We start from the raw sequence: 144,179 nt of genomic DNA on the forward strand, positions 1-144,179 counted from the left end.
AGGTCCATTGCATTCGTTGCACTTTTCGATAAGTGTCCTTATTGTCTGTAGGTGTTCTATGGTGCTACAGTCTTCGTGCTTAATAGCCTTCGTGCCAAGCAAAAATATTCCAATAAGCGGGATATTCTAATAACCGATCATTGATGGCTAGTAGAAATAAGTGAACCTACTGAATATACATAATAATAGTACTACCTACATACTATGTACCTACATTTACATTTGCATACATATATTTAAATACTACTACCCCAGGCTGTGGGTGAAAAAACGTGATATAATTCAGGAATTTTTTAAACCTATCAGGTGTTGTAAAGGACGATGCCAGGAATAATTTCTACTAAAATGTAACCAAAAATATTGTGCGCTTTTTTTTATATTGCGATTTTCATTTGTTAAATTTGCAATTTTTAAAGATTTTTAATTTTGCAGTTTAGGATATTGATTTTAGAGAAAAACTTTTTAATAGAAAGTTGTAGTAAATTAGGAAACCTACAATTTGAGCTATGGTAAGTTTAATTTCGTTTATTGGTTATTGCAAAAGAGCCTGCGAAAGGTCCAAAATGGCCGTTTTTTACAATTGCATTATTTATTGTACAAATCATTTGTTATATTTTTAAAGCTTTAAAATGAGGATCTTTCAATTCCAAACATAAAAAAAATTGTAAAGCCAGATTAACGAATTTGTTGCTTAGATATTATAAATTGTTTATCCCAAGAGGTCAAATGGCGAAGGCTATAACTTTTTGAAAAAAAAAATCGTAGAGAGTTGGTAAAACATCCAATCTCCTTCTAAAGAGTTTTATTTTCATATGCTGATGTAAATAAATGCGTAAAACATTTTTAAACCTCCAATTTTTGGGTTTGAAAATAAGGGGGCAAATTTCGTTATAAACATTTAGAGCTGAAGCGGCCCTGTACATCCTATGAGTTTTTAACTTACAGATTATTGTTGCTGAAGACGAAACGAAGATTCATAAAAAAATAAAAATTTTCTACAACCAACTGAAGCCGAGATAATTTTTGGGTTTGAAAATAAAGGGGCAAATTTCGTTATAAACATTTAGAGCTGACGCGGCCCTGTACATCCTATGAGTTTCTAACTTGCAGATTAAAGTTGCTGAAGACGAAACGAAGATTTATAAAAAAATAAAAATTTTCTACAACCAACTGAAGCCGAGATAATTGTTTTTTTTTTAATCGTAGTGCCTTTATTTATAACAATTAAGAAATTATTTTACAGTCATTGACTAAAGAAAGACTTATATTATCTTAAAATAAAAATTATTATAAAATATAATTACATTTAATTATTAAAAATTATTTTTAAAATCGGTGCTTTTGCGAGCTGCCGAATTTTGCAAATCGCCCGGCTCGCTTCAAATCCGCGCGCTCGGAAAATTTTTACGTAACTTGTATTAAATTTTGACAGAAAACAATTTAATAATAGGTTTGTTCTAGCATCAGTTTCAAACGGTTTGAAACCATCAGCGAATAGTCGACCAGCGCGAGTAGAGGGGATAGCACTGGTGACTGTATTATGTTCTCTCACTGACCAACTGTTTGCTGACGGTTTTTGACTAGTTTGACTGTTTGCTAGAACAAACCTAATATTACCATTATAATATACAGTCTGTTTACCACTGTATTTGTTTTTCTTGATAAACTTTTATAATGTGAAATCTCATTTCCGAAGAAATAGTATTACAAAAATGATACATATATATGAAATATAAAACTATATTTTTAATTTTCTCATTGTTATATAAATATAATAATAATCATGCTACTTCTTATTATACAATATAAAACTTTTTCTTCTTGTAGTGACTACCCGATTTGGATGTTGGCGAACATCCAAAACGGATAGTCACTACAAGAAGAAAAATTGTATATTGTATATTTTAAAAAAATTTTATATTGTCTAATACGAAGTAACATTATTGTTATTATATTATTTATATAACAATGGAAAAATTAAAAATATAGTTATATATTTCATATAATGCATGTATCATTTTTGTAATATTAATGCAGTATTAATGTAATATTAATTAACAAATGCAGTGGTAAACAGACTGTATATTATAATGGTAATATTATTAAATTGTTTTCTGTCAAAATTTAATACAAGTTACGCAAAAATTTTCCGAGCGCGCGGATTTGAAGCGAGCCGGGCGATTTGCAAAATTCGGCCGCTCGCAAAAGCACCGATTTTAAAAATAATTTTTAATAATTAAATGTAATTATATTTTATAATAAATTTTATTTTAAGATAATATAAGCCTTTCTTTAGTCAATGACTGTAAAATAATTTCTTAATTATTATAAATAAAGGCACTACGATTTAAGAAAAAAAAAACGAATTATCTCGGCTTCAGTTGGTTGTAGAAAATTTTTATTTTTTTATAATTCTTCGTTTCGTCTTCAGAAACTTTAATCTGTAAGTTAGAAACTCATAGGATGTACAGGGCCGCTTCAGCTATAAATGTTTATAACGAAATTTTCCCCCTTATTTTTAAACCCAACAATTATCTCGGCTTCAGTTGGTCGTAGAATTTTTTTATTTTAAAAACTCATAGGATGTACAGGGCCGCTTCAGCTCTAAATGTTTATAACGAAATTTGCCCCGTTATTTTCAAACCCAAAAATTAGAGGTTTAAAAATGTTTACGCATTTATTTACATCAGTGTATGAAAATATAACTCTTTAGAAGGAGATTGGATGTTTCACCAACTCTCTACGATTTTTTTTTTTTTTTTCAAAAAGTTATAGCCTTCGACATTTGACCTCTTGGGATAAACAATTTATAATATCTAACCAACAAATTCGTTAATCTGGCTTTACAACTTTTTTTTATGTTTGGAATTGAAAGATCTTCATTTTAAAGCTTTAAAAAATATAAAAAAATGATTTGTACAATAAATAATGCAATTGTAAAAAACGGCAATTTTGGACTTTTCGCAGGCTGTTTTGCAATAACCAATAAACCAACTTAGACTTTCCATAGCTCAAATTGTAGGTTTTTTAATTTACTACAACTTTCTATTAAAAAGTTTTTTTCTAAAATCAATATCCTAATCTGCAAAATTAAAAATCTTTAAAAATTGCAAATTTAACAAATGAAAATCGCAATATAAAAAAAAGCGCTAAATATTTTTGGTTACATTTTAGTAGAAGTTATTCCTGGCATCGTCCTTTACAACACCTGATAGGTTTCAAAAATTCCTGAATTATATCCTGAAATTGACTTATTTTTCACCCACAGCCTGGGGTATATAGTTTTAGGCCTTTTTATGTCAATAATACAGTCGTGTAACTTATTTTATTAAAAAACCAAATTACATTCTCTATGTATCCATCCACTATCAAGCACGAAATGTGTGCAATATGTAAATATTGTGGGTCTCTCATTGTATGTACAGTGGAACCTCGATAACTCGGATTAATCGGGACCGCGACCGATCCGGGTTATCGAAAATCCGAGATAGCTGGAGAATATGGTAAAAATTAATAAAATACGGTATACTTACAGGTAAACTCCGTTAGAATTGAAATAACATGAAATATATTTATAAATATGCACAGTATTACCTACTCATTAAAATTACTAAAAAAACACCAAACCCAAACGTAAGCAAATGGAAGCGAACAATACAAGACACACAATACTAAAGACCATTGTTTATAAAAGAATTTTTTAAATAGTCTTTCCTAAACAATGCTGACAGTTTGAAATAAAAAGGAATAGATACTACAGACAGGTGGCTGTTGTTTCTGTGGCGTGTGCTATGAGTCATTTTTAATATCGTATAGTTCAAATTACACACATAAGTACACATTATCTCTCAAATATTATATTACATACATTTTTATTGTTGAAAGGTTTGTCTGATAATTAACTATTTTGATTGGAAATAAGCCACAATTAAATTGAAAAATACAAAATATTGAAAATCAAAATGTTTATCTGATGAAAATCGGTCCGGGTTAGCCGGACTTCCGGGTTATCGGGGGCCGACTTATCGGGGTTCCACTGTATTCTCTTATTTAAAATGCATACATCAGAATAACTTCTTAGTTTTTCTTAAAAAATCTCTGTTATACAAATTAGAAAAATTTACATTGAATTGGCCTCCAAAAAACTTCTTATAATATTACAAGTAGTTAGGACTTGCCGAATTGGATGGAATATCCACAAGATCTAAAAAATCCTCATCTTTTTCTCATCTTTCGCTTTAATATTGAGTTGGGTGATTTCATTTTTTTGCTCTAAATATTCAGTATCATCGAAAGCCGATCAAATACCGTCAAAAGAAACAAATTTTAAAAATTTTCGGTTCTTCATGTTATCGATTTCTGTGTTTTAAGATGAATAATTGGCATGGCAGGCAAAAATGAATTTAAACTCACGTCAGGTTTATGGACATTGTGTTTATCAACAACTACAGAACGTTTATATTGTCTGCTATTTCCTCGTTGAAGTCAACAAACCATTAACCAATAAAATTTATAACTGCAACGATGTGCGTGTCAATAGAAATTTTTAGACAAGTAAAAAGAATTTTCGGTCTTGACGGTCCAGTTTACTGGGGCTCAGTCGATCGACAAGTTTAGTGGATTTGCGATTTGCGGTCGCTGGTTCGAGCCTCAGCTAGGTCATGAAATTTATAAAAGGCCAACGCCGTAGTATAAAACTCAATAGAGTCTACGGCTTGGTCTGGAATAAACTGGCGTCTGATCGACCTATGGAGGAGCGGTACGGGAAGGGATAAGGGCTTCCGGCTTGGTGATACTCCTCCATAGATCCCTACCGAAGGGCGTTGACGCCTAAGAACGGTGTATACATAAAAAGAATTTTATAGAAGTATTTTTATGGTCTGTTGTATATTTCCGAGAAGGGTCAAACTCGTGCGGTGCTTAATAAAGTAGTTATTACCTGAAAGACCTAATAAACCTGACATAATTTTAATTTTTGGGAAATAATTGTACATAAAAAGTTGTTCGTCTATTTGAAAAATAAATTCTAATAAGCGGTACTATGTCTCTAAACCCTATTCCTATAAGCGGATAAATTTATTAGGGAGTGAATGGAAACGTTTTAGGACCTCATAATTTTATTCCTTAAACCCAGGATCAGGGCTGCCGCTACCATGTGTGCGAAGTGTGCATCGCACACGGGCGGCCGATTATAAGGGGCGGCCAAAAGCAGGCCACTGATGATAATACTTTTTTAAAACGAAAATAAATTAAAAAAATTAAATAGTAATGATTCAGATATTTCTATAAACTCTAATATTCCAAACAATCTAAACAAAAATGCCAGAAAATGTTATTTATTATATAAACTACCCTTTTGCAGCTGTAGTCATAAAGTAGTTCCGGGAATCAGGGGTGTAGTAGAGCCGGAACGCCGTTCCGGTACTGCTTTTTTGGGTTCCTTAAACCCCGCGGAAAATTGACCACTGTACTGACAAGTAATATCACAAAGTCATAGCGTTCCGGTACTACTTATTAATTTAATGGCTGGCGGCTTTCGGACATTGATATTTTTATCTGCGTGGTTCGTATCCGATTTTTTCAAATTCTGAACATTTATGATTTGTTAAGGCCATCGGTACATAATTCGCAAATATTTTACGGCTATCCCTACTTTTTCTGTCTTTACACGGAAAATTACGTGTAGTAAAATTCACACTGGTATGGATATGTAAACATTACTAGAATGTCATTCTACTTGAAAATGTCATCATTAACTTAAAGAGATGGCTTTTGAATGTTCTTGGATAACTGTTATTTATATAATTGCAAATTATTAATTCAGTTAATAAATGTGATAATTTTTTCACTAACTATGTATTCAGTGATTGTAATAATTTATACGTACAACAAGAACTAATACTCAATCGAGAAAAGAGGAAAAGTGTTAAAGTGATTTTTTAATAATATATTGTTACTATGGAACGCTTACAATTTTGAACATCTTTAACAACAAAACACTTGGATCACAGAATATATTATCCTGATGTATTCTCTACTTGGATCTTCCACAAATAATACACAATAAATAACTTTTTATTGTGTTCACGTCTTAAATCAATTATTTATCAAATACACTATATTATATCAATATTATTTAATCAACAACTCAAAATATTCCCGATGCCATGTCAAATATTTAAAATTGTCACTGATTGTCACGTCTGACTGACAATATGCTGACAATATTGTATTCGACTAAGTGCGTTGTAAGACAAAGGTAGATTTGGCAAATATTACCACGGACATTGTGTTCATTTTTTTCGAATCCTGAAAAAACCAATAAATATTTTTGAAAACTTTAAACCCAGAATGAAAGACTAAATTATTACCGAGGGCCGAAAGTCCCTTAGAATAAATAAAAAGTTTATTTTGAATGAAATATTTGAAATTAAAAATTACACTAAATTTTCTCTTAGTATTTCACCCCTGTAACTTATTAAAATAAACATTATAGTTCTCAGGGACTTTCGGCCCTCGCTAATAACGTAATTTTTCATTCTGCGTTTAAATTTTTGAAAAATACTTATTAGTTTTCTCAGGATTCGAAAAAAATGAATCCCCATTTGAATAGCATTGCAGCCGAAAATACGTACTCATCCTCTTAAACGACAGAATTTAGATAAGTGTTCGTTAAGTTGCTCTCATTGAGTAATAAAAAAGTCTTTTTTATTACTCGATGGTTTAAAAAAATCATTTTTATTATTCGATGGTTGCTCTGTTGTAATACTGTTCCTTTATGCTAATGTATGGTTATAGATGGGTTATAGTTCAGTCTAAGTTGAGAAGTTGATGATTTTAGACACGCTTTTGATAAACGATTTTATTTGTAATATACATATAGTAGTGTGCCTGTTTCTTTTGCACACTACTGTATTTCAAATAGGCCTGGATCCCGCGTACGAAAAAAAGTTGATTAAGAGCAAGCTGAAAATTTGTTAATAGCTTAACGGTCTCTGGTCGGGCAAGCTTTGATGTACGGGAACACTGGAACAGGGGAAGTTTTAATTGTGGAACAGTTTAAAAATTTGGAACGTCAGATTACGAAAACGTCCCATGTATTTCGTCGGACAGAACATCCAATTGATTTGTTACCCTTTCATTAAACTCTCATGCAAAAATCAGACTGCTATTACTTACCAACATGATTTCTGTCGTTTTGAACATTTGACATGTTCTTCGTGTTCCACTCATTAAAATGCCCAGTTGGTGATAAACACCAGTGTGATTTTTGCATGAGGGTTTAATGAAATGGTAACAAATCAATTGGAAGTTATATCATATTGGAACGTTTTCGTAGTCTGACGTTCCAAATTTTTAACCTGTTTCACGATTAAAACTTCCCCTGATCCAGTGTCCCCATACATCAAAGTTTGTACGACTAGACACCATTAAGCTATTAACAAATTTTCAGCTATTAATCAACTTTTTTTGGTAAGCGGTATCCAGGCGTACCAAAGGGTACCAAGGTATCTAAATAGTCTTGTAAACAAAACTTACACTTGTAGGTATTAGTGCAAGATTGCCTTTCTGTGTATTATTATTGACATAATAATAATAACTTTTTTTTACATATACGCGTTACGGTCTCCTGCACATTTCTTTAAATACTAGTAAAATACCTATGTTGAAACGTCTAAAGTGTTGGAAGAGGGGCGGCAAATATTAAGTTGCACACGGGCGGCCAATACCTTAGCGGCGGCCCTGCCCAGGATGTTCCTATAACCGGTACTCCAATAAACGGGTTCGACTGTATAACCTTTGCGGAATCCCGCTTGTTCAACAGGTTGGTAACTATCGAATTTATTTGATAGTCTGTTGGTAATTATCTTGGTAAGCAGTTTGTATGGATGTGGTAAAAGGCTTATTGGTCTGTAATTTTCGAGTTCCTGTTTGTCTCCTTTCTTGTGTATTAAAAGTACCTGCGCATTTTGCCAAGAGGTTGAAATAACACCCCCAAAGAGGCACTTGTTCATCAGGATTTTAACTGCCTCCAAAGTAATTTCTGGTATAGGGGAGTGCAATTAGAACGAAAATATGCATTGTTTCGGAAAAATTTAAACAAGCTTATATTTTTCTAAAACTGTTTTGTTAGTTTATATACATGTTGAAGTAAAAAGTTCTACTCGCAGATTTGGCCGCTAATTGTTTATTAATTGTTTAAACAACAACAATTGTTTTGTATAAATAATTTTAAAAATACCGTTAAATTCATCATTTTACTTTGATCAAATATATTTCTATTTGGTTTTTGATTATGCTGAATCCGAATATTGCATTGCAATTTGAAAATTCTTATACAGAAGCTCTTATACAGTGTGTCTGCGTAGTTAGGAACCACATGGAAAACTTTTTTATTACCAATTTTACGAAAAAAAGTTATTCTTAATAAAATGCTCTGGATAGTCAAAAATCTAAAACTCAACCATCAGATACCAAATATTATCAATTTTATACGAGTTATGTCAAAAATATGAATTTCGTTAAAGAGTAAAGTACCTTTATATTCCAGAATATCAAAAAATGCTATTATGAAAACCTGTTTGAAATTAGAAACTATGTCGAAATATACAATTATATCATTCTAATCGAAAAAAAATCAATTTTTTCTCAAATTACGGATACTCATCATCATTTTATTACAATTATGATAAATATTTTATTATCACTTTCACGAAAAAAAGTTATTCTTCATAAAATACTCTCCCTGGTCTAAAATCTAAGATACAACCATCAGATGTCAAACTTTTTTAATTTTATACGAGGTATGTAAAAAATATTAAATTTTCTTAAGAGTTAAGTGCCTTTATTATTCACAATATTTTGATTAGAAGGATATAATTAAACATTAAAACAAATTTCGATATTGTGAAATGTAAAGGTACTTTACTCTTGAGTGAAATTCATATTTTTTGACATACCTCGGATAACATTAATTAAATTTAATATTTGACAATTGCATCTTAGATTATATACGATGCAGAGTATTTTATAAAGAATAACTTTTTTCGTAAAACTGATAATAAAAAAGTTATCAATAGGTTCCAAGTTACGCAGACATACTGTATAAGAGCTAAAAAAATTTTTTTTGCTGAACATTTATTATTGTTGAAGCTTATTATTAAATAATGTATTTTAGGTAAATTTTACATAAAAAAGTTTTGATCACTTTGTATAAACATTTGTTTAGCTGGTAATTGTCGGGTTTTGTATTACATTTTTGTTATCTTTCTTAATTTTCTTAAAAAGAAATAGTTTATTTCATTTCTAAAGTAAAATAATTTAGTGATTTTTAAAGATTACATCCCAAGCTTTACAAAATCACTTATAAAACTGTAACAGACCTATTAAAACTTGAGTAATACTGTCTTAAAATGGTGGTAATTCTATAAAACTACGAAGATTTCAAAAATTACATTGTTTGAGACGTCATATCATTTGAATTAAATTTTTGAGATTTTTTTTTTTTGAATAGAGTATCATTTAGCAAGATGCTTGAAAGGTAAGTTGTGCAAAATCGAGAGATTTCTAAGAAAAATTGTATTAGTTACACATTTTTAAATCATTTTTAAACAAAATTCATATAAGGCTCATTTTCCGCCCACACCGTACTTATGCCCATACATTTTATTTCTTTCTATTACAACCATAAGATAGCTTAATTATTGTTCTTTATGTTCAACTTGTAAAATTTTATTTGATCCATTAGTTAAAGTATTACATTAAAATAACTCAACCGTGCACTGCACCGTACGTTAGTTTAAACAGTGCGTTAATGTTTGTGAGAAGGGTGACTTTAGCGTTATAAATAAAAAATTATAGAAGATACAGATTTCATTTTAGAAAATTCTTTATATAAGGCTTTTTTTTTGCAGAATTTTCTGAATTTTTCAATGGTCAAGTCAGTTTTTTCTAAAATTTATATTTTCGGAGTTATTAAAAAAAACATCTAATTTCGTAGTTCATTTGTTTAATAAAAAATGAAGCACCCACTTTTCGAGTAGAACTTTTTGGTATGTTGTTTATTAAACTTTTCTTAATGAAATTACAAAAAGTTCTATCTTGTTTGATTTTTTCCGAAGTAAAAATCTAAATGCACTCCCCTAGTAGTGATAATCGTACATTTAGTATTCTTCGCTCCATATCATGGGTTTCGGATTTTGCTACCCTGAATGAGTATAATTCTGTATAATAATCTTTATAGTCTAGTAAAATAAAATTACACTACATGTAAATCAAAATGTAAATTCGTACAGGTTGAAACAAATTTTATATCAAAGTTTAGGTGGGTACAAAAGATATTTTTAAAAAAGTATCCAAATCATACAAGGGGATAATTGTTTAAATAATTAAAAAGGGGTCATTTTTGCACAAAAATTACTTTTTTTACTGCTGAGGTCATTCAATTACTAATGAAGGTATATAGGATTGTTTTCTTCAAAGCTGAAGGGTAAATTTTTCACATAAGACTTTCTAAATTAAATTTGACCCCTTATTTATTTAAATAATTATACATAAAACTTTAAAAACAAATTTGCAAAAAATTATTTTTAGCGTTTTAAATAAGCACTATAAAATATCTTATTTTACAGAAAAAGTTGAGCTATGTTATCAGTATTATTCAAAAAAAAATTGGTCCAAAAATATTTAATATTTGTTGAGATATTGAATTTGTTTATTAAATGTTACTCTATTTTCTATGGCAAAAACGCGGTTGTTGCCAAAGAAATATTCACCTGTATTAAATGTTATTACTTTTATTTTTATGTATATTTTCGATAAATGTATTGATAAATTCAAATTTCAATTAAACTTCCCCCTAAAAAACATTTGAAAATTATTCAAATTTGTTTATAATTTGTTTTTTAATAACGTCGCGGGGATTAAATATTTTGAAATGCCGTTTCGATAATTGGGTTTCTGGGAATTTTTCACTAATTAACAAATTTTTTTGTCTTTTTTTCCTCTACTTTTTTTTTCTTGTAGTTATATGACTACGGGCCCTTTTAGGGTTAAGTTTCATTAAGAATGTCGAATCTCTAATTTGTAGATTCTAGACCTAAAAATATTAAGATTGGTCTAAAATCACTTAAATAAAATATGGCTACTTACTGAGTTACAGGGTGTTTTATTTAAAAATTTAAAAATTATTTTTACCAAGTTCTTTCAAACTATTTGACGTACCCTTATCATACTTGGCAGAAAGTGTGGGTGCTATACAGTCTACTAAATTGTGATAAACAAAAGTTTCTAGCTACTACCAGAGGCGTACGACAGGGGATAGTTAATGGTTGACCCTTAACAAATTCTACGCCACTGAGGGAATTACTATTTTACTGACGTTAAATATGAAACGGCATAGTTATTTTGATTCATTCATTCATTCATTTTAAACTTTCAATATCTCTGAAACTGATGACTTTATCGATACCAATAAAGTTATTAACATACAAAGTATTGGAGAATCGAAAAATTTCGCTAAAATAGTAATTCACTCAGTGGCGTAGAATTTGGGAAGGGTAAACCATTAACTATCCCCTGTCGTACGCCTCTGGTAGTAGCTAGAAACTTTTATTTATCACAATTTAGTAGGGTGTGTATTGTGTAATAGCCACACTTTCTGCCAAGTATGATAAGGATAAGTCAAATAGTTTTAAAGTACTTAGTAAAAATAATTTTTAAATTTTTAAATTAAACACCTGTCACTCAGTAAGTAGCCAAATTTTATTTAAGAGATTTTAGTTAAATCTTAATATTTTTAGTTCTAGAATCTACAACTCAGAGATTCGACATCCTTAATAAAATTTAACCCTATAAGGGCCCGTAGTAATATAACTCCAAGAGTAAAAAGAAGAAGAAAAACCGACAAAAAATTTTGTTAATTAGTAAAAAATTCGCAGAAACCCAATTATCGAAACGGCATTTCAAAATACTTAATCCCCGCGACATTATTAAAAAAACAAATTATAAAAAAAATTAAATAATTTTCAAATGCCATTTTAGGGGGGAGTTTAATTGAAATTTAAATTTATCAATAGATTGATCGAAAATATACATAAAAATGAAAATAAATAGATTTTAAAAAGGTGAATATTTCTTTGGTAACAACCGAGTTTTGGCAATTGAAAATATAGTAACATTTAAAAAACAAATTCAATATCTCAAAAAATATTAAATATTTTTTGACCAATTTTTTTGCTTAATACTAGTAACATAGCGCAACTCATTCTGTAAAATAAGATATTTTATAGTGCTTATTTAAAACGCTAAAAATAATTTTTTGCAAATTTGTTTTTAAAGATTTATATACAATTATTTAAATAAATAGGGGGTCAAATTTAATTTAGTAAGTCATATGTGAAAGATTTACCCTTCAGTTTTGCAGAAAGAAATCCCATAGACCTTCATTAATAAGTGAATTACCCCAGCAGTTAAAAAAGTATTTTTTTTGCAAAAATGACCCCTTTTTAATTATTTAAGCAATGATCCCCTTGTATGATTTGGATACTTTCTTGAAAATATTTTTTGTACCCACCTAAACTTTGATATACAATTTGTTTTAACCTTTACGAATTTACATTTTGACTTTTTTTATTTTATTAGGCTATTAACAATGTTTATTATCTCATTTCTGTAGTTTATAATGATATCATTATTATTCTTCATTTGGTGTATTTTTTGTTGGTCTTTGCTATTTAGAGTTTTTAACACTTTCATACTTTTGCTTTTCTCTATAATATTTTCGATTTTTTCGGTATTGTTGTCCTTGAAGTTTTGTCTTATTGCCTTAATAAGTTTCTGATATTCTAATGAATTTCAATCCATACAGCTTTTGTCCTTAACCATCTGCTGTGTTTATGTCTTTAATTTGTTATTTTTGGTTTTTGGTATTCTATGGGTTTTTTGATTGCAGTAATTAAACTCGTTGTTATCGTTTTTTCCAAATCGTTTATGTGTTTTTCTTTTAATTATTGTTCAATTGACTTTAGGTTAGACTCAAGGTATTTTTGGTAATTGGTACTGTTTTACATAAATGTTCTTTAGCAGTTAGGGTTCTTTTTTGCAAGATTTTGCAAGTTTGTTTCTTTCTAATCTGGTATTGATTACTATTTTTGCTCTTATTAATCTATGGTCACTTCCCAGACTGAATCTACTGATTACCGATACATCTTTTACTATGTGTTTCTGGTCAACTAATACAGGGTGAGTCATGCGGAACTGTACATACTCCTACCTCGTATAGAGGCTCCTTGGGGAATAACAAATGACCATTAAAAAGTGTCTGCTCCCCTTGTTTAATAATATACATGGCGAGTTTCGCATTTTGACAGAAATTTATATTTGTCATAATTTTTGAACGGTCAGATCGATTTGTCTCTTATTTTGGTCAATCGTTACACTATTACTACCTAATCAACTGATTTATTCAAACTAGAAAAAAATCAGTCCGGGCTTTAAAAAATTAGTTCGTTTGGGTCTTAAAAAAAATATCACCCTGTATACGCTTTTTGAGAACTCTAATATGAATTTTACAAATTAGGCAAATAGGCAATTAAAATGGCATATTTATTTTTTCCCCACACGATTACTTAATTTTTTATAAAAAAATCTTTGACTATGAATTAAAAGTTTGGTAAAGTAAACCATAGATTTAAAAAAATTAACTTTTATTACAAAAATTAATTTTTTTTAACAAAAATTTGATTTATGTTACCACCCAATCAACTGATTTATTTAAAGTGGAAAAAAAATCAGGTCCGGCTTTAAAAAATTAGTTCGTTTGGATCTTAAAAAAAATTTCACCCTGTATACGCTTTTTGAAAACTTTAATATGAATTTTACACATAAGACAAATAGGCAATTAAAACGGCATATTTATTTTTTCCCCACATGATTACTTAATTTTTTATAAAAAAATCAAATTTGACTATGAATAATAATTAAAAATTTGGTAAAGTGAACCATAGATTTAAAAAAATTTACTTTTATTACAGAAATTAATTTTTTTTAAAAATAAAAAAACGAAATAAAAAATTATTTCGTTTTGGTCTTTACCCTGTATACGCTTTTTGAAAACTCTAACATGAATTTTACAAATTAGACAAATAGGCATTTAAAATGGTGTATTTATTTTTTCCCCACACGATTACTTAATTTTTTATTAAAAAATCAAATTTTTCAAAATCGGAATTTTAACCTAAAAATGAAAAAAAAAAGAGATGAAATCACGGTTTAACTAGCTACAACGTTCCATTTAAAAATTTTTTTTTTAAATTTTTACAGCACATATCTCTTACCATTGTGAAGACTATGACAATTGTTGTAGACTTTCAGTCTTCTTCTCGTAAAAGTTATGAATTTTTAAAAATAAAAGGTGTAGATTCGTGAATTGCAAAGATATTTTTCTAGTTTGAATAAGTCAGTTGATTGGGTGGTAACATAAATCAAATATTTGTTTAAAAAAATTAATTTTTGTAATAAAACTTAATTTTTTTTTAATCTATGGTTCACTTTACCAAATTTTTAATTCATAGTCAATTTGAATTTTTTATAAAAAATTAAGTACTCGTGTGGGGAAAAAAATAAATATGTCATTTTAATTGCCTATTTGTCTTATTTATAAAATTCATATTAGAGTTTTCAAAAAGCGTATACAGGGTGAAATTTTTTTCTAAGACCCAAACTAACTAATTTTTTTAAGCCGGACCTGATTTTTTTCTAGTTTGAATAAATCAGTTGATTAGGTGGTAATAGTGTAACGATTGACCAAAATAAGAGACACACCGATCTGACTGTTCAAAAATTATAACGAATATATATTTCTGTCAAAATGCGAAACTCGCCCTGTATATTATTAAACAATGGGAGCAGACACTTTTTAATGGTCATTTGTTATTCCCCATAGGGGCCTCTATACGAGGTAGGAGTATGTACAGTTCCTCATGACTCACCCTGTATGTAATCGATTTAGTTTTTGGTTTTCCCGTCTGGGCTTATCCAGGTCCACCTTCTATTATCTGGTTTATTAAAAAATGTATTCATACAAAATAGGTTTTACTCCTGTGTGTATGTTAGCAACTATTCTCCTCTTTCGTTCGTAGTTCCTAGCTAGACCATAATAATACAGGGTGATTGATTAATAGGGTTAAGCTCAATAGCTCCGCTATAGTAATAGATAGAAATAAAAGGTAATGACAAAAATTTCGGAATGGGACGTTTCATCGCCGCCGGTTCATCGCCGCCGTTTCGATGCCGCCGGTTCACCGCCAGTCCATTTCATCGCCGGCCGTTTCATCGCCGGCCGTTTCATCGCCAGTTAGTCAGTTGATCTTGTATTATGGGAGATGACACGACACGACGTTAAATTCAGTTTAAAACTTATGACAAATAAATAGATAAAAAATATTATTATATTCATTTACTGTTCTATTTCTACTTCCCCCTAAATTTGATACTAAACAGTATTAAATTTGTAGTATTATATTAATTATATTAATTTACTGTTCTATTTCTACTTCCCCCTAAATTTGATACTAAACAGTATTAAATTTGTAGTGTTAAATTATATTTTATATTATAAAAGTTTAAAAGTCTATTAAAAGATTAAGTATGGCAACGGGAATGGTCATATCTCGCATTTCCTAGAATTCCTAATTAATACTAAAAATAAATAATAAATGTAAATGTCGAAAATTGTTCGAAAATTCGAAAATATATCAGTTAACGATTAACTGACTGGCGATGAACCGGCGGCATCGAAACGGCCGGCGATGAACTGGCGGCATCGAAACGGCGGCGATGAACTGGCGGCGATGAAACGTCCTAGACCCCAAAAATTTTAGCCACCTTTGAGCTTCACATTACAAAATTAGTTAAAATGTTACAGGGTGTTCGATAACACAGTGGCAGACCTAACTTATGTTTTTTTAAATGGAGCCCCCTATATTTTATTTTAAATTCAAAATCCTCTTAACTTCTCCATCACAAAAATATAAAGGTTTGTTATGTTATACAGGGTATTTACAAAGTTATAACCAATTTTATATGAAAATCGTAACAAGTTCAACTCCCTGTATAAATAAAAATTAGCAAAACAGCAATAATTTATTAATGCAATATTTTCTGACGCATTGTCAGAACTTTAAAGAATGGTCGATATTGCTAATTTTATGTATATCAAATACAGGGTGAGTCAAAACGCAAGTACATTATTTTCTCAGTAATTTGAAATGGAACACCCTGTATTTTATATCACTATTGAAAAGTACCATTACCGTACTTTAATTTTTAGATAATATTCCCTATGTCTAAATTTATTAGTTTTCGAGATATTTTCATTTTTCAATGGACCAGTAGCGTGGCCACTCAAATCACCAGAATTTAATAAACTGGACTGATTTTTTTGGAGTTACGTTAGTAATGAAGTTTATAAAATACCTCCAAAAACAAGAGATAAGATGAAAAATAGAATACAAAGTGTATTTCGATGTGTTAATTTACAAATGCTCCGTAGAGTAAGTAGCTCAATATATAGTTTTTAGGCGTACATAAATGTGTTAGGAGATAATTTTGAACACCTTATGTAATTAAATATTAAAATTATTTTATTAAAAGTAGCTTCTAATTTTTTCAAACATGTTTTTTGCAAAATGTATTACTGATAAATTATGTTTCGTCCTTTATTTGTTACATTGTTACATTTACATACAAAAGTAGTGTTTAATTGTCTTCACAAAATATTGCATTTTGTGTTTGTGTGTTTTTTTGTAAAATTTATTACATACTAATTTTCTTTGTTTACTTGTTGAATTTATAAAAAAGATAGTTTTTAATTGTTTCAAAAATGTTGCATGTAGTGGTTGTGTTTTTGTTTGTAAAATGTATTACTAATAAATTATTTTTATTTCTTTATTTGCTACAGTGTTACATTGATTACCTAATTGATAATCGGTAATGTTCAATTGTCAATTCAGTCATGGCTTACTTAAAATTTAGATTTTATACACCTAAAATAATTTGCTCTGAAAAATGAAAATATCTTGAAAACTAATAAATTTGGGCATAGAGAATGTTATATAAAAATTAAAGTACGATAATGTTACTTTTCAATAATGATATAAAATACAGGGCATTCCATTTAACATTACTGAGAAAATAATGTACTTGCGTTTTGACTCACCCTGTATTTGATATAAAGAAAATTAGCAACATCAATAATTCTTAAAAATTGTGATAATAAATAAACAAATATGGCATTAATAAACCATTGCTGTTGTGCTTATTTTTATTTATACAGGGGGTTGAACTTGTTACGATTTTCATATAAAATTGGTTATAACTTTGTAAATACCCTGTATAACATTACAAACCTTTATATTTTTCTGATGGACAAGCTAACAGGATTTCGAATATAAAATAAATTATAGAGTGTTCCATTTAAAAAAACATAACTTAGGTCTGCCACTGTGTTATCGAACACCCTGTAACATTCCATCTAATTTTGTAATGTGAAGCTCAAAGGTAGCTAAACTTTTTGTTATTAACTATTATTGCTATCTATTACTATAGCGGAGCTATTGAGCTTTACCTTACTAATCAATCACCCTGTATATTCCTCTATTTGGTGTTGTGCTTCCCTACCTTGGCGTTGAAGTCTCCCTCATCATCATCTTGGTGCTACAGCCCTTAGAGGGCCTCGACCTTCTCAAGCTTTCTACGCCATTCTGTTCTGTCCCTTGCTTGCATTTTCCAGTTGCCGACTCCGATCTTCTCGGCATCCTGTGTTACCCCGTCCATCCACCTCAGCTTTGATCTACCCCGTCTTCTCATTCCCACGGGTTGCGCTGTTAGAATCTTTTTTATCATGTTCGATTCAGGGGCCCGGGCTACATGTCCTGCCCACTGCAGGCGGTTTCGCTTAATTATAGTGATAATATCTTTTCCATCAAACGTATGCTTGTAGATATTCTGCAGTTCAAAGTTATATCTACGCCTCCATATTCCGTTCTCACAGACCGCTCCGAATATCTTACGTAGCACCTTTCTTTCAAAAATCGACAGAGCGGATTCATCTGTTTTAGTTAGCGTCCATGCCTCTGATCCATATGTGAGAACGGGGACTATCAATGTTCTATACAGCCTTATACGAGTTTTTTGAGACAGACGTTTGTTAGCTAAGTACTTTGATAGACTATGATAACACCTGTTTGCAATTATTATTCGTCTTTTTATTTCCTCTGATGTGTTATTATTGGGGTTAACCGATGTCCCTAGATATATGAACTCTTTGACCGCTTCGAAGTTTTGGTCATTGATGATTAGATCTGCGTCAATATTTCCAGCTCTTGTGTTTGTGTTAGTCGCCATGAATTTTGTTTTATTTCGATTTATATGTAACCGCATTTGTTTTGCTGCTGCTACTAGCTCGGTTAGGATTTCCGCAGTTCTCGCTCTGGTTCTTGTTTGTCTTGAAGTCTCCCATGATTATTTTAAAAGAAGCACTTTCTGTCATTGCTTTAGAAATAACTTCATAGAATTTCTCCATTTCCTCATCGGTTGATTGGCTAGTGAGAGCGTATACATCCATTATTTGGATGCTGTACATTTTTGATAGTTTATGAACAATGTAAATGACTCTTTCTGAGATTGCAGCAGATTTTGTGACCAAATGTTTGAAGCTTTTGTGGATCAATTTGTGCTATATCGTCGACATGTGCATTGTATTCTTTATGAAACTGGTAGAACATGTGTCCAAAATTGAGTATTGTACAGTGTTCTCTGTTTTTGGTGTTTTGATGAATTTTTGCCTCCCTCAGATTCCATGACATGAGTCTGACCTTCTTAGAGGTGTGGGATTGAGCACCCAGCTGGGGACCAGTTCCTCCTCACATAACAATGATGTTCGCATCATGTTCAAAGAATGTACTACCAACATTCGTCGGAGTATATTCTTTTTAGTATATGCGTAGTACAAGCATAGCACGTACCTTAAAAAAGATTCTAAATTTCATGTTCTTTGCACATCCTTCAAAGAATATTCTCGTACCGAATATACTGAGTATATTCGTGTACGTAGTATCTCGGAATATTTGTAAATATTCTTAGAATATACCTTTATCGAATATTCTTAACACATACTTATAAGTAGATACTTTTAAAATATCTTAAAAATAATATGTATATACAGGGTGTCCCGAAAAGATTGGTCATAAATTATACCACACATTCTGGGGTCAAAAATAGTTCGATTGAACCTAACTTACCTTAGTACAAATATGCTCATGAAAAAAGTTACAACCCTTTGAAGTTACAAAATGAAAATCGATTTTTTTCAATATATCGAAAACTGTTAGAGATTTTTTATTGAAAATGGACATGTATCATTCTTATGGCAGTAACATCTTAAAACAAAATTATAGTGAAGTTTGTCCACCCCATAAAAATTTTATGGGGGTTTTGTTCCCTTAAACCCCCCATACTTTTGTATACGTTCCAATTAATTCGTTATTGTCGTACCATTAGTTAAACACAACGTTTTTAAAACTTTTTTGCCTCTCAGTATTTTTTCAATAAGCCAGTTTTTATCGAGATGCTTCTTCTTTTTTAATATATTTACATAAAAATTTTATGGGGGTTTTGTTCCTTTAAACCCCCCAAATGTTTGTGTACGTTCCAATTACACTATTATTGTGGTACCATTAGTTAAACACATTATTTTTAAAACTTTTTTGCCTCTTCGTCTTTTTTTGACAAATCACCTTTTATCGAGATATGGCATCTTTTTCAAAATATACCTAAAAATGTAAATTATAAATACATTTTCAGATTATTAACAGGTCTCTATAATCGTACTAAACCATATACAAATATGTGGTGGATTCGACAAATATTCAAAATAGGTCGATAAACACTGGCTTATCAAAAAAGTAGAAAGAGACAAAAAAGATTTAAAAACATTTTGTTTAACTAATGGTGTCACAATAATAATTTAATTGGAACGTACACAAAAGTTTGGGGGGGTTTAAAGGAACAAAACCTCCTTAAAATTTTTATGGGGTGCACAAATTTCACTTTAATTTTTTTTTAAGATGTTGCTGTCATAAGAATGCCACATGTTCATTTTCAATGAAAAATCTGGAGGGGTTTTCGATATATGAAAAAAAATCTATTTTCATTTTGTAAATTCAAAGGGCTGTAACTTTTTTTGTGTGCACTATTGTATATAGGTAAGTGAGGTTCAATCAACATATTTTTGACCCCAGAATCTGTGGTATAATTTATGACCATTCTTTTCGGGACACCCTGTATAAGAAGTATAATATTAGCCTTACAGTTTATCAACTTGGTTATTTTTTAGAATAATTAATAAAATTTATATATGTATGTAGGTAGTATCGGACGATTTTCATTTCAAAATTGTTGTATGGTTAAAAAGTTTAAACATTAATTGTATTAACCTTTATTATTAAAAATTCGTTTTCATAATGGAAAGGACTTTACCATTTCGAGTGTGTCATGAGTATTTTTACATCGTTGGAAATTGAATTTAGGTACATTCAATTCAATAGAACCAAAACGTGCCAAAACCCACAACCAAAGGCTTTGGTGTTGCCAACCGTCGAGTAAGCTTTTTCCGTCAACTTACCTTAAAAATTCCCACTTTTATGAAAAAATTCCCTCCTTTTTACAAAATTTGAGAAGATAATATGTTTAATTATTTTCAAATATTTTGATTTTTTTATTATCTTACAATTTGGACTGGAACAAAAATCCCCTTTTGAGTTAACTTTTTCCGTTTATCACCTTTTATGTTGAAAATTGCCGCAAAAAGGGAAATTTCCCTCCGTTTGGCAACACTAACCACCGATGTTGTTATTCCATAATACATATCCCCGTCTTATTCTGACCATTTCTTAACCGAATGGATCAGGGATAGGAAACAACGGTAAAATATGAAAACGGAAACAGCCATAATTTGTATCATTGTATCTATGCAGTGTTAAGGATGAAGACGAATAATAAAGTACTAGGACTAAGGAACATACATAATATCTTTATTTTTTTGTGCGGTGCTTCAAAATATCTATTTTGGTAACTCAATATTACTTAAATAGTAGGTATCTAGGTAAGTACATATAAGTGTATATAAATTATAGTTTCTTATACATAGTTTAGTTTAGCTAAATATTATATAATAATTTATATGAATAACTAAAATTTATAAATACCTAGGTACCTACTTAATTTTTAAGTAATATTGTAGAATGTAGGTACTACATTCTCATTTGCAATTAAAATATGTAAATATAATCGGAATTTGATAGAACCTAAGAAGAGATTAGGTAATGCTGAAAACATACCACTGATCAATATAGCACTTGATAGCACTTTCTTAGAATATTCTTAAAAATATATATTCTTCCCATACAAAGATGTGCGGTAGTACGTTCTAAGTATATAAATAGAAGGTTTATAGCACGTCCTTGGAATGTTCTAAAAAGTATGTTCTTGGTATGTACTGAAAAGAAGTGCGGTAGTACATTCTAAGTATGTATATACATAGAACGTTTAAGTGCTGTAATGTAGTATATACTCAGTATCTGCTCTGCACATTCGCAATGGTAATTACGCATATTCTCAGTATATACTTTTTCTGAAAAGTATGTTCTATGCATCTACTAAGAACATGAAATTGTTATGTGGGATCTTGTTTTAAAACTCATTGGGGGCGAGTTAGCCATAACTCGCCACGCTGGCAAGACAAGTTGGCGACTGTGGGGGGGATATAGGAAAGAAATTTGGGGTTTGGGCCTGGTTTCCTCTAAGTGGGGAGTGAAAGAAAAACCAGGAACTCGCGTGGACAAGAACAATAAATCCCTGAAGTAAGTCTACCCTCTATCAAAATCATAGAGGGGTACCTACCCGCTACCGTTTTATATAAGTATACATTATATAAGTACAAATTTATGAACAGAATTATTAACATATTTACTTGAAACGTGAACACCTAATGTGTACCTAAAACAGTTCGACCTTTTTGGTTACATGTCTTGTACTGCATATTTAAAACTTGATAATGAATTGTTCAAAGCTGATTGATAACGAGGAGTATTGACGTTTTTATTTGCACTATTAATGAGGTACTGATAATTAATTATTGATTACGGAGGCTAAAGCCGGTATAGAATTTCATTTATTTACCTTTTCTGTTATTTTTTCTCATTTTATTTTGAATATTAATTAGTAAATGTGCGTAAGCAGGTACCGATAGTAAGTATTCAATAATTTTTTTAAAATTTTTGTATGCAGCCCAGTGAAGCACGGTAGCACCTCTATTGTTGCTATCATTAACATCGATGTTCCCGGATTGAAGCAGATATTTGAATGCTTTTAGTGAGTCACTATAAGCCGCATAATGAAGAGGTGTATTCCCATATTTCTCAACCACCCTTGGATTCAATTTATATTTATTAAGTAGACAAGTTAATACATTCAAAGAATTTCCTAAGGCAGCTCTGTGTATAAGAGTTTCTCCGTTTGTATTTACAGTACTTAAATTCAAATATTTATCTTTTACCAATAACATTTCATTCTTTTGATCCACATCACTTAATATTTTTACTGTTTTGGGTGGTTTATTCAAAGACACCAGTGAAGAACTGTTGACACAAAGTAATCCGCTTTGTTCGAAGTATTCAAGATTATCAAGAGAGTCGTGCTGACAAACGTAATGAAGCGGTGTAAATCCATATTTATCAACAGTCGTATATTCCAGTTCATATTTTTCTAGGAGTGTTTTAAGTAAAGGAAAACCTGATATTGCAGTCCAATGAATATATGTTCTTTCATATTTATCTCTAACGCTTAAATCCAATCCATGATCTATTAAATAATCAACCAAATCTAGAATAACATCATACTCTACCTTAGGCCGAATACGGTTTATCTGATCCTTCACTATAAGTTCAATGTACTCCTCAGCAATACGTACTGCTTTAAAATTACCCCGATATTTCATTCTCTCAAAAATCATATTAAAATATATTTTGTATTTTTCTGAGCCCCAGAACATCATTGTGATGTAATGAAATACGGTCAGTCCATTCTTATCAACGGAGTTAATTTCAGCACCGTTTTTTACTAGATACTTAACAAAATATGGATAGTGAGCAGATAGGTGCAATGCCGTTTCACCAGAAGTACCCCTATGACTAATAACTTCGGAAAAACCATCGTATTGGTTAAATACAAATTTGACAATACTAAGGTAACCTTGAAGTGCTAAAAATGATATACTTTCTACCCATCTTTGTTCAGTAAGTATCCGACCAAACTCTTTACTAATCTTATTGAAACATTTATCCTCAACTGATATTTTTGTGTTGAGGATTTCATCAAGAAATCCAGATACACCAGCATACTGTATTTTAAGAAACACTTTGTTAAGAAGAGCTAGAAGAATTGAGTCGCTAATACGTTTATGACTAAGAAAATTCCAAATGTATTCGGCAGCAAAGTATTCTTCGAAACTTTTGTGAACAAATTTAAATTCTCCGTTTGTATCTTCGAATATACCAATTGAAAGCATCGATGAATTTACAGAAGGAGATATATCAGTATTGAAAAGTTCTTGTAATTCTCGTGGAAGGCTTTTACTAGCAGCAAACTCCCTTGTGTTAGTTAAGTAAGCATCAAAAGCATCTGTTACAATACTGCTTATGTCACATTTTTGTTCTTGAACAAAAGTTTTTTTCTTTTCTTCTAAGACAAGCTTATAAAATTCATACACACTCAACGATTTAGAAAATATTTTGGATATATGGTGTAGATGATGCCCGTTGTTGAGTATGATATCGATTAATAATCTTAATGCAAGTGGAGTTGAACAAAAATTTTTTATTCCAGGTGCTTTTGCTTTTAAATGGCGAAACAAATCTTTTGTGTTCTGTACGCTAGTTGCATTTTTATATGTAACGTACTTTTCAAAAAAAATCTCTTGATCTTGTTCATTAAACGGCTCTACCACAACTGTTTCCACATTAGGCTTATTCCGAATTTTTTTTAAGATAAAGTCATAGTTCCTGCAGGACATTATCACTAATAAAATGTTCAGATTCTTTGAACTTGAGCAATCTTCAATCAAATCTTGCACTTGATGGATGTACTCTGAATTATTTTCGTCTATTCCATCGATTATGATAATCTTCTCGATAGATTTTAAAACCTGAATATCGAAACTACATCGAATATCTTCACTGTAACTTAACAAACCTAAAAGACTGGAATTCAAACTCTTATTTTGTAGATACTCTATCGCTCTTGATAATTCTATATTTATTATCCATGTCAGTCGGGAACAATTTTTATCTGTCAACTTTCTCGATAGTATTATATTTTCTAAAAGAGTTGTTTTACCAGCCCCTGGAGGGCCAGTAAGTACAGTTACTTCTTTATTGATGTTTTTTAGTTTACTGAGTAAGAGATCTTCAGAAAACAAATTTTGGAAATCCCTACTTAAAAGTCGAGGAATATAATATTTTTCTAATGTTATTGATGCCGTTGGAAATTTTCCTAAAGATATTGTTTCCTTTTTAATTAATTGCAAAATAAATAATTCGTCAATTAGATATTCTATCTTACAAATCGTTACTAGATCCTCTAGTACAATCTGCAGACCTTCAAATTCTAAAATTATTGGATTTCCCAAGTCTGAATAGTTGTTATCATTGGATAACTTAGTCTTTATAGAATTTACTAGATCTTTGTATGAATCTCCGTCTAAATCAAATGATTTTTCTCTAGATTTAACCAGGGAACAAATATAAGATTTATCCATTGAATCTAGCGATTGACAATTATCCATTAAATTTATTACCTTACAATTATTTAACAGATGTTTAAATGTTACAGCTTCACCTTGAAATTCAATAGTCGTCTTACATACTATCTCCTTTGTATTTTCATCGAATAGGTTCAAGCGGATTTGATCGGTTTCAACATTTTTGTCTTGAAATCCGAAATTTTTGGCAATAATGATCACCTTCTTTTGTTTATTATTTTCTAATATACTCGATATGTTGTAATATATTTCTTTACTCTGATTCTTGTCCATTTCCAAAAAGGAAACAACTAAATATTTAATGTTTTTTATTTCAAAACATTTAATAATATTTTCAATCGTTTTATAGTCTCTCCGTGAAGCTAGAAACAGTACTTCTTTAAAGAACATATCATCGGGTTTGTCCTGTTTCTTATAAATCAATTTTATGCTGTTAACTATTTTAGCTAAACATAAATCCAAATTCTGTTCAGATTTGACTAAATTAATGGAAAGTGAAAATTGATAGGGGTTTAAAAAAGAGATGTCGCAATTTAAAAACTGTTGAATACATCTATCATTTTCCTCTCTATACCAAATGAGTTTCATATAATTTTTCGTCATATAAACGGAATGTTTAGAGCCCAAGTTGCGCCAGTAATGAATATCATTTATTATATACAAATTTTTTAACGAAGGATTTTTTTTCTCCATGCTCATAATGAGTTCAGAAATTTGTGTATCAATTTGTTCTTTACTTATTTTGATGACTACAAATTTGGACATAAACTCTTCAATATCATTATCATTTAAAGACATTTTCTGCCATGAAAGTTTGTCTTTATCATTGTTGGTAATATTGTTTTGATAAGTTTGAACTTCATCAAATTTCTTGCGTTGGTTTTCCCTAATACTACGCATTTCTACTTTATCGCCAAATATTTGGTTTGTTATATTATTACTTTCAGAAAATCTTTTAATGTATAATATGCTATCTGGTAACTTAGCATTGGTGCATAATATTATTTGTTTTACTGCCTTCGTCTTGAGATCATTAACCTTCCCTTTTATGTCATTATACGACAGAATATATTTGTAAATACTAAAATTATCAGATTTTGGCTTAGTTGACCAGAATTCCCGATTGGAGACTTCTTTGTTTTCCTTAAATTTTGCCTGTAGTAATAAGCACTCATCATTCATTTTAAATACCAAATCGTCGAATTTTCCAGCGTCTATATATTCATTTGCCAAGCTCCAGTTTTCAAAATGTTTAAATGCGGCTACTGCAAATAGGCAATGGAGTTTCCATTCATAGTCGGTACCCAGATTTGCAACTGGGCCTTTATTATATTCCCCCATCACTTTTTTTGTTGGTAGCTTTCGAGTCTGATGCATCTGAAACATTATAAAATATAAATGAAACATAAGGTTGTACAACGAGTATAAAAAAATAACAAAAGCAAAAATCAAAAATATACGAAAAAAAACAAAGCTTGTGGATATGTTCAAATACACTGCGCGTCAGAGGAAACGGGCTACCCACAAAATGGGACATTTTTGATGTCTCGAATTTCCTAAAACTCTTGTCTCATTCAGGTGATTTTTGTTAATATGTTATAGCCTTATTATTTAACAATATCGCTGTAATAATATTGTTGCTGGATAGGTAAATTGTCACTGTATACCGGGTGTACCAATCAAACTATGTCTAAAATTTGGTAGGTTTTAAGGGATAGTTATTGCGCATTTTTTGACATACAATTAAGAATTTTATGTTCACCATTGGCGTGCATACCGGTAATATGAGCCGTATGCGCTAGATTAAGTTTGGGTTCGAATTATAATTCAAAAACATTTATGATGAAAATAATTAATACTACTAAATATATGTATACGTCATCATTATTCTCTTTCTCTTTGCCTTATCCCTATGCGGGGTCGGCTTCCCTAATTGCATTTCTCCATACAATTATATCTTGGGTCATATCAATATTAATCCCCTTTACCAACATGTCCTGCCTAATTGTCTCCCCCCACGTCTTCTTTGGTCTTTCTCTCATACTCCTTCCAGGAATCTGCACTTCAGCAATTTCATCGTGTTGGGAGATTAGCGTCTCGGCGTACATAAACATATGTATACTTCATTTCTTGAATTTCGTCCGAGGAATGAAATCCCACATGCGGCACATTAATTACCTACAGTTACATCTCTGTCAGTTAGAGACAAGTTGGAATTTTTAATGTGGACGTATACATATTTCTATAATAATCATTTAGGCATTCCAGGAAGCTTCATATGGTTTCATCAGCAAATACAGTTGATCTCAAACGTTTTTTTCAGTGCGTCATTAAATTTGGCGTCATTTAAGATTTTAAGAATGTCGCGAATCACAGCATGACATTTTAGTTAAATCTGACAGTTGTCAGAATATGAATTGTAGATTCTAGACCTCAAAATATTAAGATTTTAACCCAAATCACTTGCTACCCGTCAAATTGCTAGGTCCTCTTTTTACCTTAGGAAACTACCTAGGCAAAATGAGTAGCAAGAAGGATGCAAAAATATTCAAAATAAAAATTGATTGATCTTAAAAGTTTTACGCTACCGGCTAGACAGACTATTTGAATTGATTATTGAACTCGCGGAGAGTGGGTGGATAAAAGACTGTATGACTGTATGTTATTCGATCTATATTATTTATAATTTACATAGGTAGGTTACAAAAATAACAAGAATAAGTGGGTACCTGAACCTGATAGTGTTGTTTACATATAATACAGAAAAGAGGTTAGGTGACTATATATGGGACGTTCCTCAAAAGTACTTTTGGGATTACACTGGTTTATTAAAAATTATTTGAAATTATACCTAAATGAATCAATGTACAAATATATAAATACGATGTTAATAAATAATTAAATAATATGCTAGGTAAGCCTAATATCCCTCACTGATTTTCACTGCAAGTGAACAACACACTTTATACTATCTTGTAATATTGATACCAAGAAAACAGGAAAGATCTTACTTGAGTTTTTGTTGGTGTTATATTGGTCTCCTTGTGTAACAACTAGCTGATGATTTTCTGTTGGAGTGAATGAAAAGGGAGTGGTAAACTCCAACAGAAGTAGTAAAAAGAAGAAGATCTACTTAATGTAGCCAAAGGACAAAAATGTGTGGCTTCTCCGTTGAAGAAGCTGGAGTAACTAAAATACAACTTTGTAGTAGTATTTGTATGGAAGGATGCCAAGACAAAGAATATCGAATTGATACAGGACTAGAGATGAGAAATCATTAATAGATAGATATAACTTGAATGGCTAGCTAAATATGTATGAGAAGGGCCACTTGACACTCAAGGAAGGATTCGGCCAATTTGCACGGCTATTTTTGGCCAGACAATAGATTAAAGGAAGTGACAATGATGGCTCGAAAAGAAGATATGAAGATAATGTTCAGAAAATAGATAGAGTAAATATAATAATATACTGAAAATAGAATGAATTTTTGGGCGCCAGAAGAAGGATAACTAGGTTAACGCTCTTCCAGGTATTCTACGCTGCTATAGAGTATGTTAAATTTGTAGTACAAGTATGTGAAAAGTTATTAAAGATTATTAAATTATAAAATATACTACTAAAAATAAAGGAGTAATAAGAAAAAAAAATCACAATAAATGTATATTTATTGAATGTAACTACTAGATCTTTTTAACAATCTCTGAGTTAGGACAAGTAACTAGTGTGTAACTCTAACATGACAGGAAAAAGTGATACTAGTGAAAGTCAATTACAAAATCATCATACAACTATGATCTAAGAATACTCTTTATAAGGTTAGAAAAACTGACTACGGGTACCTCTAATACAGGAAGTACAACTTACAACTAGGTTAGTAGAACCCTCACCAAATAATAATTGTACGTTTATAATACGTACACCTTAATTAAATACTACCTGATACTATATATAACATATAAATACCTCACTGTGAGTGGGACAGGCACAAGCCTTATTGAATAAATAAACCTACGAGTGGATACACAGATCCTTTTCCTAACTCGTGGTTTATAATAGTAATAATAACAAGTGAAACCAAAAACTAATCTGAGGGATTAGAATCCAGAAGTTCATATGAATTTAATAAATTAAAGTTAAAGTTAAATAAAGTTAATAAGTTAAAGTTAAGTAAAGTTAATAAGTTCAAGTTAAATAAAGTTAATAATTACAATTTTGACTAATATGTGAAGTTAATTTTTAAAAATTTAATTAAACATATACTAAAATAATGGAATGAGTTTAAATAATTATACAAAAGTGGAACACAGCCTAAAAATAATCAAGATAAGAGTACCGACTACTATTATCAGGGAAAATATCTGAGCTCAGAAATTTATACCTTTATAGATTGCAGAGTGTTGGGGAACGCTATCAATTAAATATTATGTTGTAAAGAAAAAAAAAAACCTATAAAAAATATAAAGCAGGAAAAATGTGTGTGCAATTGAACTATAAAAAAAAATGTACTAAATATCACAAAACCAGTCTGTCTTTAATAAGAGCACAGTAAATGTTCCCAAACAAACCACTCCTTCCTAATCTTGAAGTTGATGTAATGAGCACCCAAGGGTGCTAACTCTCGCTAGCAGCTGTCCTGCTGGAGGTACAGGAGAGGAAGACTGGTAGAAAGCAGCTGAAGGTACTCAAAACTGTTGGAAAGCAGCTGGAGGTACTCAAAAAAAGAAAATGTGGAAATAATCCAGGCTGGTCGCCTATTGATTGTTTCTCTCTGTGTGGTCTGGCCTTGGTGTTGTTGTAGGGAGGCTTTAAGATTTCATGGTAGGTGCGGGGTAGAACTCATTGGATATAGTATGCTCTAAAATTCTTCAAATCCACTGCTGCTGGATAACTTCACTATACTTTTATTCTAATATTTAATCAATTTGGAACTGAGAATTAGAGGTGAATAATTGAGTCTAATGACCCCGCACACTACGATTCAGACCGAACACTCGAGAAACAATGGCAATCCAAGGCTCACGTTCACAGCTGAATCCTTCGTACCCCTCTACTAAGCATTGGCTGTCAAAGTGGGGAAACCAATGTTGCCACGTTTTAAATGTGACGTCATCAAGCATTTAAAAATTCTGAGATGGGTTTAAGTTCTATTTGAATAAACATTGAAAGAAAATAATTCTGAAAATAATTAAATAATATTTTGGATAGTTAAATAATATCTTCCCATCAATAATCGATTCTATAAGGGGCGGAACGTCACATTCCCTTTCAACCACCAGAAAAAAAATTTTATTTAAAAAAATTTTTTTTTTTTTTTTTTTTCTCAAAATATTAAACTAGAGTAGTAGTGCTTAGTGTATCATTCCCCGTTGATTCGCAAGATTACAAATAATCACCACTAATAATCAAGGGAAAGTAGGATGGTCACTGCAGCAAATAACGGAAATTGCAAAATATGACCCGAAGTCCTAGTAAAAGTGCTAAAGATGAGACATAATTTATAATGACAAATAAGTGTCGAATTGGCAGTAAATCCAAAGTTGAACTATCCATGGACATCAGATTTATAAGGAGTATATCCAAGGACGAACAACCAGGCAAAGGTGAGAGCCAATTCATACCATAACGCAAGTACATATACTAAAGTCACCAATGAAATCAATAACTATAATAAGTGAAGAATCAAACACTCAATCCTAAATTGGACTAGCAATGGACACCAGATTCGTAATAGCATATCCAGAGAAGAACAACTAGGAATATTTATAGAATAATTTTCACCAATACCAACTAATATAAATAGTGAACATACCAAAGGAATGCAAACACATTAACCAAAATAAATGTGGAATCAGACACTCAATCCAAAGTCAGACTATCAATGGACAACAGATTCACAAAAGCATATCCAATGAAGAACGACCAGGAAGATTTATGGACCAATTCACATCCATACTAAATCATATAAATAAATTAGGTCTACGTACACCCACATCCGGTAATACGAACCTATACAACCAAATAAACAAAATAAGTGAAGAATCGGACACTTAATCCAAAATCGGACTAGCAATGGACACCAGATTTATAGGAGCATATCCAAAGAAGAACGATCAGGAAGATTTATGGACCAATTCTCACTAATACTAAATAACTAACTAAATTAGCTCTAGATCTACCCTCATCCGGTAATATGAGCCTATCGAAACTAAATAGTAAAAATAAAGGATGAACTTATAAGTTCTATGACTCCATGGTAAATACAAAATATGACGGGAACGAGCTCCCAATCTTTCATAAGACTGTATATTCATGTGAACATACATAGGATTATCCAGGAGATATTCCTGAATCTAAGCAACAATTAATGCCTAAGGAAAGAAGAGGGAATCTACTAAAAAGAAAATCAATAATTTGTCCCAGTGGGTTAATCACTAACATTACGACTCTACGTCTATGGAAAGTCAAGCATCTATATACTATGAACTAAGAGACATAAAATAAGCAAACTAGACTTCCCTATTATCGTGTGAAAATGTGCCTGGAATATTTGGAACAATTGCACAAGAATGGTTAGGAAGTGTTGTACACCATTTCCCAACCAGAAATATTATCATGGATAAACATCTGCCTACTCTGACAAGAAAGACATGGATTACGAAATCGGATAGCAGTGATCAGTTGCTGAACTTCGAACCCACGTATTCACCAACTTTGAGCATTAACAGACTAGTTCATAAGAAGAAATATGAAGGACTCAAGAATTTATTTATAAATCAAAATTCCAAATTCATTCCAGAATCATCCTGTGGAGGAAGTAAGAATCCGAATTAATATAAAGTATTTAAGGTACCTGTGACAAATATCAATAAAGTAACCCAATAACAAATTAACAACCACAACTTCTTTCCAATATGGCAAATCCAATGACATGATATAAAAACAATAAAAAAAAAATAATAGGTATGTAATCAAATATCCAAGATATAACACATAATCTAAGATATGGTAGTGTAACATAGCTCCATCTATATTAAGCAAGAATACTTGTATGAGCCCACACATCCAAATATCTTAATATATAATAATCAACAGCCCTTTTATTCTGAGAGGTTGAGTACAAAACTAAGAGTACAAGTGGAGGTTATTAACTTGGTAATACTACTGGCTGGATTAGTATTTGAGAATATTTGTCGATAATGACTCAAATGCAATCTATAATACAAAAAAATAATAATAAACTCATACAAGCGGTATTACACAAGAATTCGGTACCTAATAACTAATACGTGAGAAATCATCAAGCCATGCCGAAGGATAAAAATTGCTATGGTCAGGCATTATCTGGTGATTAACAATTTAAACTAAAATACTATACCATAATAAAACTAATTAAAGGCAAACACAGGAAGATATTAGCTTAAACAACCCTGTTAAGCTAATCTTCTTCCGATGAAGTTGAAGAATCCACATCGTCCATGGTGTTGTCAGGCAGTAAATCCTTTACATGAAATTGACCAATTCGCTTATTAGTCGAATTGTCCTTTAATTCATAAATCAAAGGAGATATTACCCTTGAGACAGTACATGGGACATATTTCTGGCAAAACTTTGCAGAAATGGCATCACCCTTATTGGATTTGACAAAATTGCGCTTTAAGACTCGATCACCAACAAAGAATCGCAGATCTCGTTTCCTCAAATTATAGTGCTGCTGGTTCCTTAGGTAAGAAGTTTTTAACTTCTTCCTAATGTCTGCGAAAATATGAGGTAACGCCTGGAGATCATCTAAGCGATGAAGTTTCTCAGATATTTGAGGAAGATTTTCGGAATTGTCTGAAATTACACCAAAATAATCACCTGATAAAGCCACATTCCTACCAAAATTCAAATATGCTGGAGAGCACTGGGTAACTTCATGGACAGAAGTCCTTATGGCTTGAGCTATGGAATGAATATATTGATCCCAAGCTCTGTGATCAGGGTAAGTATAGGACCTTAGAGCTGTGACAATACTGCGATTTACTCTCTCAGTATGATTTGCTTGTGGATGGTAGGCAGCATTATAAAAGGTCTTTTGAACCTTATATTTAGCTAGAAGATCTTTAAAGGCCTTCGATACAAACTGAGGACCGTTGTCACATGACACAATTTGAGGAACACCATACACCAAAAAGACTTGTTCCTCCAAATATTTTAAAATTGCTGGAGTTGTGGCCTGGCGAAGGGGACAAACTAAAGGAAATTTAGTGAAATAATCCACAACTACCAGGCAATAGGTATTACCCTTGTAACTCCGAGGATAAGGTCCAATGAGATCCATTGAGATCATCTGCCAAGGAAAATTTATGTTCCTGAAGGAACCCATAAGTCCAGCCTGTGGTAGGTTACTTGGTTTACAAGTAGCACAAACCATGCATTTAGAAATGTACCTTTTTATAGACTTCCGCATACCAGGCCAATAATATAATTCGGCAATACGGTGATAAGTCTTATAAAAACCAAAATGACCCGCCGTAACTTCATCATGAAACATATGCAGAATATTTTCCCTATTTGGCGTAGGTACAACTATTTTCCACTCCGACATATTGGATAAGGACTCTATCGGACTTAAGATGTGTTTGTACAGAATATTATTCTCTACCTTAAAATCAGGATATTTTTGTGGGTCTTGAGTGACCCTATCAATCATATTCTGATACCACATATCAGGACTTAAAGAGGACAGATCTAGGACATTAATATCATGGACACGTGAAAGAGCATCTGCGACCACTACCCCGTTTGCCTTTCTATGGACAATCTTATATGAATAGGCAGCCAGTTTGCATATCCATCGAGAAAGCCTCTGTGAAGGGTTTTTCATACTATGAAGCCATACTAAGGAACTATGATCAGTAATTATAGTGAAATTACGACCTTCCAGATAATAACGAAAAGCTTCTAACCCATGGATGATAGCTAAGAGTTCTTTCTCCGTAGTTGAATAGTTTTTCTGGGCCTTGTTCAACTTCTTACTAGTGTACGCTATGGGGTGTTCGGAGCCATCTTTCAACTGAAATAATACGCCTCCAGAAGCTGTATTAGAGCAATCTGTCATTAGATAAAAATGCTCATCAAAATTAGGTGACATCATAACCGGAGCGCTCGTTAAAGCATCTTTAACGCGCCTAAAAGCTTCGTCAGCCTCAGGAGTCCAAGTAATGGTCTGTCCCTTTTTCCTGTTCTTCAAAAGATCAGTAAGAGGTGACAACAAAGTAGAGTAGGACGGTACAAATCGCCGATAATAGCCACACATTCCCAATATCCTACGGACTTGGGTGGTGGTCTTTGGTATAGGAAAATTTTTGATAGCAACTATTTTCTCAGGATCAGTCCTCAGCCCCTGGTTATCCACAACATAACCCAAGAACTTAAGACTAGGGCGACAAAACTGACATTTATCCAGATTGACCGTTAGATTAGCTTCCTTAAGACGTAAAAATAACTTATCTAAAATTTCCATATGAAGGGAAAAATCAGGAGTGACAACCAAAATATCGTCTAAATAATAGAAAACATAGGGCTCTAACGGTGGACCAATGACTAAATCCATCAGACGACACATTGTCTGAGGAGCAGAAACAAGACCGAAAGGCATGGTGACAAACTGGAATAATCCTTTACCACTGACAGCAAAAGCAGTATACTTCTTGCTCTCTTCACTCAGTGGGATCTGTAGGAAGGCCTTAGACAAATCAATAGAAGAGATGTATTTGGCATTCTGAAGTTTGCTCAAAATCACATCTATTCTGGGGATAGGATAAGCATCCCTGTTAGTTGTGATACTGTTTAGTTTTCGACCGTCAAAGCAGATCCTGAAGGATCCATCCTTCTTCTTCGTTAACCAGAGCGGAGAACAGTAGGACGATGTTGAAGGTTCTATGATATTTAAAGCAAGCATCGAATCTACTTCCTTTTCTAAATCTGCCTGCCAGGCTTGAGGTATGGGGTACTGATATAATCTGAAAGGAGTGGGATTTCCCACTTCGATAGTGTGAGAGATTAACGACGTACGACCTAGTTTGTCTTTTGAAGAAAGAGTAGTAAATTTAGAGATCATACTCTCTAATTGCCTTTGTTCAGAGCTTGATAAACTAGCAAAATCGTGAATAGCACTAAGGGTAGATAAATTAAATTCAGATATGGAAAAAGAAAAATCAGAACAACTTAAGGTACTATTGAAAGCATTGAAAAAGTCCATACCTAAAATTATAGAATTCTGCACGGAAGGAATAACATAAAATGTAATTTCCCTACATAAATCTGCCACTGTGATTTTAATTTGGAGTTTGCCCGTAATGGACTGAACTGTACCATCTGCAGTAGATACTTGCAAAGATGAAATGGGCATAATGGGAATACTAGAATTTTTCAATAAATTTAACGAATGTGCCCCTATCAATGAAATATTAGAGCCACTATCTAACAAAGCTAAACACGATTGTCCTAAAATTTGAATAGGAAGATATGGCCTATTATCATTTTGTTTCCTAACTAATAACGAATTAATATCTAGATCTAAAGTATTTGGTTGTCTACAACCGTTATATGGAACTAACCCAGACGTATCATCATCATTAACAAAACTAGAATCTAATATAGATAATGGAACCACATTACTATCACAATTATTATTGTTACGTTGAACACTACCAATCAAAGAAGCGTTTGTAAATGACCATCTGTGATCATTTGAATCAAGCGAATCTAACGTATTATCTATAGAAATAAATTTCTGGTTTAATTTTGTTTTGTGGTGTGTGCTGCTTTCTTGAACGACACCCCTTTCCCTTTTCGTGAAGATGGGTTTGGGTTGCTGGATGTGCTTGGTCCAGCAGTTTCGTTTGACGATGGGGTTTGATTCCCTGATTGGATGTTGGACGGAGAAACGTTCAGGGGACGGACCTCCGACGTGTCGTTTCCCGAACACTTAGAACAGTTTCTTTTAAGGGTGTTCTCTCGGCCACAACCATGGCAGAAAATACGATTTTGAGGAATCCCACAATTGTAAAATGGGTGACCAGGCTGATCACAATTCCAGCAGACAAGAGAACTAACAACCGAAACATTATGTTCATGACCCTTATTTAGCCAAGAACGTTGCCTAAAGGAAGTTGGCTGAGAAGAAGAGTTAGAAGAGGATCGAGATGTGGATGGAGGTTGAGAAGACCAGGATAACGTTTCCTCCAAACGTTTGCATTTTATAGTAAGGTCATCAATGTTCTGAATGTCCATAAGAGCTAATTGTTGATGATAAAAGGGCAATAGACATTTAAGGATGATTTTAATTTTAGCTAAATCTGACAAAGGAGTGTCTAAACGACTACACATACCTAATATAGTATTAATAAACATAGTAACAGATTCCCCAGGTTTCTGCTTATGATTCTTAATTTGATCTAATAAATCATCCTGGAATGAATACGGAAGAAAATCTGACTTCAACTTTTTAATCAGATCAGACCAACAAGAAAAATTACCCCTGTTATTCATAAACCATGTAAAAGCGGTCCCGGTGAACAACTCAGCAGAAGCAGCAAACAAATCCTCTTCAGAAACACCTCTAGATATTCGAAGACATTCAACCCTTTCTAAAAATGACATCACATCAGTGTGCTGTTTTTCACCTGAAAATGAAATACCCCATTTGTGTACTTGAACAGGTTTGGAGTACGTAAAGCTAGGTACATTGACTGAAGCATTAGGAGTAGAGGTAGCAATGGGGTTAACTCTAGAATCAAGTTCACCCTCTAGTGTTAATATTTTAAGAGAAACAGACCTCTTGAACGGTTCCTGTTCTTCAGAAGGACAGTGTAGCAAGTGTACACGGGCAGAAATATGGCCTAGACGAGATGTTAATCGCGCATACTCTGTATCCTTTACAGTTCCCCTAAACTTTTCGATTTTTTTAGACAAGCTGTCCAATGTTTCAGTGATTCCTTTTTGTTGTTCCTCAAAAGGAAGGGATACAGCTGAAATTTGGAGAAAACTTCTATTGCCAGCTTCTTGTTTCAAAGCACCTCTCAAAAGATTGCGTTTTTTATCGACAGTTGTCGACTCCTCTGGCATTATGTCCCGAATCTTTAATTCATAATCCAATTCATCCACCAGAAGATGTTCAGCTTTAAAAGCACACATGATGAGAGCAAAGTTATTGACAAATAGTCCAAAGAACAGAAATATGAAAAATATGAAAATATGAAAGTTTGCACGCAAAATATATATAATATAAACCGAGAAAATATCAGCAACACACCAACAAAATCAAAATAGCCAGCAAAAAAAAAAATATATATATAATGCAGTATATAATCTAATAAATAAGATCAAATAAATATATAAGATCAAATAAATGGATAAATAATCCAATAAATATTGTATACTCAAGTAAACCTACTACCTAAATACTGGAAGTAAATTTTTTTATTTATATGTAACTTACCACCACTCTAGAAAAAATATATATCTATAATAATAATAATAATAATCAACACTTAGTTGTACCTCCAACTATACCACTATTGACTGAAGAAATAAAATTGTTATATGAATTATATTATTAATAGCAATATTAAATATAAGTTCCCAATAAAAATTCAAAATCTAACCCAGAATGTAAGCTGCACAAACATATACTATAATGAGGTCCCAAAATATAAACAAAAATCAAAACAGCGTTTAAGAATACCTGATATGTATCAGAAATTAAAAATAAAATAAATAAGTAACAATATGTGTATAGGATACCAAACGGAAATAACAAAGAGATTTCAGATAAAAGAGAAGAATTGACCTAAATGAATACTGTCTCAGACCAAAAATAAAGCCACCACGTTGGAAAGCCGATGTAACAACTAGCTGATGATTTTCTGTTGGAGTGAATGAAAAGGGAGTGGTAAACTCCAACAGAAGTAGTAAAAAGAAGAAGATCTACTTAATGTAGCCAAAGGACAAAAATGTGTGGCTTCTCCGTTGAAGAAGCTGGAGTAACTAAAATACAACTTTGTAGTAGTATTTGTATGGAAGGATGCCAAGACAAAGAATATCGAATTGATACAGGACTAGAGATGAGAAATCATTAATAGATAGATATAACTTGAATGGCTAGCTAAATATGTATGAGAAGGGCCACTTGACACTCAAGGAAGGATTCGGCCAATTTGCACGGCTATTTTTGGCCAGACAATAGATTAAAGGAAGTGACAATGATGGCTCGAAAAGAAGATATGAAGATAATGTTCAGAAAATAGATAGAGTAAATATAATAATATACTGAAAATAGAATGAATTTTTGGGCGCCAGAAGAAGGATAACTAGGTTAACGCTCTTCCAGGTATTCTACGCTGCTATAGAGTATGTTAAATTTGTAGTACAAGTATGTGAAAAGTTATTAAAGATTATTAAATTATAAAATATACTACTAAAAATAAAGGAGTAATAAGAAAAAAAAATCACAATAAATGTATATTTATTGAATGTAACTACTAGATCTTTTTAACAATCTCTGAGTTAGGACAAGTAACTAGTGTGTAACTCTAACATGACAGGAAAAAGTGATACTAGTGAAAGTCAATTACAAAATCATCATACAACTATGATCTAAGAATACTCTTTATAAGGTTAGAAAAACTGACTACGGGTACCTCTAATACAGGAAGTACAACTTACAACTAGGTTAGTAGAACCCTCACCAAATAATAATTGTACGTTTATAATACGTACACCTTAATTAAATACTACCTGATACTATATATAACATATAAATACCTCACTGTGAGTGGGACAGGCACAAGCCTTATTGAATAAATAAACCTACGAGTGGATACACAGATCCTTTTCCTAACTCGTGGTTTATAATAGTAATAATAACAAGTGAAACCAAAAACTAATCTGAGGGATTAGAATCCAGAAGTTCATATGAATTTAATAAATTAAAGTTAAAGTTAAATAAAGTTAATAAGTTAAAGTTAAGTAAAGTTAATAAGTTCAAGTTAAATAAAGTTAATAATTACAATTTTGACTAATATGTGAAGTTAATTTTTAAAAATTTAATTAAACATATACTAAAATAATGGAATGAGTTTAAATAATTATACAAAAGTGGAACACAGCCTAAAAATAATCAAGATAAGAGTACCGACTACTATTATCAGGGAAAATATCTGAGCTCAGAAATTTATACCTTTATAGATTGCAGAGTGTTGGGGAACGCTATCAATTAAATATTATGTTGTAAAGAAAAAAAAAACCTATAAAAAATATAAAGCAGGAAAAATGTGTGTGCAATTGAACTATAAAAAAAAATGTACTAAATATCACAAAACCAGTCTGTCTTTAATAAGAGCACAGTAAATGTTCCCAAACAAACCACTCCTTCCTAATCTTGAAGTTGATGTAATGAGCACCCAAGGGTGCTAACTCTCGCTAGCAGCTGTCCTGCTGGAGGTACAGGAGAGGAAGACTGGTAGAAAGCAGCTGAAGGTACTCAAAACTGTTGGAAAGCAGCTGGAGGTACTCAAAAAAAGAAAATGTGGAAATAATCCAGGCTGGTCGCCTATTGATTGTTTCTCTCTGTGTGGTCTGGCCTTGGTGTTGTTGTAGGGAGGCTTTAAGATTTCATGGTAGGTGCGGGGTAGAACTCATTGGATATAGTATGCTCTAAAATTCTTCAAATCCACTGCTGCTGGATAACTTCACTATACTTTTATTCTAATATTTAATCAATTTGGAACTGAGAATTAGAGGTGAATAATTGAGTCTAATGACCCCGCACACTACGATTCAGACCGAACACTCGAGAAACAATGGCAATCCAAGGCTCACGTTCACAGCTGAATCCTTCGTACCCCTCTACTAAGCATTGGCTGTCAAAGTGGGGAAACCAATGTTGCCACGTTTTAAATGTGACGTCATCAAGCATTTAAAAATTCTGAGATGGGTTTAAGTTCTATTTGAATAAACATTGAAAGAAAATAATTCTGAAAATAATTAAATAATATTTTGGATAGTTAAATAATATCTTCCCATCAATAATCGATTCTATAAGGGGCGGAACGTCACACTTGCTCTCTTACTTAGTCTCCTGTTTGAACGGCAGTCATCCACTGTGTCCAGATACGGTATTGACCAGGATTGTATTTTATTGTACTAGGTAGATGGTGACGAAAATAATCGTATAGGCTGTTAGACCATGTGTCACATAAGGTTCTTGTAGCAATGTATGTAATTGGTATCCGAATCAAAAGAAAGAAATATAGAAGGACAAAAAACGTCTAAAAAGAAACAATATTTTTATATAATCTATCGTTACAACCGGCTTTACAGTTTTAGGGGTAGATAAATCTGAAGGACTTACCGTAGATGGTGGGTGACCTTATGTGGGGTTTTTTAAGTCAAATCAGGAACGTATATCCATAAATCTCATGAGTTCCTTAATTTCCAGGAAATCCCTGATTAGTTTCTATACTTAAGGTTCGCAAATCCACAAAATATGAAGGTAATAACTAAATTTTACCAGCGTCCTTAAGTTTTAAAAACGTGACCAAAACAAGATGGATTCACCTCCCGGAAGTCACCTCTGCTGTCACGGCCTTGAAAGGTCAAGTAACGAATTTTGACATTCGATCTTTGGGTCATGGTCAGAGAACTTGACTGAGCGTTCAAACAGATAAGACCATTTTGCAGTGAGCAAAAGATTGAGCGTTTTAAATTAAATGAAATGAAATTGAAATGAAATTATGATAAGGTTTATTTATTATTTTAAATTATTATTATTATTTTCTGTTGGTTATTTGATTTATTTATTTAATATTTGAAAAATAAAATGTGAACCGTAACACACTTAAATAATATATGGCTCCTTACTAAGTTACAGGGTGTTTTATTTAAGAATTTAAAAACTATTTTTACCTATTACTTTAAAACTATCTGATGTGTTCTTTCCATGCATGACAGAAAATGTGGCCACTCTACACCGTACTAAATTATGATAAATAAAATATTTCTAGCTACTACCAGAGGCGTACGACAGTGGATAGTGAATGGTTGACCTTGACAAATTCTACACCACTGGGGGAATTACTATTTTAGCGCCATTTTTCGATTCTCCAATACTTTCTATGTAAATAATATGCTCTTCATTGATAAAGAAAAAGTAATTCAAGGAAGACGACGAAAAGACCCAGATGCAAAGTTTACTGTAATAAACCAATTGAAATAATTGAAATAAAACAATTAACAATATTTTAAATCCAAGACTTTTCGTCGAAAGAAACTGCTTTCTGGCTACATCCTGAATCCACGGCTTTAACAATTTATAAGCACGGAAACGACGAATATAGAAGAAAGTAGAAAGGGCAACGGTCACGTATCTACTCCCTTTCCGTCTAGAAAAAAGTGCCGAAATTTGATTCGGAGTTGGACCACCATCTACAGATAGCTATTTCTGCATCTCATGCTTCATCAGTGTAGCTATGCAGTCCCAACTCTTAACCAAAAATTAACAAGCCCGCCTTTTAAGGGAAATCACCGCGATGCAGTAATTCCACCTTTGAGAAGCAAAACAGCGACATCTCTAATAAAACAAGGAAGACGACGAAAAGACCCAGATGCAAAGTTTACTGTACTAAAACAATTAGAATAATTGAAATAAAGCAATAAACAATATTTTAAATCCAAGGCTTTTCGTCGAAAGAAACTGCTTTCTACCCAGCTAACCAGATGACGAGAAATGACGTCACCGAGACGTCATTTTAGGTCACTTTTCGTCATCTTCGTCACACATTACAATATGACGTAAAAAAGACGTCATTTTGATGACGTTTGTACGACGTCACATTTTTACGTCACAGTGACGTCCCTGTTTCGTGATTTTTGTTCCCGTATAAGATAGGAGCAGGTGTATATTTGTTAGCATCTGGTTGGCTTAAAATCTTTGCCAATTATATGATTCACGTTTAATGCCGTTTTAAAATTTCAGGAATATTTGAACGATATATTAACAACCATGTCTGCTGTGTGTTTTGGAAAAGATGTTTTATGTTTCCTTTCCAAAGTCTATGCCTAGATAAAAAAGTATAGATAATTTTCTATATAAGGCATATTAGGAACTAAAATATAGTTTCTGGTATTGTGGTAGATGACGCTTTTAGTCGATTTTTAAATATAGCGGGCAATAGGCAATCTCGTTTAAGATTGCAGCGCCATTGCGTATTTAACTCGAACCTTTCAAATAGACATTAATACATAACCTTACATTTCCGAATTTCCGTTGGCTTAAAATCGTGTTTGTTTTTATTCAGTTATGGCAAAAAAATCTAATTATTATTGTTGTGTGCCTGAATGTGATTCTTGGATAAAGCGTGATAGTAATTTATCGTTTCATTCTATCCTAAAGAGGATAAACAAGTTTATTCAATGGCACTCTAGTTAACAAAGGAAACTGGAAATACCTGCTAAAAATGGGAAAAGAGCCTAGTCCGTATATGAAAGTGTGTAGTTTACACTTTAAAAATGAAGATTACTTTAAGGGTATGTTTATGCAATATATAAAGTAGCTATTATTAACAGATAAATATTTATATTTTAGGAGAAAACTTATCCAAACTGAGAAGATTAAAAATATGTGCTATACCCACTTGTAAGTTGCCAAAAGGAGTCAACATATTGTCAAAAGAACTCCCCACTAACTCTACCTCAGCTGAACGTTCTAAAAACCGCACAAAACAAAAAGTGAACCCAGAATGTGATCCTGAACAACCAAGTATTCCAGATGTTGATGTTCCCAATAGAACAAATGAACCATCAGAGGAAGAAATTTTATGTGTTGATGCACTATTGCAATTAAGCGATGGAATAGTAAAGTCTTTTAAAGACGTTCAAGGTAACACTCCAAAAGTGGTTACATTATCAGATACCATGCTTTGCAGTTTTACAGGATTGCAGAATTTCCAATTACTGGATGTTATAGTGTCATCAGTTAATTTAGTGCGTAAAGACATTAGAAGTCATAGACTAAGTGTAAGACAGCCAATAATACTAACAAACATTTGTAAAATTGAAGTTGGATTTAAGTTGAGACAAAAAGAAAAAGACAACGGAAACAGTTTTCTAGTAGTAGCCGTGATGGGGATACTTCAGTGGTGAAACGTCCACCTCTATTAAAATTTAAAATGTTGCTGGTGAGTCTACACTAGTTAAACAATTCAAATAAATAATTATTTTTCTTTACACAGCAAGATCTCCATCAGTTGAAAGAACTTCAAGACACATGTCAAAAAGCAGCAGCACCTTAAGAACTTCAAAACACATGTCAAAAATTGGTCAATCCGTCTATACAGATAGATGCTAAAGGTAAAATATACTTAATGTAAGTTTATCATTGCTGTGATAACACATATTTTTTAGCATATCAGACACTATTGCAAAAGCTCACTGGTATTCAACAGCAAAACACCCAGATTCTAGCTCTGTTGGAAGAAAATAAAAACTGTACAGCAATAAATGGGGATAGTTTTCCAGATTTTCCAGTTACAATTCCCATAACATCAGATGAAGATCTTTCAGTTTTAGAGCTTTTTTTAGAAAATCACGCAAATGTTGTAGTAAGTTATGAAAATAATGAGTTCATTAATAGATAAAACTTCCACCCATATATTTTTTAGATCTGTTTTTTGACAAGAATTGGAGGTGAAACTGTAGTTGTCAAGACTAATAGGATTTTGAAATATATTTTATCAGTTAACTTGGTAATAGCCTATAGCTTTTATGGAAAGCATGATAAAAAGGAGTTTCGGCAACTAAAGCTTCAGTGTTATAAGAGGTATGTATACTTGATATTTTTTGAGTTGGTAAACATATTTTTAATTTTGTTGTGAGCTAACAAGACAGTACATCTGTGTCAGTAGTATTCACCGAAACTTTAACAGGTTGTGAGTCTCTAACAGCTGGTTAAATTGCAATTTTGACTGATCGATATAATCAGAATTACAATTTCAATATATCGAATGGTCGAAATTGTAATTCAACCAGTTGTTAGAAACTTAACAAACTGTTAAGGTTTTGATGAATATGGCTGTACCTATGTGAAGTATCAAATGTGTAAATTTCCAATAACTAGATATTATGTACTTGAGAGGAAATGATATTTGTGTTTAGTCCAAAACTACATAAAATATGAGGTGTATTAATTTCTAAATAAATCTATTTTTATGCAAAATATATTATGTAAGTTTGTTCTCTTTTAAGATTCAGTTAAGCAAGTGTTTAAAACTGATACCGATTATGAAATAGAGAAAGCGACTAACGTGTGGTTGAAACATGCTCCACAGAATAGAGCCCAAAACAAAACTATTTAAAACTATTAAGTTTTTTAAAAATGCATTAGAATTACATTTTTGTTTTTTAAACTATTTTAGTAAAATTTAAGTTTGTTAAATACTTATTTAAAATATTCTTATTTTATTTTTATTCATTTATTACTTAAAATATTTGGTAACTATTTCCAAGTTATTTCACAATGTTCAAGAAAATAAATTTAAAAAACAAAGTGGGCAAGAGAGAGTATTACAGAACAGTTTCTAAACAGGTTTCTGCAGAAATGATGGACATTTTTTGTAACAGTGAAAGTATGGAAAAAACAGTCAGACAATAATATTGTCTCAAACTGTATTAATGAAATAACCTGTAATGACATACATGACATACTGGATGCTGATTCTGAACAGAATATTGATGATCTGGAAAATAGTCATAATGACTATATGGAAAAAGTTGATGATTGTGCAGATTTAGACAACTTAGAGGATCATGAATGTACTGATACTGATGTTAATAAGTTTAATGACCTAAATATTGAACTAAAAAGGTGAGCTACTACTGAAAATATTCCGCAATCTTCTGTAACAAAATTACTCCATATATTAAAACCTTTCCATAAACATCTACCCCTAGACTGTCGGACTTTGCTTAAAACTCCTAGAACAGTAAATACAATAGCATTTCACAATGGAGAGTATGTTCATTTTAATATAAAAGACACTATACTAAATATTTTGTCCAAATGTCAACTTCTGACTAATATTTTAGAATTATCTGTTAATATAGATGGTTTACCTTTATTTAATAGTCCCAGTAAGCAATTTTGGCCAATAGTAGGACTGATAAAAAATATCTGTAGTCCTTTTGTAATAAGAATTTTTTGTGGAACATCTAAACCAGAACATTTCAGTTATTTTTGCAAGAATTTATAAAGGATATTTCAAGTTTGATGCAACATGGTTTAAAATATGGTAACACAGTTTATGAAGTAAAACTCTATAACTTTATATGTGATGCACCAGCACGAGCTTTTGTGAAATGCATAAAATCTCATTCAGGATATTCATCATGTGAAAAATGTGCTGAACATGGCAGTTACATTAAAAGAAGAGTTGTTTTTAAGTCCTGCAGTAAAGCAGCTAAAAGAACAGATGAAACTTTTATTTTGCAGTCAGATGAAGATCATCACATTGGCATTTCTCCCTTGCTAGAACTAAATATTGGTCTTGTATCCACTTTTCCCATTGATTATATGCATGCTGTATGTTTAGATGTAATGAGAAAATTATTACATTGTTGGATTGGTGGTAATTTAAATGCTAGACTTCGAGCCCATTCTGTTAAATTACTGTCACAGAGTTTGTTATCTTTACGTCCTTTTATCGTCAAGGAAATTAATAGAAAACCTAGAAGCCTATCAGAGCTAGTACGATGGAAAGCAACAGAATTCGTACTTTCTTATTATACTTAGGACCAGTTGTGTTAAAAAATATAGATATTGGAATGTATGAGCACTTTCTTTTACTTCATGTTGGAATATTTATTTTATGTTCATCTTTTCTTGGAAACAAATTTGGATATGATTTGGTCAATAACTCATTGTCAATTTTTGTATCACATGCTATAAAAATATATGGAGCTGAGTTTGCAGTATATAATGTTCACATTTTGTCGCACCTTGCTGATGACTCTAAAATGTATGGTGAATTAGATTCATTTTCGGCATTTCTATTCGAAAACTTTTTGGGTCATTTAAAAAAAATGATAAGGTCTCCAACAAAACCTCTTCAACAGTCTTACTGTCGATTAATTGAATCAAATAATCATTTAAAAATAAATTCGGGAACAAAAAGAATACAATGTTCGTACGAACATTTCTCATGTCTCCCTTTACATTTTGATAAAGATTATAAAGAATTTAAAAAAATTAAATTAGATGGGTTACAGTTGACTATTCATTCCTATTCCTATTCGGATTGTTATGTTTTAACCAACAGTGGCTTGGTTGTTCAAATTCTGAATATTCTAGATAAACAATCTGATATTTATTTTGTTGGAAAAGTATTTGAAAATTATGATTCTTTGTACAGTTATCCTTTTGATTCAAAAAAGTTGAATATATATATGTGGTAAATAAACTTTCTACAATACAATATTGGTTTCTACATGAAATTGTGGAAAAATGTATGCTGTTTCCAAACGAGGGTACAGATAGTTTTGTATCTTTTCCTTTATTACATTCATATGTTACATTTAAATAAAATACAGGAAGTTAAGTAATAAATGAATAAAAGTTAATTTTAGCAATATATATTTGGTTTTTATGGTAATAGGGATCTACATTTTATGTATGTATTTGACAAAAGCAATTGTATATTTTTTTAGTCTATATATTATAGTAATCTACACAATATAAAAACCGTTGTATGTCGTCTGTTACTTGTGACCATATTGTAAACTGGCCTCAAAATCCAAGGCTATTTACATTTTTCGAAAAGCAACCTACACTACAAATTTTATTTAACTAACTCTGGACTTTGACCAGTTTACAATATCTGGTCACAAGTAATAGATGACGTACAACGGTTATTGTATTGCATATATTTATAGTTATATTTTAATGCAATGTTGTTTTTGTTTTTATATTTTTTATTACTAATAAAATAAATAATTATCTATTATTCCACTGTTTTATTATTTAATTTACAGACACGAATTAAAAGGTTTTAAAAAAAGTTAAGCCACATGCAATTTAAGGTATGTCTTAAAAGGCGATAACTCATATATTATTTGTTATCTTAAGCGCACACTTGGTCGCACGTTTTACAAGTGAGCTAAACCAGTATATTTATAGGTATTATACAGCGTCAAATCTGAATGAAGTCACAGTACTGACCTATCAATGACCAATTTTTAACCCCAGACATTTCCGTCTGTGCCGTGAAATAGACGTCATTATCATGTTACTACGCCGTCAGAGGATGACGGATTAATAACGTCAGTTGCTGACGTCACTGGGCTGTGACTTTTTCACGTAATAAAGACGTCATAATTACGTCAGTTGCTGACGCCAGTCTAGTCATCAGATGACGTACTTGTGACGTAATTTTGACGTCATCTGGTTAGCTGGGTAGTTACATCCTGAATGACGGCTTTAAAAATTTATAAGCACGACGACGACTAATATAGAAGAAAGTAGAAAGTACAATGGTCACGTATCTACTCTCTTTTCGTCTAGGAAAAAATGCCGAAAGATAGTTTCAAGTACTCAAAAATCTGAGTAAATAAGATCAAGGGGGAAAGTCAGTTTTTGTTTTAATTTGATTCAGAATTTTACCACCAGGTTGGGAGTGCATAGGTACACTGATGAAGCATGAGATGCAGAAATAGCTATCTGTAGATGGTATCATAATTTGTAGATCCATTCCATAAGCATAATGCAAATACGAACGCAAAATTTGCATTTATCTCAAAACTTCGTTTTTTTAACTTTTTGGGGTTAGGCCACTGTGTTGCTCTGAGCGCCTCAACTAAGAAGTTTGGACATTTTTAGTGAAACACCCTGTATAAAATATTTTATAATATTTGAGAGTTTTTGTTAAGACATTTTTTTAAATAATGACCAAAGAGGGTTTTTCTTAAGGACTTAAGGTTTGATAACTTACCCATCATGAACATAAATATTATTTATTATTATGATTAGTTTATTTAAGTTTTAGAGTAAAAACAATTCCAGAAAAATCTTTATAGGTTATATATTGCCATTTCAGTATGTTTTTTTGATTTCTTGTTACTTTTTACATAAATATCATCCTTTTGCCACATTGCGATAAAGTAAGTAATTTTCAAGTTATTTGCGGTTAAATGGATTCCATAAGAATATGTACTTTAAGCTACATTCAATAAGATTCTAGTCATTATCTGTCTAAAATACATAATTATATTGAATCCATTACATTCAAACGCAAATAACTTGAAAACTGCTTACTCTATCGCATTGAGACAAAAGAATGATACTTACTTACTTAAGCCGTCCTCTTGTACCTTACGGTGTCGAGGTAAGTGGAGAAATGAGACGTCTCCATGCCTTTCGGTCGGTAGCTAGTCTTTCTGCTTCTCTCCACCCAATATTTCTTTTTCCGCAAGCCTTTCCAATATTTGCATTCCACGTTCTTGCTGGCCTGCCTCTTCTTCGTTTGTTGTCAGATGCCGCTTTCCATACCCTCTTTACAGTTCTACCTTCACTCATTCTCGCCATATGTCCGAACCACGATAACTGTTTCGTTTCAAGTCTGTCTAAGGTCCTTCCAACACCGCACCTTTCACGTATGTCTTCATTTCTTATACGATCACGTCTGGTCACCCCGGCTACCGCACGTAAATATCGCATTTCGCATGCTTGGATTTTACTACGGATGTTGTCGTTCACTGTCCACGTTTCACTACCGTAGAGTAGCACCGGCTCGTATACGGTTTGAAATACTTTCATTTTTGTTTTCAGGCTTACTTCTTTCTTCCTAATAAAACTTTTATTTAGTGCATAGTATAATTTTGTTGCACTCATTACCCTGCTGTTTATTTCTGGTTCTATATTTCCTTGCCCATTCATTGTTGATCCTAGATACTTGAAGTCCTCAACTTGTGTAATGGTCTCATTATTCAACTTAACATTTATATTTTCTTGTGTTTTCGATATTACTAAAGCTTCTGTTTTTTCAATATTTATTCTCATCCCAAATTTCTTAAAGGCTTCATTCCAAACATTCACATTTACTTGCAAGTCTTTTTCTGATTTTGCCACAATAACCAGGTCATCGGCATATATCAACTCTGACACGCAAACTTGTTGAAGTTTATACACCCCAACCCTAGTTCTTTTTACCTTACCCCTGCATTCTTTTGCAATTTCGTCCATTAGAGTGATAAATAACAAAGGACTCAGAACACCACCTTGTCTTACACCTGTCCTTGTGTAGAATTCAAGAGATGAGCAATTGTTCGTTCTTACATTATTACGTGTACATTTATATATACTCTTTATTGCTTGGATTAACTTCGGTTTCACATTTCTACGGTTTAATATTTCCCAGATCTTGTTACGTGGCGCCCGATCAAATGCTTTTTCCAAGTCCACAAAACAGAGATACAACTTACTGTTATGCTCTAGGGCTTTTTCTGATAACTGTCTCACCGTGAATATGAGATCGGTTGTACCTCGCCCTGGCCTAAAGCCGCATTGGCTGTCATCCAGTGTGGCCTCGATCTTTTCTCGCAGCTTTTTCTCTAGTATTATTTCGTAGATTTTACTAGCAACTACCAACAATGATATTCCTCTACAGTTAGAACACTTATGTTTATCGCCTTTTTTGTGTAATGATAGAATAGTTGCAAGCGTCCAATCTCTAGGTATGCATCCGGTACGCCAACAGCTTCTTATGATCTTCCATAGTAATTGTAATCCTTCTCCTTCCATATATTTAATTAGCTCAGCCTTAATATTATCATGTCCTGCAGCCTTGCCATTTTTTAATTTTAAAATTGCTTCCCTGTATTCCTCGTATGTTATGTCATCATCATCTTGTTGTTCATTTAAATTGTACTCCTCCCTGTCATTCTCTATTTCGTTGTTGTCTCCCATTAATAACTCCATAAAATGTTCTCGCCATCTTTCGGTAATCTCTTCATTTTTTAATAATATGTTACCATTTTTGTCCTCTAAACCTGTTAATCCGTTTGATTTTTTTTGTCTTAGATTTTTTAAAGTCCTATAAAGCAACTTCGCATTCCCCTTACTATCACTTTCCATTTTATTTCCAAATTCTTCCCCATTGTCGATTCTTAGCTTCTTTAATTTTATTTTTAACCAGTATTCTCTGTTCCTTATATTCTTGATAATTACTTTCACTTTTATTGCTTATATACTTTTTCCACAATTTTTTCTTCTTCGAAACTTCCAATTTTATGTCATTATTCCACCAAACTGTACCTTTCAGATATCTTCCTTTCGTTACCCCACATACTTTACTCCCAGTTGCGTACACCAGCTCCTTAAAAATGTTCCATAATATTTCTATATCCTCCTCATTTTTCCAATTTGTTTTTCGTATTTCTTCATTTAATTTACGACAGTATTCTTTCCTAATATTTTCAGACTGAAGTTTGTATACTTTAATACTTGGTTGTTCGTAGCGATTTTCTTCATTTTTAATATTAAATGCCTGTTCTCTCCTTGTCTTTACTTTAGTTTCAACGAGAAAATGATCCGAGCTGATCTCATAGCCTCTTTTAACACGCACGTCCGCTATTTCATTTTTGTATCTGTTCTGTACTAATACTAGGTCAATAACGGATTTTTCGTTCCGCGAATCCATCACTCGTGTGTATTTATGAATCTCCTTGTGTTGAAAAAATGTGTTACTAACTTGCATATCATTCATGATCAAAACTCGATGACTCTTTGTCCATTATTATTCCTGACCATTTCTCCATATGGTCCTATAGGGTAGTCATATTCATTGCTTGACCCCACTCGCCCATTAAAATCGCCTACTATTATGACCTTATGATTTATTTGGTCCATTTCGTCCTGCAATTGTTCCCAGAAGCTATCTTTGAGTTCCTTGGCTTCATTTTCCGATGGTCCATACCCAACAATAATTGTTGTCTTCTCGTTTTTACTCATATCTATTCTAAGGAGTCTTTCCGAAATATTTTTCCATCTAGTGATATTTTTATGCTCATTTCTGTGAACCATTAGGGCAACTCCTGCCCTCGCACGTTCGGGCTCATTAACACCTCCAAAAATCATGTAGTGCTCATTTCTCATTTTAATACATCCACTACCTTTTCTCTTTGTTTCAGTTAATGCTAAAAAATCCATTTTTGTGTTTTCAAACTCATCAATAAGTTCCTCTTCTTTACCATTTAGACTTTGTATATTCCACAACCCAATTTTCCAATACTTATTTTGTTTTTCATTTTTTGCATTCATAGTTCTTTCATTGTCTGTATTTTTACGGTTTAGTTTTTGCATATTTTTGTCAAGACTCGCATCGATTTTGTTATATTCTCTCATGTCCATAATCTGTGCCATGTTCGTATCCATATCCATCCTCGAATTTGCATTAACTAGTAGTTTTTTAAACCAGTTGCTGCTACATTATCTTTGACTATTTCTATATTATTCGTACTATGGTTCCATCTCCATTTGGTGTCTTCAATAACGATAAAACCATAACCCATTTTTATTCTTTTGCCATTTGCCTTTTCTTTTGCTGCTATATGTCTAAGATTTTTCTGCATATCAATCTCTTTAAGTGTTAAATCACATTCAATGTATACGCGGTGTTGTCTATAACTTCTAAGATTACTTTTTGCTTTTAGTACTCTTAGTTTGTCTTCAAACTTACTAAACTCAATAATGCACATATTGTCGTTGATCTTTTGTACCTTATTTAACTCTGCCATTATTCGTAGCTCTTTATTTAAAAAGTTTCCTATTTCATTCTTAAGCTGTTCCATATCAGACGTACTTATTGGCAAACCCTTCATTATTAAATTATTTTTCTTTCTTTCTTTTTGGCAGATTTCTAAAGTTAGCTCTAATTTATCCATTTTTTGTTTCATACTCATCATTTCCTTTTTTAAATTTTCATTTTCTTGAATTATTTGTTTAATCTTTTCTTTGTATTCGCTATTCTCTTTTCTGAGTTCTTTCATTTCTCCTACCAACTCACCTACCATGTTTTTTATATCCTCTAGTTCCTTATCTTTCTTTTTATTATCAGTTATTAACGTTTTCATCAGTTCCGTAATTTCATTCTCTCTACCTCCAGCATTCTTTGTATCGGGAGATCGATATACTTTTCTGCTCTTACTAAAGATTCCGTCAAATTCATTTCCTTTCCTTTTACCATCCTCTGATAAATAAGTGTCGCTGCCGCTGTCAGTCATCTTAATTTCAATTACTATTATAATTAATTGTTTGACTGTATTTTACTGGTATTCCTATTTCTATCTGAATGTTGTTTGTTTTTATTTATAAAATAAATATATGTTTTGCAATCAATTTGCTATTTACAGTAAAGGTTTAATTCAAATTGTTTATGCACGAGGAATTTGACACCGATTTCAACTAGGTCAAATTTATAAAACCATTACTAATTAAAAAATCACTTACCGCTCGCAAAATGTTAAATCAAAATCCTTCTGTGTCCTTTGTACACAAACACCATTCACAACACTAAATAATCCTAAATCAATCCTAAATCACTTTTAAATCAATTTACATCACATATCTAAATGTTTTTCGTGGTAAAGCCCGAATCCGAGTTGTTTACCGCCGAGTCACATAAAATACGTGCGACCTCCTCGCTTGCTTCAACTCAACTCTCGACAAAACAAAAGAATGATATTTACGTAAAAAAAAAAAGTAACGAAGAATCAAAAAAACATGCTGAAATGACTATTATGACAGTGGCATAGATTGTAAGGGGTGGTAAGCGGCGAAAAGGAAGTATATATCCCTACATCACGCCTCTGGTAACAGCGGAAAACTATCTTTTAACACTAGTTAAAATATCCTAACATCCATTTATCCTAAAACACATCTTGGTAAGGAAGAATATTTTATTTAAATGTTTTGGGTTAAATCTTCGTATTTTGTGCTAAGGTTAATCCAGATACGATATGGACAATTGTTAATGAAACACCCTGTATTTACTTACCGCAAAAAAAATCGACTATTAAAAAGCATTACATTGATTCAACTTTTCCATGCATTATTTTTTGGAATATATTTTTTTTGATTTCTGTTAATTATTAGTTATTGAATTTTGACACACTATCTAAGGTGGTGGTATAGAATTTGCAGGGTCAGCTAGTAAAATATTTAAATGTATTTTCTTAAATATAAATCGATGCAAAATGAGACATCCTACTAGTAGGGGAGGAAAGTATGCTAAATTTGCAGTTACTCAAGAGTTATGAGGACCTATAGGGTTGTAAATATTAGGCCTTAAGACAAAGAAAAGTTAAGGAAAGTTTTCGATAAAGTGGGGACTTTCCGTTTTTTAAATTAAGTTTCCATTTCTAACAATCGTTTTTTCCGATTTTAAATACAGCCATCTATCCATAACCCGAAAAAATGTTTTGAATAAAAGTTACTGATTTTTACGTAAATAATCCAGATGTGCAATAAAAAATGGGGACTCCTACTTAAGATTTTAAAGTAGCTCCCCACCCCACCTCCGTGTTCGGTGCCATTCGATAGATTTTTCAAAAATATTGTATACGTGTATTTTTCAGTTTTTCGATCTGATGCTCATTTCGCGAAATGTCGAGCGAATATTTAAATTTTAAATTTACACCCCACCCCTCTCCGTGTGGGGTTATGTTTGGTATCATTCGATAAATTTTTGAAAAATAGTGAACACGTATTTTTTAGTTTTTTTTTTCTGAAGTTCATTTCGCAAAATATTCGTTTTTTTGTGATTTGTGATTCGCCCATTTCCTAACTCCCTGCTCAAATCATCAGATTTTTGTAATATACACTGTTTTGCAAGTACCTAACTTACCTTATCTTAATCTGATGATTTCTAGTTTTTCTAAGGATAGATTTTTGTTTCGGACCCCCTTTAACGAACTCCTCTATATTAAGACCCAATATATGGTGGAGGTTCGTTTACAGGATACAAGGTTTCTCCCCATGTGGTAATCTGACGCACTCAAGTAACTGCAAAAATCCCGGCTTGGGCTACCCTACTCTAATTAAAATCTTACCGATAGTAACGACGAATAGTTCATATTTCAGACAAATTCATATTATAATATTCGGAGATCCATAAAATCACAAATACTTATAGTGCGAATCACTGAAGGTGGATATGAGCTATTACCTCCGATTTCGTTGAACCTCCATCGATTTGCATGAAAATTGGTGAGTGGTTAGAGGATATCTCAAGAAACAAAGGTGGCATGGTGCCAACTTGTGCTTTTACCCTGGGGGTGGATGCCACCCCTTCCCTTGGGTGAAAATTATTTTATTAAAAATAACCCATAATTCGACAGAAGGAAAAATTCTAAGCAGAATTTGTTTTATAAAGTTATTAAAATAAATTAAATCTTTTTGAGTTATTAAAGATCAAAGATTTTAATTTTTCATGAGAAAAATGCAAGTGTTTAACCGATTTTTCATAAAGAACTCAAAAACTATAAGTTTTTACAAAAAAGTTATTATTACCAAAATTGAAGCCAATAAAAAATGAAATAAACACCTTACTAGACAAACCTACTAATTTTAACTAAAAGTGAGCTATAGGTAAGTAATTGAATGTATATTTTTTTCGGCGTGTACCCAAATCTAAGTATGCAAGCTTAAGTACCTAACGGGAAAATTATGCATTTTATGACATAAGCTTATTAAACATTTGTCAACGTACTTGAAAATATCTATCAAATGAGTCCCGCAACAAGTTGATAGCATTAGAATGTATGCTCTAAAAATTTTTCAAAACATATCTTTTAAAATTTTTTCCATAAAATGTTAGTGTTTTTTTTATAACTCCGCTAATTTTTGCGATGTCAGGTTCACCTAAAAACCATTTAAAAGATAATTCATAGGGCTATTAAACTGTGTTAAACTTAATCTTTTAAACCTCTTACTATTTTTTAAATAAATGGTTAAATGGCCCCGGTTACATGGTTCTAGCAGCAAAATTTAAGCTTTAAACGTTTAAGCGTTTCTATCTCGGTTATTTTTTACCCTACAGAAATAGTGAGAAAGGTAAAATATTTGATACAAAAAAACTAAAATTTGGTTGTACATATATGATTTTTTACGTATCTATATTGAGTATTTTTGGAGATATTATCAAAATAAAATGAAAATTACGATAATTTTAAAAGTTCTGATTTTTTTAAATTATATCTTTTTATCAATAATATGCATTATAAACCGGTAAAAATTGTTGAAAGCATTACTTATGCTAACATAAAGGAATTATTGTAAGGATTGCTATAAATTTTAATTTTTGTGGAAATGGCGTACCTATGTTTCATTTTTCACTTTTTCCTAAAAATTTCGAAAGGATTTTCTTATTTGCATCATAACGTGCTAAATGTTGATGATATTAACTTCTCCTGGAGCTCACTTGATAAGTATTCCGAAGTACTTTGACAAGTGCATACCAAGAATATTTTATAAAGTGCATCGTGCTTATGAATACTTAGATTTGAGTACTCGTAAAAAAATATAGATTCAATAACCCGTAAAATTAACAATAGTTTAGTTCTTTAGTAGGAAGTGTATTAAATTTTTTAATATCTTCAATTTTGGTAATAATAACAGTTTTGTAAAAGCTTATAGTTTTTGAGTTATACGTGAAAAACAGCTTTAAAACATGCACTTGTTTACGAAAAAATAAAATATTTGATCTTTAAGAATTCAAAATGTATTGATTTATATTAATAACATTAAACAACAAATTTTGCATAGAATTTGTCCCTCTATCGATTTATGGTATTATTTTTTTAATAAAATAATTTTCACCCACTAGAAGGGGTGGCATACACCCCCAGGGTAAAATCGCAAGTTGGCATCAGATCAACTTAATTCCTCGAGGTATCCTCTAACTACTCTCCAATTTTTATGAAAATCGATGGAGGCTCAACAAAATCGGAGGTGAAAACCTTCAGTGACTGCAGTATTATCATACAATCAACTTAGTAAATTATTCAATCAACTTCTTACCTTTGACGAAACGATCTTCTTCTGTAAGTTAGATCCATTAACATTATCAGCATCCATCGTATCGGCTAGAGTCCATAGAACTGCTACCTACCATTTAAATCACAATAGTGAATACCCAAGATGATATTCATATCAGTGGTGGAACTAAAAGAGGATCATGTCAGCAGTTATTAATATTGATCATTTGGATCAACTAAAATTAACAGTATGGGTGAAATAATTAAAGCGTTTATTTGAAAGACAACACTTGTCCAAGCTTCAACAAGGAAGCCGACGAAAAGACCCAGATGCAAAGTTTACTGTAATAAAACAATTAAAATACTTGAAATAAAACAATAAACAATATTTTAAATCCAAGACTTTTTGCCGAAAGAAACTGCTTTCTGGTTACATCCTGAATCTCCGGCTTTATAAGCACGGAGACGACGAATATAGAAGAAAGTAGAAAGAACAACGGTCACGCAGCTGCTCCCTTTTCGTCTAGGAAAAAGTGCCGAAAGATAGTTTCGAGTACTCAAAAATCTGAGTAAAGAAGAACAAGGGGAAAAGGCAGTTTTGTTTTAATTTGATTAAGAGTTGGACCACCATATACAGATAGCTATGTCTGCATCTTATGCTTCATCAGTGTAGCTATGCAATCCCAACTCTGAAACAAACATCAACAAGCCTGCCTTTTAAGGGAAATCACCGCGATGTAGTAATTCCACCTTTAAGACGCAAAACGGTGACATTTCTAGTAAAACTAGAAAGACGACGAAACGAGCCAGATGCAAATTTTACTGTAATGAAACAAGTAAAATACTTGAAATAAAACAATAAACAATATTTTAAATCCAAGACTTTTTGCCGAAAGAAACTGCTTTCTGGTTATATCCTGAATCTCCGGCTTTATAAGCACGGAGACGTCGAATATAGAAGAAAGTAGAAAGAACAACGGTCACGCAGCTACTCCCTTTTCGTCTAGGAAAAAGTGCAGAAAGACAGTTTCGAGTACTCAAAAATCTGAGTCAAGAAGAACAAGGGGAAAAGGCAGTTTTGTTTTAATTTGATCCAGAGTTGGACCACCATATACAGATAGCTATGTCTGCATCTTTTGCTTCATCAGTGTAGCTATGCAGTCCCAACTCTGAAACAAAAATCAACAAGCCTGCCTTTTAAGGGAAATCACCGCGATGTAGTAATTCCACCTTTAAGACGCAAAACGGTGACATTTCTAGTAAAACTAGGAAGACGACGAAACGAGCCAGATGCAAATTTTACTGTAATGAAACAAGTAAAATAATTGAAATAAAACAATAAACAATATTTTAAATCCAAGACTTTTTGCCGAAAGAAACTGCTTTCTGGTTAAATCCTGAATCTCCGGCTTTATAAGCACGGAGACGACGAATATAGAAGAAAGTAGAAAGAACAACGGTCACGCAGCTACTCCCTTTTCCTCTAGGAAAAAGTGTCGAAAGACAGTTTCGAGTACTCAAAAATCTGAGTAAAGAAGAACAAGAGGGAAAGGCAGTTTTGTTTTAATTTGATTCAGAGTTGGACCACCATATACAGATAGCTATGTCTGCATCTTATGCTTCATCAGTGTAGCTATGCAGTCCCAACTCTGAAACAAAAATCAACAAGCTTGCCTTTTAAGGGAAATCACTGCGATACAGTAATTCCACCTTTGAGACGCAAAATAGCGACATCTCTAGGAAAACTAGGAAGACGACCAGGGCCGGACTGGCTTATAAAAAAGGCGCCAACCCAAATCCTAAAAAAGGCGCCAACCTAATATCTAAACAAAGGCGCCAGAAACCCCTTCTTTATATCAAACTTTTTTCAAATCCTAACGCATGTAAAGTAAATAAAAAATATTACTTGTGATTTTTTAAAGTTTATTTTAATTTAAATCCCTAAAGTAATTTACTATTTTTATTGGAAATAGTAAATTATATTAAGATGCCATAAAAATATAGCTTCAGTATCCCTTTTACTACTTTCCATTTTTTGGTGCTCTCTGAAGACTTAAAACAAATTTTTGAAAAGTTTGAGTAATTTTTCAACTGCTTCTACAGAGGAATCTACTGGTTCAAAAACATTAAACAAAAATCATGTTTGGTGTCCAATATAAGTCACTTTTTGAATTTTTCAAATTTTTAGAGCGCTCTAACACTCCATATAGTAGAAGAGTAAACCTATATAAAATATTTGCAACCACACGGTGTCAGGCGATCCGTGCCTGAGTGGTGAATGACCGAGATCAGACGGCCGCAATGCGGAGCCCTCGGAGGACTGACGAAACCCTTTGAAATTCAAGCCTTAGCGTGGGTGCGCACTGCCTCGCCGGACAGTATAATTCGCCCCTACTCATGGGAACTATATGGATAAGTATTTAATCACGCAGGAAAAAATAAAACAAAACGAAGGGACAATGGAGCGAGTCACTGGTGATGATGCAAGCTGGAACAAGCTATGAATGAGATGATAATATGGTGTTCATCAGTAGTGAAGAGAACAAAGGGAAAGTACTCAGCGAAGAAGAAAAGAGGAAGGAGACTTCGGAAAAACGGGATCTGTTAGAAGAATTCCGGTCACGGGTAGGGACCTGAACAAGACGGATCTTCCAGCGGATTCAACCTTGTAAAGGAGCTCCTCATTTGGGAAGAAAAGATTTAGAGAGGAGTAGAGCTCCGACATAACGACTATGGTAAGAGCAATGAATACACTTAGCAGAGTTACAAATAATTTAGTGAAACTAATGTCCGACCATAAGAACACGAAAGTCGAAATTAAGAATGAGGTAAAAAACCTTAAAAGAGTCACCAAAGACATCCTTTATGTATAGACATGACTGTCTGTTTTTTCAATGTGCCTCTAGTAAGTTGTCGTTCCATCGTTTTCGTGGCCTTCCCACTAATCGTCTTCCTATTGGGGGAACCGTCTCTCGCTGTCCTTAAACTACCGAAGACCACTGTCCACCGAAGACATGGAGGGCACTTTCAGAGAAGTCGTCCTCGGCATCATTAAGAACCGAAATAGAATAGTGGAGAAAAGCGGTGAGGAAGAAATGACTAAGAGGCGGCAAGCGTGTCCACACAAATGGACTTCGAAGAGTTCTTTCCCGAATAACTTAGTGAAAGAAAGATACAAATGATCGCAACGGTTCTGAACTCAAGGGAAAGAGGCTTTGAAAAAATTAACATTATAAATTCGAATGGGAAGAAGATCACTTTACTTTACGGTCGCCAAACCGGGAACAGGAAATAAACCTCCATGCGACTAAGTAATGGTCTTGGAACCTGAACATCTAGGTAAGGGGGAAAGGTCCTGATCAGGAACAACCGAAACTGGTAGTATGTGAAGTAGGTAAATACAGACCAAGAGAGATACCTACAACTTAGTTCTATGATCACAATTACAAGGTAGAGTCAGGAAAAAGAGAACCGGGGAAATCGTCAGACTATTTTCGTGATCCCTGTAGAGAAAGGGGTGACGGAAATGGAAGGGGACAAGAGACTACTGGCAATTATTTCTAAATTATTGAGGGAAGACATAGAGACACTGGAGACCAGAGAGGCGTATCTAAGAGTATAGGGGGGCTACAGAGGTAGGGACCTCAGGAAGCTCCTCGAAGTCACCTTTATGGGTATGGACCTCCACCTCGCGCTGGAGGAGTATGAACGTGGTGACGAAGAAGGTGATCGTGAAGGGAGGTGGAAAATCCTACGCCGAGTTGCTAAACCTAAACAAACGCTGTGCAGACATGAGGAAGAGTCACATTGGTGTCAAAAGCGCTAAGAAGATTAGGTACAAGGACCTAAACCTAGAAGTGGCATGAAAAGAACAGGCCGAGCACCTGAAGAAGATAAGCATGGCCTGCATGCACGAAAACGTATTAGAGAACGTCCGGGACTATCAGGACCAGGTGGATAGACAGTGATGTCAAAAAGGGAAAAATCCTGAGACAGATTCGGAGGTATACCGGCAGAAGAAAATCTAACACATCAAACTCATCTCTATAAGGGAAAATAGTGAAGGCAACACAAACGTCACAGTCAGACCGCCGCACATCGCAGCCAAGAAAGCACTGAGAAAAGAATCTGTTGGCTATAACTCGTGCAAGATACGAAAGAGAGACTGCATGTCCAGCGATACTTCAGATGCCTACAATTCGGTCATGGTAAAACCGACTGCAAGGGAGAAAACAGAGCGGATTCCTGCTACAGATGTGGCAAATGAGGCCATCAGGCACGAAAGGTCAGTAGTGCCTTTTTGCCTCACTTCAGTGCCTGGAGTATAAATGGGATGTAAATGATTAATGAGACGTTACAATATCTGCAAGCTCTTATTTTTAAAGGAGGCTTATCGAATTTCTTAAACATTTATACCAAACATTAAAATGGCCACTTTTTGCGCATTCCGACAAAGTTGCGTTTATACTACGCCCACGGGCTTCATTATGTAGGATTCTAGGGCGCAACAGTCCTATACGTATAATGTAGTGATGGAGCGCAGAAGACTGCACATGTTTTGGGCCAATTGTGAGATATTATAATAGAAAGGATATTTATACCTACGAAAGACGCCTGAATCGAAAAATTGGTCTTCGAGGGCGCCACGCGTCGCATCTAAGCTATTTGATTATCTAATACCTGATACAAGTTGACAAGTTGTATTTTATTGTACCCAATGGTTTCAGTATTTAGAAGTCTGTGGCGCAACAATCTAATACAGTCGAACCCGCTTATTGGAATAGCCTTCTTGTCAACCAAAAGTATTCTTATAACCGGGATATTCTAATAACCGATCACTGACTGCTATTAGAAACGTTTCGGGACCTTAAATTTTTATTCCTTAAACCGGGATATTCCTTTAAGAGGTATTCTAATAAGCGGGTTTGACTGTACCTGATACAAGTTGTATTTTGTTGTACTCAATGACTTCATTATTTAGGATTCTGGGGCGCAACAATCCTATTATGTGTAATGTAGTTATGGAGAGCAGAAAACTACACCTGTCTATTATAGGCCAATTGTGGGATGTAACACTGTTTGTATCAAGTATCAGATAATTAAATGGCTTAGATGCGACGCGCAGCTCCCTCGAATAACATTTTTATAATAGAAACAGCGAAAATTGATACCTACGAAAGGCGCCCAAATCGTAAAAATTATCTTCGAGGGCGCCGAGCGTCGTATCTAAGCTATTTACCTATTATAATATAAACAGCGGATATTGATACCTACAAAAGGCAAAGGAATCTAAAAATGGTCTTCAAGGGTGCCGCGAGTCGTATCTAAGCTATTTATTATAACAGAAACAGCGGAAATTATTGATACCTACGAAAGGCGCCCGAATCGTAAAAATGGTCTTCGAGGGCGCCGCGCGTCGTATCTGTGCTATTTGATTATCTGATACCTGATACAAGTTATACTTTGTAGTACCCACTGGCTTCATTATCTAGGTTTCTGTAGCAGTTTCTGTTTCTTCATTAAGTAAAAACAGTTTTTAGGGGAATGGTAGCCGCCTAATCTTTGTGTAAAGGTTAATAAAAAATTTTCAGCGTTTAATTTTTTAATGGATAGATACTAACGAAGGCAAAAGGCGCACCGGCCCACTGGCCGGTGGGCCGGCGGGCCAGTCCGGGCCTGAAGACGACGAAAAGATCCAGATGCAAAGTTTACTGTAATAAAACAATTAAAATAATTGAAATAAAACAATAAAAAACATTTTAAATCCAAGGCTTTTTGTCGAAAGAAACAGATTTCTGGTTACATCCTGAATCTCCGGCTTTATAAGCACGGATACGACGAATAGAGAAGAAAGTAGAAAGGACAACGGTCATGTATCTGCTCCCTTCTCGCTATGTGTAGATGGTGGTCCAACTCTGAATCAAATTAAAACAAAACTGCGTTTCCCCCCTTGTTCTTGTTTACTCAGATTTTAGAGTACTCGAAACTGTATTTCGGCACTTTTTCCTAGACGAAAAGGAAGTAGATACATGACCGTTGTCCTTTCTACTTTCTTCTATATTCGTCGTATCCGTGCTTATAAAGCCGGAGATTCAGGATGTAACCAGAAAGCAGTTTCTTTCTGCGAAAAGTCTTGGATTTAAAATATTGTTTATTGTTTTATTTCAATTATTTTACTTGTTTCATTACAGTAAAATTTGCATGTGGGTCTTTTCGTCGTCTTCCTAGTTTTACTAGAAATGTCGCCGTTTTGCGTCTTAAAGGTGGAATTACTGCATCGCGGTGATTTCCCTTAAAAGGCAGGCTTGTTGATTGTTGATTTTTGTTTCAGAGTTGGTACTGCATAGCTACACTGATGAATTATAAGATGCAGAAATAGCTATCTGTAGATAGCTGCTCCAACTCTGAATCAAATTAAAACAAAACTGCCTTTCCCCCTTGGCCAGCTTCAATTTATTTCAAATCTTACTTTACTAAGATATTTTTTGAAAGAAATGTACAATCACCAACTTGGTTTCATATTTTTATTGACATTTTAAGTAAAAATAGGTACAAACTTAGCAAAATATATTGGAAGATATAGACGTACTGTGTTGAATAGTTATACAAAAGAAACAAACATCACATATTACTAAAAAATAATGTACACAAACTGATTTTACGGATAAAATCATTCACGCTTAACGATGACCGTTGACTAATATCCTAATATGGGACAAGAAGTGTTGGCTTTACAACAAAATGCATGGACATGGACATCTGTTGTTTTTCTAAAACTATCCAAATCTTCTATGTAGTTAACTCCGGACATCTGAGATTTTTACACAACAAAATGTGTTAGATGGGTAAAGAACCTATTATTATATGGGAAGAATATATATAGTCGAATTTGCGAAAAATGGACATGTGTTATTTTTCAAATAAACGATTCAATTAAATACAGAAATCTTATCAGTAGTAATTTCACAAGAGCTCTAAAATTATTGAATTTTTCCCGAGTGACATTTTGACAGTTTTAATTTCACGAGCCAAAGGCGAGTGAAATTATGTTAAAGTGTCACGAGGGCAAAAATTATATATTAATTTTAGAGTTCAAGTGCAATTTGTTGCGATTATTTCATGAATAAAACTGTTCAAAACCAAAATTTTGATGTAATTTATTTATGTAAGTACAAATTAGTACAATTAAACACAAAGTTTTTATAAATATTTGACGATTGAAAGTCATCACTTTTATAATTTTTAAAACATTAATTGTCATTAATGTCACTGAATGTATTTTTTTGTAGCAACGAAGGGCATCTGACGTAATATACTTAACGACGGGCAATTATCAAAAAATATCGATTTATTTCAGCTTTCTGTAGCTTTCTATTGGTCAGAATCTCCTATGAATGAGATAGTCATAAAAATAGTTTCCAAAGTTATGCATCACCTAAAATTATGCTAATTTTTATAGTTTATTTTAACCTGAACAGATTAACAGATTCAGCTATTCTTTATTATTTTAGATTTTTCTTTGGTATTTGCACAGTTGAGCAAAGGTTTACTCAAACTTCTTGTTTGTAAAATAAAAATGTAACTTTTATTCAGTTGCAATGCGAAGCCAAAACTGTCTTAATTTTTACTTAGTTCAGAGAGCGCAACCAGCACCCTTATCGACGATTTCACCACTTTTTAGTGGTTCTTCAGAGAATCCATAAGTTTCTATCTCCGTCCTAAATTGATATTTTCGACTCTATTAGTCCCTGCATTGCAATTAAAGTGATGGTAGTAGGTGCGCAGCGGCATCTGCTAAATAAAAGTCAAAGTTTTCATCCTAATAAAAATATTTAAAATTATTTTTAGACAATATTTTTGAAATCTTATTGGACCATTTTTCTGGTAACACCTCCATGGCTTCTAAAAATGGCAAGCCAGATGGATGCTGAAGCGAATAAGACAATAGCGAATTCTAAAACTTTCATCAGCGTGATAAATTCCAACGGAAAATGGATCTATGTTACTCAAAAGTAATACTATATAAAATAAAAATGTATACCATTTTTATTTATGAAAAATGGACATGTGTTACTCAAAGGAGTAATACTAATATAAAATAAAAATATATACCATTTTTCTTCATGAATTAAAATGGTATAACTTTTTATTTTATATTATTATTACTCCTTTGAGTAACATAGGTCCATTGTCCGTTGGAATTTACCACGCTGAACAGACAGGGTCGTGAATTGCAAGTTTTAGAATTCCCTCTTGTCTTCTTCGCTTCAGCATCCATCTGGCTTGCAATTTTTAGAAGCCATGAAGGTGTTATCTGGAAAATGGTCCAATAAGTTTTCAATCGGGAACTTGCACATTTTTTTTTTATTACATAAACTGTTCAGTTTTCTATAAAAATGAGATTTCCAAAATTTCACGCTTCAAAAACTCATAATAACTTAAAAGTACAAATTTAAAGTCTTCTGTATTTTAAAATAGTTCAAACGACCCGTGGCGTCACATAGTTTAACTATATGGTACCGTTTATGGTTATATTTAGGTATATTCTTCTGCTGCTTCTTTAGTTTATTGGCCTCCACCGACTTGGGTACTTAGCCAGCTCGTCGTCGTGGAATAAAGGAAAAATATTTATATTCTAATTATATTTATCGTATGTCATTGTAATAATATATACCAGTTTGTTGAGATTGGAGTGTGACATTGTTATTGAAGGAAAGGAAAGAAGGTTTACTATGGAAAATAAAACCATTTTGTAATAGTACAAACTTTCTATGAATAGTTCAAACGATCAAAACACTTGTAACGTCACATAACTGCATTTTCTACTGACGTTTATAATGTCTAATTTAAAATTATATATACAATTTTGTTTACTTTATTGGTTCAGAATGTAAACATATAGCCCGATGACGTCACGACGCGTTTTGGGCTGGCTGGTATAATTTGAATTTTTAATCGTCTTTAGGGGCCAAACGAAAAACAAACAAAACTCTTTTATCTTTGATACATGTTTTAAATTATGTTCTGTTGTGTTTTATAACATTTGTTTCGAATTTAAAATTTTATGCAATTTCCCTATTAAATAATATCTTTTAAAACTATTTTTAAATATTTTTATTAGGATGAAAACTGACTTTTTTTCTTTTTTGTACTTATATCTGGTGGAAGAAAAGAAATGTATTTCTTATGTTAAGTTTGAGACACCCTCCCTGTAGGGAGGACGACGTATAAATGTGTCTATGTCTGTATCGACATCGTATTGTAGTCTTATGTTTTGAGAACACTCTGTTTTATGAATGTCTCTGGTATCTTTAGAATCAAAGAAAATAGACGGTTTTACTCTTTAACATGTATTTCAATTAAAACAAAAGTTTGAGACACCCTGTAGGGAGGAAATGGTACAAAGGTGAGTATGCATCGAAATTATATTGTAGTCTCATATTTTGTGAACATTTTAATTTTTTAACATCTCTGATATCTTTAATATCGATGAGACGAGACGGTTTTGCTCTTTAATATGTGTTTTAGCTGACGACATGTGATATTTGAGGAGGTCATGTCATATCATACACTAAAATGGAATTATTTCCTATAATATATACTGCGAAAGGAACAAAGTGTTCAAAGAAAATCTGTAAAATGTACCTCTCGCTATTTAAAGATCCTTCACGTTGACACCAATTCCGTACTTTCAACGAAATGCCACCCCAAAACATCACAGAGCATCCATTAAACAATTTCTTCTCTGATATGTTGCGCTTTGCATAACGCTCACTTGGTCGACAAATAAGTCTTGGTGTCGACCAGAATTGTACGTTATGTGCTTTTCTGTTTGTAAAGGTTTGCTAGCTGTTATTTTTTTTTGTTAATTAAATTTTATTTCAGTTAAAATACTTCATGTTAAAGAATATAACCGTATATTTTCTTTGTTCTAAAGATAATAGGGACACTCAAAAAAACAAAATGATCACAAAACATAAGACTACGATACGATTTCGATGTATTTTGATGTATAAAAAACAAAATTAGCGGAATCTGTTAATCTGTTAACACGAAAAAATCAACATAAAAAATGAGCATAATTGTAGGTGTTAAGTGATAAGTTTTGAAACTATTGTGTAGTTGTGTAGGATTTATATCCACTAAGGTGCATATTTTGTATTTGTGTGCATCATTATTAGACGGCGGTGAACCTCCAAACAGATGACCATGACCTAGATAATCTGATAAGTAACCACCTTTGAAATGAAAACCATGTTTTTCCTAAAAATTATTTTATTTTATTCGATATAGATAGTCTCCTTTTAGCTCAATACAATGATTCCAACCATTTTCCAACTTTTTTATGCCGTACGAGTAATATGATATTGGAAGCCCTGCAAAATAGCTGGTTGTGTCTTCAATTATCTCTTCGCTCGAGCTGAATTCATTTACGAGCCATCTCTTCAGATTTAGGAACACATAATAAATGAAGAGAAAGTAACGGGGAAAGACGGATTGGGACAAATTAATGAGAATGGTAACATACTTATAGATTTCTGCACCCATAACAGTTTAGTCATAGGTGGAAGTACATATATTTCAACACAAACGTATACATAAAGTAACATGGATATCCCCCGATAGACAAACACACAATCAGATTGACCACATAACCATAGATAAGACATGGAGGCACTCAAACTAGCCAGAACTAAGAAAATGCCAATGGAACAACGAGAAAAATATAACGTTCAGTGACTCAAAAACGAAAATAAAAGTACTGAAGAATATAAGACCAAGTTAAGAGAATTATGTATAGTCCAGTCGGGTTAGCGTACGTTCAGAGTGGACGAGCAAAGAGCAAAGAGCAAAGAGCAAAGAGCAAAGCGGAGAAATCAAACTCATACTGGCAAACGGAGGTGCACAGAGTGCTAGCAAAGAGCAAAGCGGCGAAACCAAACAAGTTTGATTTCTTTGGTCCATGTAGTGAGACCGCTCCCGTCTGAAAAATTTTTTGATTCGGTTTCTTTGTCAATTCCTATTCAAAAATGTCCCCTTTAAACAAATCTGAAGAGCACCGGGCGGAATTTTTGGGCAGAAATTGTTTAAACAATTTTATCTACTCTATGTTATGTTACGTGTAAGTTTTTAGTTTGTGAAAACTGTCATTATAGATAGCAGTGCGTGAAGTGTTTAAAGTGAGCGTGAAGAAACAATGTATTTTAAATGGGACTTACTTTTTCGCACTGTTTTTAACACACTTTCATATAATCAAATATCCTTAACTTTGGCGTTGTCATGGTGATGACATAATGAGCAATAAATTACGACAAAAGTTTTTACAGTTTTGTGGTTTGAAAGAAGTTAGAATTTTTAAATGTCAAAGTTCTAAAAATTGTAGAATAGAAATGAATTCCAGTGACGAAGAGTTACAGTTTTTTTATTTGTTTATGGTAGAGTAGATAAAATATTGTATGAAACTGTGCATGAAGTACTTTTTGAGAACTTACGCGATGTATAGCACTCGCTCCGCTGTCGCTCGTGCTCTAAATATCGTGTGCGTTCGCAAAAAGCATACTTCACGAACTGTTTCATAAATACCTATTTTTAAACAAATACAAAAGATCACGTTTTTTGCTCCGGAACATATATTTTTAGACGAAGTAGTTTTCAATCCTAATAGTAAATTATTAATATTGAAAATATTAAAAATATTACTAAAAGATTTTTAAATTGAAAACTTATTGGTACACTTTCCTGGTGACACCTCCAAGACCAATTTGCAAGTCAAATGGATGCTGCAGTGAAGACGAGAGCGAAGGAATTCTACACTATGCAATTCACATCCCCCGTCTGCAGCTGGTAAAGTTCCAACGGAAAAATGCACCTAGTTAGGCCGCACCTACATTTGATCCGATTTTCTCCGATCAGATCAGATCCGACGTCGGCCGACGTCGGAATAGAAAATAAACCCATAGTATTAAATGGGGGTGCCTACATTGGATTCGTTTTCTCCGATCCGATCAGATCAGATCAGATCCGACGTCGGCCGACGTCGAAATAAAAAATAAACCCATAGTATTAAATGGGAGTGCCTACATTGGATCCGTTTTTCTCCGATCCGATCAGATCAGATCAGATCAGATCAGATCCGATATCGGCCGACGTCGGGAGTAGCTTCTCCTATTCTCATCGAGAAGTGTTTGGTTTCATTCCGATTGGTTGCAAGTTGAGTTGCAATTTTAGTTGCAAGTTGGTTGCAAGTTGGTTGCAAGATGGTTGCAAGTTGGTTGCAAATTGGTTGCAAGTTGGTTGCAAACTGGTTGCAAACTGGTTGCAAACTGGTTGCAAACTGGTTGCAAACTGGTTGCAAACTGGTTGCAAGTTGGTTGCAAACTGGTTGCAAGTTTGTTGCAAGTTGGGGGTTGCGAGCTAACATGATTAAATATATTAAATGTCATCATCTCAACACATCTTCATCGGAACTTATTGTCGGTGGTCGGTGGTCGGAAGATTACTGAACCAATGTAGGCACCCTCGCCGGAAAACCGGTCTGATCGGATCTGATCTGATCGGAGAAAGACGGATCCAATAGGGCTTTTCATCGACTGTCATTTGTTTCGAGCTTCTGTCATGTGTCACATAATATTGATATATCTACGCCATACGTCTTTGGTTTGTATTGTTTATATACCAATAACGTATGACGTAGATAAATTAATATTATGTGACACATGACAGAAGCTCGAAACAAATGACTGTGAATGAAAAGCCCTATATAGGCACCGCCTGTCGGATCGGATCGGATCTGATCTGATCTGATCTGATCGGAGAAAATCGGATCCAATGTAGGCAATGTAGGTGTGGACTTACTCTACGGAGTAATACGACTATAAAATAAAAATGTATACCATTTTTATTATTATATATTTTTAGTTTTTTTGGGTTATTCTAAACAAAAAAGGTATCTTGTAATTTTTCCCAAAAATTAATAGTGTTCGAGTTATAGGCGATTTAAAATCTGAAAAATGCGAAAATACGCATTTTCGAGGCTTAAAAATTCATATTTCAATTAGTATTTTTGAGGTTACCAGATACTTAAATTGATGATTAAACATTCAGCTTCGATTCTGAAGAGTAACCTTAATTTATACCGTTGTTTTTTAATTGTTAAATATGCGTGTTTATCAGATTTTTTTGCCGGTGCGGCGCGCTCTATTTCAAAAATCTCCTATTTCCTCCGAAAATAATTTTTTCTAGATTTTTTGGGATATTCTAAATAGAATAAGTTTCTTGACATTTTTCTCAAAAGTTAATAGTTTTAAAGTTATAAGCGATTTAAAATCCAAAAAATGACAAAAAAACTCATTTTTGGACTTTAAATCGCTTATAACTTTAAAACTGTTAACTTTTGAGAAAAATGACAAGAAACTTATTTTATTTAGAAAATCCCAAAAAATCTAGAAAAAATAATTTTCGGAGGAAAATAGGAGATTTTTGAAATAGAGCGCGCCACACCGGCAAAAAATCGAATAAACACGCATATTTAACAATTAAAAAACAACGGTATAAATTAAGGTTAGACGCGATCACTCTTCAGAGTCTTGAGTCTCAATGTTTAAACTTCAATTTAAGTATCTGACAACCTCAAAAATACTAATTTAAATATGAGTATTTAGGCCTCGAAAATGGGTATTTTCGCATTTTTCAGATTTTAAATTGCCTATAACTCGAAAACTATAAATTTTTGAGAACATTTACAAGATACCTTTGTTGTTTAGATGACCCACAAAACTTAAAAATATATGTTCCAGAGCAAAAAACGTGATCTTTTGTATTTGTTTAAAAAAAATTGTTTAAACAATTTCTGCCCAAAAATTCCGCCCGGCACCCTTCAGATTTGTTTAAAGGAAATTTTAAAATATTTTTAAATAGGAATCCACAAAGAGACCGAATCGGAAATTTTTTCAGACGGGAGCGGTCTCACTACATGGACTACTGTGAGAGTAAAGAGCAAATATCCTACCGCTCCTATCCACACTGCCGAGTGGAAAAGAACTAAACTCTCGTCTAGCGTAACTACCCGCTATTAGCACTTCTTTGCTCTTTGCTCTTTGCTCTTTGCTCTTTGCTCGTCCACTCTGAACGTGCACTTTTTGCTCTTTGCTCTTTGCTCGTTGCTCTTTGCTCTTTGCTCTTTGCTCTTTGCTCTTTGCTCGTCCACTCTGAACGCGGCCTTAGACGAATAACAGGCCTAACCTTGCATTACGAGCTGCCCCTAATTTTATTTTTCTGATCTTTTGAAAGGGTCAATATTAGTATAAATTTAAAATCTCGACTGAATTCCACCGTTGCGTTAGCCGCCATCTTGATTTTAAATGAGAACCGTTTTTGCTCAATATCTCCGCCATTTTCAATTTTTTGACAAAAAGTGTAGAAACTGAAATTGTTGAAAATACGATTTTCTATAATTTCATTTATTACAATTTTTTTAGTGCGGTCGATATTTTCCGAGTTATGATGGGAAAATAGTGACAGTTGGAGCATAATTATTGAATTCTTGAATTATCTTGTTTATTATTAGTTTTACAACAAATATCCACCTGTACAAAAATGAAGAGAATTAAATTCTACACAATTTTGATCTCTTTCATTGTTTTGCTAAAATTAATATTTAAGGTAGTACGTATGCGGTAATGGCGCGAGCGTAAGACCGGATTGATTTTATAGCAATTGTTTTTGTTCATTATCTACGCCATTTTTAACTAAAATTGTTCAAAATATAATTTCCTACAATTTCTTTTTAACAATTTTTTTCATGCGGTTGATATTTTCCGAGTTACATGGGAAAATAGTAAAAAGTGGTGGGGGGAGCATAATTATTGAATTGAATTTTGTATCCGAGCTGCCCCAAATTTTATAATTATATCCTTTAGGAGAGATCAATAGTAGTGTAGATTTTAAATCTCGACTGAATTCCGCGGTTGCATTAGCCGCCATATTGATTTTAAATGAGAACTGTTGTTGCTTAATATCTCCGCCATTTTCAACTTTTCGACATAAATGGTGTGAAAGAAAATTGTTGGAAATGCAATTTCCTACAATTTCTTTGGCACAATTTTTTTAAACGATCAATATTCTCCGAGTTAAGGGGGAAAATAATGGAAGCGGAGGGGAAGCATAATTATTGAATTGTCTCATTTATTATTAACTTTACGACATAATTGTACATAAACAAAAATAAAGAGAATTATATTTTATACAATTTTTGAAACTTCCAATGAAACATCAACCAAACTAAGTATATAAAAGACATAAAAAGACATTATATACATTAAGTTCACTTAATTTTATTAACTAGCGGGTTTTATTGGTTGAATTTGTCTGTCGATATTTTAAGTTTTATGTCAGCTAGTATGTCGTGATGTTCCAATAATTTTTTTTAAATTTTGGAACCTGTTGGGGCGAATTTTCCCATTTCCCCCTTGTAGACCCGCCACTGGTTCTCTCGAAAAATTGTAGTAAATCGTAATTGCAACAATTTCAGTTCTTACACTTTTTGTCGAAAAGTTGAAAATGACGGAGATATGGAACAAAAACAATTGCTACAAAATCAATCAGGACTTACGCTCGCACCTTTACCACATACGTACTACCTTAAATATTGATTTTATCAAAAAATGAACGACATCAAAATTGTACAAAATTTAATTCTCTTCATTTTTGTATAGGTAAATATTTGTTGTAAAACTAACAATGAACGAGATAATTCAATAATTCAATAATTATGCTACAACTGTCACTATTTTCCCCTCATAACTCGGAAAATATCGACCGCACGAAAAAAATTATAATAAATGAAATTATAGAAAATCGCATTTTCAACAATTTCAGTTTCTACACTTTTTGTGAAAAAATTTAGAATGGCGGAGATATTGAGCAAAAACGGTTCTCATTTAAAATCAAGATGGCGGCTAACGCAACGGTGGAAGTCAGTCGAGATTTTAAATTTATACTAATATTGACCCTCCCTAAAGATTAGAAAAATAAAATTTGGGGCAGCTCCTAATGCAAGGTCAAATGCTATCCCGACTGGGCTAGTAATAAAACTTACAACACAGAAAATGCCACGACAGAAGAGCTGTGGGACAAATGCAAGTATGTGTACACACAAGCAGCAAAAGAAACGATAGGAATACAAAAAAGAAGTAATAAACCATGGCGGTCGAGAAGCACGTGGGAAAAAATAAAAAAAGGAAACTACTTAAATGTAAAATGCTAAAAAATGATCTAAGAGATAGGGAACAAATAAAGAGAAAATATATAGAGAGAAATATAAAGAAGTTAAAATATGTGCGAGAAACGACAAAAGACAATATAACCAAGAACTGTTCATTGAAGCAGAAATAGCAGCAAAAAACAACGACATGGGAACTCTAATTAAAACGACGAAACAACTAAGCTCGCTCGGAAAAATGAATGTTAAGCATGTAAAAGACAAAAACGGGAAAATATTGAAAAATGAAAAGGAAATAGTTGAGAGATTAATCGAACATTTCAGAGAAGTACAGTCAAACCCGCTTATTGGAGTACCGCTTATAGGAATATCCCGGTTTATGGAATAAAAATTCGAGGTCCCGAAACCTTTCCATTTACTCATTAATAAATTTATCCGTTTATTGGAATATGATTTAGTAAGATAGTACCGCTTTATAGAATATTCTTCATGTCAACGAATTAATTTTTACCTACAATTTCCCAAAAATTTAAATTATGTCTGGTATTATGGATTGTCGACAAAGGCCTCGAAGGCATAATATAGTGCTGTTTAAATTTTTAGGGTTTGTCAAGTAATACATTTTATTACTTTATTACTTTGTTATGAGTACGAATTCAATCGTTCGCCGACACAGGTCATAAAATAATTTCATTTGTCTGCAAATTTCTTTACATATTGCCACCCATTAGCCTGTTATAAAAACATTTTTAGAAACAAGCTTATCGGCTATCCTAACCGCTCGTAGGTAAGAAGTTCTCTGGAGGGTCAATCCAATGGAAATTTTTCTAATTTTATAATTTAGAGCAACAATTGATTAGTAGTTTATGTAACAAAAAAAAAACAAGTACAATTACCTATTATTTTTCAAGACAAAATAAGTAACTCTTTTATATGTATTTTAATACGAAAATATTTACACATCTAATATATTGTATACATTTCATATTATTCCTGTATGCATCCACATTATAATGCAATTTGGTTTTTAATAAATAAGTACCTAATAGTTACACTACTGTATTATTGACATAAAAAGACCTAAAACCATATACATATTATACATGTTAAACATAGTATGTACTACCATTACGTATATTCGGTACATTTATTTCGGCTAGCCACCAACGATCGGTTATTAGAATATCCCGGTTATAAGAATATTTTTGCTTGGCACGAAGGCTATTCCAATAAGCGGGTTCGACTGTATATGCCAACAGAATAATAGAACACGAAATGGAAAATGAAGAAATAAAGGAAGAACTAAGCTTTACCGAATCGGAATTCAAAAAAAAAGAAGTAAGTTAAGCAATACAACAGCTGAAAAAAAGGAAAGCAGCTGGAATAGATAACATTACCACAGAACTACTGAAAGCAGATAGAGAAACATCGGAAGAAATCCTGTATGTACTAATAAACAAAATATGGCAGGAGAGAATACCTGATGATTGGAAAAAAGGTATAATTGTAAAGATACCCAAGAAGGGAGATCAAACGAATTGCAACAATTGGCGAGTAATAACACTGCTATCTACGGTGAGTAAAGTCATGACAAGGATGATACTAGAAAGAATGAAAGAAACTATAGACCAGTTGTTAAGGCCAAACCAAGCGGCCTTCAGAAGTAATAAATCATGCACATATCATATTAAAACATTAAGAAGCATTGTAGAACAAACAATAGAATGGCAGAGCAAAATCTATATAAATTTCATTGACTTTAGACAAGCCTTTGACCGGATTAACAGAGAAAATGTGGGAAATATTAAAGAGATATGTAATTCCATTAAAATACATAAGAATTATCAAAATGTTCTATTACATTTATACCGCATAAGTCACGCACAATGGGAAACTCACAAAACCAATCAACATAGACAGTGGAGTCAGACAAGGGTGTATTTTATCTCCAACCATATTTATGTTCTTCAAACTTGTAAGAATTCGGCTGCAGGTCCCGACAACATCCCCTTCATATTTCTCAAAAATCTTCCCATATCTGTCATCAAAAAACTTCTTATATTGTACATAATAGGGACCAATCAAAGATTTCCAACATTGTGGAGGAAATCTAGAAACCGTTATACCAATTAAGAAACTCGTGTCGCCCTATTTCACTAACATACTCCTTGTGTAAACTAGAAAAACTAATAAACAAAAGACCAATATGGTATCTAGAAAAATACAAAATTTTAGGTTCAGCTCAATCTGGATTGCGTCCATCGCGAAGCACGGCTGACAACTTAGTAATGTTGAAAACAGAAATCACAATCGCTTTTCAAAATAAATTGGCAGTTTGAAATAAAAATTTCAACACCCCGTATCTCGGAAACGAAGCATTTGCGGACATATGTTTAAGCAGGCCGCGCACTGAATCGGCATAGAGCGATCGGCTCGGCTAAGAGCAATCGGCAGATTTTGCTATACATGGAAATAAATGAGCCACCGCGCACCACCTTAGAGCGTTCGACTGTCGAACGTTCTTAGGCGGTGCCCGGTGGCTTATTTATTTCCATGTATAGCAAAATCTGCCGATTGCTCTTAGCCGAGCCGATCGCTCTATGCCGATTCAGTGCGTGGCCTGCTTTATAGAGCAAACCGGCATTATTTTTCATGTAGAATTAGCCCTTAAAGTTTTTCATACTTATTTACTAACACCCTGTATAGTACCCAAAAACCCATTTGCAACCTGGCTGTTCAAGTGTCCTGACAAAAACCTTATTTCTCTGGACTATCTACATATTGCATACATTTCATATTAATTACTGTATGCATGCACTTTTTCTTCTTAGGGTGCCTGTCCGTTCCGAACGTTGGCGATCATTCTGGCTATGATGACTTTGTTGGTTGCTAGACGGATACACGGATATTTATGCATGCACAGATAATGTAATTTGTTTTTTTTTTATATATAAATAAGTAATAGTTAAGTACACTACTGTATAATTGACATAAACAACCTACCTAAATACATATGCATTATAAATATTGACATATTATTATTGTTACGTATATTCGGTACAATTATTTTGACTAGCCACCAATGATCGGTTATTAAGATATCCAGGTTATTGAAATATTTTTGCTTGTCAGGAAGGTCATTCCAATAAGCGGGTAGAATATATTTATAACAGACACCTACATTATTGTAATAAATATGTACATTATTTTTATAACCTCAATTTTTTGACCATAGAAAGAAATTTTGTACTTACGTCTGTTATTAATATTGAGAAAGTCCAAAATTTTAGTAAAATAGTTAGCAGTTGATATTCTAGTATTTCCAGTTAAAAATAAAAAACTACAATAATAAAACTACAATAAATAAATGTTATTCACTGTTAACTCTATAAACAACACTGAGAGTCTTATCAAAGAATACTCCATCCAACGGATGGAGTATTCTTTGGTCTTATCAAATCAAATGAACGAATGCAATGCAGGCAGCGCTGATATCGTAATTTCTAGGTAAAGTGAACAGGACCGTATTACCGCATTTAAGCCGGCTTTATTTTCTAAAAATATATTAGTCCATTCAAACAGGGTAAAATAATTGCAAAACCTCCGAATTTTGAGGAACCGCTTGGATTGACATAAAATTTTGCATAAACATAGCTAACATGCCAAAGAAAAAACTGATATTGTGCCGATGTGTGTTTTTGCCCTGGGGCGGGTATCACCTCTTCTCGGGGGTGAATAGACAAATGTTTAAAATAAGTCCGTAAGTGGATATCTTATTTTAAGTCAATACTTTTTGAGATATTTGCTATAGAATATGTTCATTATTTAACAAAACAAAAAACAGGTTTTTAGATGGTATCTTGAAATATCGCAAAAAGTATTTTTTTGAAAAGAAATTGTGCGGAAAAATAAAAAAAAAAGAAAAAGTGGTACATGTATAATATCTGTAGACCCACTAGAAGCAGAGTTGTAGCTAATTAAAAAGGTTCTTATTCGTCAAATTCCAAATCAATATTTCAACGTGGAAGCGTTGAAGCACTTTTCGTGGAAAATGATGTGTGTTTTTGTTTTTTGCTTTTGTTTAAAAAAGCATCGTTATTGATTTTTAAAAAAATTTGTAGCATCAACAGTAAGCAAGCTAGGCTCAAAATAAAATTGGCCCTTTTTTGGCAAAAAAAAATCATAAAAATCTCCCCTAATTAGCATCTCAAATGAAATTAATTGTTACCGCTTTACAAGTTACTTTACTTACGTATTGCTTATACAGGGTGTAACAAAAATACAGGTCATAAATTAAATATCACATATTCTGGGACCAAAAATTTCTAATGAACCTAACTTACCTTAGTACAAATATGCACATAAAAAAAGTTACAGGCCTTTGAAGTTACAAACTGATAATAAATTTTTTCGAATATAACGAAAACTATTAAAGATTTTTTATTGAAAATGGACCTGTGGCATTCTTATGGAAGGAACATCTTAAAGAAAAATTATAGTGAAGCTTGTGCACCTCATAAAAATTTTATGGGGGTTTTGTTCCTTAAACCCCCAAACTTTTGTTTACGTTCCAATTAAATTATTATTGTGGTACCATTAGTTAAATTCAATATTTTTAAAACTTTTTTGGCTGTTAGTATTTTTTTAATAAGGCAGTTTTTATCGAGTTGCGGCTTCTTTTTTAATATGTTTACATAAAAATTTTATGGGGGTTTTGTTCCTTTAAACCCCCGAAATGTCTGTGTACGTTCCAATTAAACTATTACTGCGTTACCATTAGTTAAACACAATGTTTTAAAACTTTTTGCCTCTTTGTATTTTTTCGATAAGGCACCTTTTATAGAGATGTGGCTTCTTTTTTAATATGATTCAAAATATACCTAAAAATGTAAATCATAAATAAATTTTCATATTAGTACCAAGTCTCCATAATCGTACTTAACCATATACAAATATGTGGTGGATTTGACAAATATTCAAAATATCTCGATAAAAACTGGACTTTTCGAAAAAGTACTAAGAGGCAAAAAAGTTTTTAAAACATTGCGTTTAACTAATGGTACTATAATAATAATTAAATTGGAACGTACACAAAAGTTTGGAGGGGGGGTTTAAAGGAACAAAACCCCCATAAAATTTTTATGGGGTGTCTAAATTTCACTATAATTTTTTCCTAAGATACTACTGCCATAATAATGCCACATGTCCATTTTCAATAAAATATCTCTAATAGTTTTTGATATATTGGAAAAAATCTATTTTCATTTTGTAACTTCAAAGGGCTGTACCTTTTTTATGTGCACATTTGTACTAAGGTAAGTTAGGTTCAATGTTCAACCAACTATTTTTGGTCCCAGAATATGTGATTAAATTTATGACCTGCATTTTTGTTACATCCATAATCGGTAAGTTTGGTCTGCTCGCTTCTTTTTGAAAGTGCTTTAGTAGAAAGGGTTTGAACGAGCCGCTAATCAAGTATGCAAATTTTGAACAGCCACGTCTTAACCAATTTTTGTCTTACAGAAAAACAAGAAATATTTAAAAAGGCAAAACCTACATTTTTTGACACTTTGAAATTTTTGGTATCACTAATGATTTTAAGATATTAAAAAAAACATTAGAATAATTTAAAAAAAACCAATTTTTTTTCAAAAACATACATATTGAACCAATGAAGCTTACAGATAATATATATATACAATACATTAATAAAGTAACTTGGGAAGCGATAATGATTAATTTTATTTGGGACGCTAATTAGAGGGTGATTTTCAGGAATTTTTTTTCAAAAAAAAATGACCAACTTTATTTTAAGTATAACTTGCTTACGTGTGATACTAGAATTTTTTTTAACAAAAATAAGGCTTTTTTTAAATACTTTAAAAAAGTTGTAATGAATTTTCCGGATGGGCTATACAAAAAATCTTAATGGAAAAACTAGCGTGTATAAAAGACGTCTATAGTTTAATATTACATTCAATTATCCAACTTCAGTCGAAAAAATGGAATGGTTCAAAGTTGTGTTTTTTTATTGGAGCACCCTATAAGCACGTTAAATAATTTTTGAATAATTTTTTTTAAATATAAAGAGTTTGTATAAGGTGTTATAGGTCCAAAGTTAATAATTTTCTAAATATTTACATTTTTTTGAGAAAAATGGTAATATTTAAAGGGTTGTGGATTAGTTTTCCAAGGTAACAAGAATGTAAATGACATGAAGTTTTTATAGTGTAGTGTCGTTTTTAAATAATTTTATATCTACGGCATACGATAAAGCAATAAAATATACGTAGTTCATTGAGAGATTTATGTAAAAAATTACGATGTAAAAATAGTTAATTGATTTCGTATACAATAATTAGTTTATTATACAGAGGGGGTAGGCGCAAATCCTGAGAAAATAAATTTAGTATTTTTGAAAAATTTAAACGTCGAATGAAAGATTACTTTATTACCGAGAGTAGGTAATACAGTCCGAAAGAGAGAAGTCCCTGAAAACTTCTACAGTAAAACCTGTCAGTAACGGCCACTAAAAATGAACAAACTATTGGCCGATATAGAAAGGTGGCCGGTATTGCCAGTTTGTGTAGTCCACAGATACATAAAATATAATTGGAACTTTGTTTATTTTATTATTAAAAGCAAATATAATTCTATATATGAACGGACTCTACTAATACTACGAAAAAAAGGGGATGATAAGCTTTGTTGAAGAATTTTTCCATTCACTGTTATTTTTTTATAATGTCCTTTGATAATTTGAGTTTTTACAACACCATATGTTTCGGTCAACTTTTGTAATCTTAAACCGTACTTATAAATAGTGGCAAACATTTCCTCTTTTATGACATTTTATGACCACCACACCGACCCTAATTATTTAATCCCTTTTTAGGTAGGTACAATAGGTGTTAAATATAGTACTGGGAATTTCTATCAACAAGTTGACAAAAATATTTGGCCGACATTAACAGGTAAATTTCTATAAAATGTGCTTTAAAAATATGTGATTATTTGGCCGCGTCCATATTATAAAGGTGGCCGTAAACACCAGATAATAAATAAGGGAATCTACATATAATTTGTTTGGTGAATTTTAAAATTAACCGTTAGTACAGGTGGCCGATTTTGACAGGTGACCGGTAACACAGGTTTTACTGTATAATGTTTATTATAATAAGTTACAGGGGTGAAAGAAAGAGAAAAGGACACCGTCGTACACATCATATTGAAAATATTAAATTCACTAAAAATATTAAGTCACTTAAATTCAATAAAATTTGCATGAATAGATTCGTCTTGAAATTACGTTCATTTTATGGCATTGCGCCACCTCTGACTTTTGCTTAATTAGGGCGTTAATTGTAATTAAATTTTAGCGAAATCACATTTTTGGAGTCCATAAATATGTCGTTCATAAATAATATTAGTCTAATGGCTATTCACAAGGGCCCACCCTGCGTGAGTTAAGAGGATTAGAGGAACTAATACCTTTGTACGCCTGGTCAAATTATACCTACTTTATTATCTCTAATCATCTGCTTTAAAAACTTATAAAGTGGCGATTTAGAAAATATTTTTCTCTCTTTCACTCTCTTAAATTCCCATTTGATTTTAGATATATTTATATGAATTTACGTCCTAATTAAGCAAAATACAGAGTTGACGCAATGATATAAAACAATCGTAATTTCGAGACAAATTTAGTCATGTAAATTTTATTAATTTGAGTGACATCATATTTTCCAAAGGTGTGCGGTGTCCTTTATAGGGCAGTCAATGAGAGCAAGAATAGGTTATTACCTCCGAATTCTATCCTACTGCATGAATTTTATTGAAATTTTAGCAATAGCCTGAAAATATCTCCTTGTTCAAAGTCTACCCTATGCCGATGTGTGCTTTTGTCTTGGGGGCGGTTCCCACCCCTTCTCGGGGGTGGAACATTTTTTGGTTAAACAACTACGGAAGTTGCTAGAGAACCTAATTCTAAGCAAAAACTGTTCTATAATTTTTTTTCGAAAACTCGAAATACTGTTTGAGTTATTAGTGGTTGAAAATTGGCCAATTTCATTGAAATATAACACCTTTTCAAACGGTTTTCTGCGAACATCTTAAAAACAATGCATCTAACTAAAAAAACTATATAAAACATTTTTGTAGCTCATAAAAAATCAAAGAGATTTTTTCCTTCTTTAATCTTCTAGTTATAACACAAAAAAAGATATGGTAGGTAAAAAGAGTTTTTTTTTTTGGTGCATGCTCAAATCAGTGTATTCAACTTGAAATAACAGAGAAACGGTCGATTTTAGGTGTATAATGCTACCAATATTTTTTATTTTGCTTGAAAAGTCCTTTCAAATATGAAATATTAAATGTAGATTACATTCAAACTAAGCGAGATATGCTGCAAAAAATTGATGACTAACGAATTTTAAGAAAAAAATTGAGAAGTTTAACCCCTCATCCACAAGAATTTAAATGCATCGTTTTCCTTCTACATTACATTTTACTACAGTGTTATTTTTGTGTTCAAAAAGTTGAGCAGGTTTAAAATAAAGGTTTTAAGAAAAAATAAGATCAAATTATACATGGCATATTTAGAAAAGTACTTACAACTGAATTTTACTTCCTACCTTTCTTTCTATTCTTTTATTTTCTACTCTACTTCTCCACCCCTTTAACTTATATCTCAGTTCGAGGTACCTACATTGTTTTCTAATAATTAACATTTATTACTGTTTTATTATAATATGGCTGCTAATTTTTTATATTTTAGCTACAACTTTTTAAGTTTTTTAAGCTTTCTGATTGGTCTTCCCTTACACGACCACTACTCCTTTCATTAGAACATCAAGTAGTACTAGCCTTAACAATTTAGGTTACAGCTGCACATCCACATCTAACATACATAATACACATTCTACCCGTCTGTATCCAAACGTTGTCAATCTTGCACTAACACACATTAATAAATAGAATTCTGTTAATAAATATAAATAAAATAATAAAAACAAATTCTTTAATAAGTAAAAATATAAATCTTTAAAACCAATAAAACCTCCAAAACTTTTTGTAAACAGTAAACATTTAAAAAATTGTATATATGACATTCACTATTTTACTTCACAAACACAAGAATAGACACAGATTTGTTGGTTGTCTCTCAACAACTATCTCTTCACCCTCAAGAAATCCCAAATACCATAAACTTGTTTACCTTTGTAACATTCTCCGTCTATTCCACCATATCCCGTTAGCATAACTTAAGCAGAAACATCATGTTAAGGAATAATGAGGTTATAGCTCCTTGTATCCGAATCATTAGGTGACTTGTAACCGTTGACCTGATGATGCTCTGCAACCTATAGAGAGCGAAACCGGTCGTCGGAAGTACACAATTAAATGATTGAGAGTACGTCTGTCTTTTACTTCATTTATTTAAATTAAATTTCCTGTTTAGTTCTGCATATTATTCAACATAATTATTATTCTGTGTGGACATTTTTACCAAATTATTGTAGATAAAATAATTTACTCCGTCAATGTTTCAAATACGGGGCGAGAGCAAGCGATAACTCCTTCTCCGCTGAATGTAAACACAACGCCAGTGAGAGCAACATAATTTCTTGACATTTAGCATAACATTACCATACACCCATGCTACAAAACCCCTATAAAATGAGGAATTTCCTAGGTCTTGCTTTGGAGTCTACATAAGAGATGGCAAAATAAAGAGAAAGGCCTAAATGTTTCAACTCGGAAGATGTTGAAAATCGTGACAATAGAATAAGGGGAGAATGAATGTACTCGAGTCCCAAATGCGGCGTATAAATTTAGAAAATAGGTTTAGTGAGTTACCGCGGATGTGAGGCTGTAAGAAATTTTATAAAAGATGTTTTGATTAATTTTCTCTACAGGTATGCTAAATAATATTTTAATTACTTATCAAATCGACAGGCCAATTAAGGGCACACAATCATATACCCTTCGTACTCAGGTAAAATAATACATCCCTTCTCTACTCATATTCTAACAATTGATATATTATCGCGACTTCTGTAAGTTGAGTACACCATAATACAACTGTGCTCAAAAGTGGAGGTTGGGTGCTAACTATAGTTTATAAAACATAATAGCAACTATACAACACCGGTACTTATTTATTAATAAGTAATGCCTGGTTGCACCAACAGATCTTATGTTAAGCCGAGAATATCATAAGAATTAATGTAATATAATTTTACAGTAAAATATAATAGGAATATCATAATAGATAGATATACTTGATAACAAGGAAAGAATCCAAAATTATGGTGCAACGTAAGTGATACTTCCGGTGGTCCTATCTATAAGCAGAGCTTAGCTAAACTGGAGCTTAAGATCTGTTGGTGCAACTAGGCATAAGATTCAGATTAACACCTGATTCAATATTTCATGCAACGTTCTCTAAATATGCATTAACCCTCTAATGCATCAATTTTTGTTCGAGCTGAAAAATTCAGGACAGTTAGATTTTGCACTTACGAACACAAATGTTCTAAGGCCAAAAATTGATATTACTGCCAGGTTTTCCTTTGAAAGGAAAAAAGAGGCATCCGCCTTGAGGCGGACTTGTGCAGTAACCATGCATTAAGGTAACTGCATTTAATTTTTTTAATTATCAAAATAAGCAAATAAAAACATACTGAAATTATTGTTTATTATGAAAATCGTAAAAACATGTTTTTGTGGCTGAACTACATAAAGATAAATTGCGTTTTATACAATATGCTTGGGTTTCGGATGTGCATTTTGGAAATTTCCACTGTTTTTTACTAGTATGTTCTCGAAATACACACCAGTGGCTTATCTGATCGTAACGGATGTCCTCCGTTGGATTATATGCTCTCTTTGGTGCTCCTGCAGTGGTTTTAGGTGAACAACTAGAAGGTTGGCCAACGCGTCGTTTGACTGGAGCCATGCCACACAAGCAGAGCGGTTCAGATACTTGTGTTCTGAACACTGGCAACTCAATTTTTCTTTTTGTGCATGAATCCCATGATACAGTAGGTAAGCGTTGATCACTGCCACATCTATGAGATGGTAAAAAATACGATTACTCAATTTTCTTGTCTTCATATTATAAATGCGATACCGACCTAATAGTCCATCCATAAAATTAACACCTCCCTATGCTGGTTATATTCTTTGATGATCTGTGGGCAATCGATTTCATCGTGAACTCTTTTTTCTGTCCCAACGTCTAACTTTTTGGAACTTTACGCTATCATTTTTGGATGCAAATGGTTGCACGCCAACATAAGTCGACCAGAATCATAGTCACTCTCAAAATCGGTTGCTTCAGCTTCTGCAGCAGGTATATCGTCCAACATCACCCAGATTTCTGCATCAGTGATTTCAGGCAGTCTGAAACCACGTTGTACCATATCTGAAAAGCAAAATGTACTGTACCACATCTCACAACGCTTCAGTAATACCCCATAAAATAAATTTTTACTACGCCAGAATGCACAAGTCCGCCTACAGGCGGAGTATGGAAAATGCAACATAACAAAAATATCGAAATTGATTCAAATCAAATCGGATGAAAAATTTGTAATAGAGGTATTTAGCTACTCACCTATAATTTTTTCTGCTTCACTTAGCGTTCCACAAACAAGTACTTATTTTACTAAAAATGTGTATTCGGGCCAAATAATTTTTTCACCCAATACTACTAATTGTTCCGATATAACTAACCGCCTCGGCTGATCTATGACCGATATGTAACTACGGACATCGCTATCATATAAAACAAGTCATCCACGAAACAGTTTTAAGTAGGTATGCAACCAGAATTTCCGCCGTTGATACCAATATGACTTTGATCAAAGTCCGCCTCAAGGCGCTTGTATGCATTAGAGGGTTAATGTATATTTATAATTAATCTTCTAATTCAATGGAGGACAATTGTATAAAATGGGCATATTAAATACATAGATTAGATAGGTAACTTGTTTTGTTTGTAAACAAAGTTGCTATTGAACGCGATTTTTTAACTCTACGAGATATACATACTTATAAGCATGAGATGTGTTAGACATTTTTGAGTAGATATTTTAGGCAATCTCAAAATTTTTTAGGAAACTCTTCCATGATAGCCTAATACGAAAATGCCGGTCTGGCTGGAGGGTAGCGGTTATTTTCCAAAAAAATCTCCCCAAAGTTAAAAAAGGGTAAAAATTGTTATTACAAAAAATATCATTGACGTGACTTTAGAGTAAATTTAAATATCCAAATGTAAAAAACTAAACAGTCCGGCCGATTTGCGAGAAATTTTAACTCTGCAAGATACTTGCATGGGCGCCCCAGAATTATTTTCAGGGGGAGCATCTGAACTTCAGGAGATTGCATCTGAATCTGTACGTATACACTTTTAACAAGTATAAAATATACAACTATACATGCATAGCTATGTACTTTCTTTCCGGACATAAGGGTGTAGTTGTTATTTTGACAGACTTTTTATTAATTAAAGGAAAATAATATGTACTATAAAACATATTTTGCAAATATGATAGAAAAAGATACATAGGTAGGTAGAAAAGTATCCCCCGATTCAGCATCCTCTTATCGGCCAATATGCCTCCTGGACTGCCTTGGTAACTTCTACGAGGGACTTATCAAGAAGAGGCTGGAAGGCATGTTGGAAAATGAGAGAGTATTATCACAACAACAATACGGATTTCGAAAAGGTCGATCGACCGTCGATGCCGCGACCTGGATAAGAGACGCGGCTAGAGCAAGCAAAAAAAGATGGGTGGTCCTTGTTCTGTTGGACATAAAAAACGCTTTTAATTCAGCAAACTGGGGCCTCATAGTAGACAGAATCGTCGAATTTGGGGCTCCAGATTATGTGTCCAACATAATAAAGGACTATCTGTCCGAGAGAACCGTATGCATATAAAAAAAAAGAAGATGGAAATGACCGCAGGAGTACCCCAAGGGTCAGTCCTGGGACCCACACTATGGAACATACTATACAACGGGGTACTAGAAGTAAATAAGATGAGAGGAGTAAGAGCAATTGCATACGCGGACGACCTGGCTCTACTAGTAGAAGACGACATGAATTGGGGTATAAGAGAGAGAGAGAGTAAACAAATCAATCAATACAACCGCGGAATGGATAGAAAGAAATGACCTAAAGCTAGCAGTAGAGAAAACAGAAGCGATAATCTTGAGGGGACCGAGAGATAGAAAAGATATAGTGTTTACGTACAAAGGCTCCGAAATAAGACCCCAGAAGACAGTTAAATATCTAGAAATTACTTTTGATGACAAACGGACATTCGGACCATACGTGCAAGAGGCATGTCGGAAAGCGGAAGAAAGGACCTCCACGTTAAGCAAGTTAATGCCAAATATAGGGGGTCCTGGATCTCATAAAAGAGCGGTGATGTTGCAATCAATTTTATCCATCGCACTGTATGGGGCCCCATTATGGCACGAGGCCCTGGAGAAGAAGAAATATAAAGACATGCTTCTTAGAGTACAGAGAAAACCTCTGATCAGGGTGTGCAGCGCGTACAGAACCGTATCAACTATTGCCTTACAGGTTGTGGCTGGTTCTGTGCCGGTGCACATTCTGGCCAGAGAAAGAGTCCGAATGTATCAGAGGGGTAACGGGGCAATTGGTTCAGGACCTCAAGAATGAAACAGAAGTTTAGAGATGTGGCAGAGGTAATGGGCAGCTGAGGTCGAAAAGGCAGCCTGGACGAGATCTCTGATTCCGGATGTAGTAAGGTGGTACGAGTGCAGACACAGGCGCGTCAATTACTACTTTACACAGTTCTTGACGGGACATGGATCGTTCAGATCATATACCTATCGTATAAAGAAGACTGCGGACGATCTATGCCCCGAGTGTGGAGTGGTGGATGACGCGCAACATGTCGTATTCGTATGCCCGGCATACCGTGCGGGGCGTACCGAGCTGCAGCTGGGTCTGGGGTCTCCTCTAGGCGAGCCTCACGAGCTTATGGATAAAGCTATCAGTAGCAAGAGTGACTTCGACCTGGTCATTGCCTTTGTTACAAAAACAATGAAGCATAAAGAGGAAAAAGAGAGGCGACTGCAAGCAGGATGACCCATATTATTTATTTTTTAACGTGTTTGTGTTGTAGAGGGCAGCCAGTGTAGAAGGACCTTTTACATCCAACCTACGCTGACTGCTTTATCATGTTATTTTACTTTATTTTATTTATTTGTTTATTTAATTTTATTTATACAAATATTTTATCGATCTTAGCTATTAATTTTATTTATTTTATTTAATATCGTACCATAATTTTATCCATACAAAAATTTTTTATAATCGTTTTTCATTATTTCTCGTAGGGAAGTCTATTTACGTAATAATTTATAAGGTATAAGTGTGAGAGTGAGTGTGAGTGAATGAAAACATGAATGCTTGGAGTTACTCGTAATTGCCGACTGGTATCTTCTTGCTAGTTTCATGCTGGATGGGGGGCACACCGGTTGCCTCACCCACACATGGGTTGCACGGGACGGTCGTCTTCACTGACCGGTCTTTTGCGAGGTGTGTATGGGTTGGGGCAGCTAGGGGGTCACTTATGCTGCGGAACGCACGCGAAAAGTGCCAGGGGGGAGTTAAGAGTAAGGTCGACGGGTCAGTGTATATACTCGCTAAGAGTGGTTCCAGACCCGTCGGCTGGAGAAAGAGGAGGTGAGTTTAGTTGGTAGGCGATCCGGCACGGTGAAGCGTGGCGGATTGAATCCAACACACCTGGGACACCTTCCCAGACAGTCTTTAGAGGATTCTCAGTATAAAAATAAAAACTAAATTATTTCTATGTCCGAATCCTGTACTTCTTCTTCAAAGTCTTCATCTGAACTAAAATATTAATTTTCTTCTTCTTCGTCAAACTCCCCTCGGAACTCATATTACTCTTCTATATGATCTGTAAATAGTTGTAATATGTGTTTAAAATTAATTAAAAATTAATTAGTAATTAATTATTTGAGTTGCTACATATTCTCTGTCCTTTTATACGGAGTCTACAATCACGGGCGCATATGAAAAAAGACTTGCAATTTTTGAGATGTAGTGTTATCGAAGAATGTAAAAAATATCACGGACACAACACGTAACAAACACGGAAATATTAAGAAAGATGAAAAAGGCAAATGAAATTCTCAACACTGTGAGGGAAAAAAATGAGTTACTTTGGTCACATACTAAGAAATAAAAAACGTGATGTGATTGGTTATATAAGGAAAAGTGCAAGAAGGGGATGACGGGAAGACGATGCATAACCTGGTTGAAAAATTTAAAGTAGTGGGGTGTAAAAACAACAATAGAACTCTTCAGAATCCCTGCAGACAGAATAAAATGGGCCGTGATGATCGCCATTGTCCTGAGAGGATGAGGCACACGAAGAAGAAGAATATTGAATTAATTCAGTAAACACACATAACTATTTATAGCTCCTATAGAGAGATGAAAAAGGCAAATGAAATTCTCAACACTGTGAGGGAAAGAAAAATGAGCTACTTTGGTCACACACTAAGAAATAAAAAACGTGATGTGATTAGTTATATAAGGAAAAGTGCAAGAAGGGGATGACGGGAAGACGATGCATAACCTGGTTGAAAATTTTAAAGTAGTGCAGTGTAAAAACAACAATAGAACTCTTCAGAATCCCTGCAGACAGAATAAAATGGGCCGTGATGATCGCCATTGTCCTAAAAGGATGAGGCAGACGAAGAAGAAGGATATTGAATTAATTCAGTAAACACACATAACTATTTATAGCTCCTATAGAGAGATCTGAGTGTCGAAGGGAGTCCGACGAAAAAGAAGAAGAAAATTAATATTTTAGCTTAGATGATGAGTTGAAGTACAAGATTTGGACACATAATTAGTTTAATTTATATTTTTATACTTTTACACCTTTAAATTTATAATAATATATTTATCTTTTTTTATCATATTTGGAAAATTGATTTTGTCGCTCGTATTATGTTATTTTAATTAATAATAGGATATCTGAGAAATCTACATTATATAATAATTACTCCAACATTTTGAGCCACAACAACATGTAGTCTAAGATCGGAATAGGAGGTCAAAATATACATATCTGCTTACCGGCTGAAACATTTTTTTATTAAATTTCATACATAGACAAATCTTTCTAGCATGGGTTGCCTATCAAAATCGTGTCATAGGTATCCTTAAGGGGGGGGGGGCAATGGGTTGAAATCAATATTCCAAACACATTTTTTTTTAAATTAAGGTAGAATTATTTTATTTTTAAATCAAAAGCATATTCAATTCATAGATTACTCAAGAAACAATTCAAGGAAAATACTGAAAAATAATCCAACGGTGGCACATTTTTAACAGCCTCAAAATATAATGAATTTTGCGGTGGACATCAGAACTCATCATTGAATCATGGTAAACAAGAAATTCAAAAAGATTTTATTTGCTTATGAGTTACTCGAGGTAACGCTGTCAAGTTTGTTTAGTTTTATCTAATTTTGACTTTTTAATACAACTCAGAAGTCAAAACAACGAATTTTTTTTGTAAAAAAGGTGAAAATTAACATATTTATTATTGTTAAACAAAAAATAAGCATACTACAACAAATAATATCTCGACAGCTTTACTTCAAGGAATGTCTAAAGAAAATGTATATAAAATTCCAGGTGGGTTGGTCAAGTAGTTTTTGAGCTAAAATGTCTACAACCTTTGAAAAAAGGAGTTTGAAGGAAAACGAGTTTAAAGTATTGTCAATTTTTATTTTCAATTTCTTTTTTGTCTTTCAAATCGTAAAATGATGCACACCGGAATATCTTTTTGAATCGCGGAGTAATTTACAAAATAAAATAAAAACAGCTGTTAACCGTTGTTCACTGCGTTCTTGCGTGCTGGCGCGAACCTGCTGCAAATCGAATTGAAGCTAGGGCTATTACACTATCTCCCTACCTCCCTACCTTCGACTCGTTTTATAGCAATTTCGTGCCAACGCGCCTTAGCGTAGTGAGAAACGGTCAACAGCTGTTCTTATTTCCTTTTGTAAATTACTCCGATTTAAAAAACTTTTTTTACTCCGTAATTTACTGCGATTTAAAAACATATTCCGGTGTGCATCACTTTACCATTTGACAGACAAAAAAGAAATTGAAAATAAAAGTTGACCATACTTTAAACGCGTTTTTCTCAAAACTGCTTTTTTCAGGTAGACGTTGTAACTCAAAAACTACTTGACCAACTTACCTGGAATTTTGTATATATTTTCTTTAGACATTTATTGACGTAACGCTGTCAAGATATTTTTGTTTTATGCTTATTTTTTGTTTAACAATAATAAATATGTTGATTTTCACCCTTTTTTGCAAAAAAAATCTTTGTTTAGATTTCTGAGTGATATCAAAATGTCAAAATTAGATAAAACTAAGAAAATTGACAGCATTTGCTCGAGAAACTCATAAGCTTATAAAATGTTTTTGAATTTTTTGTTTACCATAATTCAATGATCAGTTCTGATGTCCACCGCAAAATTCATTGTATTTTGAGGTATCCTTTAAAAATTTGACACCGTTGGCTTATTTTTCAGTATTTTTCCTTGAATTTTTTCTTGAGTAATCTATGAATTGTACCGAATATGAATATTTAATTTAAAAATAAAATAATTCTACCATACTTTAAAAAAATGTGTTTGGAATATTGATTTTAACCCCTTCGCCCCCCACCACTTAAGGATAGCTATGACACGATTTTGATAGGCAACCCATGCTAGAAATATTTTGTTTATGTATGAAATTTAATAAAAAAAATATTTCATCCGGCAAGCAGACGGGTACATTTTGATCTCCTATTCGGATCTCGTACTAATGGGTATCGTCAACTCACATGATTTCATCCGAGCGAATCGCTGCAAACGAGGACGCAAACAGCTATCGATGATCAGCTCTTTCTCACACTGCAGCTTACCTACAGTGCTTTTCAATCATATGCACGCGTAATTTTTTTGATTACCTGGTAGGTTAACCTTTAACTACCCGCGCATTAAGTTATAACACAACTACACGCGTGGCGTACTTTGTACGCCACAAGAAAATAGACTTAAAAACAGAGGATTTGTTTTTTTTGAAAAAATACACTTAGTTGTTTGTTATAAACCTTATTTGGCATCAGTGAATACTTGGAGTTCCTTCTCAGTAAGCCAATTGGGATTTAGAACTGGAATCTGATTCCATGATAAATAAATACTTACTAAAAAAAATTTTTTTGAAATGTGATGTTTTGCATGAAAAAAGTGTTGTTTATAAAGATAAGTATATTTTGTGCCATAATGACTGAAAAACAATTGAAAGATGTACTTATATTACTACTTATACGGAAACAATAAATAATGAACTGTAAATTACGATCTTCCCAGAACGCCGATTATAACGAAACTAAAACCAATTGTAAAGCACATTCCAGTGATAGGTTAGAGAGATAAACAAGGTCAAAAATTTAACTTTTACATATATTTGCAGTAGAATTCTTACATCTGGCGTACAAAATACTCCAGCGCGTGTAGTTAAAGGTTAAAAAACCTCCAAAAAAAAACTTTTTGTCTTTTTGAGAACATTTATTTGTATCATAAAAAAACACCCTGTCAAAATATCAGTTGCACCCCACTGTCCGGAACAAAGAACATAGCTTTACATATGTATAGTTGTATATGTTATACTGGTTAATAGTACAGTGTATCCCCGATAAGTCGGCCCCCGATAATCCGGAAGTCCAGCTAACCTGGACCGATTTTCATGAGATAAACATTTTGATTTTCAGCATTTAATAAAATTATTTTTCAATTTAATTGTGGCTTATTTCCTATCAAAATACAGAGTTAATTATCAGATAAACATTTCAGGAATAAAAATGTATGTAATATAATATTTGAGAGATAATGTGTATTTGTGTAATTTGAACTATACGATAGTAAAAATGACTCATGGCACACGCCGCGCCGGCAGAAATAACAGACACCTGTCTGTAGTATTCCTTTATATATTTCAAACAGCATTGTTTAAAAAGACTAATTAAAAAATTCTTTTTCAAACAATGGTCTTTAGTTTTCACTGTTCTTAAATAACATCACATCAATTGTGACTGTATTGTGTGTAGTACAGTCTTGTATATTGTTCGCCTCCGTTTGCTTACGTTTGTGTTTGCGTGTTTTTAGTAATTTAGTATAGGTAATTTGCATATTTACATATAATTCATGTTATTTCAATTCTAACGGATTTTATCTGTAAGTATTTTATTCATTTTTATCATATTCTCCGGCTAACCCGGTTTTTCGATAACCCGGATCGGCCGCGGTCCCGATTAATCCGAGTTATCGAGGTTCCACTGAACCTATATGTATAGATTCAGATGCAATCCCCTGAAGTTCAGATGCACTCCATGAAAATAATCCTTGTGCACCTATGCAAGCACCTTGCAGAGCTAAAATCACTGGCAAATCGCCTGGCTTGTTTATTTTCTGTATATTTGAATATTTAAATGTACTTTAAAGCCACACCAATGATATATTTTGTAATAACAATTTTTACCCTTTTTTAATTTTAGGGGATGATTTTTTGGGAAAATAAAGGTTACCCTCCAGCCAGACCGGCCTTTTTGTATTAGGCTATAATGGAAGCGTCATGTCACCTGAAAAATTTTCAGATTGCCTAAAATACCTACTCAAAAATGTCTAACAGCTCTCGGACCATTAGTACCCAATGTTGGATAAGATGCTATTACCCTAAAAACCCCACAACATATTATGGCTATTTAAATTAACAGCAACCAACATTACACCCCTAGAAAGTCCCCGGCCCCGAATATCTACACATTTTAATAATGTTATATTTTGAAAGACAGAAAATAACTCTCCAATTCTACCGACGCGCGACGGAATTTAATTGGAGAGTTATTTTTATCAATAAAGTTATGGTAGGGGAGCCCAAGCGGGGATTTTTGCAGTTACTCGAGCGCGTCAGATTATTACATGGGTAGAAACCTTGTACCCTGAAAATGTACCTGTACCATATATTGGCTCTTAATGCAGGGGAGTTCGTTAAGGGGGGGCCGAAAAAAATCTATCCTTAGAAAAACTCGAAATCGTAAGATTAAGATAAAGTAAGTTAAGTACATGCAAAACAGTGTTTATTTCAAAAATCTGACGATTTGAGCGGGACGTAAGGAAATGGGTGAGTCCCAATGTTTCACAAGAAAAAAGTGAATATTTCGCGAAATGAATGACAGATCGAAAAACTAACAAATACGTGCTCAATATTTTTCAAAAATCTATCGAATGATACCAAACACTACTTCCCACGGAGACGGGTGGGGGTAAATTTAAAATTTTAAATACGAATCCCGCGATATTTTGCGAAATGAACATCAGATCGAAAAACTGAAAAGTACACTTATTCAATATTTTTGAAAAATCTATCGAATGGCACCAAACACGACCCCCCACGGAGGTGGGGGGGGGTTACTTTAAAATCTTAAATGGGAGCCTTCATTTTTCATTGCAGATTTGGATTCCTTACGTAAAAATAAATAACTTTTATTCAAAACATTTTTTCGAATTATGGATAGATGGCGCTATAATCCAAAAAACGATTGTTGGAAATGGAAAATTAAATTAAAAATGGAAAGTCCCCACTAAAACGAAAAACTTTACTAACTTTTTTCGGTTTTAGGACCTACTCTTCACAACCCAATAGGTCCCCATAACTCTCGAGTGACTGAACATTTAGCATACTTTGCTCCCCTACCATTAGTTTTCGAGTAAAATTTAAATTAATTTTACCAAATTATATCTTGGCTTCTACATAATCAAGGTAATACGACATTATTAGGTAATTAATAATAGGCCTTTTTCATTTACATAATTTTTTTGATTCTTTTTCTACTTATTCTCTTATCTGATACTATATTCCATCAGTAAAATGTTCCAATATGTTCTCAAAGTCTCAAAATCATACAAAATGGAGCGCATTTAAATCGAAGATTGCATTTTATACGTCTTGAAACTTCGTCGCCATCTTACCTTAATCCAGTTTTTAACGACTCAACTTCGACTAATTTCCTAAATTTAATATCCACGTAGAATTATATATTCTGTTTGACTTTGTCGAATAATCCGTCTTCGCGGAAGGACTAGCAAGTTTGGGAACTCCAGAATTTTGTTACCTAATAGGTACTAAACGACCCTATTAGGCAACTCCTATGAAATTACAAATTCCGAATATGCCCTCTGTGCAAAATTTAATATCCAAATAGGGTTTTGCTTAAGTGTTTGCATAAGAATCTTTAAACGGTCATACGGATTAAAATATATTTGATTTCCTAATATAAATAACACTTGTAGATTAAAAAAAAATATAATAATATAAAATATTATTATAAACACATTATGTTTGTAATAATAGATCCTGTATAATAAATTAGTGTTATACAACACGTAAAAAGAAATATCTAGCTAACATAGAGTAAAGAGCTTGCAAAATTCCAAACTTTAAGTTTAAAAATTTAGGGCTAATTAGTTTATTAGAGATGTAGGTACCTAATAATAAAATATGTTACTAACCCTGGGTACCGCGTATCAAAAAAATGATTAATAGCAACCTGGAAATTTGTTAATAGCTTAACGGTGTCTAGTCGGACAAACTTTGATGTATGGGAACGCTGGACTAGGGTTAGTTTCAATGATTGTGGAAAGTGATTCTAATTGTTGAACATGTCATTTTGACAAGTTTATGATTGTGAAAACTAGCAGGTTGTCTTTAAGTTTATTCAATAGTAAACTTTATATAATATCTATATGAAAAAATATTTGTCGGACAAAAATGTGTTGGGCATTTTAACAAGTACGACAAGTAGAACATGTCAAATGACAGGAATTATATTGGTGGTAAATAGCAGTATGATGATTGCATGAGAGTTTAATGAAAGGGTAACAAATAAATTGGCAACAGGTAAAAAGGTTGGCAAAGTTATTTTGCCAAACTTTTAATTCCTTTGTATAATAATATTCCAATTTAAAATTTATTCTTTCTCCTCTCTCAAAATCATCTGTTTTTATCTTGTTTGTTTATCATTATTAATAGCAGCTCATACTTTCTTTTTATCAATTTTATCAATTTAATTTTATAGTATACAGTCAAATTAAAATAATTTTATATTCAAAAAAATTTTTGTAAAACACAATTTTCTTTTCAAAAAAGCAATAGATTTAAATGTCAGACATTTTCAGATATTAAAATCTTATCATATTATCAATGTTTTGGATCACGACCATTTGTTAAAAACCTTTGAAAATCGACTACCTTTTTCTCTACTGTCAATGTCACTCCAAACAGTTCCTTACAAACTTTTGACACTTGGTAGTCAACGTTGGCCTAAGATGGTTGTTTAAATTTCCTGATAGGGTTTCACCATGTTCCCGGAGGTTATATCTTTTAACATCGGCGTTTAGCCTGTTCAATACTAATTTGACATAATGTGAATCGAATTATAAATTCCACCATTGTTTGGTTCTGGGGCTATTTAGCAAGTATTCAAGTAAGTAATCATAACCACATTTTTTTTCACTTTCAAAATTTCAACCATCTTTTAATTTTAATAGTGGGATTATTTATTTTATTGTAGATTCACTGATGGTGGACCGATAGGTCTGAAAACTTTCTGAATTGGACACATTTTATTCAATTCATTGGGATTTTTAAATTTTAATAAATATACCAATTACATAGAAGTGGTTTTTACTTCATGTTAGAGGTTTTTTAACTATATGGTATCAGCCAACCTAGGGAACTTCCCTTTTAGTCAACATAAAATTGTTCTGAAGCGGTTTTCTTTTGGCATGTTCGACAATCATATTTTTCATGGGACTAAGCCACCATTGGTTGTAATGATAATTACATTTTTATATTAATGGTAGGGGATCAAAGTATGCTAAATGTGCAGTTACTCGAGCGCTTTGGGGACCTATTGGGTTGTGAAGAGTAGGTCCTAAAACCAAAAAAAGTTAAGTAAAGTTTTCCATTTTAATGTGGACTTTCCGTTTTTAATTTAATTTTTCATTTCTAACAATTGTTTTTTTTTTAGATTATAGCGCCATCTGTCCATAATTCGAAAAAATATCTCGAAAAAAAGTTACTTATTTTTACGTAAGAAATCCAAATCGGCCATAAAAAATGAAGACTATCATTTAAGATTTTAAAGTAACCCCCCACCCCACCTCCTTGGGGTCGTGTTTGATGCCATTCGATATATTTTTCAAAAATATTGAATAAGTGTATTTTTCAGTTTTTCGATCAAATGTTCATTTCGCGAAATATCGCGGGATTTGTATTTAAAATATTAAATTTACCCCCCCCCTCTCCTTGGGAAGTCGTGCTTGATAGATTTTTGAAAAATATTGAGTACGTATTTTTTAGTTTTTCGATCTGTCATTCATTTCGTGAAATATTCGCCTTTTTCTTGTGAAACTTTGGGACTCACCCATTTCCTTACGCCCCGCTCAAATCGTCAGATTTTTAAAAAGGCACTTTTTTGCATGTACTTAACTTACATTATCTAAATCTGACGATTTTGAGTTTTTCTAAGGATAGATTTTTTTTCGGCTCCCTTCCTTAACGAACTTCCCTGCATTAAGAGCCAATATATGGCAGAGGTACATTTTCAGGATACAAGGTTTCTCCCCATGTAATAATCTGACATGCTCGAGTAACTGCAAAAATCCCCGCTTGAGCTCCTCTATCATAACCTACGGTTATATTTACGTGAAAATCTAACATCAGTTGATTTTCTAATTTTTTCCTTTTTTGAGAACAATTTCCGGATTTGAAGTCGGACCGTCAAAAACTAACAAAAATGTAATTATCATTACAACTAATTGTGGCTGAATCACATCAAAAATATCATGGTCAACATAAAAATGTTAAATAATAGATAAAATGCTAATATTAACGTTCTATATTAAAAAAAATATCCCAATTTTCATTGAAAAGTCCCGGATTTCAGAAATTTTTTCAGCCTTGTCCCGAATTCGACCGAATTTGAGTTGGTCACACTAATAATTATTATGACCTACCTAACGAATACGTAGATCTCACGAATATGCAAGCGCCATAATATGCTCTTTCTGAGGAATCGCAAAATCCATGAAAATCAATTTTGATCTCACGAGAACATAAATGACGTGCCGCGGTATTTTTAAATTATTTAAATGTCGTAATGCATTCCTGAACTGTAAATATTTATAGAAATTGTTCTGATTTAGGCGTTTTAATCACTTTGTAAAGATTTTTTTTGTTGGCATTATAATATTTATAATACATGTTACGTTGAGTCCGCGCATCTTTACCCTTGCGTCATCATTTAACGTAACAGCAAGTGACAGTAAGTGACGAGCTGTTGCGTTTAATAAATTTCAATTTCCGACTTACCATCGACTTATTTCGGTTGCTTTAAATGTTGACGCACGGGTAAAAATTCCCGGACTCAACTGTATACACCGAATTCCTTGGTAGACTGCAAGGTATAGCAGAAAAGCGACGGTAGACCGCATACTATAGTAGCACCACTCTATTATACTGATAAAACAATTAAAATCTGCCACGAATTATAAATAAACATAAATTGTTTAATACTCCTAATTAATAGAATAGCTTATTTGGGTAAACAGTCGTAACTCGTTTATTATTTCATTAATATTGCCGCCAGCACAAACGCTGATTTCTAGGAAATCTATTAAACAGAGCTTTGGAATTAGCTTTCTGCATTCGAGACATTTGCTTGTCTTGAACAACTGCATCCTTACCTCCTAATTAAGCACTGTTCACGAGATATTAATTACCTAACTGTCAAACATAGACTCCGGTCTCTTTCAGGAAGGATATTTGCACCCTTCCTACATCTCACCCTTTAACAAAGACGTGATGGCAGGCTACACACACACATTTTGAAGCTGGCTACAAGATCTGCGGGCCTTAAGGGGTGCGTATGTGGGTTCTGACCACATGCTTATCAGCGCCACACAAAGTATGAAACTAGCCAGAGATAAGATTCGCAAGACCACCAGGAGGAAAAGATACGATATAGAAACCCTAAAACAAGCAGATAAGTACAAGAAAAACATTCACCTACAGACTTACAGTCTTACAGTAAACTTATTATACACCACTATAATGGAAATTCTGTCGAAGAAATTTAGGAAAACTTTAAAGAGGTTATGATGAAGACAGCAGACAAAGCTGAAAAAAGTGAAAATAAGAAATGGATAGCTAAGGACACATTACAGCTTACAGAAGAAAGAAAGACAATCAAAAAATAAATATTGCAAAAACAAGGAACAAGGGAAGAAGAGTGCCTCTAAAGAAAATACAAAGCAAAAACAGGGAAGTTTAGAAAGAATTTAGAAAAGATAAAAGGAATCACATAATAAACGAAATGCTAAACTCTGCAGAGAAAGCAGCACAAGAAAATGATATAAGTACACAATATACGATTATACTGGATGGTCAAAAGCCTAGATCCCGCGTACCAAAAAAAGTTTATTGATAGCAATCTGAAAATTTGTTGATAGCCTAACGATGCCTTGTCGAACAAACTTTGATATATGAGAATACTGGAACAGGAGAAGTTTTAACTGTGGAACGGGATTTTAATTGTGGAATTTGTCATTGTGGCAAGTTTATGATTATGAAAGCTACTAAGTTGTTAAGTTAATGTAATAGCAAACTTTATATAATATAAGAAAAAATGTTTGCCCGACAAATGTATTGGGCATTTTAATAAGTCTTACACGTAGAATATGTGAAATGACAGAAATTTTGTTGATGATAAATAGCAGTCTGATTTTTGCGTGAGAGTTTAATGAAAGGGTAACAAATCAATTGGAAGTTCTGTCCGACAAAATACATCGGATGTTTTCGTAATCTCACGTGCGAAACCTGTAACCTGTTCCACAATTAAAACTTTCCCTGTTCCAGTGTTCACGTACGTCAAAGTTTGTCCGACTAGACACCATTAAGCTATTAACAAATTTTCAGCTGGCTAATAATACACTTTGTCTTGATACGGGGGATCCAGGCCTATAAGAAAAATAATAATATGTAATTGAGGAAAATCAATTAAATCTGAGAAATCTTAAGGATACTGAGAATATTTATTCTAAGAAATATATGCCACACACGACGGAATCGCAGAATTAGATAATGAAATTTGAATACAAGGGATAGCAGACACCGAACAATCCATAGATACCCTTATGATACTTAATATTTATTATGAATACAGTATGGATCAACGAAAAACTGTCAAATGAATATAGAGAGGGACTAATTTTGAAAATACCAAAAGAGTGAGATCTGAGCAACTGTAAAAATTGTATTGCAATAACAGTATTAAGTGTCACATCCAAGGTTCTAACAAAAATTCTGCTCAACAGAATGAAAGAAGAATTGGACAAGAAACTGAGGAATAACCAAGATGGCTTACATGCTAAATACTCCACTATAGATCACAATATACGTTAAGAATCATCCTCAGACAAGACTATCATTAAATGAATAACAGAAAGAAGTTCTATCGACTTTGAAAAGGCTTTCTATGGATTCAATAGGGAATAAATGTGGAAAATTTTAAGACAGTATTAACTACCAACAAAAATTATTAACATGGTCAAACTGTTTTATGAAGGCTACAAAGCTAGACTAGAATACGAGGGAGTGATCACAGAAGAAACAGCTATTGAAAGCGGTGTTAACCTTCCGCAACTAACATAGGTTTTTGGAACATTAAAGCTAACATCGGGTCCTAGAGACCGACATAAAAAAATGTTTCCATTGATACACTTTCAAGCGTAGGATTGTGTTTACTCCACGAAGGAGTAAAATTAAACATAAATAATACCTATTTTTAAATTATTAAACCTCTTTAACATTAGAAAAGTACCAAAGAAAATAAAACAATCACATAACATCTCATTTGTCAAAAGCAACCTCAATATTTCCATTGCTGTATTCGTGTACCTAGGTTTATTTTTCACTCCTGGCAATTGGGCACCTGTTTGCACGGTCTTTCGTTAATCTAAATATTTTTTTCATCGAGTAGATCATGTCCAACATGGGTCTCTGAGAAAAGATTTGCCGATTATTACATAATTAGTTGACACTGAAGACTCAAACTTTAACACTGAAAACAGGCACCTAAATCAGGCAGTTCCTGGTGGTGGCGAAGATTCATAACGGACGATTTGGATATAATCGTAACAACTGTAAGTGGTCGGTCTGACAGACCCTATGTTAGTCACGGAAGTTTAAACAATGTTGTATCTTATCTCTTACGTTATTCCTAAACTTAGTAGAATAGACTATATTATGCAGTATTCTTTTCTGTTAAATTTTTCTTCGCTTTTTAATAAACTATTTTGTTTATTGGCTTACGTATAGTAGAAAACGTAGATAACAATCTGCCACGAATTGTAAATAAACATAAACTGTTTAATATTCTTAATTACCAGAATAGCTATTTTGGGTAAACAGTCGTAACTCGTTTATTATTTCATTAATATTGCCGCCAGCACAAACGCTGATTTCTAGGAAATCTATTAAACAGAGCTTTGGAATTAGCTTTCTGCATTCGAGACATTTGCCTGTCTTGAACAACTGCATCCTTACCTCCTAATTAAGCACTGTTCACGAGATATTAATCACCTAACTGTCAAACATAGACTCCGGTCTCTTTCAGGAAGGATATTTGCACCCTTCCTACATCTCACCCTTTGACAAAGACGGGACGACAACCGGAGAGAGATAATTTTCATGACAAGGTAAATAACGAACAAGATGCCGCTCCATTATTTTTATCACTCGTAAAATAAGGAACAAACTTTATCCCATATTCGCGTCCAGGGTTGTAGTTTCAATATTTTGTTAATGTAGTGTGCTAGATTGGAGAACCTATATTTTTTGTTTAGAGGTCATTTGACCAAAATATATTATAATTCCCATTTATCGCATATCCCGTTTTAAATCGTAGCAACTCAAAATGTTAAAATTTTACTGAAGAGGAAAAACAAAACATTTGGTGTAATTATTTTTCAATATAATTTTTATTTTACGGTGTAGAAATAGACAAGAACAAAAAACAGCTAAAAGCTGAAAAAATGTGTGGCGTACACCATAATCCAGCTACAAAAATCTGATACGAATATCACGTAACGCAAAAATGTATTTTTATTGGGATTGAAAATAAAAATTACGGATTTATTTTGAAAGATATTTTCACAGTATTTGCGAGATAGAGACACAAACTGCAAACTTTAGCAAAGTTACTATTTTGTGGTATGTTTTACTTCAAATATAGCAAATACTGCGGAAAACTTCAAAATAAAACTGTAATTTTAGTTTCTATCAAAATGAAAATACATGTTTACGCCATGAAATATTCATATCGGCTCATTTGTAGCTGAAATATTGAGTATGCCAGACATTTTACAACCTTTAGCGGTTTTTATGCTTGTTTTAGGAGTCTTGAGATTTTTTATAAAATAAATGTATGAACTTGAACCTAATGTTTCTCGATTACACGTTAAGCGTTATAAATGCCTTGGCTGCAATGCTTTGTAACAACTATCCCAAATGGGCTAATTGTTACGACACTAAACGGGTGATAGGGCAATCCAAGTTCATATGCCAGCCATCCCGATATTCATTTTTGCAATATAATTCCATCCATCTAATTTATACTAAATTTTCTTCCATCTAGAATAAAGATATGTGGAAAATGAACCCTGATTGTCCGATCAAGTTTAGCGTCTTACCAACTCTAACCTTATGGACCATATGGTTAAAGGGATTATATTTTGGAGCTCGGTAACTTGTAAACTGTTTAACCGATTTTGGTGACAAATGCCAAAGTTATAATAATTTTTGGATCTCTTACAGAAAATATTGAATTTTGGCGGTTTTTTAGTAGATAGTGTGTTGGTTTGTGTTCCCGTTTGGTTTTTTAATTTGTTATTTGCAGTTTAGAATAGTTTACTGACAAATTATTTCTTCTGATAAGGTAAGGTATTGGAAACTTTATAATACTATAGTATTAAGGTAATATGGACGATAAAATAGGCGGGGATCAGCCCCCGCCTAAACAGGATCCACTCGATAGAAGCGTAATAAACTCAGAAATGGATATAATTAAAAATAATGGTAAAGTTTATGATATCCAGAACAGGTATGCAGCAATAGATATAGGTCCCTTTTATGTCATTGTTGAACCAGTAGATAATAGTTATTGTTTATCACCAGTAAAAGTAGGTCATTTTCTTTTTAATAATTCTAATTTTAAAAACGAGGTTGTTGACATTAAATTAATAGGTAGAAACAAAGTAAAAGTTATATTTAAAACATTTCATACAGCAAATAAAATAATTGAACCTGAGGTTATTAAAAAAATAATTTAATCGCTTACATTCCTATGTTTTTTAACCACAAGAAGGGTATAATCGAAGAAATTGACACGTTTTTAACTGACAAATATATATTAGATAATATTGAGAGCGAAAGAAAAGTAGTACATGTAAAAAGAATGACGAAGAAAATACTAGGCTCAGATAATGAGGTACAATATGTACCTAGACAGATCCTTATCGTGACATTTTTAGGTAATAATTTACCACAATATGTAAAAATAAATTTGGTCAGGTTTGTAGTAGAACCATATATTTATCCGGTGGTCCAGTGTTTCAAATGTATAAGATATGGACATACAGCAAAGTACTGTAGAAGTACCACAAATAAAAATGTAAACGATGTGGCCAAATTCACGAAAATGCAGACACTCAAGAATGCACAAAAGAAGAATAATGCATACATTGTGAAACCAATGGACATGAGTCTATTTCCAAACATTGTCCCAAATATTTGCAACAGGTAAATATAAAAAAGATTATGTCACAAAAAAATTTACCTTTTAAGGAAGCGGAATTGTTAGAAAAAAATAGCAGTTACTCTAAACTAACTTCTAATAATAGATTTGATGTATTTAACAACTTGGAAAATTTTCCACAAATGAGTCAAATTGATAACTCTGACATATCATCTACACCAACCAATTCAAACAAAAATTGGGTACCCCGACCACAATCACAACCAAAAAGCGTAAAGCTATTTCACCGATTATTATAGAAGAAACACCAAATTTTCAAAACAAAATTAAAATAAATAATTCAATCTTGCCGAATTCTCACAGAGAGGACTTTCAGATATACAACGAAAAATTAGAAATGATAGTAATGCAAAAACTACCTATAATATTCGAAAATATATATAAAAAACTTAATTTAGATGTCACAGAAATGCAGGTTATAAAAGACACACAAAATGAACTAAAAAATTTATTAGGATCTATTCAACAAGATGATGGAAATTAACAAAATCAATAAGGAGTTTAATATATTACAGTGGAATGCAAAGTCTATAATAAAAAATAAACCAAATCTCTTAAACCATATAAATCAAACACAAAATGTTGATTTAATTGCACTAAATGAAACTTGGTTATCACCTAACAAAAGTTTTAGATGAAATAACTATAATTTTATAAATAAAAGTAGAGCAGATGGATATGGTGGCGTAGGAATACTTATAAAAGATCATTTTTGTTATTCTGAAATAAAATGTAGAAACAACTTTAATACAAAAATAGAAATTTGTGCAATACGCGTGGCGTATAAAGTGCGCCACGCGTGTAGTTATATCATAACTTGATGCGCGGGTAGTTAAAGGATATATATATATATATATATATATATATATATATATATATATATATATATATATATATATATATATATATATATATATATATATATATATATATATATATATATATATATGTCTTCATATCAAGGCGAGATCCGTTTGTATCATAAGCTATACAAGATGAGATCCGTTTTGCAAGGCGAGATCCGATTTTGGATCTCACCTTGTATTCACGTGTATATAGTGACATCTCGATGTAACAATGGTTAGGGTACAAGGAAATCGATTTTTGTCTGGACCTCATTTTGCACCCCTTTTGGTGAATTTTATATTGCAGTGGTTCCACTAAATCCGTTGTAGAGGGCAGCGCGCGCGATCCGTTGTATATATGGTAAATATATATTTTGCAGACAACCCGAGATCCGGTAAATTTGGAAACATCGCAAATGAATTTCACGGTCAGCTCTCTCACTCGGCTTATGTCTAGCTTGAATAAGAATGTTTACATTATTTAAGGGCTCTGTCCAGAAAGGCGATTGTCAAATATCTCGAGAACTAGACGGCATATCGAAAAAACTTTGGAATGCTTTTTTAATGGTTTTTCAAAATCTATATACTTATGCAATAGCAGGGTTCTTATTCTGCCTGCGAAAGCGGTGGGTGTAGCAACTTTGAATTTTCAACTGAAACACTTTATTTTTAATTAAATAGTTGAAATTTAGAATTAAAAATACACAACTTTTGTTTGAATCGATAATAGCTTCTTTAATCCAGTCGGAAGAGCTTCAAAATCGTCGTTTTGATGACATTTTTAGGGTTTAGGGGTACCTCAGGTAGTTAGCTTAAAACGTAAGAAATAAATTTGAATAGTTAATGTTTATTGATAAACAAAGCTCCAATTCTATTTTACTTCAACTCATTTTAAGGCTATTTCAATAAACTAATCGGTTCTTTTTTCAGTTTTTTGGTAAAACATTGTAACTTATAGACGAAAATTCTTAAAATCGGCTATTTTTCATTTAAATTGTCAATAAATAATTAAATTGAGAAAAAATTGGTCAGATTTACATAAATTTTGTTATTCCGTCCATATAGAAACTAAAACAATTGTTACGTAGTTACACTGAGTGTCATAAAAACCGTGTATTTTTACTCATTTCTTTGAGCTATTTCACGTAATATCGAGATATAAGTTGTATTTTTTACATAAGTTATATTAACGTTAAACTGACTTAATTTATAGTTTTATAAGCAACAATTAAGTATGGCGAAATTTATAAAACCTTGTTTAAATTGTTTTACATGCTCTATAATGCGGTTATCTTAAATTTTGTTTTGAATGTTTTTCTTCTTACTGGTAGACAAAAAATGGCAAAATGTGCATTTTTGACATCAAATTGTTGATAACCAACATAGTTACTACTCAAAATATTAAAAAAACTAACCGTCGGTATAACAGGTTACCTGGAAACCAGATGCAGAACAGTACCATAAATGTTTTAGACTTTTTAGCACTTTCTTTAAGTGAAATTTAAAATCATTTACCACCCATGTACACTCATTACGGAATCTGTTACAAGAATTTCAGCGATTTCAGCCATTTTTTCAAAATTTATTTGGATTTTCTCTAGTAATCCTTCCAAAAGACAATACATAAATGGTGAATACCTTTTACACCAACTTCAAGGAGGGTAATTTATACAGGTACATACCTGGAATTATTATATGGACCGTTCACTCTTGTTAGAGTATAGTTCGCTCAAATATGAGCTCTTTTAATCCATTTCACGCGGTAAATTAGTCCGCTTTTCCTTTAGATCTTAGTTCATAGGTTGTGATGTTTTTTTGCCCTCTCTACTATCTTCTTCCACTCTCTCCGGTCCTGAATCTTTTCTCTCCAGTTTGCAATTTCCATCTTTGATATATCGTCTAGCAGTTGATCTTCCCATCTAATTTTTGGTCTTCCTCTTGGTCTATTTTTTACTGGTTTCCAGTTCATTATCTTCCTGATCAGTTCTTCTACCCCTCTTCTTTGTGTGTGCCCGAACCATCTGAGGCTTTGTGCTTTAATGAATTTTACTATATCTTCTCCTTTATTTATATTTATTATTTCATAGTTCATCAGCTTTCAATATTCCCCTGTTTCTGTCTTTACTGGGCCATGTATCATTATAATTTTTCTCTCAATTATTTTTAACTTTTCTTCGTCTTTTTTCGTAAGGCACATTACTTCTGCTCCATAGGCTATCACTGATCTGATTGCTGCTGTGTATATTTTTGATTTTGTTTTTTTTGCTCAGGTTTTTGTCCTTGAGTAGTTGGTGATATTTCCAATATACTCTATTACCTGCTTTAATTCTGTCGTTTATCTCTATACTCCTTCCGTTTTTGCCGTCCACCATCACCCCCAGGTATTTGAAGCAATCTACTCTCTGGAATGTATTTTCACCTATCTTTATTTCTGCTATTCTGTTTACATTGTCTCGTGTGCTTATAAGATATTTTGTTTTATTCTGATTGATTATTAGTCCTCTCGTCTTTGCTTCTCTTACCAGGGTTAAAAGTGCCTCTTCTAGTCTTTTTTTATCTCGTGCTACCAGTCCCAGTCCATCTGCATATCCTATGATCAGTGTTGAGCTTTGAATAATTGTCTTTTTCAGCCCTGTGTCCCTAATTACTCCTTCCAGAGCGATATTAAATAGTGTCGTTTGTCGTTGACAGACTGTCTCCTTGTCTTACTTCAAGTTCTATTTTGATGTCATTTGTATCGCCCTCATTTGTTTTAACTTTTGCTGTTGAGTCTTTTATTGTCATTCTAGTTAGTCTTATTAATTTTGCCGGTATCTCCATTTTTTTCATTTCTTTTAATAATTGTTGTCTGTATATGCTGTTAAAGGCCTGTTGGAAGTCGATGAATAGTATGTGTAATTCTATGTCATGTTCATAGCTTTTTTCAATTGTTTGTGTCAGTACGTGTATTGCATCTATTGTTGATCTTCCTTTGATCTATTGTTCTAAAACCCTGTTGATATGGTCCTATAATTTTTCTGTGTATTGATTTAGTCGGTTTCTTATAATTGTGGTCAATATCTTATACGTTGTATTTAGTAGCATAATTGGTCTGTAGTTGCAGCACTTAGTTGGATCTCCTTTCTTAAAGATTGGTGCGATGTGTCCGTTTTTCCATTCTATGGGCATGCTTTCGTCCTTCCAAATTGTAACCATTAACTTGTGCATTCGCTTCGTGAGCTCCTCTCCGCCGTTGATGATCAGTTCGTTGTTGATTTCATCTGGCCCTGGCGTTTTGTTTACTTTTAGTTGTTTTAATACCTCCATGAATTCCTAATAAGTAGGTGCGACTTCCTCTTCATCTCTGTTATCTCTTATATCCTCGTCCTCTGAATATGCCTTATTGTCGTTTTTGTATAGGTCCGTGAAATGTTTTTCCCAATCTTTTTTGTTTATTTTTGTGACAGATTTTTTGGTACTGTGTTGTTGTTTTATCTATTCGAACAATGTCTTGTTGTCTTTATTATTCGTTTCTAATTCTTGCATTTGTTCAGAGATCCATGTGTTCTTCTTTCTTCTATAGAGTTTCAATGCTTCTTGTTTTTCTTTTCTATATTGGTCCAGTTGTTCCTGTTCGGCACTTGGTAGCTATTTGTTTCTTGCGAGGTGCTTCAATTGACTTTTTTGGTGACATTCCTCATCAAACCATTCTTTCGATTCTTTGTTTTTTTGGAATCCTATTATTTGTTCTGCTGTCTCTATTATGCTGTTCTTTATGTTTTTCCATTCTCCTTCTATTTCTATGTGCTCGTACTGACCCAATTTCTGTTCCAGTTGTTCTGTATATTGTTGCTTTGTTTCTTGCGTTTTCAGATTGGCTATATTCCATTTCCTCCTTTTTCCTTCCTTATGATTATTTGCTTTGATTATTTTCATCTTAAGTTTTGCTATCAACAATATGTGGTCAGTGCCTCCATTTGCCCCTCTATATGACCTTACGTCTTGTACTATTTGTGTCCACTTTTTCGAAATTAGAGTATGATTTATTTGGTTTCCATCCATTCTTCCTGGTATCGTCCATGTTATTTTGTTTTCTTTTTTATGTTTATGCCCAGTACTAACTATATATGTATTTGTTGCTGCTGCTAGGTTGCAGATTTCTCCTCCATTATCATTCGTAGTTTCATGAATGGTTTCTTTGCCAGCTACATTACGATTATAGTCCTCCTTTCCGATCTTTGCATTGAAATCACCCAATATTATTAATATGTCATTCCTCGGAATATTTTCACAGGTTTCTTCCAGGATGTCTTAGAATTCTGTTTTATCTTCTTGGTTTGCTTCTTCGGTGGGTGCATAGCAATTGACTATCGAGATGTGGGCTTGTTTATTTTCTTATGTAAGATATCCTTTCATTAACTGCTTTGAATTGTATCAGTTTTTCCCTCATTTTTTTGTTCACCATAAATGCCGTACCATTCGTTCCCTGTTTGTTTTCTCCCGAATAATACATGCTAAAGTTTTTCTTCTCAATTTTTCCTTCTTTCTTCCATCGTATTTCCTGTACGGCTAGGATTTCTAGTTGGTATTTTTTCATTTCAAGAGCTATTTCTTGCATCTTACCTGCTGCCAGCATGGTTCTAATATTCCAAGAGCCCATTCTAATGGGTTTTGTTCTTTTCTTCTTATTGAGATTCTTTCTTTATTTTGTGTGCGTTATTTTGTTTTCGTTAACCGTTTGCATTTCCGAGTCTTTTTTTGCCATGTCAATATCATATTTCAGCCGCTGTTCTTCGTTTATTAGTTTTTTGAATTTTCTATCAGCTGTTCTCTCTCTTCGTCCCATATCTAGATTTTGCCATTCACTATTAATTTCTTGTAGCCGATTTTCGTTTGCTTACCTTTGCTTCTTTCGTCCTTTGCTATTTTAGTTATTTCCTTTTGTATTTCTTTTTCTTTCGATGTCCAATCGTTGTTTATATAGATACGATCTTTATGCTGTTTTAGTTTACGTTTCTTGTTTAGGATTTCCATTTTATCCGTGAGGGCTTCTGTTTCTATTGCGCATACTGTTTCTCCTATTTTTTTTGCACTTCTTAGTTTTATTTGTATTTGCAACTCTTGGGCTCTGAAATTTTCCATTTCTTCTTTTAATTTCTTATAATCATTTGTTTCTACTTTCAACCCAGTTACGATCAAGCTTTTCTTTTTGCTAAATTTCTCCAGTTGCTCCATTCATTCATGTAGCTGTTTTACTTCTTTTTTTAGTTTTTGTTTCTCTGCTTTTACACCCATTAACTCTTTATTGGTTTGTTGTTATTCTTTCCTTATTGGTTTTATTTCCTGAAGCATTTCATCGTTTTTATTCATTAGCTCTTTCATTATTGTAATCATAACATTTCCCATGTCTTCCTTGTTTTCGTTGCCTGCTTTGCTTGGTGACCGTTTTTTAATTTTACTTCTATTAAAACAATCATCCAAGTTTTCTCTTTTGCGTTTCGTTTCATCATCGGTTTCACTTCCTGTGACATTTTTTCCATTTTCTAGGAGTGCAGCGCTAAATACCTGGAATACCGATATTAGATTATCAACAATACTTACAAAATGAAAGTTAGCAATTCACCGGTAGTTAATGCGTTATTTAAAAATTACCTGCGCACCAGAGTTGCCAGTTGGTCTGTAATTAGGATGGGGATTAAAATAGATACGAATTCACCGGGACCCGGAAATATACACACCCTGATATTCTAGTTAAGTAAGCTCGTCTGATTGGCGCATGACGTTAACAACAGAGTAAAGCATAGTCCCGTCTATGCGTTCGTAATACGAACGCGAATGAAATTTGAGAACAGTACAAATGAATGAATTATGACTAAAAGAAACTAAGTGATTTTTATAGTTTAGAGGAAAATTATTAAACTATTTACTTTTATTTAAATTGATTTTCAGTTATTTGTAAAGTTCCCAGTTTCTTGATTATATTGGTATCCGGAAAATAAAAATATTCATATAATCGATATCTACTAAAATTATTATATTTCGTTAGTTGGCAAAAATTGATTAGTGGCCTACACATTAGTAAATATAATTTTTACCAAGGGGAAGAAAGCCCCAAAATGTGGAAGAACATTTTCTGTAAATGGCGACATTTCAGAAAATGAACTTCGCCCTTTATTTCTGAAAATAATATATTATGTTTTATATAAAAATGTACATTTCTATATTGAAGAAATAATAAAGACGATATTATTATTATTATTATTATTATTATTATAAAACCATAAATTTAATGGATTGATAAAAAAACGAAATTTTTTACTTTTTAAATAATGTATTTCATCAGATTTAAGTAAGAGGCTTGGAAAAGACAAAAATAAGTTTTACAGTTTTCATGCCATGCACTTTATTTAAATTTTGTGCATGTGAAATAGACGTACATACAGCAACTATGTAGCAGTTTTCATAATTTTTCTTTTACGCAATGTCAGGTTGTTAAGAGACTTGTTTAATTCTTTAATTCGGAAGTACATCCGAGACCTAAAAAATAACTTGTTCGCTTTGTTAGAACAGTCTACAGTTACACTTTTGGACATAAGGTTTTCTAAATAATTTTTAGTTACCAAAATGGAATCACCATTCATGTGGAAGGAAAAATTGTCTCCAGTTACTTAATATATGACAAGAGAGTGTCTGATGGTTTACATAAACCACGCTTACTCAAATGATCAACCCACGTGTACGTTGAAACATCTTCGGATTGAATACTGGAGTCCTTCAATTTATGGCAGATATAACCAGCCAAATTCTCCAAACCATCATATTCGAGGTCACTAATGTTTTTCATTCTAACTCTCATTGAAAACTTGAAAATCCACAACTGTTTCGTTGTTAGAATCCAGCCTTTGGATCAATTGTCCAAAAATTGGTAAATCTGGGATGTCGTCTGTTTAAACGTTCCAAAATTCGTTCCGTTGTCTCTCCTACCCGTATATAACTTTTATAAAATAAAATAAAACTTTTTGTTAACACTTTAAAAAAATTTTAATGGGTTTTCCCCGAAAAGAGCTTCATTTTTTGGTACTATGTATCACGTTAAAATATTTGATTTGGAATTTGAAGGATAAGATCGTCTTTTTTATGAGCTACAAATTTACTTTTACTGGTTCTATAGACTAAGAATATACCATTTTTTCGTTTTTTTTATATGCTACATTTTTTCCAAGAATATTTTTTCGATATAATACTTACTTTTTGAGTATTTGCGAAAAACCGCCGAAAAACGTGTTTTTTTTTTTGTTGAAAAGTAAATATTTTTAGTCGCAAGTGACTCTAGTACCTACTACTAAATTAACCTAGTACCTAAGTTAAAAAAACTCTATAGAACAAAAGTTGCCTAAACTTAGTCAGATCTGTTTCCGGACTTATTTTAAACGTATATTTTTTCACCCTCCAAGTAAAAGCAATCAACGGCACAAATTCAACTTTGAAGTGGGGGATGGGTAGAATCTAAATCCAAATTTTCATGCAATTAGGAGTTGACCCTGAAAATTGTGTGTGTTTCTTTTTATCTTTTAAATCATTTTACTTAAAATCATTTTTTAACTATCAAATAATAATTACATATTGAGTTATTTTATTTTTTAATCTTTAATAATATTTATAAAAAATTTTACTTTCTTGTAATGTATTTTTAAAACAAGCAATCATTTAAATAATTATTTTGTAACAATTTGTATTATTTAAGAATATAATAATTACATTTTGGTTTCGTAGTAAGTGTTTTTTAAGAATATTAATGTATAGTTTTAAAATATTGTATTGCAAATAATTATCATTATTAAATGGTTATTATTTGTCAAGTATTCTTTTTCTTTTTTCACACCCTTATGTATGTAATAAAACTAAGGGACTTTCTGAAAGGTCAATCGTAGACTTTAAAGACACAAAAGAAGCGATACTTAAAAGTTACGCCCATTATATATCTTTATATCGTGCGAAATATACAATACAACACGAGCTCCAACCGCTCGACTAATACTCTTTAGAGCTGGCATCAGTGTGTGCTCTCGCGTTGAACGGTAAATATCTAAAATTTCGTATATAAGTCCTCCCCTTTACTTTTCAGCGACGGATCTCGTTTCGCTGTAAATTTATCAGAAAAATTTAAGTACAAAAATCTTTTCCCCTCTAAGTGTGCCATGATTAGTATGTTAATTATAAAGATACTTATGAACAATATACTCCAATAATTAATTTCCTATTTGTGGATCTCGGGTTGTCCTCGATTTAGTCGGATCTCGCCTTGATATGAAGACGTATATATATATATATATATATATATATATATATATATATATATATATATATATATAAACTACCAAATGTACAAGCTATTAAAAATGATTGGACGAACATATTTACACAAATACAAGGAGAGAGTATAATTTGTGGGGACTTCAATGCACATCATAGCATATGGGACTCGGTGCAAGACAATATTCAAGGTAAAAATTTAGCAGACGCTCTAGAAAATCTCAATTTTATTGTTTTAAATGATGGTAGAACTACAAAAATTACTCGACCAAATGAAAATCCTTCTCCAGTAGATCTAACACTTATTTCACCAAGCTTGATCGGTTACATAGGATGGAATCCTTTAGATGATACGCTAGGCTCAGACCATTTTCCCATAAGTACAATCTTAACAAGGAGATATAATAACAGCATAATACAACCAAGTAGAAAATGGATAGAATCTTCGGCCAACTGGGAAGACTATCAAAATATTTTGATACACAACATGGAAAATGAAAGTTTCACTTCCACTGAAGAAAATTTTGAATAGTTAGTCTCCAATATTAATAAAGCAGCTGGTGAGGCAATGAAATGTCGCAAAGCCTCTAGTAAGAAAACCACAAGAGCAGTGTGGTGGGATAGAGATTGCGACGAGAAAGTGAGAGATAGAAAAGACGCTTTAAAGAAGTATAATAGAGTATCAAATTTTCAAAATTATATAGATCTACGCAAAATACAAGCACAGTGTAAACTACTATTTAAACAAAAACAAAAAAAAAATGTTGGGTATAATTTATCAATCAACTAAATAAAAACACACCTATATCAAAAATTTGGAATTTTATTAAAAAAATATCAAATAAAAATAACACTTACAAAAAACCTCCACTAACATTAGATACATATGCACCGACTTATGTACCAAATATATTAAAGACAATAGATAATAATATGCATGCAATAGATTGCAATGAGCTTCAAACTCCGTTTGATCTTGAAGATTTGGAGGTTGCAATGAAAACAACGAAGAATACTACTCCTGGCTGTGATTTTATTAACTATGAATTAATTTATAATTTACCCATAATAGCTTAGGAGCAATTACTTAAAGTTTTCAATAGTTGGTGGGTAGGAGAGCAATACATAGATCACTTTAAAAAATATATCATGCAACCATTATTAAAAGCTAATAAAGACAAAAATTTATCTAAGTCATATCGACCAATTTCTTTAATGTCGTGTATAAGTAAAACCTTCGAAAGAATAATCAAAGCTCGACTAGAATGGTTTTTAGAATTAAATTGTATTTTACCTAGTACACAGCATGGATTTCGCCGAGGCCTTGGATCATTGGATGTAGTAACGAAGCTAGTTACAGATATACAAATTGCGCTGTCTAAAAATGAGTACCTGGTTTGTTTGTTTCTTGATATAAAAGGAGCTTATGATTCAGTAGATCGTAACATACTAAAATATAAAATGTGTTCACTTGGTTTCAATAATGAAATCTGTAATAAAATATTAAATATATATACTAATAAAACAGTATGGTTAAAAGATCATAGAAATATACTACACGGACCAAGAGTTGTAAATCAAGGTCTGCCACAGGGTTCAGTATTAAGTCCAACATTATTCAACTTATATTCTGCTAGTATTCATAGTTTGTTTGACTAAAACATTAAATGTTTACAATATGCAGATGATATCTGTATATACTCCACCCAAAAAACCTACGATGACTGTCTACGGTCATTGAGGCATATAGTTGAAATTATTATACAATGGACAAATGAAAATCATATGACAATGTCCACAGAAAAATCCAATATTATGTTTTTCACCAGGCATAGATTGCGCGCACCGGGAAACGTAACCTCGAGTGGGCGTACTATACCAGTGGTGAATCAGTATAAGTATATAGGGATAGTACTAGATAATAAACTTCTGTGGACTAAACATATTCAATACATCAAGGGTAAGTGTGAAAAAAAAAATAAATATACTAAGGTGTATTACCAACAGAAAATGGGGTGCAGACCCCAAAACAGCTTTATTGTTCTACAATGCTTGTATTCGGTCAGTCGTGGCTATGGGTGTTGGATGTATGGATCAGCAAGCAATACGAGTTTTAAAATATTAGATCGGATACAATACAGATGCTTGAGAATATGTTTAAGTGCAATGGTATCCACTACAACAAACGTTATGCTAGCAGAGTGTAATGAAATCCCATTAAATTTACGTAGACAATTTTTAGCTCAAAAATACTGCATAAAGCTAAGAAATACTGAGTCAGACCTTTTAACAAATTGGCTTTATTAAACATGGAAAACTTAACTAGCAAATATTGGAGAATAAAAAATTCACCACCACTAACAGATGCATTCATTGAAACCAGGAATTATACAGATTTACACAACAGTAAATTATTACCAATTTATAAATTTTTGTATAAACCTTTGATTAAAAAGCCAAGAATCATAATTCCTAAATATACAGATATAAGAATCAAATCATTTAAATAATATTTTAGTAAAATCTATACTGAGCGACTTTGTGGATTACACAGTAATTTACACAGACGGTTCTAAAAATCAAACAGGAGTAGGATGTGCTATGTATGTGCAAAATACCCATCAACATAATAATTACAAATTATCTAGTATTAGTAGTATTTTTACAGCTGAGATTATAGCCGTCGGGAAAGCTCTAGAATGGATCAAAGAGAATAATATTGAAAAAGCTGTGATAATAAAAGACTCCAGATCTGCAATATATGCAATTGAAAACACTGATTTTAGTTCATACAAATCAAAAATTTTATGTAATATAAAAAATAATTTGTCTAAAGTGGAAGTAGTATTTATATGGGCAAAAGGGTATACTGGGTAATGAGACAGTGGATGAGTTGGTCAAAGAAGCAATAAAAAATGGTGAGATTCTAACTCAGATTTTATCGACAGATGCAATAAATGACGTCAAAGCTAGAATAAATAAAATATGGAAAAATATTTCAAGCATATCAAAAAATTTATAGTTTTCTTTACATCAAGAACTTCCTCCGCCACCTGAATACATATTTAAGTATAACCTGCCAAAGCAAGATATTTCTACTATCGTCAGATTAAAAACTCGACACGGAAAATATGAGGCACATCTGCACAAATTAGGAATAGTTAATTCATCAGTTTCTTTTTGTGATTATGTTTCGATTAGAGATTTGAACCATATTTTCTTTGAATGCAAAATTAACGAGAGATATATAAATCAATTATATTACAATTTACGACAAACACAAGTTCATTTTCCAATTAGTATAGAATATCTAATAAGTTGTCATAAAATGGAAATATTTAAATTAATCATTAATTACTTGAGAGAAACAAATATAGTCATTTAAGTGAAATAGGTATAAATATAACAAAACTAATAAATTGAGGTAAAAATAAAATAAAATCTGTGGCTAACGGACCCGCATCCAAGCCATTTTTTCTCTCTCACACACACAACAGATTTTGATTGCTAAACATGAGATTAACAGGCATGTCGTACAAGTAGTGCCTGATGTGCCAAAAATCAAATATTATATCTGAAGGTTTTATAGGATTTTGTAAGCTTAAAAAACCGTTTTTCCCATGGAAAATGAATTTGATCATAGTTAGAAGGCCTATAACTTAAAAATTCTAATTTTCCCAGATATGAGGTAGGTAGGCGTACATCGTTAGACGTATCTGGATTCTTTCTACAAACGCTCAGTTCTTGACGCAATTCGTAGGTGGAAATTTTAAGTAATTTATCGAAAAATAAAAATTTTCAAAGTTCATTTTTTTCAGTTTTTTGACTATACTGAGTAGCCTGTATGTCCAAACCGAAACACTTGAGCACCATTTGAAAGCTAAACTCAAGTTCTACGGATTTGGTGTATATACGGTTTTCCTGTCTCTCTTCGAACCTAGTATCACCCAAATAATAGGCCCTGTTGTACTTACCCAGTGCTATAATAGCTGCCTCATGTGTCGTATAAAGTTACAAATTAAGTACACCGGTTCTGAATCGGCCCTGACCCCTCTGGAAATATATGAAAAAGAAGCCTTAGATGTCTGATTGAAGTTTTGAAATTTTTGTGAGTTTTGGGGAGTAGAACGAAAAACAGACCCCAAATGGGGTGCCGTAAAACCCACACCCTTGGACCAAAATGCATGTTTGACATATGGATTGACGTATCTCTTCCTAAAATTTAAAACGCGACTTGGCCCAGTTTTCAATTCGGTTAGGTAAGGAGAATCGAAAACTTCGCGTATATTATAGTGTCGCATGTAGGGGGTGTGCGCCACTGGCGAGAACTACCATTCTGCTCGGATTCAATTTTTGTATCAATATTTTTCCTCTTACAACTGGGCTAGAATAATACTACCTGTTACTTAGGTGATTCTGTCTTTGTAACTGTTCGGAATAATAAGTTTTGTGGTAAAACCTTTGTGGTTTTATGTACCTATTGTGTGTTGCATATGTGTAGTGTAGAGATATCGTCGTAATAAAGCAACAGTAGGACAGACCTGTAAAATAGATTCGAGAAAAATGCAATTGAAAATTTTACGAAATTTCAGTACTTAATAACTTTTTTATATCTGAATGGATTTGCATGGAATTTTTTTTGAGTACCTAACTTTAGAGATGTCACATAACAAGCTATATAAATTCATTCTTCTTCTTAACGTGCCCTATCAAGTCCCCTTGACGTTGGCGATTAACATGGCGAAACTGTCTCTGTCTCGAGCTATTCTAAATAGGTGTTCTGCTTTCTTTATTCCTGTCCACTCCCGGATATTATTCAACCAAGAGGCCTGCTTTCTACCAATTCCTCTGCGTCCTTCGGTTTTACCCATCATAATAAGTTGAAGAATATTATACAGGTATCCCCTTACTACGTGTCCAAAATAGGCCATCTTTCTATATTTGATGTTATCAAGCAGCTCGCGGGTAGCATTTGCTCTCTTAAGGACTGCCACATTTGTCAGCATAGCCGTCCATGGTATTTTCAGTATACGTCTGTGCAGCCACATTTCAAAGGCCTCCAAACGGTTAATGGTGGATATTTTTAATGTCCATGCTTCGACACCATACAAGAGGAATGTAGCATTTAATCATGCGCTTTCAAAGTTGAATTTGCAAGGTATCATTACAGAAGAATGCGCTTTCAAAGTTGAATTTGCAAGGTATCATTACAGAAGAATGACCTCATTTTTAAAAATGTCGTGCGGGCTATCTCGATTCTACATTTTATCTCTTTATCTGGATCTAGTTGTTCAGTAATATGGCAACCAAGATATTTAAAACTGGGTACTCTTTGAATTATATGACTATCAACATATAACCGTGAATCTTGATGGGCCAAACGGCTAAATACCATGTATTTTGTTTTTGAACAGTTTATATTTAGGCCAAACTCTCTTCCCACTGTGTCAATGGCATTTAAAAGGTGTTGTAGTCCATTTATATCATCACTTAAAATAACTGTATCGTCTGCATATCTGATTGTATTTATCAGAATTCCATTAACTTTCACACCTCATTCCAAATTATGCAGCGGTTCCTTAAATATTGTATCTGAATATAAATTGAATAACAGTGGAGACAGTATACAACCCTGTCTGACACCTCTTTGTATTTTTCATACTTCTGTTGATTTTCCATTTATGCAAGCTGTCGCTGTTTGACGCCAGTATAATTTTTCTATGATTCGTACATCTTGACTATCAACTCCTTTATTCTTTAATATTTTAATCATTTTTGTGATGTTGTACTCGATCAAAGGCCTTCTCATAATCAATAAATACAGCAAAGGCGTCTTTCCTTTGATCTCGGCATTTCTGCAATAACACATTTAGTGCAAAGAGTGCGTCCCGGGTTCCCAGTCCATTTCTGAAGCCAAATTGTGTTTCATCCTGGTCTTCTTCACATTTATCTCTGATTCTACTGTGAATGATACGTAGAAAGATTTTCAAAGTGTTCATTCTATAATCGCTACAGTTTTTTGGACGTTGTTTTTTGGTAGGGTTATGAATTCGGACTTTAACCAATCTTCAGGGATATCACCAGTCGAATAAACATCATTGAAAAGTTTGACTAGTATTCCAATGTTTTCCTCATTTATGAGCTTTAATATTTCGGTAGGTATGTTGTCGGGACCAACGGCTTTCTTGTTTTTTGCCAATTTTATAGCATGTAGTATTTCAGATTTCAGTATTTCTGGTCCTTCACCTTCATCTAAAGTCTCCAGTTCTTCGGGTCTATCATCATTATACAGTTCATTTATATAATTATACCAGGTAGTTCGAATTTCGTGTTTGTCTATTATCATTTTTCCCGACGAATCGGTTATAGTATGTGGAGTTTTCTTATGATAAAGACCAGCTACTTCTCTAACTTTTTTAAACATATTAAACGTATCATGTTTTTCATTCAACTTTTCTAATTCCTTGCATTTATTCTCCATCCATTTTTCTTTAGCTACCTTTATCTTCTGTTTAATTAGATTCTGTTTTTCTTTGTATTCTGTTTTGTTATCTTTCAGTTTTCATCTCTGCTTCATCAATTCCAGGATATCATCAGTCATCTATTGTTGTTTTTTGTGCCTCTGCATCGTTGTTGTATATTTTTCCATTACTTTCCAGGTAATATCTTTAAACGTGTTCCATATTTCTGTATTGTTTTCATTTGTTGAATTCTTTAGCTGATTATTCAGGTCATTTTGGTGTTTTGGGGCTTTCTTCGACTTTTTTGAGCTTCATTTGGATGTCAGCTATTAGAAGGTTATGGTCTGAACCGATATCTGCACCAGGATATGTCGTTGATCTCTTGACACCATTCTTAAATCTCTTGTTTACTAGAATATAATCTATCTGATTTCTAATTATATAAAGTGAGTTATCTCCTGGTCCCTGCCATGTATATAATCTTCTGTTTTGTAATTTGAACCATGTATTTGCGATTATCATGCCATGTTCTTGACAGAACTGATATAACCTATCGCCTCTTTCATTGCTCTCCCCTAGTCCATATTCACCTATCAGGTCATTTAAATTCATACAAAGTGAAAAATAATTGGAAAAAGGTTACTTGTCCTACTGTTTCCCTAAAAAATAATCTGTTTTTTAACGGTATCCGTAAATTTTTGTTATATAAACTTACATGGCTTCGAAGTTTTGTTTAAAATTTTACACATTTCCAGATAAAAAACAAAACAATTTTGTTGTTCAAACATTTTATTGCATAAATTATAACATGAACATAATTTTTTTCCAAAAATATAAAAATTTAACATTCAGAATCGGTTTTGATAATAGCGGATGCTGAGAGTTGTGAAAGTAATAAGTAAACTTATTGCATTTTCATAAATCAGTGCGAAACTTCTAAAGGGGAATTTATCATGTAATGCCACTATCTCTAAATAATGAACATATTAACTTAACTTTTTCCTGTGTTTGATAAATTTCAGATCATTATTTTTCTTCACTAAATACACTAAATACTCACTTCTTTTATCGTCGCGTCAAAGCAACAGTAGAATATGTAAAATAATGTAGTTTCGAGAAAAACGAAATTGAAAATTTTAACTTTTTTATACCTGAATGGATTTACATGAAATTTTGTTTGAGTACCTAACTTTACATGCGTCACATAACAATTTATATTAATTCATAAAAATGTGAAAAATAATTGGAAAAACGTTAGTTGTCCTACTGTTTCCCTCAAAGATAATCTGTTTTTTAAAGATATCCGTAAATATCTGTTATATAAACTTTTATTGCGCTAAAGTTTTGTTTAAAATTTTACACATTTCAATACAAAAAACAAAACAATTTTGTTGTTCAAACATGCTATTATATAAATTATAACATAAACATACTTGTTTTCTAAAAATTTAAAAATTTGACAAGATAATAAACAAAATATAATGAAAAAATCATCAGAATCAGTTTTGGTAATAGCGGATGCTGAAAGTTCTGAAAGTAAAAACTTATTGCATCTTCTTAAATCGGCCCGAAATTTCTAAAGGGGAATTTATCATGAATTTAACTTACCTTTTTCCTGTGCTTGATAAATTCCAGATAACAACTCAGAATCAGTATTATTTTTGTTCGCTAAATACATTAAATACTGACTTCTTCTAGATACACATAATTTTTACAATTTAAATTGGCTGAATTATTCATTTTTACTCTTAACATACACCTTTTAACATCAATGTCATAGAACTATTGTTTAAATTGCTGAAGATAAAATTGTGACCGCAAGCTGGATGATATAAACACAGACATAATCACAACTCAGCAATAACTACATGGCAACAGTAGAGTATGTGCTTAAGATAACTTAGTTTTGCATTAATATTGATGACCAAAATGGGTAAACGACAAAATATAATGGTATGATATGTATGTTGTCTTAGTGTTGCATTTTAGAATTTGGGCTAAAAGCAATTAAGTTACAAAAGGATATGTAATCTTATGAAAAAAGTATTTTACTTTTTTAGTGGAGTCACTGAAGGTTTTCACCTCCGATTTCGTTGAACCTTCTCGTGGGTGAAATTTTCTTTATTAAAATTAATACCAGAAATCGATAGAGGGTCTTTTTAAACTTCTAAGCAAAATTTGTTATATAAAGTTATTAACATAAATCAATACTTTTTGAGTCATTAAATATCAAAGATTTTATTTTTTCTTAAAAAAATGCATGTTTTAAAGCTGTTTTTCACGTATATATATATATATATATATATATATATATATATATATATATATATATATATATATATATATATATATATATATATATATATATATATATATATATATAATAGCACTAAAGGCCTTAGAGGCCCATGGCTTGAAAAGTTTGTTCGTTCTTCATTTTTACTTTTCTTTAGGTACCTAGATCTTCTCTGGCTTGATATGTGATTTTTCTTCATTCCTTCCTGTTATTCATTTTTCTTCTCTGACCTTCTAACCCCATTTTTTCCATATCTTTTTCGAACTCTTGCTTCCATTTATTTTTCGGTCTTCCTTTTCTCTTTTTTGAGGCTATGTTGTAGTTTAGTACCCTTTTTGGAGTCCTCGCGTTCGGCATCCTTTCTATGTGACCTCGCCATCTAAGTCTCTGTGCCTTTATCACTCCTATTATATTAGGTTGATTGTATAATTCCTTTAACTCATTATTTGATCTTCTTAACCATAAACCGTCCCTTATTATTCCTCCATATATCTTCCTCAGGATTTTCCGTTCCCAGATCTCCAGTAAACTTTGTTCATTATTTGTCATTGTCCATGTCTCACTGCAGTATGTTACTATTGGTTGGATAGTTGTTTTGTATAACTGTATTTTTGCCTTTCTTGATAAAAACTTGCTTTTCAACATTCCATTAAGCGCATGTACACTTTTGTTGCCTGCCATTATTCGAGCTTGTATTTCTTCTTTAATATTCGGCTTACGTGATATTATTGCTCCTAGGTATGTAAATCTTTCTACCATTTCGAATTCGTATGATGTTCCTTCTTCTACTTCTACTTTAAGCTTTTGTCCATTCCTGAACTGACCATCTGTCCATTCCATACATTTTGTTTTAGTTTCATTTATGTGGAGTCCCATTTTCTTCGCTGCTTTTACTATTCTCTGTACTATTTCCTGTAGCTCTTTTGTTCCTCTTGCAAGCAACACCACATCATCCGCAAATGCCAAAACTTGGTGTCGTTTTTGATATAGGAGTGCTTCTCTATTGATTTTTGCTTCTCGCATTATTTTTTCTAGGCATAAGTTAAAGAGTAATGATGACAAAGGATCGCCCTGCCTTACTTCATCATTTACTATAAATGTGTCTGATGATTGGTTGTTTATTTTGACTCTATTTTCTGTATTTTCTAACGTAATATGTATCATGTTGCGTAACTTTCTGCTAACTCCCAATTCCTCAAGCGCCTGCTTTAAATTCTTCCTCTTTATTCTATCGTACGCTTGCTGGAAATCGATGAATAGCTCTATCGTTGGTAGGTTGTGTTCATAGCTTTCTGCTTGTAATTCTCTGATTACGAATATTTGGTCCGTTGTGCTTCTTACTCGTCTAAATCCGCACTGATATTCACCTATTATATTTTCAGCTTCTTTTTCAAGTTTATCTTTTATGGATTTTGATAAGATTTTATATATGGTATTTAGTAATGCTACTCCTCTGTAATTACTACATTCTGTTTTGTCTCCTTTTTTGTGTAATGGGCAAATAATTGCTTCCTTCCAATCTTTTGGTATCCGTTCTATTCTCCATATCTCTTTTATGATCTTGTATATCCACTCAGGTAGCAATTTTCCACCATATTTCATCATCTCTGCTGTTATATTATCGCTTCCAGGACATTTGTTATTCTTCAAATCTTTTATGATTTCCTCGATTTGTTCTTTGCCGGGTGAATTATCTTCTATGTCTTCTAAGTTTTCATTCCCTTCTTCTGCTTCCATGTATTCTCTTTGGTTTGACTTATTCTTGCCATTTAGTAACTCGTCAAAATACTCTTTCCATCTCTCTACTATTTCTGCTTCACCGCTTATATTATTCCCCGCTTTGTTTTTAACGAATATTGGTTTTTGTTGGTATCCTCTTTTCTCATTTCTGGCACCTTGATACAGGTTTCTTATTTCTTTATTTCTGTAGTTCTCTTCTATTTCTTTTAGCTTATTTTCTACGTGTTTTCTCTTCTTTTCTCTCAGCAATCTCTTTACTTTTTTCTTTGCTCTATATATTTATTCTTCGTCTCTGTCGTTTCTTTCATTATCATTTCCATCCTTAATGATTTTCTTAGTTCTATTTCGTTTTGGCATTCTATGTCGAACCACTTTTTTCTCTTTTTATTCTCTTGTTTATTACACTCTTTTGCTGCTTTGTTCATTACTTGCTTTATGATGTCCCAGTTATTTTCTGTTCGTTCTTCTATTTGTATCTTTTTTAGTTCTCTTTCCATTGTTTCCCCATACGTTTCTTGCTCTTTCTTTGTTGCTAATCGAATTGGTTTATTTATATATTTCTTTACCTTTATTTTGTTTTTGTTTTCTGGTATCAGTTGTTTCATTTTGATGCCCACCATGTAATGATCGGAGTCGGCATCTCGTCCTCTGTATGTTCTTATCTTCTTTATACATTGCTGATCTTCTTTTTCAATCAGCACGTGATCTATTTGCTTTTTAGTCTTTCTATCTGGCGATATCCATGTTTCCTTATGTATTTCTTTTCTTTTAAAATATGTGCTCATTATGATCATATTTTTTCTCTTGCGAAATCTATGAGAAATTGTCCGTTCTCATTAGTTTCATTGTGTTTGCTATGCTTTCCTATTGTCGGTCTAAACACTTCTTCCTTCCCTATTTTGGCATTAGCGTCGCCTAAAATAATTTTCATATCATATCTGGGTATACTTTCGATTGTTCTGTTTAGTTCACTGTAGAAACATTCTTTAACATAATTATCTTTTTCTTCGGATGGAGCGTGAATATTTATGAGGGTGATTTTTTGGTATTTTCCTTTGATCCTGATAGTACATATCGCACCTTGAAAACCATATGGCAATAACTGCAATTTTTTCATGAAATGACCTTTGAAGGCAGTCTAATAGAAAAAAAAATCTATTTTTTAATGCTATATAGCAGCATCTTCAAAAAAATTTAAGTTCGGCACCAGAAAGATACATCCCTATATCTTTTTTCAAAAATCGATCCTTATTTTTATACCATCAGGCATTATCTGCAGTTGATGCTCTACGGTTCTAAAATTGGAACAAAAACTCAGATCTATATGGCAATATGTGCAAAATGTGACCCACGCTCGTAAAATAAAAGCAAGATGTAATAAGGAAAAATCCTTTGCATGCAACAAAACATAGAGTGGTGCATAGAGGTTTCATTGCAAAACTGGAAATAAGCGACAAGAATATAACAAATTAATATACAATGTCGTACTGCAGATGGGTTTATCCCAAAAGAAAAGCGAGGAACTCATAAGAATGGAAAAAGAACCAACGAAGTCGTGAAACAAAACATAATGATTTACATCGAGTCCATTCCTAGAGTGGAATCTCACTACCTAAGGAAACAAACTACCAGGTAATTCGTCAGCGATGACAAAACTCTTGCTGATATTCATCGCGATTATATAAAATTTTGCAAAGAAAAAGGTTCGGTGTTCGGAAATTACGTTACGATGATGACCATTTCACACGGAATTTAATATAGACTCCTTTAAGCCCAAAAATACCTTTGCTTGCTGTGAGAAAGTTACAAAAATTAATTAGAAAAATCGATATTAGAAACAGCCTATAATACTCACCGTCAGGAAGTGGAACTCAATAGGAAAGAGAAATAAATTACTTAAAATCTGCAAAATCCAACTCTTGCATCACTGCTTGTTTTGATTTACAATCATTACTACCGACGCCTTCAGGCGAAGTCTCTTTATTTTATTACAAAAGGAGATTATCAACATTATTTAATTTCACAATTTTTTACCTGACCACAAATGCAGGACACTTCTGTCTTTGGTTCGAGCGAATTGCTAATCGTGATTCAAATGAAATAGCGTCGTTCCTGTTACAATTTCTGAGGAACCATGCCAGGGAAAAAGAAATAACATTATACTCAGATAACTACTGTGGGCAAAATAAGAACAAGTATATTGTCTATCTTTATCAGTATGCAGTCCAGAAATTGAACATACCTAAAATTATCCACAAATTTTTGATAACGGGTCACTCCCAAAATACGGTAGATAACGTGCATTCTTTGATTGAGAAACAAAAAAAAGGCTTTAAAAGATGACCAATTTACGTGGCTGGGCAATGGTTCACAGTAGTTCAAACAGCGGAAAAACCAGGTGAATCTTATATAAAATTAATGAAAGGTATACATCGGATATATTGGACTTTAAAAAACGATGTAAGGAAATGGGGAACAATTATAACATTGACGAAGAAGGAAATTAGGTCGTCTGGAATGACATAAGATGAGCTAGGTGGAGAAGACATTTAAAAATAAGTTTCAGGTTAAGGCAAGCTTCAACGATAGAGTTCAGAACCATTAATACAAGGCAAAGACAACGAGGGATGTGGCTAATATGGAACAAAGTAAAGCATATTAGCATCCACCAGGAATATGCAATCTCGAAAAACAAGATGTAGACTCTCACTATGTAAGGCTAATGTTATTCAAGAGCACTATCATAGGTGTTATGCAGATTTACACATGACCAATGCAACAATAGAAACCGAACAGACAGATTATAATCATAAATATCAAAGTCTTGCATCAATCTTAAATAAAAAAACTGTTATTTAATATGCATTTTTACTGCGTCATTTGCGAAAATTGATATATTTTTTAAAACCATATAGCCGTATGTGTTAAAATACCTATTTCCCGGAGGAAATTTTATGTACTTCTTAATTCATATAAAAATATGTAAAATTAAAGACAATTGTATCAAATATCAGGTTTGTAGCTTAATTTTTGGAATTACAGGAAATAAAATTAACTTTACAAAAACTTAAAATGCTCATAACTCGATATTATGATTTTTGCAGTTACTGCCCTATGGTTTTCAAGGTGCGATATGCGGTCTGATACAGGTTTAAACTCTACTATTGCTTCTTTTAGTTCTTTTCTTATCATAAAACCTGTGCCTAATATTCGATTCTTTCCACCGCTGTTAAAAAACAATGTATCTTCTATTTCTAATATATCATTTCCCAGCTGTTTCGTCTCCTGCAAGGCTACTATGTCAAATTGGAACTTTTCGATTTCTCTCGCAAGATGTTTAAGTTTACCTTCGCCATATGTGCCTCTTACATTCCATGTTCCTAAAAGTAAGTATTCTTTTCGACATGTTTTCTTGTTTTTTGGTCCGGTTTTTGTTTTTTCCTCTTGTTTCCTTTTTTTGTATTATCACTATCCTTTTTCTGTGCTCGTTTCGTCAACGTTATTCCTATGGTACAGTTATTTGTTAGTTTTTTGATGCTGTTTTGATCATTGTGCCTTCTTTGTCGTTCCACTTCCATTCGATGTTATTTACCCATATTTTTTTTACTCCAATTTTGACTTCATTTGCTTTATTTCTTTCTTCCTGGGCAATGTTTCTAATTGTTTTCTGTATATCTCGTTCTTTTATGGTTGTATCTTCGTTCATATATACCTTGTGCTCTTTAATTTCTTTTAGCTTGTACTTTTTTCCATTATTTTTTTTCCTCTTGGTTTTATAATTCAATTAGACATGTTTTTTCGCCTAGCTTGTGAGCATTTCTTATTTTCACCTCTGTTCCTAAGTGGTGTTTAATGAAATTGTTGATTTTTCCTTTTAACCGTGCTTGCTCATATGTGTCTATTGTTAGGCCGCTTATAACTACTGTTACCAAGAAAGACGCTTTCTCTGTAACAGATATAGTTAATTTAAAGAAAACAAACAAATAAAAGTCAGACCATAGAGATTTGAGACTTCTCTGGGGTGGGTTAGAAAACATAAGAAGGAATCATTTTAGTCTGGCCTAAAATGATTTATTCAAAGTAGATTTTAGGAATATCTAATTACAGGGCGCCAGCAAAAATATGTGAGAATTATAAATTAAATAGTAAATACATATAACTTTATTACCAAAACAAATATTATTTATTATAAACATCAATATAATAAGTATATCGTTACAATGTTTGAAATGAAAGAGAAAAACACTTGCTAAAAAGTCACCTCGAAGAGGTTTCAACTAAAGTACCTAAATTCCCTAAGAGCTCTTTACATTATTTTAAAATAAAACTGTTGAATAATAATTTTATTATGACTTTAATGAAGTAATAAAATATTATCTATCTTAGGAACAGATTGACTAGTGAGATGTTGAAGTGTCTCTCAAATAAAAAAAACAAACAAAAGAATAGTCTTTTCTACGCGAAAGTAGTGATGTAAATAATTTCACTAACCTTTAGTTCCAAAACTTGAACGTCTTCACACCATCAACATTCTTACAAACAACCAATAGAAAAAGTTGCATCCAACAACTTCATTACTGCATTTCGGCAAACATCAAATCGGAATAAATATCCGACTTCAGCGGACAAAGGTCTCCAACTAATATTTAAAATACATATAATTCACAGCCTCTATACAAAATTCTGGAAAATCTATGCGGTGGAAACACGTGGTTTTTTTCTTCGTGCAAAAAATGTATGGCTAACGAAGGCTTTCACAGAAACTAGATTCTATAATCTCCAACAAGGAATCGGAAAACTAAGTCCATACGATGTTCCACAAACTGATGTAATCTTTAGAATAATCCAAAATATAATTTGTGATAATATATGCACATCTTGATCGAAGTCTGATCGGTTTACTTAAAAAACCATGCTTTTACTTCAAGCTATCAACGAAGACCAGCCTCAAAATTAATTATCTATTTCGCACCTGACAGAAACCTTGAACTTAGCCCAATCAAAATAAAATATAGTATTTACTATTTCCGTTACTATTTAAATGTTAAATAAGGCCTAATAGGTATACAACTTGTTATACATCTTATCAAAATTTGATATTCATTATGAATTATACAAGAACTTTGAGAAAAAGACCTTTCAACCGTAACACTACGTTGTTTATTCGTCGGTGTTTTTCCATAACTTCCATGTTTTTTGTTATTTCTCTGAGTCCCTCCTTGATCTCTTTACTTTCTTCTTTCAGTTCTGCATTTTCTTTTCTCAGCTCTCTGTTTTCCATAATGAGCTTTTCTATTGTTTCCTTACTTTCTCTTTGATTTCTTTTTATTTCCTTAATGTCATCGGTAAGGAGGCTCATCATTATTATTAATTGATCAATTTTTGACCCTCCTTTTGGACGTGTGTCATCACTCTCTAATTTTTCCATTTTCCGGCGCCAAACACTGTATTCCACCTCAACAGTGCAGAGAAGACAGCGTCTACCGTATTTATTTTGTTTGTTTATTATCCGTTGTTATTTTCTGTGGTTATCCCGAAAGTCTACTCACAACGGCAACGTCGCAATTTCAACGGTCAAGGTTTCGTTTCTAGGCTTTGATGTTAGACAAGCTTATCAATTGTAGCGATCTTACTTTTTATAGGTCCTTGGTATTATTCCGATGCTATTTCACCGATTTTAAAGTTTTTTCTTATCACTGTCCTTAACTTAATGTCTTATATTATTCACTAGATACTTCCAATAATTTATTTCCCGTTACAACTCTCAGAAATTGAGTTTATTGCAGACGACAAATAAAATATGTGTTTACGTTTTGACTACAGTGTTGCCTGTCCATGTTTTTCACGTATTACTCAAAAACTATAACCGTTTGTAAAAAAGCTATTATTACTAAAATTAAAGATAATAAACAATTTAATACACTCCTCACTTAAAGAACTAAACTAATGTTATTTCAAAGTTAGTTATGGGTAATTGGATGTATATTTTTTTCGACGAGTACTCAAATCTAAATATTCAAGCTTACATAACGGGAAAACGATGCATTTTATATAATACACTTATAAAGCACTTGTCAAAGTACTTCGAAATACCTATCAAATAAGCGCCAGTAGAAGTTAATAGCATCAAAATAAAGCAAGTTATGAAGAAAATAAAAGAACCCTTTCGATTTTTTTAATAAAAAGTTAAAAATAAATCATACGCCGTTCCCACAAGAATTAAAATTTGTAGTAATCCTCACAATAATTTCTTTAAGTTAACGTAGTTAATGATTTGGACAATCTTGATCGGTTTAGAATGCATATTTTTGAAAAAAAAAAAAGATATAATTTAAAAAAATCAGAATTTTTAAATTATCGTACTTTTCATTTTCTTTTAATAATAACTCCAAAAATACTCAATATACGTAAAAAATCATATATTACTAAATTTTAGTTTTTTCTGTTCCAAATACTTTATCCATTTTACTATTTCCGTAGAGTAAAAAATAACCGAGATAAAAACGTTTAATATTTTAATTTTGCTGCGAGAGCCATGTAACCGGGGCCATTTAACCGTTTATTTAAAAAAAAAAGAAAGAGGTTTAGAAGACTAATTTTAACGTTTTTTAATAGCCCTTGGAATCAGCTTTTAATTAGGTTTTAGTTGAACCTTATAACTTAAAAATTAACGGAGTTATTTACAAAAAAAAAAACAATAACATTTTTTGGAAAACTTTTAAAAAAATAAATTTTGAAACATTTTTGGTGCATAAATTTTAATGCTATCAATTTGTTCCAGGGCTTATTTGATAGATATTTCTATGAACTTTGACAAATGTTTAATACGTTTATGTTATAAAGTGCACCATTTTCCTGGTATTTCAGCTTGAATACAGTCGAACAAGCTTATTAGAATACCGGTTAAAGGAATATCCTGGTTTAAGGAATAGAAATTTGAGGTCCCAAAAGTTTTTACTAGGCTTATATGGCCGGTTATTAGAATATCCCTGTTATAGGAATACTTTTTCTTGGCACGACTGCTATTCCAATAAGGGGGTTCGACTATACTTAGATTTGGGTACTCGACGAAAGAAATATACATTCAATTACCTATAACTCACTTTTAGTTAACATTGAAAGGTTTTTCTACTAAGGAGTTTATTTGATTTTTTATTAGCCTCAATTTTGATAATAATAACTTTTTTGAAAAAACTTATAGTTTTTGAGTTATTTATGAAAAATCGGTTAAAATCATACATTTTTCTCACGAAAAATTAAAATCTTTGATCTTTAATAACTCAAAAAGTTTTAATTTATTTTAATAAATTTATATAACAAATTTTGTTTATATTTTGTCCCTCTATCGAATTGTGGGGTTATTTTTAATAAAATAATTTTCACCCTCGAGGAGGGGTGACATCCACCCCCAGGGTAAAAGCGCAAGTTGGCACCATGTCATCTTTGTTCCTTGAGATATCCTCTAACCACTCCCCAATTTTCATGCAAATCGATGGAGGTTCAACGAAATTGGACGTTATAGCTCATATCCACCTTCAGTGACTTCGACTGCATTATTTATCTTAAACTCAACACAAGGGTTTATTTCGAATCATTTGACATGGATATCACAAAAGTAATTTTTTTTTACATATCCTACTGTTCCTTTGAGGCGACGAGATACCTCAGAGTTTTTACAATTTAAATTGGTTGTTATAATACTCATTTTTACTCTTAACATACACCTCTTAACATGAATGAATAACAAACTATTGTTTTAAGATTATTGAAGATAATAATATTGTGACCGCAAGCCGAATAATATAAACAAAGACATATTCGCAATTCAGCAATAACTACATGGCAACAGTAGGATAATAATATGTGCGTAAGATAACTTAGTGTTGCATTAATATGTGTGATCAAAATGGGTAAAAGATAACGTAATATAACAGCGTGGTATGTATGTTGTCTTAGTGTTGCATTATAGAATTTAGGTTAAAGCGAATTAAGCTACACAAGGATATGTAATCTTAGTGGCCTTGCGGTTTCCCCACGTAGAGATGATAAAGTTTTAGAGATGATAAAGTAAAATATCTATTGGATCTATTGGATAATTTTACCCAATATAAGTATATTTTATTTTTTCATTAAGCCTGATACGTCTCTGTTCATTCCGGAACACAACTTCAACTCACTTCGTCCCAACAAACTATATGAACTTGTACAGTTTTATTACTATTGTCAATCTTTTCGGGAGGCAACTTTTGAAACAATGCTAATTCATATACGGAAGAGTGGCAGTAACAAAATTATTAAGGAGCCTTATGTCGAAATATTTTCAACATCAAGAATCTCAACTTGCTACATAGTTTCGTTGCGAACGAAATTAGTGCTGCTTCCAGCGAGAACTGACTGCAACTATTTCCTAGAATTTTAATTTAAAATCATGTTTCAACTAAAGATGCGAAGACCTGTTAGATCTACGTCTTAGATAATGTTTTGTATACAGGTTGTGCATTTTCCCGAATTCATTTCCTATTTTATCAGTAAATTGATGTAAATTTTATGCACCGGATTAAAATTTTAAAATATTGTGATGTACTTCAAGGAAAAAGAGCAGGTGCTTTTTTATTTTTTTAAGCTCATAAATATCGATATCAGGACACTTTTGCATATATTTTCATATCCGTATAAAAATATATGGTTAATATGGCAAATGTATTTCTTCTTCTTTAACCCTTAACCACTCACATGCAGTAGGTACCTATGCCATACCGCACCGAAAATATATTTTGCTATATAACGTGTGTCATGGAAACTTCATAAAGTTTCATAAACAATCACCAACTATGTATCTTTAAGTGGTGTTTAAAATTACTTGCTCTCAATTGCTGCACCCAGCTAGCAAGATAACGTTAAGTTAACGTTAAATTTAGGTTGTTTGGTATTGTTACGTAACATCTATCAAAAAATGACGTTAGTGATACGAAATTTTAACACGTATATTATACGTATATATTTATTCGTTTCTGAAACGTGGCTCTTTGGTAGGTATTTAATACGTATTAATTTATTCGTCCCTAAAACGTGGCTTTTTGGTGGCATTGTCACCGTGGCAATCTCATTAAGATTGCAGCGCCATCGCGTATTTATTTCGAACCTTTCCAATAGACATTAATACACATAACCTTATATTTCCCTGCTTAAAATCGTGTTTGTTTTTATTGAGTTATGGCAAAAAAATCGAATTATGATTGTTGTGAGCCTCAATGTGATTCTTGGATAAAGCGTAATAGTAATTTATTGTTTCATTGTTTCGCTAAAAAGGATAAACAAGATAGAATTCTATTCAATGGCAGTTTAGCTGAAAAACGAAATGTATGGAAGTATCTTCTAAAGATGGGAAAGCAGCCTAGTCGTTATATGAAAGTGTGCAGCTTACACTTTCAGAATGAAGATTACTTTAAAGGTATGTTTATGTATTATAGGTATATAAAGTAGCTATTAATAATTTTGTCTCTTCCTCTCACATAAAATCAAATATGTAATAAATGTATATTTCAAATATTTAATAAATGTGTTAGCATCATGTATGTAGTTTTATTTACACAATAATTTTAAGTCCTTCTTATATATTATTTATGAAAATTCAACTAGAAAGTGACGTTAAAAAGGTTACGTAGAAATTACGTAAAACTGTTACGTAACATCGCTGTGACTTTTATACGTATATTTTAGATAAAATTTGATGTAACTTTTGACGCAACTTCTCCCAAAATGTTGACGTTTGTTTGACTTCATATATACGAACAATAATAGCTGGGCAGTTTTAGTATGGCTTAGTTTTTGAGCTATGTTAACACAAAATTTTCTTGCGGTATCACCTACCGCATGTCAGTGTTTACTTTTCTATAGTTTTTCTCATCACTAGGTGGGGAATCTATCTTCTCTACCATCTTCCTCACAGACTCAAACACTCTTTCTAGCTCATTCCTTTCCCTTGCCCATCTGACATATTCCAAAAGGGTATGTGACACAGTGTCCGAAGCCCCGCAATACAGGAAATTGTCCGATTCGGTCTTTTTGATAAGCAGCTACGGAAGCTCCCATGTCCTGTGAGCACTTGCGTCAGATAATAGTCTAGGCGCCTGTGTTCGCAGTCCAGCCAGCTCCACAGATTCGGTATCAGTGACTTCATCCACTGTGCCACATGCTCCGTTACAACCCACTCGGCCTGCCACATCTCAATAGATTAGTTACTTTTCTATAGTTAATAGCAGTCCACTAATAGCTACCATACTAATAGCACAGTATAAAGAGGGACAGTAGAACCACTCTCCGAAAAATTGGAAGTACAATCTGTAGTCGCGCATGGCGACCGCGCAATGTTCTTAGTCGCTTTTGCCCCACTCTCGCATAGCTAGTCGCATACAAAACGTACGGATTCTAACAGGGAAAATCCGCAGTTACCAATTGCGTACTGCCGGTATTGCTTCTTGAGATCAAAGCGCCGACAGAGGAGTGGTTTTACTGTGAAACCTCTATATACTGTGCTAATAGCGTACTAGCAATTACGCTATTAGAATGGCAGCAAGTTCATTGAGTTGTTCTCTTTTCACTGTTTTCAATATCACTTTATTATTTATTTTTTAGATACCAATACTCAAGTGTTTCTTAAATACAGTTTTTAAAGGATTTTGTAAGAACGACCACCATTTTTTTTAATGTTATGCCTACGTTCATAATTTTTGTGAAAAAATAAAGTTTGTTTTATTTTGGGAAGTATTTTATTCCACAGCAATGTGAAGAATCATTCCGTAGTTGATGTCAAAAAATGCAGTGATATAAGACAAATTCATATCGAAGCCAAAGGAGAATAGTCAACGGTATGGCATACCACATGTCAGAGCCTACATCCTAAAACATCAACGTCAGTAGTTAAGGGTTAAATGCCATCTTCCAGTCGGAGGTTGGATGTCATTATTAATATCATTACTCTATCTACCGCTACTTTAAATGTTCTATTGGACTGCATTTAAACCGGTCCGTTAAATTTTTTTTTTATATAACATACTCTGAATCGTATACAATCGAAGGTGCAACCATCAGATATCAAATTTTATTAACTCTATACGAGGTATATCAAAAAAATATGAATTTTACTGAAGAGTAAAATACCTTTATATTGCATAATATCGAAAATTGTTATTAAGAAAAGTTGTTTGGAAGTAAAAACTATATTTCAATGTCCAATTACATCCTTCTAATTGAAGTATTATAAAGGCACCTAATTATTAATAAATGAAATTAATATTTTTTTACACACCTTTTACCTATACAATTGATAAAGTTTGCTATCTGATGGTTTTATCTTAGATTTTAGACCAGGTAGAGCATTTTATGAAGAATACCTTTTTTCATAAAATTGATAATAAAATAGTTATTATAATTACAATAAAATGATGATGGGTATCCGTTACTTGAGAAAAAATTTAAAAGTTTTTGTTATCAATTAGGATTTCATTGTATATCAAAACATAGTTTTTAATTGCAAACAAATTTTCATAATAACAATTCTTGGTATTCTAGAATATAAAAGTGCCTTGCTCTTTAACGAAATTCATATTTTTGACATACCTCGTATAAAACTGATACAATTTGATATCTGATGGTTGAGTTTTAAATTTTAAAAAAGTTTCCCATATGGTTCCTAGGTACGCAGACATAGTGTATAAGAGCTTCTGTATAAGATTCTTCAAATTGTAATACCATACTCGGATTCAGCATAATTAAAAACATAATAGAAACATATTTAATCAAAGTAAACGATATTTTAAAACTAATCTATACACAAAAATTGTTATTGTTTAAACAATTAACAAACGATTACCGGCAAAATCTGTGAATAGAACTTTTTACTCTAACATGTATATATAAACTAACAAAAAAAGTTTTAGAAAAATATAAGCTTGTTTGAATTTTTCCGAAATAATGCATGTTCTCGTTCTATATTGACTCCCCTATATCCTATTCAACAAGATACATTAATTTTTTAAAAGAGTATTTTTGATACTTTTCGAGAGGATAATTTATGAAATTGCATGTCGCGTTAGATCTTTAGGATATTGAAATCTCAATTAAGGAGCCTCTTTACAGCTCTTATTTAAGATTTCATCAATCACTCTTTTTTGTCAGAAAAATCAATTGCCTGAAATGTTCTGCCATATTTTCAGTTAATTAAATAAATCGAAAATATGGCTTCAATAACATTTTCATTACAGAAAGTGAGGTAGACTTTTCAAGAAGCTAATTTGGATTGTCACTTTTAATTAAAATTTTAATCAATAGCGCAGTCCTAATAGACGGAGGGGCAGCCCTGAAAAATCTATTTGAATTTACTAAAGCTAGATTTTTTACAGTTGATTACTGTGAGTGTGTAGAGACACATACTGCGGTCGGTCAAGCGAAACGTAGAACAGGGGTTAATGAGAGGGTATCAAAGTTGCTTTCCTACGAAGGTAATTATTTCCATTTACTAAGGCTAAAAATCAGTACACACATTCTAAATTAAATATAAATAAAAGTTATTATAGTCGGTCAGCTGTATGACGGGACAGAGCCGGTCGGTCGACCCCAATATTCGATTGAGGAAATGAAGCATTTTGGCTCGCAATTTTTTCGTCCAGCATGGATTTACTTGAAATTTTCACGTAAAGTAGGGAATAGTCCAAGGATTATTTTATATATCAAGCCGCTATCATACGCTAAAACCTTGAGGGTGTTTGCCACCCCATCTCGAGGGTGGGAATTTTTTATTACATTTTAACCATGTAATTCGATGCAATAAGTGATTCTAAGAAAAAAGTGTGTTTTACATTTTCTTCGTAAAACTAATATTTTTCGAGTTATTCGCGCTTGAAAATAAGAGTTTTTCGACGAAAAAATCGACTTTTTTAGAGAGTTTTTTGAGAGTACCTCGAAAAATATGCATTTAATCAAAAAAACTGTAGATATCACAATTATATCTTTTAGTAACACCAACCAAATTCTTTTCCAATACTATCTTTAAGTCCAACACAAACCTAGATACGGCATGTTAAAAGGTTAGCTTTTTTTGTCAAATGCATAACGAAATATTCAAAGCCAAATAATAGGAAAAATTTGCATTTTTCGAGAAAAACTTAAATAATATTTTTTTAATTATACAACTAGACCTTTCTTCAGTATTTTCGGAGGTATTTTGAAGTAGAATGTGAAAAATACCAAATTGCAAAAAATCAATGTTTCTTTAAACTCCAATTTTTCCAAAATTAGGCATTTTGAATAGGTCAATCTACTTGAGTTTATTGATAATATAAATATAAAAGGAACTACAGAAAGGTGAAGACCAATTTTGAATTAGGAATGTAGTTAGGGGATTGTTTTCACTTATTTTTTCGTAGAGAAAAGCAGGTACGGACATTTTTTTGTAAGTCGCTTAATTTTCTTTTTAGAAACTTTTTATTATTTTTTTTTGAAAGGTCTAAATGTATTCTTGAAAAAAGATTATTTAAGTTTTCCTCGAAAAATGCAATTTTTTCCCATTATTTGGCTTTGAATATTTCAAATTATACATTTGACGAAAAAAGCTAAATTTTAACCTGCCGTATCTCGGTTTGTATTGGTCTTAAAGATACTATAGGAAAAGAATTTGGTTTGTGTTACTAAAAGATACAATTTCGATAACTACAATTTTTTTGATTAAATGCATATTTTTCGAGGTATTTTCAAAAAACCCTCTAAAAAAGTCGATTTTTTCGTCGAAAAACTGTTATTTTCAAGCGCGAATAACTCGAAAAATATTAGTTTTACGAAGAAAATGTAAAAAATATTTTTTTCTCAGAATCACTTTTTGCATCGAATTACATGGTTAAAATGTAATAAAAAATTCCCACCCCCGAGATGGGGTGGCAACCACCCCCAAGCATTTAGCGTATGATAGCGGCATGATATATAAAAAATGAGCTTTGGACTATTCCCTACCTTCTGTGAAAATTTCAAGTAAATCCATGCTGGACGAAAAAATTGCGAGCCAAAATGCTTCATTTCCTCAATCGACTATTGGGGCCGACGGACCGGCTCTGTCCCGTCATACAGCTGACCGACTATAATAACTTTTATTTATATTTAATTTAGAATGTGTGTACTGATTTTCAGCCTTAGTAAATGTAAATAATTACCTTCGTAGGAAAGCAACTTTGATACCCTCTCAGTAACCCCTGTTCTACGTTTCGCTTGACCGACCGTAGTATGTTTCTCTACACATTCACAGTAATCAACTGTGAAAAATCTAGCTTTAGTAAATTCAAATAGATTTTTCAGCGCTGCCTCTAGGTCTATAATTAGATAATGAGAGATTTTTAACTAATTATTGAAAATGGTTTTAATGCATCTAACAAATCGAATAGGGTGCAAGTATTTCACATATTATTTTTTTGACGAATTTGGAAATTGGATAATATGGTTATCATCATAAAATATATTATATGGGGAGTGCAATTAGAACGAAAACATGCATTGTTTCCGAAAAATTCAAACAAGCTTATATTTTTGTAAAACATTTTTTGTTAGTTTATATCATACATGTTAAAGTAAAAAGTTCTACTAGCAGATTTGGCCGCTAATTGTTTATTAATTGTTTAAACAATAACAATTGTTTTGTAAAAATAATTTTAAGAATATCGTTAAATTCATCATTTTACTTTAATCAAATATGTTTCTATTTTGTTTTTGATTATGCTGAATCCGTATATATATGGCATTGCAATTTGAAAATTCTGATACAGAAGCTGTTATACAGTATGTCTGCGTAGCTAAGAACAACATGGAAAAGTTTTTTATTATCAATTTTACGAAAAAATTTTATTCTACACAAAATCCTCTGGATAGTCAAAAATCTAAAACTCGACCATCAGATATCAAATTTTATCAATTTTATACGAGTTATGTCAAAAATATGAATTTCGTTAGAGAGTAAAGAATATCAAAAAATGATATTATGAAAAGTAGTTTGAAATTAAAACCTATGTTTAAATATACAATTACGTCATTCTAATCGAAAAAAAATTTCAATTTTTTCTCAAATTACGGATACTCATCATCATTTTATTACAATTATGGTAACTATTTTATTATCACTTTTACGAAAAAAGCTATTCTTCATAAAATGCTTTACCTGGTCTAAAATCTAAGATACAACGATTAGATATAAAACTTCTTTAATTTTATACGAGGTATGTAAAAAATATTAATTTTTCTTAAGAGTTAAGTGCCTTTATTTTTCACAATATTTTAATTAGAAGGATGTAATTGAACACTAAAACATTTTTTTTAATTCCAAACAACTTTTCTTAATAACAATTTCCGATATTGTGAAATTTAAAGGTACTTTATTCTTGATTGAAATTCATATTTTTTACATACCTCGTATAAAATTAATTAAATTTAATATTTGATGATTGCCTTTTAGATAATATACAATGCAGAGTATTTTATAAAAAATAACTTTTTTTCGTAAAACTGATAATAAAAAAGTTATCAATAGGTTCCAAGATATACTGTATAACGAAGACATACTGTATAAGAGCTAAAAAAAATTTTTTTGCTGAACATTTATTATTGTTGTTGAAGCTTATTATTAAATGTTCTTTAGGTAAGTTTTACAGATAAAAGTTTTGACCACTTTGTATAAACATTTTTTAGCTGGTAATTTTCGGTTTTTGTATTACATTTTTGTTATCTTTCTTAATTTTCTCAAAAAGAAATAGTTTATTTCATTTCTAAAGTAAAATAGTTTAGTGCATTTTAGAGACTACATCCTAAGCTTTAAAAAATCGCTTACAAAACTGTGATGGATCTGTTCAAACTTGAGTAATACCGTCTTAAATTGGTGGTAATTCTATAAAACCATTGATTATAGACACGGATATCCGTGTCTATAATCAATGATAAAACTAAGAAGATTTTAAAAACTACATTTTTGAGACGTCATATCATTTGAATTAAATTTTGAGATTTTTTTTTGAATGAAACATCATTTACAAAGATGCTTAAAAGGCAAGTTGTCCAAAATTGAGAGTTTTATATAAAAAAATTGTATTAGTTACACATTTTTAAATCATTTTTAAACAAAATGCATGTAAGGCTCACTTTCCGCTCACACCGCACGTATGCCCATACATTTTATTTCTTTCTATTATAACCATAAGATAGCTTAAGTATTCTTCTTTTAACATAAAAAAAAATCTGTGGCAAATGGACTTGCATCCAAGCCAAAAACAAGTACACACACACATATTCTTCTTTTCATATTGTAAAATTTCATTTGATCCATTAGTTAAAGAATTACATTAAAATACCTCAACTGTGCACTTTGCCGTACTCTAGTTTACAGTGCGCCAATGTTTGTGAGAAGGGTGACTTTAGCGTTATAAATAAAAGATTATAGAAGATACAGATTTAATTTTAGAAAATTCTTTATATAAGGTTTTTTTTGTAAAATTTTCTGAATTTTTCAATGGTCAAGTCAGTTTTCTCTAAAATTCATACATCATAAACAGTTCATTTGTTTAATAAAAAATGAAGCACCCACTTCTCGAATAGAACTTTTTGATATGTTGTTTATTAAACATTTCTTAAGAACACATAGTAGCGATCAACAGGTAGCAACAAACGCGATCCAAAATTGCGAAAGTTGTGCGAACTTTCAAAAGTGAGGCAACAGTGCGTCGGTAATTCGACACTGACAGTGACGTTTATACTAACAAAAACAATAATTTTTATACACATAGGCACGAAATGTTGCGAAGTCAGTGACGTTCGATTTCTTGTTATAACAAAATCGATTTTTAGTAGTTCCAATGTGACACAAATTCTAGGCACGGGATAAAAAAGTTAATTTGAAGAAAGTATATTTTTTTGTCTTTCTTAATGGCGGTACAGGCTCCTTTTTTCAGTATTTTATTTAGTTATAGAGTAATTTCCACATACTAACATATTTCTGAAATTGGGCTCTCTACCGCCATTCTTTATTATATTACGAATATGTGTGCCAAATATCTCGACAAAATATTCAAAATTCGAGCCGCAATCTTGGAACGCGTTTGTTGCTACCTGTTGATCGCTACTGTTTCCTCTTAATAAAATTACAAAAAGTTATATCTTGTTTGATTTTTTCCGAAGTGAAAATCTATATGCAATCCCCTATAATTTTTGTGACCGCTAGAAAAACTGCCTGGACTATTGAGTCGGTTTGATATATTTATTTTAATAATTATTTTCAAACATATTATTTGATCTTATCTTTATTGATAATTTGTATATATTCTAAAAATTACTATTACCTACTTAATTATATTGTATCTTTTATAAAAATTTCAACGGTCCGGAATAATTTCCTTGGGGATGATCCCGATGACATCCGTGTCTCTTTAGAGATGGCTACGTTGCTCAATATCGACAAGGAGGAGAAGAATTGTTCCTCCTCGGAGGATGAGAATTGTTCCTTCTAAATTGTTCTTAGTAGTTAAACGGGAGGTTTTAGAAAATTTGATAAGCTTATTTTTTGGAAAATGAAGGTACCGTTGTCTGAAAGGATAGAAGCGAATTTTCCTTGTCGAGAAATAAAGCGTTTTAGTGTTGCTAGAAAACTTTCCGTGGTCAAGCTACTTACGACTTCTAAGTGTAAGACCTTAGTTACTAAAAATATCAATAGAGCTGGTGTAGTTTTATAATTTCCGGTGTAAAGATACTTTACCAAAAAAGTCTTGCATAGTTAACTCCGAAGATGTGAAATGGACTGTAGGGAACAAAACGTAATGAGGGTAAATTACCAATAAGATGGGTTTTTAATTTAGGAGTAACCTTGCCACCGATTCTGCAATCACAAACAATTTTTCAAACCACTTGACATCCATTATTGTGCCAACATTTCTCACGAATGGAAGCTAATAATAATTGATTACCGCAATGGTAAAGAATAATGCTTACTTCATCAAATTGTATTTAGAATGAAGGACAATGGGATGTTTTTTTATCTGAAGAAAGGTCAGAAATGTAGTCTTTCACCAACGGTTCCACCAAGTTATACTTATTGATAAAAGGGATGAGGGTAAATAGTTTGCTTTTAGAGTCATCATTTCCATGTTTCTCAAGATTTGTTACATCGTCATAAAACTTTTCGTTTTGTCCTAGTCTAATAATTAGATATATAAGTCATTATCTATTTCCTCTCAGGAAAGGTTGTCGAGGTCTCTTTATTTGGCAGAATGTTTACAATTTTTGTTATAAAGCATATTATGACATAGGGAATAATGCGTTGAAATTTTACAATGATTGAGAACATTTTAGTGATGATGTCCAATTTCACGTGAACTCGAGTGTTGAGAACTGATAATGGTCTAATTTCAGAAAGTTCAGAAAGATCAAATTAATGTTCCATTAGGAAAATGAGTTTTTGGTTTAGATAGTCATTATGCACCATGAAACCAAATTTCATAATTGATTAGTGAAGTAGGAGAAATCCCTCTTGAAAAAGATCTGCGGGATTTTCAAGTGTAATCACGTAACACTAAGTAGAAGATTCGGTCAAAGTTAGAACAAAGCTATTAGAACAATATTTGAGTCGCACCAGTAAGAAATTTCTTCGAAATCTACTTGCATGTGTTGTTTTGCCTTGTCCATCAACTCGGTAAGTAATAAAGTAATACGGCTCCACAAAGTTCTTGGCGCGGTACCGTCAGAATATTCTACGGAGCTAGTCTGGTTTGGACCAAAGTAGATGGCAATGAAAATTTTCAAAATTTTCAGAACGAATATAAATGGGAGCACCATATTTATGCGGTGGTGTATGCATCCCTGCGGTGGTGTAATGAAAAACCATGGAGTTGAACTTACTTGTCTTTGTACAAATTAATGATGCGCCTAGAAATTTGTTACTGATTATTGGTTAAGTTTATCGAGCTGATTGTTTAATACTTGATGGTTATACGTATCTTATATATATTTATATATTTATGGAAACGACTTCGTCCCAGGAGATTTTAAATTTCCACAAATCCTGAAGGATAATAATTTTAGCTCTTATAGTTACAGCAGAAAGAAAACTTAAAGATCAAATAATTTCGATATAGCTGAAAGAATAATTCGACCTTTAATAGATCAATAACTTACATAAGTTCATTGTCTTAAAACTTTTCATCAAGTTTATTATAATATCCTCTTCTATTTTATAGTAGTTGTTATGTAATGTTATATGTCAGTTCATAATTATTATTAGTTAGCAAAATATAATTATAGAAATGTCTTACTTATGCCATCCTCGTCGCCTATGTATTATATGTCCAGATGGAATAATTAGGAAATTTCGATAATTATATTTTGACAACTAATAAAATATGAAATGACATATAACATTACATAACAACTACTATAAAATAGAGGAGGATATTATAGTAGAGTACAAGTACGGTATTACCAAGGTAACCAGGAACTTTGGAAATTTGGCACAATTGTTAAAAAGTATGGATTGTTACATTAACAAGTCCAACTTGATGATGGCTATTGTCTAAAACGTCACATTGACCAAATTCGTAAAACCATGGTACCGAAAAAGAGTGTAACCTTTGTAAACGAACCAGAAGTAATTATTTATTAGCCACAGTATCAAAAACCTCCCCTGCATCTTCTGCCGTCTATCCAACGTTCAGTTCCTCCAGTTGATTTACATCCAAACCCTATCAACGAAAATGTAGATCCAATAATAGAACCTGATCATCCTGATAATGAACTAGTACCCATTAATGAACCTGCTGCGGTACCCATTAATGAACTTGCTGCTGAAGAACGTAATGCTCTTCCACAGTTAAGAAGAGCTGAACGATTTCGACTTCTCAATTCAAGATTTTAGATTTAGGTTTTTAATTCTTTTGTATTTTGTAAGTTCAAAATAGCGTGGGAGACTATAATATCCTCCTCTATTTTATAGTAGTTGTTATGTAATATTATATGTCAGACAAACTATTTTCACCTACCATATCTCGTTTTGTATTATAAATAGAAGATTTATGAAGGCATGTGTCTCTTTGCTTTTTTTAAAACCTACAAAAATGTTTAATGTATTTTTTTTAGTTAGATGCCTAGTTTTTAAGGTATTCGCAAAAAACCGTTCGAAAAAGTATTATATTTCAATGAAAATGGCCAATTTTCAACCACGAATATCTCAAAAGAATTAAGTTTTCAAGAAAAAATTGGGCGGCTGAAAGGCAAAGTGGTCTAAGTCACTTTTTTTGTCATTTTGAGTTATGGTCATATTTGGATTGCCAGCAGCTGATTTCATTTTATGGCAAAGAGACCCAAGTCGTAGTTCGCCTAAAAATCCGCTAGAGCGCAGAAGCTTACTGTGCCTGACTGATGTCAGCTGTATATTCGGCCGGCAGAGTGGTCTAAGTCAGACTTAGACCAGTTTGCCTGAAATCGATTTGTTCATTTACTTGTCATACCAGCTGAGGCTTGAAATAGTTGCTTTCTTTTGCCAATTATTGTTGTGTTTATAAAGTTCACGGTGATGGAAGACGATGATACACCTAGTGAGCCTAGCGTTCTTCAGTACTCAGGATCAGATGACTTCCAACCTTCTGATGAATTTAGTTCAGGTAAGAAAATAAATAATTATGAACCTAACCTCAAAACTTGTACCGGGCTGGGCCTAGATCTACACATTACTATACTACATTCGCTCTCGCGAGATTTTTTTTGACACATTCGGAATAGGAAACATACAACACAAAAATTCCTACCTCACACTATTAACTGCTAAAATCAACTCAAATCAACTTAATCTTTCATTAAAAAAGAAGAGTTATTAGAAATAGTGGGAGTGTCTACTAATCTCATAAAATTTTGTGAAGTTTATTTCTACAAAATATTTTTATTTTGTACAATAAATAATTTTCTCATTTGCTATCAATACATTATAATGGTTTAAATAAATAATTATTGATTGGCGTAAGGTTTATGTTATTTTTATGTCTGTTTACTATTAATAATATTGGATATGAGCAGGTGCGTTGGTTTTGTAGTAATTTCCAGTCACTTCTGACAACTGAACTTTTCAAAAAAGAAATTACTAACGTCAGTGTCAAAAAAAATCTCGCGAGAGCGAATGTAGTATAGGTACTTTTTTTAGAGCGTACAGCTATAGTTCAATCTGTATAAACGAATATGTGTTTTTTGTTACAGATGACTCTCGGCACTCTGGAAACCCTGAAAATTCTGCTGGTGATGGTGATGGCGAAGGACATGATGAAATGATTCCAGTTGCTGTTCAAGAAGAGCCACCCAAAAGGGCACGAAAACGTCAAAGAAGAGAAAGCAAGCGACAAATTAGAAAGAAGCAAAGGAATTCTGGTTCGTCCTATAAAACAGAGAAAGGTAAAACAGTTCTAGCAAAATTATTTAGAAATACTCCGTGCTTGTGCAAAAAGAAATGTGACAATAACATTGATGAAGAAGCAAGGAAACATGCTTTTTCAGTTTTTTTGGAAGTTGGGATCTTTCAAATTGCAAAATGCCTATTTGTGTGGCTTGGTTAAGCAAGAAATCCCAAAATGTCGTCGGCCAAGGGATGGTTCCCGCCCAAACAAGAGCTCGTCCAACCATTTTTACATTCATAATGTGGATGGCAACAACATCAATGTTTGTAGACAGTATTTAGTTGACACCTTTCAGATCAGCCACGGTCGATTGACGCGATCCTTGAAGAAGCTAAAAGATGGAAAAGCACCTGGATTGGACGAACGTGGCTGTCATGTTCCAGCCAACAGAATTGCTGTTGATCGTATGAATGTTGTTAGGGAACATATATTCTCTTTTCCTGCGTACCAATCGCATTACACTAGGACTCAAAACCCTAACAGAAAGTATTTACCATCACACTTGACCATCACTGCTATGTACAAGTCGTATTTAGAATACTGTAATGGGAAAGGCGATCCTGTCAGTGAGGCGGTGTATCGTCGCACATTTAACTCTGAGTTCAACTTACATTTTCATTCCCCTCTAAAAGATACTTGCGGAAAATGCGATGTGTTTAAAACTAAATTGAACGTATTACAAAATGAGCAGGAAAAACAACATTTGAAAGCAATGCATGAACTGCATTTAAGAAAAGCAGAAGCTGCTAGGTCAGCAAAGGACGAAGACGCAAAGCAATCAAAAGATGATCCAAACTATTATGCGTTCACATTTAACCTGGAAAAGGCTTTACCATTTCCTAGACTTACTACTGGTATAGCTTATTATAAGCGAAACATGTATTTGTACAATTTAGGGTGTCACGAACTCAA

The 144,179-nt window shown here is 32.5% G+C and overlaps 1 protein-coding gene across 2 annotated transcripts; it reads right to left on the bottom strand.

The window, feature by feature from the left end:
- Positions 1-20,481: 20,481 nt before the first annotated feature.
- Positions 20,482-75,629, bottom strand: LOC114338111 (uncharacterized). Of its 2 annotated transcripts, XM_028288691.2 has the most exons (3): positions 75,419-75,629; positions 55,989-56,132; positions 20,482-26,254 (listed from the first exon to the last, which is right to left on the bottom strand). In XM_028288691.2, exons 2-3 carry the CDS (start codon positions 56,043-56,045, stop codon positions 22,232-22,234), a joined length of 4,080 nt encoding a protein of 1,359 aa, XP_028144492.2. In that variant the 5' UTR covers positions 56,046-56,132; positions 75,419-75,629; the 3' UTR covers positions 20,482-22,231. The 2 variants fall into 2 exon arrangements, with proteins under 2 accessions (XP_028144492.2, XP_050513127.1); XM_050657170.1 differs by lacking the exon at positions 55,989-56,132 and having other exon boundaries at positions 75,419-75,618.
- Between the last annotated feature and the right edge of the window lie 68,550 nt (positions 75,630-144,179).

The sequence above is a fragment of the Diabrotica virgifera genome, chromosome 7 (genome assembly GCF_917563875.1).
Source record: "Diabrotica virgifera virgifera chromosome 7, PGI_DIABVI_V3a".
Lineage (NCBI taxonomy): Eukaryota > Metazoa > Arthropoda > Insecta > Coleoptera > Chrysomelidae > Diabrotica > Diabrotica virgifera.

Bases quoted from the DNA above. Each gene is read 5' to 3' on its own strand.
- LOC114338111 (XM_028288691.2), bottom strand. From the start codon at position 56,045: ATGGATGCTGATAATGTTAATGGATCTAACTTACAGAAGAAGATCGTT. The intron at 26,255-55,988 runs GTAAGAAGTTGA...ATAATGTTTCAG, and splicing joins AGAAGATCGTTTCGTCAAAG to ATGCATCAGACTCGAAAGCT.